Genomic DNA, 144,179 nt, shown 5'->3' on the forward strand with positions numbered 1-144,179 from the left:
TTTGTTTTGACTAGTTTTTGGTTCTGCAATAAGCTAGTCCTTGATTTGATTGTGATCAAGTAAAACACCTTAGAATAATCATTGTTAGTTTTGACCTTATTTAAATTACTTAGAATAAATTTGCCTTTAGTTTGCTTATGAGTGGATTTTCATAGATTTTGATAGTTGTTAAAGATTGCTTTTTGGTTATATTAGTTTTATTTGCTTTATTAAAAGAAAAATACAAAAACATCTTCTTTAAAAAGTCTTGTTTCAAGTAGCTTTTTGTTTTTCAAAGAAGAAAAGAGTTTTTTCGTGCATGTAAAGAGAAGTTATGTTTTTATGCTTGGAAAAGAAAATTGAATTGTTTCTTTGATTGTCTTCAATTAAGAAGTTGCGTTTATAAAGATTGCATTCTCTCAACTTTTTAGTTAAAACAATTCATCGAAAAAGCAAAGTAGTGGATAAATCATCCTAGGTGCATTTTGTAGTGGTTTTGAGTCGAGTCAACACACCACTAGTTTCACTTCCATCACCTTTTGACTTAAAGAACAACCTTAAAAGTAACGCTTAAATTAAAATTGAACTAGTAACTTTTATTTTCTAGGGTTCTGAAGCACCAACATAGCTTAGGCTAGGGTCTTGGAGTAGGTGAGTACTTAACTCTCCAAGACTATAAAACCAAACAGTTAGTCTATCTTGAGTAGAACAAATCCAATTGTTTCAGTTACATTCTGGGAAAGCTCCTCTTAAAGGAGAAGCACGAGCTCGTGTCCGAACCAGTGAGGGGATCATTCCTCCCTCGTTGGGAACGACGCCAGACAGTACGTATTAAAACGGTAAACCTCGGATTAACCATTGTCGAGGAGCCAGGGGTCACTTATCGGTAAACCTTGGATTACTGTCAAGGAGCCGGTAAGGGGATTGGGCTTGTTACTCTGCCCTTGCGTGCTGTCGGAGTTTAGACTGTTCCCCCAGGTGTAATTGTTGTGATTGGTAACCTTAGTGGCCATAATATCTAGGATTCTACCCAAGGTGACGGTGGAGGGAAGGTCCCACTGTACCTGGAGCAGACGTCGGCTATACTCACTTGGATTTTCTGGGGGGTATGCTTCACTTCGAGACGGTTAAAGTGGAGGTACTTGGTCCAGTCTATTCATTAAGCAGGTTGTCGGCGTAACTGTTCCACCCGCCATTTCTGTACTGAATCCTGCGAGGTTGGACCTAATCACCAACTAGCGCTTTTGGTCCGGAAGATACTGTTTGTGTGTGCTTTGACACTCTAGATTATTTAGGCGTGTGCTTCAAATTTGTTTGGTTCTTTAGAAGACTTAGGTGGTTTGATTTGAAATTTTTTACTTTGTTTTCGTGTGTTGTAGTTAAAAATCATTAATTGTGGCGGAATTACCGAGACGGTCCCGTCGCATTGCGGGCCAGTCTCCTGAAGTTGTTTCTGTGGCCGAATTGTTGAGAAGATCCCGTGAACTCAGGGGTTCACCTCCTCGAGACGACCCCAGTAATTTAGAAGGTTTAAAGGTCCTTGTAGGTTCACCTAGAGACAGTAGAGTAGGTTCACCTGAAGAAGGAGAATCTTCCTTGGTAGTCCATCCAGATTACCAAAGTTTAGAAACAGGTTACAATCCCGAAGCTGTTACAGTTTCCGAGCTTGCTGGTAGTTTTTCATCTGCCAGTGAAACAGGCGAAGAACCTGAAATTTCCGAACCTGTTACTCCAACTCCTAGTGTTCCTGATTCACCAAGAATAGAAAGAATTATCACCGAAAATCTTCCTGTTGGGTTAATTGCTATAGAAGAACTTGTTCCAGAGGAAGAAATAGGCGTTTCTGATTCTGAAGATATAATTACCCTTGATCTAAGGGAGCGTGAATCCATCTTTTACAGTCCTCCTAGGAGTGAACCTTGGTACCTTGCATTAACCAATTTTTTAGACAACTCAGTAGGTTTTTCTACACCTCGTACTCCTTTTCCACCCGGAGGAATTCATAATCCTGTAAATATGTCTGGTCAGTCATCTGTGTTTACGCAAAGTCCTGAATCATTTTTACATGGTGGTCCTTCTGTTCCTACTGGGTATCAATCACTTTCTGGTACCTTTGCGGGAGCATCTCCTCAACCCATTGATCATGGGTTATTAGTTGGAAACAGTGGTAATGTACCATTGAGTATAGGTGATGTTTATATGATGTCAGGTTCAACTCCCGTTAACCAACCTCAAGGTGGCCAATTACCGCCTGGGGGGCAACCTTCGTTAATGCCTGGGGGGCAACCTCAAGGTACTTCATTCATGTCTGGGGGGCAACCTCAAGGGTATCAACCCCAAGGGTATCAACCCCAGCCTCAATATGTACCCCAAAGTCAACCTCAGTATCAATATCAACCTCAAGGATGGCAACCTCAAGGATGGCAACCTCAAGGGTATCAACCCCAAGGGTATCAACCCCAAGAGTATCAACCTCAAGGTCAAGGTCAACCCCAGTACTCGTATTTACCTCAAGGTTATCAACCTACGGGTCAATACCCTGGTCAAAGTTATCAACCACCTCAAGGGCAATCATATGGGACTGCACCTTACAGTTATCAACCCTATCCTCAATACGGCTATGGATCTCAGTATCCTCAACCTGTTACGAGTCAATACCCTGGATTGTTAACATGGGATCCGTCACAGGGTCAACAGATGTTGCAGCCAAGTATACAGTCGGTACCTCAAGCAGGACAACCTGTAGTTCCTGGTCCACCCCAGCAACCGCAACCTGTCCAGTCAAGTGTTCAGACCCCTGTAACTTCGGTAGTTACTCAGCCGCCAATTGCACCTGGTACTCCACCTCACACGGCTGCAGCAACTACCGCTACATCTACCATGCTTACTTCTGGAGTATCGGCAGCTCCGGTTTCTACAGTCCCTGTAACCACTCCTCAGACATCTGTACCGTTGTCTGGATCTACGGTCCAAACCACAGTCCAGATGCCTGTAGGCCCACCTGGTACAAGTACGGTTGTTACTACTCAACCTCAATTTGTTCAACCTCCGTACCAGGGACCGTATCAACCTGGGCAAGCTGCCCAACAACCGGTTACCAGTATCAACCGTATCCTGGGTACACTTATCAACAACCTCAGCAACCCCAGTACGGTCCGGTTAATCCTGGTTTTCCAGGAGGATATAATATCCCCAATGCGATTCCTGTTCCTAGTTATCCTGGATATCCTCCTCCTGGGGCTGGTATTGTGACTCAGAATTTTAGAGATCCTAACCGGCAGTTACCGTTTATTGCAACTTTAGATTTACCCGACTTGACGCGCCTAACGAACGATCCAATTCAATATCTTCAGTTCTGGCCGCCAATGCCAAATAAGTTGCCCAGCGATATACCCAAGTTCGAAGGTAAGTCTGGAGAGGATCCGTCCAATCACGTGATGACTTACCACCTCTGGTGTGCATCAAATTCCATCTCAGATGATTCCATCCGCTTACGTCTTTTCCAGCGTACACTCATTGGTCTCGCGGCCAAGTGGTACATTGAGTTGCCACGGGCCTCTTTTTACAACTTTAGCCAGTTAGCTACCTCGTTCTTAACTCATTTTCAGTTACCAGTCAGATACGATAATGGTACAGAATTATTAACTTCGCTAAAACAATCGACATCCACGTACATTTCTGATCACATCCATGAGTGGAGACGTCGAAGAAGATTAGTGAAAGTTTTTATCCCGGACCAAATCTTAGCTGAATGGTTTGTCAAATCATTATTACCACGAATTACTGAAGATGTAGCTAAGGCCGGAGTAGTTACTGAGGAGCAAGTCATTGCTCAAGCACAGTACCTTGACTTAGTTTATACTCAGTCGGGTACGTTACACGAGAAAATTCCGGATCTTCCCAAGTCAAACCAAATCGCTGCTGCTCCTTCGGGATCTCATGCCGCTGATGGTATGATTGGTATCGTGACTACGAAGAGCAAGAAGAAGTCTTCCAAGGCTTCAACTACTCCAATTATCACTTTGCCTGATTCTCCGACAGGAGAGTCTTCTCCTGAACTCACCGCCGACATTCACGCCGTAGAGTCATCTACGGCCAAACCAAAAAACGGTGGAAAGAAGAAAGGAAAGAAGAAGGCCAAAGCAGACAAGGCTCCAAAGGAGAAAACAGAAAAGTCGGAAACCAATGACGAAAAGCGCAAACCTCGTTATCCTTGTCTCATTTGTGAAGAAGATCATTTTACGAGAGACTGCCCTCATCGGGCCGAGGTAGTGAAAATAGTTAAAGGTTCTCCCACTCCTGCTGTGTTAAAGAATCCATTTCCAGAGCAGGAGAATAAGATGATAGGTTCTTCTTCGAATGCCAGTGAAGAACCCATTTTGATGATGTCTCATGTCAGGATTGCGACTCGATCGCAAGATTATGGTAGTAAGGCTCCTGTTGATGGTAAAGAAGCAGAATCTTCTCACTCTAACCCATCAACCTCAGCTCCTGGTTCCGATCCACTACAGATCGAAAAACCTAACCCAGACTTAGTGATTAAGCCGCCCGCCAAGGGTGTACTTCGAAGGTCTGCTTTCAATCCACATGCGAGAGCAGCCCAGAATTACAACATTGTTGAAGACTTAGCTGTTTCACCTTCAGCAATGTCGGCACTCGAAGTGCTGCAATCATGTCCAGCGCAACGAAAATTGCTTTTGTCGGCTATTGGAGCTGTCGATGTTCAGGACCCGAACCTAATGATCTTTGATCTAGAAAATAGTACACCACGTCTCCCCCATCAAATGGCTTTCCAAATCCCAGTGATAGTCAAAAACAGGCCTATTCATCGGACTGTGATTGATGAGGGAGCTTCTACGTGTATTATGTCGATTCAATGTTGGAGATCGCTTGGTTCTCCTTCGTTGAACCAATCCCCCACCATCCTTAAGGCCTTTGATGGCCGTGGGTTCCGTCCGTTTGGTATTCTACAAGAATTGCCTATAGGGGTCGAAGGTAAAACCGTTAGTCTGGATGTGGAAGTGGTTGATGCCCCTCTAGACTACAACCTTCTTTTGGGTCGAAGTTGGTCATATGCTATGACAGCGGTCGTTTCATCGGTCTTCAGAGTCATTAAGTTTCCACATAACGGTAAGATCGTGACTATTGATCAGCTGACATACTTTTCATCCGACCCATCCTCTTCAGAAACTATCCAACATGTTGGTAAAACGACAATCCCTTATAGGGACATTGGTGTAGGTTTAGTTAAGGATTCCGGTTTACTGGGAACTTTTCCTCTCCCTCCACTCAATGTAGATCCTTCATTTGCAACGATTCATATGATCACGTCAGAAAACATTATTTATGATGATCCTTGGTATGTTCCCTCTGACTCTGAGCTAGATTCACTCGGTGATGTTATGCCGTTGAGTCCGTATGAAATTGCTTATGAAGCTCTTATGTCTTTTACCGATTTTCATTCAACCGAACCCGACCAAATGAATGTGGTCAGTGAAGAGTCACTTTTCACCTCACCTTAGAACGGATAACGTTTCCCGAAGAAGTGTCATCTGACGAACAACTTCGCGAAATCCTAAGTGTAGATGATCTACCATGGGAAGATCTCCATCACAGATCTTCGTTTTTACCTAAGGGCGATGCATTTGAAAATGATTTTTCATCTATCTTTACCGCTGAATATGTCAAAGACGCTCAGGATCCAACGAAACATTCTGATTCAGAGCTGAATTTAGGGAATATTTCTCGTACTATTCCCATTGATATTTCAGTGAAGCCCGGAATCGAGGAGAACATTCATATAGGTGCCGCATGTACTGAAGAAGAAATCCAAACTTACAAGGCCCTATTCCAAGAATTCCGCGACGTGTTTGCCTGGTCCTACGAGGAAATGCCAGGAATCGATCCTGCCATTGTTGTTCATGAAATCAAAACCTACCCGGATGCTAAACCCATTCGGCAACGGTTGCGTCAGATTCACCCTCGAAAAGCAGCTGCAATTAAAGCAGAAGTCGAAAAGCTGTTGAAAGCAGGTTTCATTTATCCGATCCCGTTAACGGATTGGGTATCGAATATTGTTCCCGTCAATAAAAAACAAGGAACAATAAGAATCTGTATCGACTATAGGGATATCAATCGAGCTTGTCCAAAAGACAACTATCCTACGCCTTATATCGATCAAATAATTGATGATTGTGCCGGAAGTGAGATGTTTTCCTTCATGGATGGTTTCTCAGGTTATAATCAAATCAATATTCTACCTGCCGACCAACCAAAAACGGCATTCATTTGTCCATGGGGGACATTTGCTTATTGCAAATTACCTTTTGGGCTTAAGAATGCCGGCGCTACTTTTCAACGGGCCATGTCTTATGCATTTCATGACATCAAGCACATTGTGCAACCCTATCTCGATGATTTGCCTGCTCATTCTTTACACCGAGCTGATCACCTTGTCCATTTACGAGCAATCTTTATGAGGTGTAGGCATTATCGAATTCGGTTGAATCCCCACAAGTGTGTTTTCTGTATAGAAACAGGTCGATTGCTGGGATTTGTTGTTTCCAAAGCCGGCATTCGCGTCGATCCCTCGAAAGTCGAGGCTATCATCCAATTGCCTCCTCCTTCGAGTTTGCGCCAACTCCAAAGTTTGCAAGGGAAAGCGAACTTTTTACGCCGATTCATCCCTAACTACGCCGAGGTCACTAAAGGTTTTACACGGTTGTTGAAACAGAACGTACAATTCTTTTGGGACGAGATTGCCCAACAATCTTTTGATGCACTAAAACACGCGTTGACCCATGCACCGTTATTGCATCCTCCCAACTACAACCAGGACTACTTCTTATACCTCGCAGCTTCGCATTCCACCATTGGAATGGTGTTAGTTCAAGAAGATGAATTCAAGGCAGAGCATGTGATATATTATCTTAGCAGAACCTTAAATCCAACTGAGTTAAAATATTCACATGTGGAGAAATTGGCCCTGGCAGCCGTTCAAGCTGTCCAGCGTTTCCGTCACTACATTCTTCTCCGCAAAACTACTGTTATTTCGGATTGCAACCCTATGATTTATATCTTGACAAAACAACTGCTAGGGGGCAAGTACTCTAAATGGATCGTCATCCTGCAAGAGTTCGACTTGGAGTTTGAGAAGTCCAAGTCTAAGAAATCTTTAGTCTTCGCGGAATTGATGTGTGATTTCCCGAGTGCTGACACAGAGACTGTGGCAGAGGAGTCCATTGCGGACGAATCTTTGTTTCTTATTAGCACTGTAGATCCGTGGTATGGGGATATAATCATCTATCTCCAAACCCAAACCTTTCGGCCTGAAGCTTCCAAGGAAGACCGTCGAAAAATTCGGTTTCAATCCCAGCAATACAGAATTATTGGAGATACACTTTATCGCCTGGGGGCAGACTTAGTTTTTCGACGTTGTTTAACTCACGACGAGGCTGAGAGAGTTTTGAATGATTGTCACTCTGGAGCATGTGGCGGTCATATGTCTGGGTATGCCACAGCTCAGAAGGTGTTGCGCGCTGGCTATTTCTGGCCGTCTATGTTTAAAGATTGTATCCTTGCCGTCAGAAAATGCCACAACTGTCAAGTGTTTGATCGAAAGATGCGCGCTCCACCTGCTCCTCTCCACCCTATAATTGCCGCTGGTCCATTCGCCAAATGGGGTATTGACTTTATTACTTGTAACCCTCACTCGGCGGGGGGCATGCGTATATCATCCTCGCGGTTGATTATTTTACTAAATGGGCCGAGGCGATGCCTACATTCGACGCAAGCGGCAAGACAGCTGCAGTTTTCGTATTCAATCATATCATAACTAGGTTTGGTGTCCCACAAGCAATCATTACTGACCATGGGAGCCATTTTCGAAATGTCATGATGACTGAGCTTACAAGCCAGCTTGGTTTGCGCCACGATAGCTCTACTCCTTATTATCCGCAAGCCAACGGTTTGGTTGAGTCAATCAACAAAGTTCTAGTCATCATGATTCGACGGATCATTGGTATCCATCGAACGAATTGGCATAACATGTTATTTTCGGCGCTATGGGCATATCGAACTTCAGTGAAAAATTCAACAGGTTTCACCCCTTTTCAGCTAGTTTATGGCTTAGAAGCTGTGTTACCTATTGAATGCGAAATCCCATCACTTCAAATGGCTGTCGAATTACTTCCAGCTACTTCCGAAGAGGAGAAACGGTTGTTATACTTGGCTAAATTAGATGAGACTCGACGTGACGCTACTTTAGCTATCGAGACTCACGCAAAACGAATGAAAGCTCAGTACGATAAAAATGTAACCCCTCGAAGTTTTTCGGAAGGAGACCTAGTACTATTATATGATCAAGCTAACGATAAGCTAGGTGCCGGAAAATTCGTTCCCATGTGGCATGGGCCCTACATTGTAAAGCGAAAGCTAGCAAAAGGGGCTTATGAGTAGTTGATTTTGATGGGGACTCTTTGGGCAAACCCAGAAATGGACTTTACCTAAAGAGGTATTATGCTTAAAATGATGGGTATGGAGAAATTTTTAGATAGGTTAGATTTTCTTTCTAGCTAGCAAGTGTGTTAGTTTAGTCAGTGTGCTTAGCTTAGCGAGTGTGGTTTTTCGTCATTATTCTGGCTTATCTTGGTTTTACTCTTGATATTGTAGATGTCGACGCCTCTCCAAACATACATTGGATTTGCTGATGGTGCTTGTCGTAGTACACGGAATATCTCTTCCGCAGCTTGGGTTATCTATTCGCCCTCTGACGAGTTAGTTTCTATGCATGGGGTAAGCCTCGGTCAAACAACGAATAACATTGCAGAATACAGTGCAGTGGTTGAATTATTATCCGAATCTATTTCATTTGGAATTCGACGTTTGATAGTGAGGTTAGATTCTGAACTTGTTGTATTACAGCTTAATAGAGTTTATGCCATTAGAAATCCTGTGTTGTTAAGGTTGTTTTTGAGAGTGCGTCTCTTGGAACGTGAATTTGATTACATTGAATATCAACATATTCCAAGGTCCCTGAATACATTAGCAGATGCAATTGCTTCTCGAGTGTTGGACAGACATTTATAATAATCATGCAAGTAAATTTAAAACATTTCATCATACATGTTAAACAAGATAAGCCGGTAATAGTGATATATATAGATAGAAGTGTGTCCAAAAATATATACATCGTCTTCGATCATAGGTTGAAAACACCTTATGATCGGCAAAATGATAGTACAAAAAGTCAAAAATGTCACATGTGACTACAAAAGTGACTAGTCAATCACTGGTGGTGCTCTCTGTACGACACCACTGCGCGGGCTACCTTACGCAAAAATCTCCTAAACGGTCCAGGGACCGCGACTACAAAACGCTGAAGCCTGATAGGAATGTCGTCCATAGTAGTCTCAGGTATATCTACCGTGAGACGCTCTAGATCATGCTCCAACTCAGCTAGTACGTCTGCAGCCGCGTCCTGTGGGGCCGGTGCCGTGCAGCTGGATGTCGTCTATCATAAGGCCGGAGATTGGCTGGACGCTGTGGACCAACATCTGCATTTTGAAAATTTTACTGTTAGTTTGAGACGATATATATGAAAAATAAAAAATACATAACTAGAAAACTTGTGAAAATAAAAGTACCTCTGTCGTCCCATTGTTCTCCCTGTGGAAGAACCATGTCCGGATCACCTCTGAAATCCATTCCGGCATATGGAAAGTCTTGTATCACAAAAAGCTGGCCCTCTAACCAGTCAAAGTAACTGTCTGAGAATCGAACCACTGCCGCGCCCTCGTCAGGATGCCGGGCCATCACCGCAACCCATCGAATCAGCTTTGGCTGCCGAGGACCCAAATCATCAACAGTGAGTTGCTGAGGGATCAGCATTGGAACTCTCTCCAAGGCAAAGCTCACGACTATAGGCCCATATCCAAAAGTCTTTAGTCGTCCGTTCTTTGCCTTGGTCAGTTGGCTCTTCATATGAGCCGACACAGCTTCACACCAGTTGAAGATGGTGCCTTGGTAACAGTCAACTGCCATCCGCATTTGGGATCCGGAAGCAATGTGTAAAGCGGCGCGCCGCAAATTCTGGTGACCGTGAATGCAATGACTTTGAGTTCCGGCAGAGTGATGTGTTTTATCTCTACGCCTTTTTTATGGCGAGTCCCAGGTCTGCACCACTCCTCGCGGAGATCATCAAGGGATTGGCCACCCGGCCTGTCCCCGCAAGATTGAGTTGCTCACCTCTGTTTGGCAAGCCAGTGAGAAAGTATACATCCGAGGGCTCTATCTCGAGCTGGTGCCCTCCTATGTAAAAGCATTGATCTTGAACGTTCCATCGCTCAACCAGCCATTCCAAGAATCTTACCTGGCCCCTCATGCCCGGTATGGTCCAATATTTGTATAACCCGCATGTTCTTAGGGCATCCAGAGAGGGTTGGTGGTTTATTGCAGCTTCATCTTCCTCTACGTGCTCTCTCTCTCTCCAGTCTAACATGATTAATGCCCTGCATATCAAAAAAGACAATTAGAAATTGATTTGAAGAATTTTGGTGGTTTTTTGAGAGAGTTGGGGTTTTGAAATGCGCACTTCTCGGAGGACGCACCCCGGCTTTGTAGCACAGGGCGTCCGGACGTAGCTGGCCTGAAGGCGGGCTGCGTCCCCCGACCATTTTCCCATGTGAGAAAAAGTCGGGGGACGCAGGTCACCCGAAGGGCACCTGCGTCCGCCGAGAGGCGCATTATAAACCCAAAACCCCCCCAAAAAATGAAACTAAGACCTAAAACTTAATTCTAAACGGATAGAAATGCAGAGTAGGATGTGTAAAATACCTGGATGAAGCGGCGTTCGATTCCGACGGTCAGATTTTCCGCAGCGACCACGGGAAGTTTCTTGTCAAAAGCTCCTTTTTCAACCTCCAAAGTCAAACGGTAAAAATGACATGGTAAAAGGTCTTTTTATAGGTTTTTTGGATGAATTAGTTCATTTTTTACCATGAAAAGATGTTTTTCGACGTATTTTTGCCTATTTTAAACAGGTATGAGTAATGTGTCGCTTTTGTGCAGGACAAAGGGATTTCGAGGGAAATTGTAATTTTCACAAATAAAAATATCAGAGTCATCTTTTAAGCCCTTTTCTGACTCCTAAAACATGAAAAGATCGCCGAGTGTTTCTTTTACACTCGTTAAAACGGAATTAAAAGACGGTCCCCTTTTAGCTCTTTTCTGACCGTAAAATCAGGAAAAGATTGCCGGGTTTTTGTCGTTTCAAACTCGATAAGGAAATAAAACGACGTGTCTTTGATCGCTTTTTACTTTTCAGGTCGACGACACTATTATGAAAGTACTCCTTGGTCGCAAGATCAAGCGGTTCCCCCAGGTATTATTTTATACTTTTTCGGGCTTGAGGGACACAAATTTACGAAAAAGTTCAACGTGGAGTTTCCTTAAGTTTTTCAGACTCTCTAAAATTGAAAAACGCCGAGTTTCTCCTATACTGGGCTCGTTAAACTTTTACAGTAAAGGACCTGTTCAATTACAAACAGGAACGAACCACTCCTTCCTAGGGTTCGAATTTAAACTAGGTTGGACTCGTCCGAAGGATGAGCTTATAATCAAGCATATGTTATCCTCCTCAAGCTTGTTAAAAATAAAGAGGTACTTGCCAGAAATGGTGGGGGAAAAGAGAGAAGAATGAACCTATTTGTCACCTTTTGTCTCAAACGAAACTTTATTACCTCTTGAACACGACACTTTTCATTCACCTGGGTTGGGAAATCTTTTACCTCACAGTTGACCAAATCACTTTGAAAATCTTTAACCGGGTTCAGGGATTAACTTTGAGTTATTCGTCACCAAACCATCTGTTGTGTCGTTATGTGTTCAAGAGGTCTGCAAGCAAAACTTTCATCTGCAAAATACTTATCATCCATTTGACCATCCCTGAGTCAGTCCTTACAGCAACATTTCTTCAACTTGAACAATGATTTCGTGTTGCAGGCTTGCCTGCAACGAGTCGCTTTCTATCGACATCGACACATTATCTAGAAAGATGACTTAGGAATCGACAGTACCTTGAAGTCTGCATGCATCAATGGCAGGTTTCTCGCCTTTGACGTCAGTTTACATCATTGACTTTCGATCAAAGGATTCCGTGAAGTGTTCGACATCAAAACATCTATTCACATTTCACGGGTTGTGCTTGGTACTTTGAGAACCATTGACATTACTGGTGGTCTCTCTCACGCTTGTTAACAGTTCACATCATCGACTGGTAATCAAGTGGTTTCTAACATGTTCGACATCAAATCATTTAATCACATGCTTAGAATCGTACCAATTCGGGAAGTAGAAGTGAAGACCCTGGATCTAGTTTCTACCATCCAGGCTGCGAGGAGTTTTGTATTCATTATCTATGTAGACTAATCATAAACAGATGGCTGCGTCCATACTGTGTCTACAAAAGTCTATAAAAATGATGTACTGCAAGATCATTCCTGTATCAGAATAGTTAGTCCATTAGTTAAAGTTTTGAATCTGAGTATGGGAATGCCTACCTCAGTGATGATATAATCTTATACATGTATTTTGTGTTGAAAATTGCAGGTTCCAACCAGGTCATCCACAAGGCAATCCTTGAAATGATAAAGCGCTTCACCCTTCCTAGAATTACAAAACCCAATCTATTCCAGGCTTCGCACTTTAGGGGGCAATCTGTTACACTAAAAAATGTCACCTTGACTACTTACAGTTAGTATGGCTCAAATCAACAGTCATGCTACCCTCTTAGGCAAGTCTTATGCCTCTGTTATCCATCTCAAACTCAAAGAAGAGAGAAAGTCTTGTAAAAACTATGTTTATCTCTGGGGTCGCAGGTTCTCTCTAGCCTTACCTGCGGGGACACAGGCAATGTTCACAAAAACTGCGTCCATGGACGCTCTGTATGTTAAAGGACAGGTGCGTCCTTCTGTAAAAGGCAAAATGCGCAAGTTTTATCTTGAAAAAGTTACTTGTGGTTACTTCTAGAACATTCTAGAGGTCGGTTTGATGAAATGGATGCGCCTCCAGTTGGTTCATGTATCTCTATTAAGAGGGAACTTATCCCATCAATAAGGGAGCTATCCCACCCATAGAGGGGGATGATCCCATTGATAGTGGACCTGAATAACCTCTTTACAGCACTATAAATAAAGACATTGAGCCAGAAGGAGAAGAGGTTGGAGCTATACATTTTCTTTGGGTAAATGCTGCAGGATTTAGGTCTTCCATTAGAACCTTTGTGAGGAGAGATTGTCTTTACATGATTCTACTTGGAAGTGGGTGAGCTTTGTCAAAGTAGAGGAAAACACTTGATGGACCCTGGGAGGAACTTGCACAACACCAAGGCCAGGTTGTAAGAGTTTCTTTGTTTCGTTATTAATACAAACTGGTTTATTTTTCTCAATAGCTTGTGTTAATGAGTTATTTCATGTGTTCCTTGGTCTGCATGTTGAATGTATGTTTTATTATATGAAATACAAGTGCTCGGTAATTGTTTGATTGTTTGTGGTTGCAGGAATTGACTTGAAGGAAGAGCTCATCCGGATTGGCAAGGACGAACTACAACAACAGCGTTTTGGAATAAGGTAAGCCTAAACACTTGTACTTTTCATGTTGTAAAAGGTATATTTAGAGAAAGATCACTCCATTTTGTCTTGTTTGTCGCTAGTGAGTTTAGACTCCTAGGGAGGTCAGTTGTGTCAGCCCAAATGACTTTTTCCACCACGACACTATCAATGTCCGAGTCTTTAAGAATGCATAGATTTCATTGCTAAAAAGGATATTGGCAAGACCCCTGCTTTCGTAAATAGTCCTTTCCCCGCTCAGCAGTAGCAACATCTTATTGCAAACCAACCCCAACCCCTGCAAAGGGGCAATGGTGGATCGCAACATCCTTCAGCTAGTGAAGGACCCTCTAGCGTTTACACCTTTGAAACGATAGATCTACAAACCAGAGCCAAACCTTATGGACCTCCTGTCGCTCATGCAGAGGAACCCTCCTCAAGTCAAAACCCACCACCGCCTAAAGATATTCATATCGAAAGGTCAGTTGCTGACCTTGTGATTCTCGCACCTAAAGGGTTACTTCGACACACAACACACAATACATCTGCACATGCAGCCCAAAACTATAGCATTGTAGAAGACTTGGCACAAGTTTTTTCATCTATGTCAGTGCTTGAAGTATTACAAACCTATCCAACACAAAGCAAAGCTCTACTTTTGCCTATTGGTGGTATCGACCCTTAGGATTCAACTTGTGTAATGTCGGCTTCATGTTGGCTTGCTTTGGGTTCTCCAACCCTATCCCCGCCATTGAATTCCCTTAAAGCTTTCGACGGCCGCAATTTCATCCCAAAAGGTTACCTAGCTAGCTACCCCATCACCTTGTATGGGAAAATGGTAATGGTGGACATCGAATTCATAGATAGAAAACTCGACTATAATATCTTGTTGGGTCACAGTTAGACTTATGCCATGACTTCCATTGAGTCTACTATCTTTCGCATCATCCTATTTCCATTGGATGTAAAGGTAGTCATAGTGGACCAGTTGTACTTTTGCACCTCTGATTATTCCCGATTACCAAGCAGCTCTATACCCTTAGTGGGTGGTGTACCTGACTCTTACGTCAGTATCATCACTGGTCTACTAAAGGGCTCTTCCCTAATGGGTTGTTTCCCTCTTCTACCGCTAGAAGTTCCACAGATGGTCAATATGGTTTCATCGATTCCTCACGAACCAATCGATCCTTGGATCCTATCAGCCCCTTTAGACATTGACACTTACAAAAAACAAATGCTACTGCCACCAGCTAAGTTGACCTACTAGGCCATTCAATCCGCATTTGAGTCTCTGGTCACTTTGGTCACGGCCAACGATTCCACTACCCCTCCCATAACTACTCCTTCTTTCAATCCCCTCAATCAAGTCCTACCTATGGACGAAGCTATTAGAGAGATAATGAGTTTAGAAGAGCGACCTTGGGAGGACTCGCACCATCATGTTTCGATATCTAATTTAGACATGATGCCTCTTCAAATCCTATCACCTGACGCACCTAAAATCGTTTCCTCACCATATACAACTATCCAAACTTTGGACTCGAAAGGAAACATGGGCAATATTTCAAAGACATTGCTCATTGATATTTTTGTCACGACAGGCATCGTAGAAAACATCCAGGTTGGAGCAGATTCCAATCCTGATGAAATTGCAAGCTTCACCTGCCTTTTTAAGGAATTTCGCAATGTATTCACTTGGTCTTACGAGTATAAGTCCGGTATCGATCCTCTTATTTTTTAGCATGAGATCAAGATATACGACAATGCTAAACTTGTTCAAAAAAGGCTTCGGCCTGTCCACCCCTGCAAAATGGCAACCATCAAGACTGAGGTGGAAAAGTTGTAACGTGTTGGTTCATCTATCCCATTCCCTTAACGAAATGGGTTTCCAATGCAGTTCCTATCAATGAGAAACAAGGAACCATCCGTGTATGTGTCGACTATCGAGACTTTAATGTCGTGTGTCCAAAGGATAATTATCCGACACCGTTGATCGACAAAATCAGCGAACACTATGCCGGTTGTGAATCATTCTCATTCATATATGGTTTCAGGTTACAACCAAATTGGCATAAAACCAAAATACCAGCGCAAAATCACCTTCGTTTGCCCATGGGGAATCTTTGCCTATCGAAAACTCCCATTCGGTTTAAAGAATGTTGGAGCAACATTTCAAAGGGCCATGGACTACGCATTTCATGATATCAGACATATCATTCAGGCTTACTTGGATGACCTTCCAACCCATTCCAAGAAGCAAGCGCAACACCTGGATCATTTAAGAGCTATCTTTCTTAGGTGTTGGTTTTATTACATATGTCTGAATCCACATAAATGTGTTTTCTTTGTCAAGTCTAGATGCTTACCTAGATTCATTGTCTCCAAGTATGGAATTAGGGTTGATACCAATAAGGTGAAAGAAATTACTCAATTGCCCGAACCACAATTGATTCTGCAGCTCCAATGTTTGCAAGGTAAAGTAAAATTTTTACAACAGTTCATCGTAAACTGTGCTGAGCTAATGAAAGGATTTATGCACCTACTTAAGAAGGGAATGTCATGTCTATGGGATGATCAAGCTCAATGATCATTTGATGCCTTCAAAAAGGCGCTTATATCAGCCCCACTCCTTAGCGCTCCTAAATATGGGCGTGACTTTCTTCTATACCTGGCAGCCTCGCCATCCTCTCTAGGAATGGTATTGGTTCAAACTCATGACGAATGAAGTGAACATGTGGTATATTATCTACTGAAAGGCCTAGCTATGCCCGAACTTAGATATTCACATGTGGAAAAGCTATCCTTGGCATTTGTCTTTATTGTCAACCGCTTCCGACATTACATATTGCTGCGACAAAATACTGTCCTCGCCTTGAAGAATCCCATGAGACACATTTTGTCTCATCAAGTAATTGGAGGGAAATATTCAAAATGGATTGTGATCCTCCGACAATTTAATTTGGTTTTCACAGCTTCCAAGGCAAAAAATTCCTTAGTCTTCGCTAAAATTTTGTCAGATCTTCCCATTGTCGATCCTAACAAGATAGCTGATGATCCTCTTCTGAATGAAGTTGTCTATCGTATCGACACAACTGACCCTTGGTATGGTGACATTCTTGTCTACCACCAAACAAAACATTTCCACCTTGAGCTATTGTTAGTTGACCGCCATCGCATTCGCCACCAAGCACGACACTATTTAGTGCTTAATGATACGTTATATCACCACGGTGCAGATAAAGTTCTTTAACGTTCCCTCACTCATGAAGAGGTAGAACATGTTTTAAATGACTTCCATGTTGGGGCATGTGGCACTCATCTTTCTAACATATCTACTGCTCAAAAAAATTTGCACGCGGGCTACTACTAGCCGACCTTGTTCAAATATTGTATCAAGGCTATCCGGCAATGTGATCCTTGTCAAGTGTTTACAAAGAAAATGCACACTCCTCTAGCCCTCCTACACCTAGTTATATCCGTCATCCCCTTTTCCAAATGGGGGATAGACTTCGTAACTTGAAACCCTGTCTCCTCTGTTGGACACAACAATATTATTGTAGCTCTGGACTATTTCATGAAATGGGCCGAAGCCCTTCCCACCTTCTAGGCTGATGGGGAGACCAAGACACTATTCCTATTTAATCAAGTCATCTCTCACTTCAGTTTTCCCCGCACAATCTTTACAGACCATGGGTCTCATTTTTAGAATCACATGATGTCTGACTTAACATCGCTGCTAGGTTTTCGCCAGGATCAATCATCCTCCTACTACCCCCAAGCTAATGGTCAAGTAGAGGTCGTCAATGGCATCTTAAAAACCATGATCCGTAGGTTAGTAGGGAATCATAAAACCCACTGGCATCGCATGTTATATCCTACACTATGGTCATACCAAACTTTAGTTAAAATGGCTACAGGTTTCACACCTTTTCAACTAGCTTATGGCTTGGAAGCAATTTTACCAATCGAGTGTCAGATTCCTTCCTTACAAATCATCGTTGAACTCCTTCCCAGCATTACTGCTGAAGAAGAGCTCCTGCTATACCTAAATCAAGTGGATGAAACCTGTCGAGATTTCGAATTGGCACTCGAAGCCCACAGGCGTCGAGTCAAAGCCCAGTACGACAAAAGGGTCAAGCCTCATTCTTACCAAGAGGGAGATCTTGGTTTACTCTATCATAAAAAACATGACCTCTTATGGGCAAGAACACTTCAACCCTTATGGCTTGGTCCATATGTTGTCAAAAAATCCCTCTCAAAAGGGACATATGAACTTTAGGACAAGGAAGGAATCTCACTTGCTAAGCCCCGAAATGGGCTCTATTTGAAAAAGTATTATGCCTAGTACTACACTAGGAATGTGCTTTGTAATTTTATGTATTTATAAGTTTTTCTTATTTTTTGATGTGACTAGATATTTTGGTATTTATTGAGTTATTTGTCTCATACGTCTCTCTCATAATGCAGATGCCTTCATTACTCTTAGCATATGTAGGATATGTGGATGGTGCCAGTCATCACACACAGCACATTGCATCAGCTGCTTGGGTCATTTACACGCCTAATTAGAAACTGTTTTGTTATGGGGGAGTCTTTCTCGGTACAGGCACCAACAATATTGTTGAGTACATGTCTATAATTTCACTTCTCACTGAAGTGTCATCAATGGACATCTCCAATCTGGTGGTCAGGTTAGACTCTCAGCTTGTTGTCATGCAATTGACAAATCATTATCACGTTCATAATTCAACCTTGTTACATCATTATTTAAGGCTACGACTCTTGGAACGTCAATTTGAAGTTATCACATATGCGCACATTCCTAGAGAATTTAATAGAGTTGTTGATTCATTGGCAAACTATGTGTTAGATTTGCATCTATCTCATTCATTATAGATACATGTATGAAAAGTAAATATTTACACAGTTAAAAATTTACAAAAACACTTAAAAAAAATTTACATCATAAAATGCCAATATCTATATATATCTATATATATATATATATATATATATATATATATATATATATATATATATATATATATATATATATGTATATATATATATATCGAATCTAGTCTTTTACATCAAAATATTCCAAAACTTGTGTGTTTTAAGTAAAAAAATGGCCACTAAATCCTAGCCAAAAACACCTATTGGTTATGCCAAAGTGCCTACTAACAGAGCCTACTACTCATGAAATGATAATACTACTCTAGCTATCCTCCGAGGAGGAACAAAAAACCGCTTAGGCACACTGACTGTGTGCTGCTACATATGAGTGGGGATCTCCCTCATAGGAAGGGGGGTCACATCCATGCTCAATCCCTCCAGGTTCCTCAAAACCTCACGAAGACTGTCAGCATCACACCCCCCCCATCAGGTAGTTGGTGTTGGGTTGTGTTATATTCTTTCCATGACTAGCCCACGTAGTTAACCAAGGGGTTAGAGGGGGTGGAGAGGCCCCCCTTTCGTTGCACCGATTGAGAAGTGGGGGGGTCACAAGGGGGTTTGATGGGTATAGGTAACCCCACTCTATGGGGTCTGGGGTAGTGCCCCAGAAATTTTTAGGTTGGGCAGACCCACCTATCGTTTTGTGCATGATTTTCGCACCTGGTTTTGGACGTGATGGTTTTCGGTCCATGGTTTTGGACACGATGGTTTTTGGTCCATGGTATTGGATGCTTTGGCATGTATAAATATGTATTATAACATTAAAAAGAACATAATGAAAAATCAAGCTGGTAGTCCCGGTTTTGGGATCCAGGGGAAAATCTCTATGTATATGTGTTTTATGTGTTATGCTCTCACATTATTTATTTTATGTGTTTTAGAATTCGTATGCAGGTAATTTATGTACAGGATTAAAACCTACATTTGGAATCAGAGTTTTTTTTGGCTTCAAGGGGACACCTTTGTTGCTGAGGGGTTTCTCTCGAGCTTGTGGTGAAAGAACATGGCGAGCAGTGGAAAGATAGAGATCGAGAAATTTAATGGTCAGAGTTTTAACTTGTGGAGACTCAAGATGCAGGATCTATTGGTGGATAAAGATCAATGGATCGCGGTAGATTTGGGTACTAAACCAACGAGAGTGTCTGATGAAGAATGGAAGAAGTCGGATCAGAAGGAAAATATCACAATATGATTGTGTGTCTCAGATTCCATATTGCTGAATGTATCAAGGGAAGCAGAATCAGGTTAGTTTCCCCTCTGGTGGTAAGATGGTGAAATAGATATTGGAGCTTGTGCACAGTGATGTGTTTGTACCTATGAAGGTTCCATCGCTGGGTAAGTCTGTGTACTATGTATCATTTATAGATGACTTCTCAAGGAATACATGGATATATTTCCTTAAGAAGAAATCTGAAGTCTTTGACAGGTTTAAAGAATTTAAGGTTCTGGTGGAAAACCAGACAAAGAAGAAGATAAAGGTGTTGAGGAAAGATAATGGTGGAGAGGTTTGCAGTAAGGAATTTGAAGAATTCTGTAAGAAGTGTGGTATAGCATGGTAGAAGACTAGTCCATATACACCTCAGCAAAATGAAGTTGCAAAAAGAATGAACAAGACATTGATGGAAAGGGTAAAAAGCATGCTCAGTGGTGCTGGGTTAGGACAGGAATTTTGGGTAGAGGCGGTGGAGACAACATGTTACCTAGTCAATAAATCACCTTCATCAACATTGGAGGATAAAACTCCACAAGAGGTATGGACTGGTAATAAATCCTCTCTTTCACATCTGAGGGTATTTGGATGTGATGCATATGTACATGTTCCAAAGGAGAAACGAACCATGTTGGATAGTAAATCTGAAAAGTGCATCTTTATTGGGTATAAGGATGGTTTAAAGGGTTATAAGCTTTGGAACCTAGTAACAAGGAAGGTTGTGTACAACCGAGATGTGGTTATCAGAGAGGTGAAAGATGTTATTAAACATGAAGTCCAACCAAAGGAACCAAAGAAGATAGAGTTTGAGCTAAATGAGGAAAAATCAGACTCTACAGCACAAGAGGAATCTGAAGATGAAGAGCCACAAACTCCAGGTATGAGAAGATTAGTTTGAGAAAGAAGGCAGCCAGAAAGGTATATTCCATGCTTTCTATTCAAATTTTGCTTTATCTATTACTGATGATGATCCCAAAACTATGAAGGAAGCAGTAGATTCAGAGGATGGAAAACTTTGGAAAGAGGCTATGGTTGATGAAATGGCATCTTTGCACAAAAATGAGGCTTGGGATCTGGTGGGCTTGTCAGCTGGAAGGAAACCCATTGGCAGCAAATGGGTTTTCAAGAAGAAGATAAATGCAGAAGGGAAGGTGGAGAAATACAAAGCTCGATTGGTAGCAAAAGGTTATTCCCAAGTGTCGGGAATTGATTTTGGTGATATTTTTCTCTTGTTGCCAAGGTAACTTCTATTAGATTACTTTTATCTGTTGATGTTGCTTTTGATTTTGAGGTAGAATAGATGGATGTGAAGAGAACATTTTTTCATGGGGATCTCGAAGAGGAAATATACATGAAGAAACCTGAAGGTTTTGCTTTGAAGGGTAAGAAAGAACTAGTATGCAAGTTAAAGAGGTCTCTGTATGGGTTAAAACAGTCACCAAGGATGTGGTATCAAAAATTTGATACATTTATACGGGGACTTGGCTTCACCAGAAGCAAAGCAGATCACTGTGTGTATTTTAAATAGAAGACAAGAAGGTGTTGCTGGTAAAGGTGGACACTTTGAAGAATACCGTAGATGCATTGAAAAAACTGTGAGCTCTAAGAAGTTTTCTTGGTGTAGAGAAACAATGGGTGTTGCAGGGCTAGATAAATGACTAAGCTCTCTTGTGGCCCCCTGTGGAAAGAAAACAACAAGTGGGAAAATGTTGGATTGTGTTATATTCTTTCCACGACTAGCCCACGTAATTAACTGGGGGGTTAGAGGAGGAGCAGAGCCCCCCCTTTGTTGTGTTGATTGTGTAGCGAGGGGGTCATAGGGGGTTTGAGGGGTACATGTAACCCCACTGTATGGGGTCTGGGGTAGCACCCCGAAAATTTTGGTTTTGGAACCTATGTTAGGTTGGGTAGACCTACCTATGGTTTTGTGCATGATTTTCGCACATGTTTTTGGACATGATGGTTTTCGGTCGATGGTTTTGGACGCGATGGTTTTTGGTCCATGGTATTGGATGCTTCGGCATGTATAAATATGTATTATAACATTGAAAGGAACATAATGAAAAATCAAGCTAATAGTCCCAATTTTGGGATCCAAGGGAAAATCTCTATGTATATGTGTTTTATGTGTTATGCTCTCGCATTGTTTATTTTATGTGTTTTAGAATTTGTATGCAGGTAATTTCTATAAGTGGTTAAAATCTACAGTTTGCATCCCCACCTCACTTGGCAAGGTTCGCTTGCAGGTCGTACTGGTGCCACATCTATGTCAAGCAAAAAGCTTCATATCAGTACTTGTTCACCCATAAAATCAACAAAAGTGTAACATAAATATTCAAAAGCTTAAAAATACTTTAAGTTCTATCAAAAATAATTATTACCTTAAGGCCCCCAATCGGTCCCAGGAGGCAGAATCAAGTCAAGGTCATTGGTGAAGTCCATGCCCTCATAGGCATAGTCGTCAATCATCATAATCTGGCCACTAAGACATTCGAAGAAATATTCTTCGAAGAAGTGTCAGATAGGTCCTCCTCCTGTGTGAGGATCAAGTGATGCCCATCACCCTTGTCCCTGCTCCCTCAGATCAAAGGGACCTAAGCTCATCCTCGGGCACATAACAGGTACCCTCTCAAGTATAAATGAGTCAATGAGAATGCCATACACAAAACTATGTTGGGTTTGAGTCTTACATGCGGTCAATTGTGTCTTCAACTGGAAAAGCACTACTTCGCACCAGTTGAACATTTGAGGTTGGACACAGTCAACTGCAAGCAATAGTTGGGCCTTTGTTGCAACGCGGGGACTCTTTGACCCCACCAAGCACACAATCAACCATAAAATGGCCCTCATAGATCTATACCTAATCTTCTCTATGGGGACTCTATTTCTAACGTGTCCACTCTTAGGGATAAAGTAAGCTTGTACCAACTCTAGGGTGGATCGAGGATCAGGCCTATTGTTGGCTTAGTGGGGCTTGACCCAGGTACAGAGGTGATTTAGCCAAGAAAATCCTGGTACTACTGGCCCTTCTAGCAATAGTTCGCGGAGCGCGGACTGAGGTCTCACCCAAAGTAGTATGGGAGGGTGCTAGAACCAGGTTTCCAAACCGTAGGGATGTCTGATATGTTTGGATTGGTACGTGGTCTAACCTTCACGCTCACTATGTTGCACGCATTAGTAAGCACCTCACGGCCTGTGATGTTGTCTTCACGCAATCTTATTCGCAGCGTGATCCTTATTATTTACCTGAATCTATCTTAATTATGCACTGTTACTTAAATTATTTTCATATATAAGTATTCTGAACCATACAAACATTTACTCAACTACGCGCAGCAAATAAAGAGAGAAAAATTAATGCATAGCAACAGAATAACAATTCAAGATTAGATGCACAAAATTAGGATAAACTTCTCTTTATTTGCTTTCTGTCCCGATTACAAAATCGACTTTGTTATGCACACTCAACTGCAAGGGTCGGTGCACTCAGCTTCGGACTCTACTAGGCCTCTGCACACTCAGCTGCAGAGCCTCTTCCTACTACTACAACCCAATACACTTAGAATTCTATTCTAAGCTTGAACCATTCCTTCGCTACCCATTCCATTATTCACTATCGTTACGACTTTAGAGCCCCGCTCCATTTATACAATCCCATGGTCCATGGACCATGGGTAGGCCGAGATGACTTTACATTACATTACATTACTTTAAGGTGAAGAGCCCTATGACTCATCTTCTACTTCGCACTCCGTGCCCACAATTCGCGGAGTCTTACAAAACCTTTGACCAAAACTTGGGCTTTGATCCCCAAAACCTGCTGTGGGGGGATTCCATGCCCAACACCTACCCCCAGTCAAGCTTACCCATGCTCCTCTACATGACAAACCAGTCAAAAATTATATATCATTGCGGTCAACGTCCAACTCATGATCTCCAATCCTAAACACCTTCTCATGTTCATCCCAATGCTAAATAATCCAGCTCAATAGGTCCTACTGACCTTTCATCAAGTACAACATAGAATACTTCATTAATGCACAACTACGCAATGCAAGTATGCAAGTAGGATCATTTTGAACCAGCAATTCTTGTCAGTCATGGGCCCGTTCTCTCCATAGACTAGTCATAATCGCTCAAAACCTGCACAAATCAACCCAAAAATCAGTGAAAATGGGGCAAAAATTCTTATTAAATCACTACCTGGGGTCTTGGGGTGCACCCTCATGCACTAACGTCCCCCTAGTGAGATACAGGTAGGATTAATTCCCTCCAGTAGGTCATAAAGGGAATTTAACGCCCCCTACAGGCCTTCTAGGGGGCGTTAGGCGCATTTAAAGAGCTAGGGCTCCCCAGATCTCCAAAAAATCACCCCAAAAGCTGGTAAAAAAGGTTGAATATAGATTAGGGTTTTGGCTCTTTGGCTCCTACTTGGGACTGACAGCACGTCAAATGGTCGCTTGGATCTCCCGCAATCATCCGTGGAAAATCTGCTCCTCTTTAGCTGCAAAACACTCTTATAGCTCTCAAATGATGGAAATCGTGAAAGTGGAGGCTCATGAACTCCCTTATACTCACTTTGGATACATGACTTATCTTAATTGAAGTCATTAAAGTAGAATTATCTCATTTCTAATGATAATTATCATGCGCCATGACCCCAGATTAACATAAATTGCTCACATTTTGATGAAAGAATTTTCAGGATTGAACGACAAAAATGACTATGTGCAATTCTCTATGAGTGCTTTCTTTTATCAGAATTTTTCTCACTCTAAAACTGAAAAATCCCTAATTTTTTCATCATCGGGCTCATTAAACACTTACGACGATAGTCTGAGCAACTCGTTTTCCCTCTTTTACTAGCTCACTAAACTAAAAAATATTGATTGAGAATTCTTTTCTAGGACTTCTTCTCGCTCATAAAACTGAAAAAACCCTAAGTTCCTTCTTCAAGCTCGTTAAAAACTTATGAAGCTTTGAGCATTCTTTTTAGGAATTTTTCTCGCTCGTTAAATCGAAAAAAACCCCGATTTTTCGTCATTGGTCTCGTCAAACATTTACGGCGATGATATGAGCACTTGCTTTTTTGGGAATATTTCTTGCTCTTAAATCAAAAAATCCCTGAGTTTTTTCCCTTCTTGGGGCTCGTTAAATCTACGAAGAATGAATGAGTATTTCTTTTACCCCTTTTTCCTCACTCAGTAAACTAAAAAAGATACCTTGAGTTTTCTTCATTTGACTCATTAAAATTCGATAAGGTATTGAGTTTGTCGTCACGTGACTCATTCAAATTTCATGACAAATATCGAGTTTACTCCATCTCTTCATACTCGTAGCAAATGAGGCCAATATCTATTGAGCATAGGTTTCTCTATCCGGACTCAGTAGATTAACTCACGGAAAAGGAACTGTTACACTAAAAAATGTCACCTTGACTACTTACAGTTAGTATGGCTCAAATCAACAGTCATGCTACCCCTTTTAGGCAAGTCTCATGCCTCTGTTATCCATCTCAAACTCAAAGAAGAGAGAAAGTCTTGTAAAAACTATGTTTATCTCTGGGGTCGCAGGTTCTCTCTAGCCTTACCTGCGGGGACGCTGACCATGTTCACAAAAGCTACGTCCATGGATGCTCTGTATGTAAAAGGACAGGTGCGTCCTTCTGTAAAAGGCAAAATGCGCGAGTTTTATCTTGAAAAAGTTACTTGTGGTTACTTCTAGAACATTCTAGAGGTCGGTTTGATGAAATGGATGCGCCTCCAGTTGGTTCATGTATCTCTATTAAGAGGGAACTTATCCCATCAATAAGGGAGCTATCCCACCCATAGAGGGGAATGATCCCATTGATAGTGGACCTGAATAACCTCTTTACAGCACTATAAATAAAGACATTGAGCCAAAGGGAGAGGAGGTTGGAGCTATACATTTTCTTTGGGTAAATGCTGCAGGATTTAGGTCTTCCATTAGAACCTTTGTGAGGAGAGATTGTCTTTACATGATTCTACTTGGAAGTGGGTGAGCTTTGTCAAAGTAGAGGAAAACCCTTGATGGACCCTGGGAGGAACTTGCACAACACCAAGGCCAGGTTGTAAGAGTTTCTTTGTTTCGTTATTAATACAAACTGGTTTATTTTTCTCAATAGCTTGTGTTAATGAGTTATTTCATGTGTTCCTTGGTCTGCATGTTGAATATATGTTTTATTGTATGAAATGCAAGTGCTTGGTAATGGTTTGATTGTTTGTGGTTGCAGGGATTGATGTGAAGGAGGAGCTCATCCGGATCGACAAGAACGGACTTCAACAATAGCGTTTTGGAATAAGGTAAGCCTAAACACTTGTAGTTTTCATGTTGTAAAAGGTATATTTAGAGAAAGATCACTCCATTTTGTCTTGTTTGTCATTAGAATGTCTTAGACTTCTAGGAAGGTCAGTCGTGTCCGCACCCTTGACAGATTCCGTGTGACAAATTGGCGACTCTGCTGGGGAATCCATTAATGAGAGAGTCTTTTCCTTTATATGAACTTTGCTTTGAGAAAATCATTTTTGTTTTCTGGTTTTTGACTGTGAGAATTAGTATTTGGGTGGCTTAGCTTTAGATTTAGTTAGATTTGGTTTTTCTTCATTTTTCCAGAAGGACGCACCCTCTGAGTACTGCACAGTGCGTCTTTGGACGCGCTGTCGCCGTTTGCACAGAGCGGGCCCGCACCTGTGATAACGGGTGGCCTGCGTCTTCCTGTAAAATTTAAGAAAATTCCATTTTTGCTTTAAATTGCTTTTAGATTTTAATTTTCCTTAGTGTTTTCTGCCCAGATCCTTTAGTACCCTGTCAAGAATTTTCACCTGAACTTGTTTTGTGAGCTTTGAGTGTTTTAGTGGATTTCGATGAAGTTTAGACCTAGGGTTTGATTTTTAGATAGGTTTTGTAGTGACTTTGATAGTAGAAAGTTGTCCAGCCTTAGATCTCTCTGGTTAGTCAACCTTCTTAGAAGTCGGGCCTGTCGGAAAGTCTCCTTGTGTGAGCAGCTTGCCATTTGAGTTGTTTTGGGTCAAATTTCGAATTGCTTGTTTATAAAGTATTGATTTCCATTTTACAAAAGAACAAAAAAGATTAGAGTTTTGTTTTGACTAGTTTTTGGTTCTGCAATAAGCTAGTCCTTGATTTGATTGTGATCAAGTAAAACACCTTAGAATAATCATTGTTAGTTTTGGCCTCGTTAAGATTGCTTAGAATAAATTTGCCTTTAGTTTGCTTATGAGTGGATTTTCATAGATTTTAATAGTCGTTAAGTTTGATTTTTGGTTACATTAGATTTATTTGCTTTATTAAAAGAAAAATACAAAAACATCTTCTTTAAAAAGTCTTGTTTCAAGTAGCTTTTTGTTTTTGAAAGAAGAAAAGAGTTTTTTCGTGCATGTAAAGAGAGGTTATGTTTTTATGCTTGGAAAAGAAAAACGAATTGTTTCTTTGATTGTCTTCAATTAAGAAGTTGCTTTTATAAAGATTGCATTCTCTCAACTTTTTAGTTAAAACAATTCATCGAAAAAGCAAAGTAGTGGGTAAATCATCCTAGGTGCATTTTGTAGTGATTTCGAGTCGAGTCAACACACCACTAGTTTCACTTCCATCACCTTTTGACTTAAGAAACAACCTTAAAAGTAACGCTTAAATTAAAATCAATCTAGTAATTTTTATTTTCTAGGGCTCTAAAGCACCAACATAGCTTAGGCTAGGGTCTTGGAGTAGGTGAGTACTTAACTCTCCAAGACTACAAAACCAAACAGATAGTCTATCTTGAGTAGAACAAATCCAATTGTTTCAGTTACATTCTGGGAAAGCTCCTCTTAAAGGAGAAGCACGAGCTCGTGTCCGAACCAGTGAGGGGATCATTCCTCCCTCGTTGGGAACGACGCCAGACAGTACGTATAAAAAACGGTAAACCTCGGATTAACCATTGTCGAGGAGCTAGGGGTCACTTATCGGTAAACCTTGGATTACTGTCAAGGAGCCGGTAAGGGGATTGAGCTTTTTACTCTGCCCTTGCGTGCTGTCAGAGTTTAGACTGTTCCCCCAGGTGTAATTGTTGTGATTGGTAACCTTAGTGGCCATAATATCTAGGATTCTACCCAAGGTGACGGTGGAGGGAAGGTCCCACTGTACCTGGAGCAGACGTCGGCTATACTCACTTGGATTTTCTGGGGGTTCGCTTCACTTCGAGACGGTTAAAGTGGAGGAACTTGGTCCAGTCTATTCATTAAGCAGGTTGTCGGCGTAACTGTTCCACCCGCCATTTCTGTACTGAATCCTGCGAGGTTGGGCCTAATCACCAACTAGCGCTTTTGGTCCGGAAGATACTGTTTGTGTGTGCTTTGACGCTCTAGATTCTTTAGGCGTGTGCTTCAAATTTGTTTGGTTCTTTAGAAGACTTTAGGTGGTTTGATTTGAAATTTTTACTTTTTTTTCGTGTGTTGTAGTTAAAAATCATTAATTGTGGCGGAATTACCGAGACGGTCCCGTCGAATTGCGGGCCAGTCTCCTGAAGTTGTTTCTGTGGCCGAATTGTTGAGAAGATCCCGTGAACTTAGCGGTTCACCTCCTCGAGACGACCCCAGTAATTTAGAAGGTTTAAAGGTCCTTGTAACTCCTCCTAGTGGCAGTAGAGTAGGTTCACCTGAAGAAGGAGAATCTTCCTTGGTAGTCCATCCAGATTACCAAAGTTTAGAAACAGGTTACAATCCCGAAGCTGTTACAGTTTCCGAGCTTGCTGGTAGTTTTTCATCTGCCAGTGAAACAGGCGAAGAACCTGAAATTTCCGAACCTGTTACTCCAACTCCTAGTGTTCCTGATTCACCAAGAATAGAAAGAATTATCACCGAAAATCTTCTTGTTGGATTAATTGCTATAGAAGAACTTGTTCCAGAGGAAGAAATAGGCGTTTCTGATTCTGAAGATCTAATTACCCTTGATCTAAGGGAGCGTGAATCCATCTTTTACAGTCCTCCTAGAAGTGAATCTTGGTACCTTGCATTAACCAATTTTTTAGACAACTCAGTAGGTTTTTCTACACCTCGTACTCCTTTTCCACCTAGAGGAATTCATACTCCTGTAAATATGTCTGGACAGTCATCATTGTTTACGCAAAGTCCTGAATCATTTTTACATGGCGGTCCTTCTGTTCCTACTGGGTATCAATCACTTTCTGGTACCTTTGCGGGAGCATCTCCTCAACCCATTGATCATGGGTTATTAGTTGGAAACAGTGGTAATGTACCATTGAGTATAGGTGATGTTTATATGATGTCAGGTTCAACTCCCGTTAACCAACCTCAAGGTGGCCAATTACCGCCTGGGGGGCAACCTTCGTTAATGCCTGGGGGGCAACCTCAAGGTACTTCATTCGTGTCTGGGGGGCAACCTCAAGGTCAGTACGCTCCTATGGGGCAATACATACCTCAAGGTCAACCCCAGCCTCAATATGTACCCAAAGTCAACCTCAGTATCAATATCAACCTCAAGGATGGCAACCTCAAGGATGGCAACCCCAAGGGTATCAACCCCAAGGGTATCAACCCCAAGGGTATCAACCTCAAGGATACCAACCTCAAGGTCAAGGTCAACCCCAGTACTCGTATTTACCTCAAGGTTATCAACCTACGGGTCAACCTATGGCAACCTCAAGGGCAACCATATGGGACTGCACCTTACAATTATCAACCCTATCCTCAATACGGCTATGGATCTCAGTATCCTCAACCTGTTACGAGTCAATACCCTGGAATGTTAACGTGGGATCCGTCACAGGGTCAACAGATGTTGCAACCAAGTATACAGTCGGTACCTCAAGCAGGACAACCTGTAGTTCCTGGTCCACCCCAGCAACCGCAACTTGTCCAATCAAGTGTTCAGACCCCTATAACTTCGGTAGTTACTCAGCCGCCAATTGCACCTGGTACTCCACCTCACACAGCTGCAACAACTACCGCTACATCTACCATGCTTACTTCTGGAGTATCGGCAGCTCCGGTTTCTACTGTCCCTGTAACCACTCCTCAGACATCTGTACCGTTGTCTGGACCTACGGTTCAAACCACAGTCCAGATGCCTGCAGGCCAACCTGGTACAAGTACGGTTGTTACTACTCAACCTCAATTTGTTCAACCTCCGTACCAGGGACAGTATCAACCTGGGCAAGCTGCCCAACAACCGGTTTACCAGTATCAACCGTATCCTGGGTACACTTATCAACAACCTCAGCAACCCCAGTACGGTCCGGTTAATCCTGGTTTTCCAGGAGGATATAATATCCCAAATGTGACTCCTGTTCCTAGTTATCCTGGATATCCTCCTCCTAGGGTTGGTATTGTGACTCAGAGTTTTAGAGATCCTAACTGGCAGTTACCATTTATTGCGACTTTAGATTTACCTGACTTGACGCGCCTAACGAACGATCCAATTCAATATCTTCAGTTCTGGCCGCCAATGCCAAATAAGTTGCCCAACGATATACCCAAGTTCGAAGGTAAGTCTGGAGAGGATCCGTCTAATCACGTGATGACTTACCACCTCTGGTGTGCCTCAAATTCCATCTCAAATGATTCCATCCGCTTACATCTTTTCCAGCGTACACTCATTGGTCTCACGGCCAAGTGGTACATTGAGTTACCACGGGCCTCTTTTTACAACTTTAGCCAGTTAGCTACCTCGTTCTTAACTCATTTTCAGTTACCAGTCAGATATGATAATGGTACAGAATTATTAACTTCGCTAAAACAATTGACATCCACGTACATTTCTGATCACATTCATGAGTGGAGACGTCGAAGGAGATTAGTGAAAGTTTTTATCCCGGACCAAATCTTAGCTGAATGGTTTGTCAAATCATTATTACCAAGAATTACTAAAGATGTAGCTAAGGCCGGAGTAGTTACTGAGGAGCAAGTCATTGCTCAGGCACAATACCTTGACTTAGTTTACACTCAGTCGGGTACGTTACACGAGAAAATTCCAGATCTTCCAAAGTCAAACCAAATTGCTGCTGCTCCTTCGGGATCTCATGCCGTTGATGGTATGATTGGCATCGTGACTACGAAGAGCAAGAAGAAGTCTTCCAAGTCTTCAACTACTCCAATTATCACTTTGCCTGATTCTCCGACAGGAGAGTCTTCTCCTGAACTCACCGCCGTAGAGTCATCTACGGCCAAACCAAAAAACGGTGGAAAGAAGAAAGGAAAGAAGAAGGCCAAAGCAGATAAGGCTCCAAAGGAGAAAACAGAAAAGTCAGAAACCAATGACGAAAAGCGCAAACCTCGATATCCTTGTCTCATTTGTGAAGAAGATCATTTTACAAGAGATTGCCCTCATCGGGCCGAGGTAGTGAAAATAGTCAAAGGTTCTCCCACTCCTGCTGTGTTAAAAAATCCATTTCCAGAGTAGGAGAATAAGATGATAGGTTCTTCTTCGAATGCCAGTGAAGAACCCATTTTGATGATGTGTCATGTCAAGATTGCGACTCGATCGCAAGATTATGGTAGTAAGGCTCCTGTTGATGGTAAGGAAGCAAAATCTTCTCACTCTAACCCATCAACCTCAGCTCCTGGTTCCGATCCACTACAGATCGAAAAACCTAACCCAGACTTAGTGATTAAGTCGCCCGCCAAGGGTGTACTTCGAAGGTCTGCTTTCAATCCACATGCGAGAGCAGCCCAGAATTACAACATTGTTGAAGACTTAGTTGTTTCACCTTCAGCAATGTCGGCACTCGAAGTGCTGCAATCATGTCCAGCGCAACGAAAATTGCTTTTGTCGGCTATCGGAGCTGTCGATGTTCAAGACCCGAACCTAATAATCTTTGATCTAGAAAATAGTACACCACGTCTCCCACATCAAATGGCTTTCCAAATCCCAGTGATAGTCAAAAACAGGCCTATTCATCGGACTGTGATTGATGAGGGAGCTTCTACGTGTATTATGTCAATTCAATGTTGGAGATCGCTTGGTTCTCCTTCATTGAACCAATCCCCCACCATCCTTAAGGCCTTTGATGGCCGTGGGTTCCGTCCGTTTGTTATTCTACAAGAATTTCCTATAGGGGTCGAAGGTAAAACCGTTAGTCTGGATGTGGAAGTGGTTGATGCCCCTCTAGACTACAACCTTCTTTTGGGTCGAAGTTGGTCATATGCTATGACAGCGGTCGTTTCATTGGTCTTCAGAGTAATTAAGTTTCCATATAACGGAAAGATCGTGACTATTGATCAGCTGACATACTTTTCATCCGACCCAACCTCTTCAGAAACTATCCAACATGTTGGTAAAACGACAATCCCTTATAGGGACATTGGTGTAGGTTTAGTTAAGGATTCCGGTTTACTGGGAACTTTTCCTCTCCCTCCATTCAACGTAGACCCTTCGTCGGCAACAATTCATATGATCACGTCAGAAAACATTATTTATGATGATCCTTGGTATGTTCCATCTGACTCTGAGCTAGATTCGTTCGGTGATGTTATGCCGTTGAGTCCGTATGAGATTGCTTATGAAGCTCTTATGTCTTTTACCGATTTTCATTCAACCGAAACCGACCAAATGAATGTGGTCAGTGAAGAATCACCTTTCACCTCACCCTTAGAATGGATAACGTTTCCCGAAGAAGTGTCATCTGACGAACAACTTCATGAAATCCTAAGTGTAGATGATCTACCATGGGAAGATCTTCATCACAGATCTTCGTTTTTACCTAAGGGCGATGCATTTGAAAATGATTTTTCATCTATCTTTACCGCTGAATATGTCAAAGACGCTCAGGATCCAACGAAACATTCTGATTCGGAGTTGAATTTAGGGAATATTTCTCGTACTATTCCCATTGATATATCAGTGAAGCCCGGAATCGAGGAGAACATTCATATAGGTGTTGCATGTACTGAAGAAGAAATCCAAACTTACAAGGCCCTATGCCAAGAATTCCGCGACGTGTTTGCCTGGTCTTACGAGGAAATGCCAGGAATCGATCCTGCCATTGTTGTTCATGAAATCAAAACCTACCCAGATGCTAAACCCATTCGGCAACGGTTGCGTCAGATTCACCCTCGAAAAGCGGCTGCAATTAAAGCAGAAGTCGAAAAGCTGTTGAAAGCAGGTTTCATTTATCCGATCCCGTTAACGGATTGGGTATCGAATATTGTTCCCGTCAATAAAAAACAAGGAACAATAAGAATCTGTATCGACTATAGGGATATCAATCGAGCTTGTCCAAAAGACAACTATCCTACGCCTTATATCGATCAAATTATTGATGATTGTGCCGGTAGTGAGATGTTTTCCTTCATGGATGGTTTCTCAGGCTATAATCAAATCAATATTCTACCTGCCGACCAACCAAAAACGGCATTCATTTGTCCATGGGGGACATTTGCTTATTGCAAATTACCTTTTGGACTTAAGAATGCCGGCGCTACTTTTCAATGGGCAATGTCTTATGCATTTCATGACATCAAGAACATTGTGCAACCCTATCTCGATGATTTGTCTGCTCATTCTTTACGTCGAGCTGATCACCTTATCCATTTACGAGCAATCTTTATAAGGTGTAGGTATTATCGAATTCGGTTTAATCCCCACAAGTGTGTTTTCTGCATAGAAACAGGTCGATTGCTGGGATTTGTTGTCTCAAAAGCCGGCATTCGCGTCGATCCCTCGAAAGTCGAGGCTATCATCACATTGCCTCCTCCTTCGAGATTGCGCCAACTCCAAAGTTTGCAAGGGAAAGCGAAATTTTTACGCCGATTCATCCCAAACTACGCCGAGGTCACTAAAGGTTTTACAAGGTTGTTGAAACAAAACGCACAATTCTTTTGGGACGAGATTGCCCAACAATCTTTTGATGCACTAAAACACGCGTTGACCCATGCACCGTTATTGCATCCTCCCAACTACAACCAGGACTACTTCTTATACCTCGCAGCTTCGCATTCCACCATTGGAATGGTGTTAGTTCAAGAAGATGAATTCAAAGCAGAACATGTGATATATTATCTTAGTCGAACCTTAAATCCCACTGAGTTAAAATATTCGCATGTGGAGAAATTGGCCCTGGCAGCCGTTCAAGCTGTCCAGCGTTTTCGTCATTACATTCTTCTCCACAAAACTACAGTTATTTCGGATTGCAACCCTATGATTTATATTTTGACAAAACAACTGCTAGGGGGCAAGTACTCTAAATGGATCGTCATCCTGCAACAGTTCGACTTGGAGTTCGAGAAGTCCAAGTCTAAGAAATCTTTAGTTTTTGCGGAATTGATGTGTGATTTCCCGAGTGCTAACACAGAGACTGTGGTAGAAGAGTCCATTGCGGACGAATCTTTGTTTCTTATTAGCACTTTAGATCCGTGGTATGGGGATATCATCATCTATCTCCAAACCCAAACCTTTCGGCCTGAAGCTTCCAAGGAAGACCGTCGAAAAATTCGGTTTCGATCCCAGAAATACAGAATTATCGGAGATACACTTTATCGCCGGGGGGCAGACTTAGTTTTTCGACGTTGTTTAACTCACGAAGAGGCTGAGAGAGTTTTGAATGATTGTCACTCTGGAGCATGTGGCGGTCATATGTCTGGGTATGCCACAGCTCAGAAGGTGTTGCGCGCTGGCTATTTCTGGTCGTCTATGTTTAAAGATTGTATCCTTGCCGTCAGAAAATGCCACAACTGTCAAGTGTTTGATCGAAAGATGCGCGCTCCACCTGCTCCTCTCCACCCTATAATTGCCGCTGGTCCATTCACCAAATGGGGTATTGACTTTATTACTTGTAACCCTCACTCGGCCGGGGGGCATGCGTATATCATCCTCGTGGTTGATTATTTTACAAAATGGGCCGAGGCGATGCCTACATTCGACGCAAGCGGCAAGACAGCTGCAGTTTTTGTATTCAATCATATCATAACTAGGTTTGGTGTCCCACAAGCAATCATTACTGACCATGGGAGCCATTTTCGAAACGTCATGATGACTGAGCTTACAAGCCAGCTTGGTTTGCGCCACGATAGCTCTACTCCTTATTATCCGCAAGCCAACAGTTTAGTTGAGTCAATCAACAAAGTTCGAGTCATCATGATTCGACGGATCATTGGTATCCATCGAACGAATTGGCATAACATGTTATTTTCGGCGCTATGGGCATATCGAACTTCAGTGAAAAATTCAACAGGTTTCACCCCTTTCCAGCTAGTTTATGGCTTAGAAGCTGTGTTACCTATTGAATGCGAAATCCCATCACTTCAAATGGCTATCGAATTACTTCCGGCTACTTCCGAAGAGGAGAAACGATTATTATACTTGGCTAAATTAGATGAGACTCGACGTGACGCTACTTTAGCTATCGAGACTCACGCGAAACGAATGAAAGCTCAGTACGATAAAAATGTAACCCCTCGAAGTTTTTCGGAAGGAGACCTAGTACTATTATATGATCAAGCTAACGATAAGCTAGGTGCCGGAAAATTCATTCCCATGTGGCATGGGCCCTACATTGTAAAACGAAAGCTAGCAAAAGGGGCTTATGAGCTAGTTGATTTTGATGGGGACTCTTTGGGTAAACCCAGAAATGGACTTTACCTAAAGAGGTATTATGCTTAAAATGATGGGTATGGAGAAATTTTTAGATAGGTTAGATTTCCTTTCTAGCTAGCAAGTGTGTTATTTTAGTCAGTGTGCTTAGCTTAGCGAGTGTGGTTTTTCGTCATTATTCTGGCTTATCTTGGTTTTACTCTTGATATTGTAGATGTCGACGCCTCTCCAAACATACATTGGATTTGCTGATGGTGCTTGTCGTAGTACACAGAATATCTCTTCCGCAGCTTGGGTTATCTATTCGCCCTCTGACGAGTTAGTTTCTATGCATGGGGTAAGCCTCGGTCAAACAACGAATAACATTGCAAAATACAGTGCAGTGGTTGAATTATTATCCGAATCTATTTCATTTGGAATTCGACGTTTGATAGTGAGGTTAGATTCTGAACTTGTTGTATTACAACTTAATAGAGTTTATGCCATTAGAAATCCTGTGTTATTAAGGTTGTTTTTGAGAGTGCGTCTCTTGGAACGTGAATTTGATTACATTGAATATCAACATATTCCAAGGTCCCTGAATACATTGGCAGATGCAATTGCTTCTCGAGTGTTGGACATACATTTATAATAATCATGCAAGTAAATTTAAAAACATTTCATCATACATGTTAAACAAGATAAGCCGGTAATAGTGATATATATAGATAGAAGTGTGTCAAAAAAATATATACATCGTCTTCGATCATAGGTTGAAAACACCTTATGATCGGCAAAATGATAGTACAAAAAGTCAAAAATGTCACATGTGACTACAAAAAGTGACTAGTCAATCACTGGTGGTGCTCTCTGTACGACACCACTGCGCGGGCTACCTGACGCAAAAATCTCCTAAACGGTCCAGGGACTGCGACTACAAAACGCTGAAGCCTGATAGGAATGTCGTCCATAGTAGTCTCAGGTATGTCTACCGTGAGACGCTCTAGATCATGCTCCAACTCAGCTAGTACGTCTGCAGCCGCGTCCTATGGGGCCAGTACCGGTGCAGCTGGATGTAGTCTATCATAAGGCCGGAGGTTGGCTGGACGCTGTGGACCAACATCTACATTTTGAGAAAGTTTTACTATTAGTTTTGAGACGATATATATAAAAAATACAAAAAATACATAATTAGGAAACTTGTGAAAATAAAAGTACCTCTGTCGTCCCATTATTCTCCCTGTGGAAGAACCATGTCCGGATCACCACTGAAATCCATTCCGGCATACGGAAAGTCCTGTATCACAAAAAGCTGGCCCTCTAACCAGTCAAAGTAACTATCTGAGAATCGAACCACTGCCGCACCCTCGTCAGGATGCCGGGCCATCACCGCAACCCATCGAATCAGCTTTGGCTGCCAAGGACCCAAGATATCAACAGTGAGTTGCTGAGGGATCAGCATTGGAACTTTCTCCAAGGCAAAGCTCACGACTATGGGCCCATATCCAAAAGTCTTTAGTCGTCCGTTCTTTGCCTTGGTTAGTTGGCTCTTCATATGAGCCGACACAGCTTCACACCAGTTGAAGATGGTGCCTTGGTAACAGTCAATTGCCATCCGCATTTGGGATCCGGAAGCAATGTGCAAAGCGGTCGCGCCGCAAATCCTGGTGACCGTGAACGCAATGACTTTGAGTTCAGGCAGAGTGATGTGTTTTATCTCTATGCCTTTTGAATGGTGAGCCCCACGTGTGCACCAATCCTCGCGGAGACTATCAAGGGATTGGCCACCCGGCCTAGTCCCCGCAAGATTGAGTTGCTCACCTCTGTTTGGCAAGCCAGTGAGAAAGTATACATCCGAGGGCTCTATCTCAAGCTGGTGCCCTCCTATGTAAAAGCATTGTTCCTGCACGTTCCATCGCTCAACCAGCCATTCCAAGAATCTTACTTGGCCCCTCATGCCCGGTATGGTCCAATACTTGTATAACCCGCATGCTCTTAGGGCATCCAGAGAAGGTTGGTGATTTATTGCAGCTTCATCTTCCTCTACATGCTCTCTCTCTCTCCAGTCTAACATGATTAATGCCCTGCATATCAAAAAAGGCAATTAGAAATTGATTTGAGGTTTTTTGGTGACTTTTTGGAGGAGTTGGGGTTTTGAAATGCGCGCTTCTCGGAAGACGCACCCCAGCTTTGTTGCACAGGGCGTCCGGACGCAGCTGGCCTGAAGGCGGGTTGCGTCCCCCGACCGTTTTCCCATATGAGAAAAAGTCGGGGGACGCAGGTCACCCGAAGGGCACCTGCGTCCGCCGAGAGGTGCATCCCAAAACCAAAACTTCCCCAAAAAATGAAACTAAGACCAAAAAATTAATTTTAAACGGATAGAAATGCAGAGTAGGATGTGTAAAATACCTGGATGAAATGGCGTTCGATTCCGACGGTCAAATTTTCCGCAGCAACCACGGGAAGTTTCTTGTCAAAAGCTCCTTTTTCAACCTCCAAACTCAAATGGTAAAAATGACATGGTAAAAGGTCTTTTTATAGGTTTTTTGGGTGAATGAGTTCATTTTTTACCATGAAAAGATGTTTTTCGACGTATTTTTGCCTATTTTAAACAGGTATGAGTAATGTGTTGCTTTTGTACAGGACGAAAGGACTTCGAGGGAAATTGTCATTTTTCACAAACAAAATATCAGAGTCATCTTTTAAGCCCTTTTCTGACTCCTAAAACATGAAAAGATCACCGAGTGTTTCTTTTTCACTCGTTAAAACGGAATTAAAAGACGGTCCCCTTTTAGCTCTTTTCTCACCGTAAAATCAGGTAAAGATTGTCGGGTTTTTGTCGTTTCAAACTCGATAAGGAAATAAAACGACGTGTCCTTGATCGCTTTTTACTTTTCAGGTCGACGACACTATTATGAAAGTACTCCTTGGTCGCAAGATCAAGCGGTTCCCCCAGGTATTATTTTATACTTTTTCGGGCTTGAGGGACACAAATTTACGAAAAAGTTCAACGTGGAGTTTCCTTAAGTTTTTCAGACTCTCTAAAATTGAAAAACGCCGAGTTTCTCCTATACTGGGCTCGTTAAACTTTTACAGTAAAGGACCTGTTCAATTACAAACAGGAACGAACCACTCCTTCCTAGGGTTCGAATTTAAACTAGGTTGGACTCGTCCGAAGGATGAGCTTATAATCAAGCATATGTTATCCTCCTCAAGCTTGTTAAAAATAAAGAGGTACTTGCCAGAAATGGTGGGGGAAAAGAGAGAAGAATGAGCCTATTTGTTACCTTTTGTCTCAAAAAGAAACTTTATTACCACTCTTGAACACGACACTTTTTCATTCACCTGGGTTGGGAAATCTTTTACCTCACAGTTGACCAAACCACTTTGAAAGTCTTTGACCGGGTTCCGGGGATTAACTTTGAGTATTCGTCACCAAGCCATCTGTCGTGTCGTTATGTGTTCAAGAGGTCTGCAAGCAAAACTTTCATCTGCAAAATACTTGTCATCCATTTGACCATCCCTGAGTCAGTCCTTACAGCAACATTTCTTCAACTTGAACAATGATTTCGTGTTGCAGGCTTGCCTGCAACGAGTCGCTTTCTATCGACATCGACACATTATCTAGAAAGATGACTTAGGAATCGACAGTACCTTGAAGTCTGCATGCATCAACGGCAGGTTTCTCGCCTTTGACGTCAGTTTACATCATTGACTTTCGATCAAAGGATTCCGTGAAGTGTTCGACATCAAAACATCTATTCACATTTCACGGGTTGTGCTTGGTACTTTGAGAACCATTGACATTACTAGTGGTCTCTCTCACGCTGGTTAACAGTTTACATCATTGACTGGTAATCAAGTGGTTTCTAACATGTTCGACATCAAATCATTTAATCACATGCTTAGAATCGTACCAATTCGGGAAGTAGAAGTGAAGACCCTGGATCTAGTTTCTACCATCCAGGCTGCGAGGAGTTTTGTATTCATTGTCTATGTAGACTAATCATAAACAGATGGCTGCGTCCATACTGTGTCTACAAAAGTCTATAAAAATGATGTACTGCAAGATCATTCCTGTATCAGAATAGTTAGTCCATTAGTTAAAGTTTTGAATCTGAGTATGGGAATGCCTACCTCAGTGATGATATAATCTTATCCATGTATTTTGTGTTGAAAATTGCAGGTTCCAACGAGGTCATCCACAAGACAATCCTTGAAATGATAAAGCGCTTCACCCTTCCTAGAATTATAAAACCCTAATTTATTCCAGGCTTCGCACTTTAGGGGGCAATCTGTTACACTAAAAAATGTCACCTTGACTACTTACAGTTAGTATGGCTCAAATCAACAGTCATGCTACCCCTTTTAGGCAAGTCTCATGCCTCTGTTATCCATCTCAAAGTCAAAGAAGAGAGAAAGTCTTGTAAAAACTATGTTTATCTCTGGGGTCGCAGGTTCTCTCTAAGCTTACCTGCGGGGACGCTGACCATGTTCACAAAAGCTGCGTCCATGGACGCTCTGTATGTAAAAGGACAGGTGCGTCCTTCTGTAAAAGGCAAAATGCGTGAGTTTAATCTTGAAAAAGTTACTTGTGGTTACTTCTAGAACATTCTAGAGGTCGGTTTGATGAAATGGATGCGCCTCCAGTTGGTTCATGTATCTCTATTAAGAGGGAACTTATCCCATCAATAAGGGAGCTATCCCACCCATAGAGGGGAATGATCCCATTGATAGTGGACCTGAATAACCTCTTTACAGCACTATAAATAAAGACATTGAGCCAAAGGGAGAGGAGGTTGGAGCTATACATTTTCTTTGGGTAAATGCTGCAGGATTTAGGTCTTCCATTAGAACCTTTGTGAGGAGAGATTGTCTTTACATGATTCTACTTGGAAGTGGGTGAGCTTTGTCAAAGTAGAGGAAAACCCTTGATGGACCCTGGGAGGAACTTGCTCAACACCAAGGCCAGGTTGTAAGAGTTTCTTTGTTTCGTTATTAATACAAACTGGTTTATTTTTCTCAATAGCTTGTGTTAATGAGTTATTTCATGTGTTCCTTGGTCTGCATGTTGAATATATGTTTTATTGTATGAAATGCAAGTGCTTGGTAATGGTTTGATTGTTTGTGGTTGCAGGGATTGATGTGAAGGAGGAGCTCATCCGGATCGACAAGAACGGACTTCAACAATAGCGTTTTGGAATAAGGTAAGCCTAAACACTTGTAGTTTTCATGTTGTAAAAGGTATATTTAGAGAAAGATCACTCCATTTTGTCTTGTTTGTCATTAGAATGTCTTAGACTTCTAGGAAGGTCAGTCGTGTCCGCACCCTTGACAGATTCCGTGTGACAGGAACCATTCTTGTTATACTATTAAACTTTTGTTGCGCCCAGTTAAAAACTATGAAAAAGGGACCACCCTGGAGTCATTCTTACAATCTTTTCAGACTCTCTAAATATGAAAATACCACTGAGTTGTCTCATCTGGACTCATTAAATTACATAAATGAAGGATAGAGTCGCTCTTTTTACGATCCTTTTCAGACTCTTAAAACACGAAAAGATCAACGAGTTTTCCTTTCTGGACTCATTAAACTAATTAGATAGAGTCGCTCTTTTTGTGGTCCTTTTCAAAATCTTAAAACATGAAAAGATCGATGAGTTTACCCATCTGGACTCACTAAACTAATCAGATGGGAAAAGTGGATAATACAACTGCATTATGTTCCATATTTTGAAAGAGTTTTTTGGCAACAATCGTTCCCTTGAACATGGCACTCCCTCAGATAAACCTTCCCTGTGACGACCTCTCAATATGAATCTTACCATCCTATGATTTTAGCCTATATACCCTGATTTTCTTGCATCTTTGTATCCTAACACTTTTTGGTGTTCATGAGTCTAGTGCTGCATGGTTAAAGACGTTGTCATGCCTTCTATTGTTCAAGGGAAAAACTTTATCTTCTGTTTCCTCCATCAACCCATCAAGCATATCCTACCATCATTCTCTCTATCGCTTTGACCCAATGCTCAAAAGATTCCTCAAAAAAAAAATCATTCTTGTCCCATATCATGTCAATTGATGTAGGACACCTTATTACCTGCCTTTCGACAGGTCTCTTCCTATCGACTTCAAAACTCTATCTAGGAAAAAGACCCAGAAACACATCAGTGCCTTGGTACTTGCAGACATCAGTGACAAGTCACCTTGTGTTTGATCAGGGGTTTTCATTATTGGCTCCTAGTTAAATGATTCTATGACTGTTCGATGACAAAAACATTTTTCACACTCATTAGATTGTACTGTGCATCTTGGAGACCATCACCATTATCGATGGCCTTCTTCGCGTTTGTTAACGGTATCCATTATTGATTGGTAATCAGATGATTTCGTGCATGTTCGACATCAATGCATATATTCACATGTATCGATCTATGTTGTTCGGTGAAGCAGAAATCAAGACCTTGGGTAGAGGCTTGCATCACTCGGCCTTGTTTCCTCTCCCAAGTTGTGGTTATTATTTTTTGTAGATAGCTCATCAAAATGATCCTATTATGACACTGGTTCCACATTGTCCTTATCAGCGACCAGTATCGTCATATCTCTTTTCTGAGAAAATAACTCTAACATAGACACTGAGTATGGGAATGCCCGACTCAGGACATGATTTTAGTTGTTTTATATATATGTGTTGTATAAGGTTTCCCATACCACCCGAAGATCTGATCCTCTATCTGCTTTTTCCAAAAGAAAAGGAAAATTAAATATAAAGCATTTTGGCCATCATCGCAACCTCTAATCTCACACTTTAGGGGGCATCTGTTATATAGGAAAATGACCTCCTCGTCAACTTAGAGGACAAAGACATGATGGCTGAAGGACTAACCAAGTTCACAGGCCCAGTTGTCATGCTAACATTGTCTAGACACTATCAACCTATTTTATAAATCTTCTCAGCAAGCTTAAGGGTGTGTTAGTGCCTAGGGTAACTCTACTTTCTACCTCGGGAATGACGTTAGTGAACCTACATCAACTTCTATGGGTCAAAGGAGCGAATTGACTGAGAAAATATCCCTATTTTCTCTCCTATGTCAGCTCATAAAAGCAGGGAGACATCAGAACTTGACCTGTTTGGGGGAATTACTAATTCCTAATGGAGTATGCAAGCAAGAAATAACACTAAAGCATGAAACATCACTGCTTTTTCCTAATGAAACTCATGAAGGACTTGGCAACCCTAAACCTACATGCTATATATGCAAAGCTTGGGCCACTATAAAAGAGGTTGAAACATTTGAAAGGATTGCCTATTTGGCTGTCAAGCAGAGTCTTAGACTAAGGCATCATAAGGGGTTAAGAAGGGAGAGAGAGAGAGGAGTTGGAGTGGTAAGGAAAGGTTGATGCAACTAATGGTTGTAATCACTCCTTCTACATCAATATAGAACTGCATTTGTGTATTCCACTCCGTGATGTTGGTAGTACAACTTGTTTATATGATAATCTAATATCTCCTAGCATGAGTGGCTTAGTTATATGAAATTAGATATCTTTTATATGTTCATACATTTTTTATCAATGTTTTATGATGTGATATTACGTTTGTCTTTTTTATGTGTAGGTTTTGATCTAGAGCTAGCTCAGGGGTCTTCTGCCTAGCTGCATTGTGCTCTCTAGCAACACCACACTAAGACTCGAGGTAATAAGTCCTTCTCGCTTTGTTATTCATTTGTTAAACATAGATATGCATGTATCTTTGTGACAGTTGCAACTAATCTGATTATCTATTGAGGATCCTGGGAAGATCCTTGAAGTTTTTCTACATCACCAAACACCCATTCATTAATCACTATAGCACTGCCATGGGAGGCCATCGGGATTTGTGACGCTGGTCTTGCAAAGGTTCGACTAGTTGAAGCCCTAACTCCTTATATCCCAACCTCAATGGGGACATGCAAAGAAAAACAGAAAAAGAGCAGACTGCTACGATACCTTTAATCCAGATTTAAGCAAGAATGCAACAAATTACAGATATAACCATAAATACAGAGATGTCGCAGAAATAATACTTCATTTCATTAATCTAAAATACTGAAATATGCTTACAAACAGAAATGGAAATAAACTATCTCGGGTGATGGTATCTTATCTCTAAGGAGAGATGTGGCGGCTACATGCCTCTGGACTGTCTTACAATGAGGCTCGAAGGCCTATTTATTTTTGAGAAACAATCGAAAACCATAAACATCCAAAACCATAACCTTAGGAGATGAAGCGCCTAACTATGGGCCCCGTTTTCGGTAAATTGGTACATCAACTTCCCAGTGTCGTAACTTTGGCATACGATCTCCGTTTGACGCACACAATACATTGTTAGAAAGATCTATCTGAGGACTACAACTTTGCGATAAAAAATCATTAGCCCATCAACCCATATTACTCCTATTTTTCCAAAAAAACATCGTTTAGGGCCTCCAAATGGCTTTGGAAGTTCAGGACCAGAAAAACTGCCAAAAATAGTAAATTGTGCTACAAATAAGGAAACTGAAAAATTGAAAGAAACAATGGTGGGGGTCCAAGTGGAATTGGCAGCTGGCCACCAATATCCACCTGGATCAGTGCATCACAAACACTACATGGAAAATAAATTCTAGTGGAGGTTTTTGTGGAAGCCCCTATAAAAATAGCCCAAAACATTGTTTGTAACAAAGGTCACTAGTGGAGGTGGGTGGGCAGATGTTTTAGCATATGTTTTTTGACAGTTTGTATACAATATACAAAAGTTTTGATGCTTTAACAAAGAGAATCGATGTGTATGCTACTTGATAGCAACTAAATATGGTTTAATTTGCAAAAATGTTGGCCGTAAAATTCCTTTTTCTTAGTCCTGTGCTATACTATGACGGTAACCTAGTGTTAAACTAGTACTATAATGCCCTGATGTGTGCATAGTATAACATGCACCAATGCTTGAATAATCGATAACATCAGATAAAGGTTAAATTTTAAAAATTATTGGCACTATACTCCACCTGCAATACCAGTTCCCTTCTTATAGTAAAACGCTCGGGTGCATACTTAGAAGGAGCATCGTTATAGTTTTTAATTTTCAAAAGAATGCATTGTTATATTCCAATGAAACATCGCTTTTGTTCATGTATTAAAATTTCCCGATCCAACTTAGAAAGAACACCGCTAGGGGGTTTTTAAAATGTAGTGTTATATTCCCACAGAGCACTAGTGATGTCAATTAATTAAAACACCTTGGTGTGTCTTAACAAAAGCATCACTAGAGGGGTTTCTTATTTTTTTTAAATGGTGTTATCTTATTACGAAGCATCGGTGTTGTTCATGTATTAAAACACTCTGTGTGTCTTTGAAAGAGCACTGCTAGGCAATTTTTAATTTTTAAAACATGTGGTGCTATAGTCTGATAAGTCATCAATGCAGTACATGTATTTAAATGCCCCAGTGCATCTTAACAAGAGCACAGCTATAGGATTTTTAATTAAAAAGAAAAAATTGATGCTCTTGAATATTTGATGCACCGATGCTTTTATAATAACGCATTGAAAGAGGTTTAAATAATAAAAAACATATCAGCCGTAAATTTCATTTTTACCATCTACAATGTTGTAGAGATCTGAAGTACCAATGTCACTCTTGCTTCATGCAAGCATCCTAACATCAGTTCTTCTCTTTCTCACCATCATTATGTACCATGCTTAATGTGTGACTTCCTAATTTTCTCAAATGGCAATGAATTTTTTTTTCTCAATTACATGTCAACAATGCCTCCCCGACAACCAAATTTCTAGGTAATGTATATATTTCTATATAATTTAATTTTTTAGCGGATTAGAATTGTAAAATAGGTAAAAAAATTGATTGTTTAAAAAAAAAAAAAAAACTAAATAGTGCATTCAACAACTTCGACTCGCACCGATAGTTGTGCACCCTATAAATTTATAGGGTGCACCACAGTTCAGTGCATGAACCTGACACACCATTATTTTGTGATGAGTTTGTAAATGAAAACACACCGGGAAAAACTATATATTGTACATTGGTGCGTAAACTTTTAGGTTACATGCGTTTCATTTATAATTACCAAATGCACTGCACACATAATATTAAAAAAATAGCTTGATCCATTTGATAACCTAAACGTTTTGTACCAATGCAAAAAGGTTATACGTGCAAACTGGTGCATAAGTTTGAGACACCCCACGATGAAAATGTATATATGTGAACCAAAATAGGTGAGTCATGCATATGTACACACTGTCTCTAGTGCATTTTTGTTTGATAGCACACCAGAGAGGGTGCATTACTCTTTTTTGGGCGCACCGGGGAATTTTTTTTTTTTAATTGAAAGTTATATTTCCATATTTATAAATAAATTTTTCATTTAATAAAAAAATTATGTTTTACATAACAGGTTGATGTATTTTACATGTTAATCATGTAGAAAATATGTCAACAAAGGGAACAGCAGCAGGAACAGGAACAAATGGCGGACCAATACAATGTGTTCTGACCATGGGAGGCCCGAGAGAGGGAGACGGATTTATACCCTCACCCTATTAGCACAACAACCCAAGCAAACTTGAGGAATGTAGTCCTGCTTAAGTACTATGAGGAGACTACATCCCTGAAGGAACACTCTATCTTTTTGGCACATCTAATCCACGTATGAAGTGTCCAAGAGCATGATTTTCATGTCAGTCCTAAGACATGGTATAGGCCCTCTGACGAGGACATATATTTTATCTCTCCTATCTAGGAGAGGGGAGGATTTTCCCCAGTTCCTTGATGTCCCCCATGGGGTTGTAGTAGAGAGTTAGCTTGTCTAATCTCAGATATATGTTGGGGCTCATGTAGTATGTTATGCAAATTTTTAGGTGCGTGGTGACAACTATGGATTTCTTCTTTTCTTGCATAGGAGGTTAGGTGCCTCTCATTATTTTTTCCCCTTGGAAAAATCGTAATTTCTATTACATGAAAGAAAATTACATGTTGTATATGCATAATGCATATGTTGTAAGAGAGGTAGAGTGCATGTCGAAATAAAAGATAAACCAACATAGCAAAATTGGTGCCTTATATCCATGCAGGGAGGCACGGATCTTTGATGAAGTTCAGCAAAGTTAAAACAAAATTACTCTAGCAGAGAGAGTGCATGACTGTTATATATACATCTGTTAATTTAAAATCATGTATAAATATTTACAAATGGTAGCAAAAATAAACATATAACCAGGCTCCCTCTGATCCATCTAGTCTACTATGTCCATAAACGACCGATGGTAAAATTGCTAATGAGAGCCATCCTTTTGTTCCTGAATCATCCAAGTATCGAGAGGCCTGATGGTAGCTTCTTTGGATAATAGATCGACAGCTAAATTTTGTTTCCTATAATTATGATGGCATACAAATGAGTCAAAATGAGTGATAAGTCAGTATGCCTCATCCAAGATCTGTCTTAGTGAATATCTAGTACAATTTGATGTTTTATTTATGCAATCACATACAACTTTTGAGTCGCCAAACAATTGTAGATCTCTACAGTGTTTTTCCAAAGCGAATTGTATGAGGAATTTAGTTGTGATTAGTTTAGTGTAGTTGTTTATGCCTCTTCCCAGACCCATTTGTATTTTAAAGTAGTGGGATTCAGTGAGGTACAAGATGGCACCTCCCCCATAGCCAGCCTCCTGTGTTGATCCATCAAAAAAATCCAAAGGAAGCAGGTGGTTAATGGATTTTTGAATAATGGTACGGGGCCAAGCGATATCCTCATCACCAGGGATGATGTTATAATCAGTCATAATGTGAGTAGAAATGAAGGGCTAGTGAGGGGTAATGTTTTGAAATATGAGTTTATTGCGGGCTATCCAGATTGCCCAGCAAATAAGGATGGGAAGATCTCTAGATTTAGATGGGTATTCCCTAGTCCACCAAGTAGACCAGGCCTCCTTGATAGTCAATCCCTTCCATATGATCTAGGAGGAAAAGGCCGATAAGGTCGAGCTCCAGAGGTCCTTTGTGACCTGGCGATTGAGGAAAAGGTGGTCCACAAATTCATTGTTGCTCTTACACAAGCAGCACCAAAATGGTCAATGTTGAGCTCGTTTAAGGAGGTTATCGCCAGTGGGGATATTATTTTTTAGAATTGTCCACATGAGAAGTTGGGTCCTGGGGGTGCTTTGAGCTTCCACAAGTGTTTCCACCAGTGCTCGATATCTTGAGGTCGGTGTGCCTCATCTAATACAAGATAACCCTCCTTGGGAGAGTATTTTCCTAACTTTGCAAGCACCCATATTATTTTCTCCTCCCCTTAAATAATTCTAATGTGTGCTTATGTTAAGGCCATTGTGTAGTCAACCCATTGTTGTTCCCACTTCTAAGGCATGTGCAAGATGCGCGCTGATTTCCAGGCTTGTTGAAACATAGCGGTATGATCAGGGTCAGCAATGTGACTAATGTGGGTAAAATCTGTTGCACTAAGATGGATTTTTAGCTCGATGGGAAAATTGTGGGCATTCCGGAATCCAATCCAAGGATACTCCCCTATTCACATAGCAGTTCTAGATTGTATTCTCCAAGTAAGGCCAGTTCTGATGATTTCCAGAGATTTCAGCACTGCCTTCCATATAACAAATATCCCTATGGTGTATCTTAGAGGTTGTCTTAGCCAGTCCATCAAATTGAGTGGTGCAATGTATTTTGAGGTGACCATCCTTGTCCACAAGCTGCTTGAAGTGATGATATGCCAACCAATTTTTGCTACTAGAGCTGAGGAAAAGTCCTCCAACTTCTTGATGCCCAAACCTCCCCATTTATTGATGCCCAAACCTCCCCATTTCTTTGGTAGTAAGAGAGCTTCCCATTTGACCCAGGCAAAGATTCTTCCAGATTGTTTTCCCTTCCAAAGAAACCTATAGCATAGGGTTTGTATCCTAGAGAGTATGCCCCTAGGTATCCATGCTAATGACATCCAGTATAGCGGAGTAGCCTCCAGTACTACTTTTATGAGGATTAATCTACCTACCCTGGATAAGTACTTGTGATACCAATTATTGAGTCTTTTTTTCCAATTTGGATATTAGCCATGTCTAGTCTGTTATTCTATATCCTAGGGGATTTAGCTTATATCCCAAGTATCTAAGACCATCCTCCATTCTCATCAGGGTAAATTTGAATCTTTGGAGAGCATCCGGGTGCTTTCAATGTGGACTTGTTGCAGTTAACAATCATGCCAGTAGCAGATTGAAACAGAGATAAGGTATTCTTCATGATAGTCAAGTCCCCTATTCCTCCATTGAGGAATATCAACACGTCATCCACAAATAATAAATGAGTCAGTATGCATCTATCAGTGATTTTGATCCCTTGGAGTCTGCCCCTGTTGTGTTCTTCTTTGATGAGTCTGATGAGCCCTTCCATGATGAGCAGGAAGAGTAGTGGAGATAGGGGGCATCTTTGTCTAAGGCCTCTTTCTGAATGAAGGAAAGGTGATTCCGCTCCATTTACCAGAACATTGAATGATATATTAACGTTACACAGTAATTTGTCACTGTCATCCTGTCAGTATCCCTACTGTGTCATGAAATCAAATTCATCACGCTCATGCTCTCTAAACTGGCCAAATAAGCCACTCTGCCTAAGTTTTTTCTATCAGCGCGACTTTTGTCCAAATAACCACGCTGATGGGCGCTCCATAACAGACCAAATGCGCTGCCAGTGCGGAAGTACACCTGTTTTCTGCGCTGATCGAATTTCATGAGCCAACGCGTCTTGCCTTTGTATTGAGTCGCGCTGACATAGCCTTCTCAGTTAGTGAGGTGAGACGTCAGCGCGCCAGTCCTGTTATAATCCGCGCTGATCCTGTTTGGGCGAACTTGTTCTAACAACCAACCTTCCAGATGACTCCAGACCTGGTTGTTGGCCTTGTGAGTATCGCCCTCCCTTCTATGGCATGTCTGTTCGTCATATGGGCCACCTTTCTTGGGGATAAGCTCATCCTTCCACCATTCAAGGAGACATCTTCTCCTATATAAACCTCTACCATTCCCATGAGTAGCTAGTTTTTGGGAATAGTTTTTGACATCAAGGAATTCATAGTGTTTTTGTGTGCTGCTGCTAGTAGGTAGTTGGTGTGATAAGTGTGGAAGTGCATGATAGCTTAGGGAAGATTGTGTTGTGTTGCTTGTGTGAGAGAGAGAGTTTCTTGTCTTGGGAGAATTATTTCCAAAGGTGAATGCTTGAGACACTTGCTGACTGGCCCCTCTTGAGAAGGTTACCGACGTCAGAACATTTGGTTGTACTCTTCTCTGCTTGATTAATAATAGATGACTACTATTATTGTTCCATTCTCATTTGTCTATGCAATGGTTAAATGTGAATTACATCCTTTCTGACTGATGTATGGTTGCTTTTATTAGATTTCACGCTTGTGTTTGTTTCCTCTTCGTGTGTGCAGGTGTCTATTCGCGGAGATCGCGGAGGATTGTGACCGGCCAGGGTGAAGGAGCGAAGGTGGCATCTCTTCATCAAACAACAGCGCTGGAATCCAAGTAGGTGTTCTTTGCCTACCTTTTAATTGCAATTAGGAACTTGCGTAGTAGCATTGACTGATTGTTGCTAGACCCACTCTGGGCTAGTAGGGATCGCCTCTATCCATAGAGGGGATTTACCTCTCCAACAATTTGGCGACTCCGCTGGGGAGCCAGCCCTTGTCCTTTTTGTTCATCTTTGTCTTGAGTTTGATTGTTGGTCTCTTTTGAAATTTTGGGGATTAATTATTAGTCTTTTGCGTTTCCTGGGTTGATCTGGGAAATGCCCCTGTTTGATTGAAAGATTGGTTGTTTTGATTTGGGAGTTTTGATTTGCCTGTCACTATTTTTGAGCTCCATCGCGGATTTAATTTTAACAGTCACGCTGATATCGCGCTCACCCTTTTGAAACATCCTGTTCATCGCGTAAATATGCCTAACAATCGCGACGATCCTGGAAAATCGGATCAGTGTGGAAAAGACGTGTATAGTCGCGATGTCAGCGCCACTTGCTAGCTTTCTACCCGCGCTGACCTTGTGTTTCTAGCTTAATTCCCGCGACGACTGTGTTTTTCTGAGATCAGCTCGGTTTTTTGGACAAAAGTCGCACTGACAGCGCGGGTGGTTTGTGTAAAAGTTGCGCTGACCCTTGATCATCTCGGGTTCTCAGTGTAAAACTTGCACTGACTCCTGAAAAGTTGTTTTTATAACTTTATCTCCTGAATTCACCAATCTTTATTATCCCTTGTTGTTTCTTGTCCCTCATTAGCTTGTTTTGATTACTTTTGGTTAGGGGCACTCTCTCTTTGATTTCATTCGAGTGAGTCTTGTGTTTTTTTACCATGTGACCTAGCCCTTTAGAAGTTTCATCGAGAAACCATTTGCTTGGGTTACTTGTCTATTCAAGGTTCATCCACAACCCTCTTATTGATTTGCTTGAGGATTTTTCACTGCTTGTTGCTGGTTGATTTTTAGTGTCGATTATTGAACCACTTTTTTATGTTGGTTCGATTTCTTCACTACCAAACATAGATTACGATTGTTTGGATCGATCAGTTCACAGTTGCTTCCTTCTTGCTTGAATTCCTTTTTGCCTTGTTGGGCTTAGATCACATAGCTCGTACAAGCCTTTGTTTTTCCTTTGATTTGGAGAAACTGTTTTGGTGTCTTGGGAACTTTGTGTGCTTTCATTAAGTGATTTTATCCTTTTTTGCTTGGTGTTCCTGTTCCTCAAAATTCATTTTAGGTGCTTTGTGCCATTGAAAAAAAAATCAAACTAGTATCTTTGTATTCAATAATTGAAAAGGAAAAGAACATTTCGTTGATTTGCATTCTCAAAAGAAAAGTTTCGTTTCCTTGCCTTTAGCTGCATTAGATTGTTTGATTGCTTGCGTTTGTTTTGTTTGATCAAAAAATTCTTTACCTTCTCATAACTAGAATTCATCGAACAAAATGGTATTCTTTGGCATGTAGTTTGCATCTAGGTAATTGTGAGAGAACACACGATAGGACCTGAAATCGAAACTTAATCCAAGATCAACCATAAAATAAACTGAATAAACCTAAAAACGCATTGGAACTTAACGCAAACATCTAGAGGTCTAGGCTAGAGACGTGTTCCGGCGTCTTTAAACATAGTCACTGTTGTTTCACATTATGGTTGGGTGATTCCTCCTTCTGTGACTCGATAGTGGTCTAACACGGACTGTGCTCCCACGTACCGTCGCGTATATAGGGAGACCCCACTAGGCTTTTATCCTTCATCCATAGGAAGCCGAGTCTACCGCCTTGTGAGCCGTAACGCACCGAACATAGCATTCGGGAAGATTGACTGCAGTACGGAAAGTCCTTGGTTCTCATACGATTGCCAAGGTGTATAAGCAGTTTTACGGATTGCTTGGTAAACCCTTTTGCCTAGAATCTCCAGAGAAGTCACTTTTGATCCTTTTCGGACTCCTTAAAACAAAAGGTGCCTGTGAGCATCTTGTCACTTCGTGCTCATTAAACATTCGAAGGAGACTGGAGTCATCTTTTCATCCTTTTCTCGACTCTTGAAACATGAAAAGGTCAAGTTTAGTTACAGTGTCTTAAAAATTTATTCGGCCACGATAATGTTACCTGGTTAGATCTTGTGTGCATTAGCTTGAGTAGGCTTCTTTTTGTTTGCCATGGCAACTTTTCCGGGGTTCACCAACCCAAGTTCCCCTCCTGACGGGAATCCTGGTCATTTCCCTCCTCTCGGGAATGTTGGTGCTCCTTATATGGCAACGTTAACCCTTCCAGGGTTAACTGTCGGGTTGCCTGTTTGGTTGTTTTCAACCTCTTTGGTCCCTACCATGTCGGCTGTTAGTCCATCAGTCCCCCCACCTGAACAACATCATGTTGATCCTAAGGTGGACCTCTCCCCTTCGACGCCTACTTCTACGTCCTCATCTTCTACTTCGCCTGGTGAAGACCTCGTTTCGAGTAACCAGGTGGATAAGAAGAAGAAGAAGAAGACCAAGAAGAAGAAGTCCCCTAAGGGAGAGGATGCAAGTACGACTGTTACTCCCTCGAGTACACCTGAAGTCGGGCCCCCTTTCACTCCTCCGCGGAAGGTTAAGTTTCCTTGTCGATTATGCAAGGAGGACCATCTTCTTCGTGATTCTCTTGGCATTCCCAGGATCTTAAAAGGATGGTCTCGCGATCTGGCCCACCCCTCATCGTCCTCTGAAGCTCACGACGATGCTACCTTACCAGTTGGGAATGGTAAGGGAAAAGGGAAGATTCGAATCCCTTGTAGACTTTGTGAAGGCAATCATCCCCTTCACCTTTGTCCACTCATGGATAGAGCCTCCACTGTTTTGGAAAGTCTCCCAGTTCCTTCACCCCAACTCCCCGTTGGATATCAACGTCTTTCTGCAGCTACAGATCATTCGCCTCCCGACAATGAGATTGGTTCACATTTTTCTCTTGTCCAGGCCCCTCTTCCCGAACCTGGCTGTGTCCAGCCTGTTCCAAACCAACCATTGGTCGGAAAGAGTGTTGACTGGAGTCCACCTCCTGTCGACCACCTTGTTTCGGAAGAGAAAAATTCCCATGTTCTTCTCGTCTCATCGAATTCTCCTGAGCTTGATAATGGTTTTCCCGTCCCAACCTCTCCGAAGAATCCCGATTCGGTTCCTTTCGAGCAGGGGGGCACCCATATGGTTCCCCCACCAAGTAGTTCGGTCATTTCCTTCGATTGGAGTTGTTTGACTAACCCTCCCCTTCCATCCCATGTGCCTTTCTGGGTCACCGCCTATGCCTCCCATATGGCACTGCCTGGCACTGTGTTGGATGAAGGCGCATCGGTTAGTCTTATGCCCATTACTACTTGGCAGGCTTTGGGTTCCCCATCGCTTGTACCTGTCGCACCGAATCTCACCGCCTTTGATGGAGGAACGAGTCAACCATTAGGGATCCTTCCACAGTTTCCTATTACTTTGGGAGGCAAGACCGTCTATATAGACATCTCGGTTACCCAAGGTTCTTTAGACTTCAGTCTTCTCCTTGGGCGTGACTATGTGTATGCCATGGGAGCCCTTGTTTCTTCACTTTTCCGTGTGGTTTGCTTTCCACATGATGGAAGAATAGTGACGATCGATCAATTATCATTCGTTCGTCCACAAGCCCCTCCGGCACAATTGTCCTTCCCTCCTGGTTTTCATCCACCTGTTGCATCTATCTCACCCCAGATCAACTACGTGGCCACCTCCCCCATGCCTATATCCAACAATGTCGCCGTCGTGCATAGTGTCCTGGGGGCATTGGGTCCTGACTTCCGAGATATTGACCTCCCACCGGGAGCGCCACTCTTGGAAGCCCCGACTTCCTGTTCATTATGATGAAGTTCGAGCGGAGCATAGTTCACTTTCCTATGTCAAGCTCCCTAAAAAATGAAATTAGGTCTGGTTGGAGCATAGTTCCTTTCCAGTGTCAAGCTCCTTAAAACATGAAACTAGGCTCTGTCCGAGCATAGTTCCTGATCTTGTGTCAAGCTCATTAAAAAATGAACCAAGGGTTATGATGATAGTTCTTTTACTGTGTCAACCTCATTAAAAAATGAAACAACCCCCTTTCAAAATCGAGTCTTTTGATTAAGATCTCGTAAAATACAAGTCGAGTCTTTCATCGATCTCGAGAGTGAACCTTCATTCCATCCACTTTGTTGAATGCAATGAAGCTTGGGGGGCATGTACCTCGATTTGCGTCATTATGCCTGGGGGCATGCGAACTTATAACAAGCATAGTTTTTCGGTTCAAGCTTGTGTAAACATGAAACCGAATCCAAGCAAAGTTCTCCACGGTTCAAGCTTGTGTAAAAATGAACCCATACCCGATTTACATCTCGTGATTCCCATTTTTATCCGCTGAATTATGCTAGATGAGCCTTGGTTGTTTCGTTCCATTGCTACCATCTCTTTCGCTGATCATGTGCTCTCACTTGGTTGTTTTTCCTTTCCTAGGAACCGCAGCGATGAGTGGTTTTATTAGCCAGCCTCTTGACCATTACATGTTTTGAGCAGTTCCACCATTTCCAGAACCAGTTGCTACCTTTTATACCACTCGTTCCTCTAGGATGAGTCACCTTTAAGCTCTTTTCTGACTCGTAAAATGTGAAAAGATTGCCGAGTATTTTTCCCTTTTTGACTCGTTAAAGAGAATAAAAATGGAGGTCTGCTTTCAGCTCTTTTCTGACCGTCTAAAGATGAAAAGATTGCCGAGTTCCCCTCTTGACTCGTTAAAAAAATGAGAGGCGGTCGCCTTTAAAGCTCTTTTTTCGACCGTTTAAACTAAAAAGATTGTCAGGTTTTTGTCGTTTCGAACTCGTTATTGGCTCCAAAACGACGTGCTTCTGACCGCTTTTTTACTTTTTCGGGTCGAAGTCACTATTTACGAAAAGTACTCCTCGATCATTTTGGTCGGGCAGTTCTTTCGAGTATTGTTTTATACTTTTTCAGGCTCGAGAGACACAACTTTACGAAAAAGGACCCCCCTAGAGTTTTTTTTTCTGCTGTCTCTTCAGACTCTCTAAATAGGAAAAGACGTCGAGTTCTTCCTTTGTCAGACTCGTTAAAAATTAAAAATTTAAATGACATCGGGTATCGTCGAAATGACACTTTTTCAAGCATATGCTACCACCGTCAAGCTTGTCATCCAAAAATAATCGGGGTACCTGCCAGAAATGGTGGGGAAAATGGAACTATAATCATAGTCGTGTCAGCAGTATGTCGCCCTTGAACATGGCACTCCTCTGCTTTGTGTCTGGGTGGGACCATCTCATCTTGTTTTTCACTGGCCTTCGTGGGTTTGGGTTATCCTATTTGACCTCTCATCTGCTCATTGCCTTGTCACCATGACCCCTACTCATTTGATGTCAAATACTGCCAAGTTCGCTATCGTGCCGCCGATATGTTCAAGAGAAGTTGACCTCTGCAGAGTTACAACCTACCCTTGACGCCTCACATACTTTTGATTCATCACACTAATCTTCCTTTGTCTCGTGTCGATGATGTGGGAAACATTATGGCCCACCTTTGATCAAGGTTACCTCCTGTCGACTTCAGCTCATTATCCAGGACGGTGACTTAGAGACCCCTTCCAGGTACCTTAGAGCCTGCATGCCTCAATGGCAGGTTCTTCGTGTTTGACACGAGGTTTTCATCATTGGCCTCCGATCTAATGATTCCGCGGGTGTTCGACGCCAGCTCATTGATTCGCATGCCGTGGATTGTACCTATAGTACCTTGAGGACCATTGTCATTATTGGTGGCCCCTCTCGCGTCTGTTAACAGTTTTCATCATTGACTGGTAATCAGACGATGTTCATGCATGTTCGACTTCAACTCATGTATTCACGTGCTTGAACTTGTACTTTGTTCGGATTGGGATGGAGCGCAAGACCCTGGTTCTAGTCTGTTGTGAGCCAGGCTGCGATTTTTGTGGATTGATATTACATGACTCATTGATGGATGGCTGCGACCATACCTGAGTCCTTTAGGATGGCTGCGACCATACCTTGTTATCATCATGGTCTCTTCAGCTGGGTGGCTACGTCCATACCACAGACCTTTCTTCATATGTCTTTTGGATGGCTACGCCCATGCCTAGACTACATGTAATCAAGCTATCAGTTGTATATACGTGCAGGTCCTTCCTGGTGGTGTTCCAGTTCGGCAGTTTTGTAAAGCATTTCACCCCTCCCACTCTCTCGGGCTTCATGCTTTAGGGGGCATCTGTTACACAGCAATTTGTCACTGTCATCCTGTCAGTATCCCTACTGTGTCATGAAATCAAATTCATCACGCTCATGCTCTCTAAACTGGCCAAATAACCCACTTTGCCTAAGTTTTTGCTATCAGCGCGACTTTTGTCCAAATAACCGCGCTGATGGGTGCTCCATAACAGACCAAATGCGCTGCCAGCGCGGAAGTACACCTGTTTTCCACGCTGATCAAATTTCATGAGCCAACACGTCTTGCCTTTGTATTGAGTCGCGCTGACATAGCCTTCTCAGTTAGTGAGGTGCGACGTCAGCGCGCCAGTCCTGTTATAATCCGCGCTGATCCTGTTTGGGCGAACTTGTTCTAACAGCCAACCTTCCAGATGACTCCAGACCTGGTTGTTGGCCTTGTGAGTATCGCCCTCCCTTCTATAGCATGTCTTTTCGTCATATGGGCCACCTTTCTTGGGGATAAGCTCATCCTTCCACCATTCAAGGAGACTCCTTCTCCTATATAAACCTCTACCATTCCCATGAGCAGCTAGTTTTTTGGAATAGTTTTTGACATCAAGGAATTCATAGTGTTTTTGTGTGCTGCTGCTAGTAGGTAGTTGGTGTGATAAGTGTGGAAGTGCATGATAGCTTAGGGAAGGTTGTGTTGTGTTGCTTGTGTGAGAGAGAGAGTTTCTTGTCTTGGGAGAATTATTTCCAAAGGTGAATGCTTGAGACACTTGCTGACTGGCCCCTCCTGAGAAGGTTACCAACGTCAGAACATTTGGTTGTACTCTTCTCTGCTTGATTAATAATAGATGACTACTATTATTGTTCCATTATCATTTGTCTATGCAATGGTTAAATGCGAATTACATCCTTTCTGACTGATGTATGGTTGCTTTTATTAGATTTCACGCTTGTGTTTGTTTCCTCTTCATGTGTGCAGGTGTCTATTCGTGGAGATCGCGGAGGATTGTGACCGGCCAGGGCAAAGGAGAGAAGGTGGCATCTCTTCATCAAACAACAGCGCTGGAATCTAAGTAGGTGTTCTTTGCCTACCTTTTAATTGCAATTAGGAACTTGCGTAGTAGCATTGACTGATTGTTTCTAGACCCACTCTGGGCTAGTAGGGATCGCCTCTATCTGTAGAGGGGATTTACCTCTCCAACAATTAGTAATATAGCTCATGATCCATTTGATAAATTTGAATGGAAACCCAAGGTGTGTTAGAAGAATTCTTATATATAACCATCTTACTTTGTCAAAATCTTTTGAGAGATCAACCTTTAGTATCATACCTTTAATTTTCTTAGTTTGTAGAGAGTGCAACACCTCCTATGTTGTTCCAACCACCTCATGGATATGTCAATCTTGCAAGAAGGAAAATTGCTCAGGTGAGATATGGGTGGATAGGATGGGCCGCAGTCAATTGGCTATGATCTTAGCTATGATTTTATAGATATAGTTGCACAATGAAATGGGCTGGAGGTCATCATACGAGTCCATATTATCGGTTTTGGGTATGAGGGAAATGAATGTAGAATTGAAATCTTCATACATCTTCCCATTGATCCTGTTATCCTCGACGACCTTGAGGAGGTCTGCACCAAGTGTCTCAAAGAAAGACAAATAGAAATCCACCGACCAGCCATCCATTCCTGGGCTCTTGTCTCTCTTGAACCATTTGAGAGTGCCTTCAAGTTCTCCAAGAGTCACCTCCTTAGTCAAATCTGATGCATCCTCCTGATCCACAAAACAGGGAAATAGTTGTGCCACTCGAATGATTTGAGAAAGGGTGGAATTAGTGGGCGGTCTGTAAATCTTCTTAAAGTGTGATGATGCCAACGATGTAAGGTGTGGGAAGGTGCTTACAGAGTTCCCATTCTCATTCGTGACCTGCCATATGGTGTTGATTGCTTTCCAACCATTTGAAAATTTGTAATAAAATTTCTTGTTATCGTCTCCCTCTAGAAACCAGATTTCCCTCCTTCGCAGTCTCCATGATTCTTCTCTATCCTTTAATATTTTTCCGCTTTTAGTGTATAAGGATGTGAGATTATCCTTATGTTCAGTCAAGGTGAAGACTCCTCCCTAATCTTTTTCAAAGTCAGCAATCTCTGCTTCGATATCCGTTAGGGTATGGTCATCCTGTACTCTCTTATTATGTGCCCAAATTTTAGAGAGTCTCTTCAGCTCTTTTAGGTTATGAGAAAAACCCTCTACTATATGCCCCCAATAGCAGGGGGATGGGCCTCCCAATAATCCATGACCATGCGAACATAAGATTCATCCTTTAGCTAGGAAAAGTTGAATTTGAAAGGACCCTTAGGCTTATCAATTCCCCCCTCTGATTTCAAAATATATAGGCAGATGATCTGATAATCCTCTTGATCCCACCCACTGTCTATAATTGAACCCCAATTTTAGAAGGCATTCCTTAATAAAGAAGCGGTCTAGTCTTCTCGTAAGGTTGTCTTCCCCAACTCTTTTATTCCTCCAGGTGGGTTGAAACTTTGTTGAAGGGATGTCCAACAAACTTGGGTTTCCAGGATGTTCTCAAAATAAGCTAATAGGGGATTATACTGGGCATGATAGCCCCATGATTCAGAGAGGCCTATGGGGAAATTTAGATCCCCTCCCAGGATTAAGTGGTCCTTTTGTAGAAAATCAGAGCTCAAAAACTAATCCTGGAATTTAGGCCTATGATGGCAAGGCCCATACACATTAATAAGCCTGATCTCAATGCTCGAGTCGGCTGAGTAAATATCTGCCCCCATATTCCCAGAGACTCCCCAACAAAGGTTGGTGGTTCGAGTGTTATATCCCAGAGAAATGCCACCCAATCATCCATTTTCATCAAGTTCTATAAAGGACCATCCCGGGAGCATGAATTTGAGCAAATGGGAGATGGAATCAATAGTACCCAAGGTTTCTTGAAGAATAATTACATCGACGGATTCTTCATAGATCAGTCTTCAAAGTGCTAATTTTTTATCGGGTCTAGAAAGCCCTCTGCAATTGAATAAGAATAGATTCATGGTGGGGGGTTTTCCATGGTATTCAAAGCTCTAAGTGCCATGTGGATGGTGTTTTTTTTCCCTGATGTAATCTCCTCTCCAGCCTACAACTTTTCTTTGGAGAGAGAGGAAGGACGTCCTCAAGGAAGTTTAGGAGGGATGGGGGTTGCATCCAGACCGATACCTAAATGGTCTAGGGCCTGTATTTTCACCTTGGATCAAGTCGGGTATTTGGGGGAAGCAGGCCCAGACTCCGGAGCAGGGGTTATGTTAGGGGGGGACTCTGGTAGGGAAGGTGGGGTGATAGAGAAGGTGGGAGAGGGGATATGTAGGGGGAAAGCCATATAAATGGGGGGTTGAGTGCAGCCGACATAGTCCTTATTATTAACAGAAGCATAGAGTGCAATACTTTCGAATGGAGCAAAAATATGAATATAGCAAGGTATAGAAGTACTCTTACCCAAAGATAACATAGCCCCAGCAGTTGCCCTTGCCTTGGTGAGTGGAGAAGTGGGAGGTCAATGAGGTGTTTTGCTGCACTTCTTTGGGACCTCCTTTGCGGGTGTCTCCTTAGTTGCTTTAGGGTTAGAATGAATCTCTGCATCTCCAAAGAGGGGATGCTCCTCTTGCGATTTATGTTTCCTTGTCAGAATTTCCTTGCCATACTCCCCTGTTCTTGTTTTTCTTTTAAGTGGGCAGTCCCGAAAGAGATGACCAACCTTATGGCATCTCCTACATTTGAAGGGAAACCCTTCATAATCCAATATATGTAGCCTTGAAAAATTTCTCTATTGGAGGGTGATGTGCTCTTGTAATCCCTCCCCAGTATCTAAGTGTACGAGTATCCTTGCGTAAGCCATCATGCCGATTGAAAGGAAGGATTTTTCATGTTCCAGGTATGTACCTGGGGTATTCCCGATGCGCCTAAATATGTCTTCAGACAAGAACTACAGGGGTAGTCCTAGCAGGCGAACCCAAAGGGGGCCAACCCCAAGTTGCTCTCTCTGGATCAAAGAGGGGATTCCACGCACAGGAGGACGAGAGCCTATTTAATATACCAGATTGATGACAGGACCAAGTTTCTATGCTCAACCCTTGAAAATATTAATGCAAACCATCCCCTGACAAAGGTTTGGACAAAGGGAAGATCAGCCAGATGATGTCCCCATACTTCGATTATCCATTTCTTCAGCCTGGCCACAGTATCATTCCATCCCCATACTCTTCCAACCAAAATTCTATCTGTTGTATCCATGGTGTCTCCCCACTAAATGTCCTAACCCAAACTAATATTATGTCCTGTGCTTTAGATCTTACGCACCTCTTCTTATTGCTTGTCATGTGCCCTGCATCAGATTAGCCCTGCTGAGGACCTCTCGAAGGAGGGTTTGTAGTAGGGTTAGGAGGATTTGAAGGAGGCCCAGAGGGGAAAGCTCTGGAGATGGATAGGATCTCATTGAAACTTCCAGATGGAGGGGTCAAAGAAATCAATGTCGAATGAAACCCTACTACAGTGACCAAGCGTTCACTGGATAGAGCAGCAGAGGGGTTGTAGGAGCCTAGTGATGGTGGGAAGGATGCGAGGCCTGTTGGGCAGCGGATCCCCCGCATAATGGTTTTGGGGCTTAAAGCCCACATTTTTGGGTATTTTATTGTGAAAGCTCTGTGAAGTGCACAGAGCACGAATTGTAATGGGTCAAGTCTAAGGGTAGTCCACCCTAAAATATTATAAATTAATCTAGAATGTGTCGGCCTGCCCATGGTCTGCAGACCATGGTAATGTATAAATAAGAGCAAGGCTCTAAGTGTAAAATACATTTTGTTTGGTAATAGAAGAAGTAATATGGGTGTCTAAAAGTGATAGTAGATCTGAGTCTGTAAGTACAAGTTTGGGTTGTAATAGGAGATAGCGACTCCGCAACTATGTGCACGGAGACCTGGTTGAGTCTACAGCTGTGTGCGCAGACCCCTATAGTTGTGTGTGCAGGGCAGGAAGTGGATTGTAACTAGAAAAAGGCAATAATAAGATAAGTTGATTTTAAAATATCATGTATCTATTCTAGATTCTGGTTTATGCATCTGTTCCTGATTTATGATTACGCACGTCTGTTTATGTTAAATAATAACTGAAAGAGTTGTACCTTCATAAGTAAAAAAACATCTATAATAATATTAAGCACAGAAAAGGGTAAATTGCATTTTTGCTTGACTAAGGTAGTTGCTCTGAGAAGACAGCTATGTGGAAGCAATGTAGTGCGTAGGATCACTCAGTGCAAAGCTAGACCGCATCATGACATCCATAGGGTGCGGAAACCTGGTTCTAGCACCCTCCCATACTACCTCACGTAAGACTTCAGTCTGCGCTCCATAGACTATTGCCAAAAGGGCCATACTGTCGGGATTTGTTTGGATAAACATTTCTGAACCTGGGTCAGGCCTGATTAAGCAACCAAATGGTTCCGTTGCCGGGACCAGGATCAGCCTAAGGGATGTCTAATTTTGGAACACTGGAACCCTACAAAGAAAGAAATTGAAGATAGAAGCTACACAAGTTCATAATATAGGAAAACAAAATTCTGCAAATATCCGAGAGAAGGTGGTTGGATCGCTTCATATATACAGAAATCCACGAGGTCTTCTTCACAACATTCTCTTTGGAACTATATGCTTGGATTGCAAGGCTAGTAGATAGCCAGGGAAGGTGCAAGCTTGATAAACCGATAGTGTCGACTCTGGAGTTAGTGTGCAGGCTAGAGGCATCTGAAGATAAGATCACGTGGGTCGTAGATCATTGGTTGGATCAGATAATAGGAGGATTTATCACTAAATTTTCAATAGACACGACCCTCAGCTATAGCGAAGTAGAAAGACATTTTCTCAAAGTACCGTGAGGTAAGTACATCAAGTCTTTGAAAACCTGGATTAAGATGTTGTTATGTGAAAAATGGGTGATGTGCATACATTAATGAGCGGAACGACGTGAAGTGGAAGGATCTTCGAATGGATCGAAGGGTTAGGAAACAGTCCTTTAATTTCACCACCATGAGAAAATGGGGAAGAGCGTGCTTGGGTTTCTCTGAGGAGTACGGTTAGTTTGATTAGGCAGTGCATTCCACAGTTATCATCTCTAATAATGCCACCACTCTCATCACCTTCGTCACCTCCAACTTCGCCCACTCTGCCTCCACCAATCCAGCAGTTTAGCATGGCAAGCGCGATCAAGTTGCCTGTATTTAGAGTAATAGGAAATGAAGACCCATATTAGTTTTGGTTCGTAGTAAGAGTAGTGTGGGAAGCACACGGGGTTATGGATGATAAAATTAAGAAGGCCACATTGGTAAGTGCACTACAGGATTGCGCGCTCACTTGGTATATCAAGCACTCGAATGATCACCCGAATGTCGGAATAGTAGAAATTCAAATTGCATTGAATAGAGAAATTAGCCAACCAAAATTGGAGACATAGTCGATTATCGGATTCAAGGCGATCACGATGATTCCAGGTGACACCCCCTAGAATCTAGATCGAAGGCTGAAAAGTACGATCCATGAGGCTAATATGACACTGACGGATGCGCAACACCGTGTTATAGGACAAATTGACCTCCTCATCAACTTAGAGGTGAAAGACAAGATGACTGAAGCAAATACCACAATTGCAGGCCTAGAATCCATAATAACGCTTTCTATACACTGTCAACCTACTTTATAAAGCTTATTACCAAGAATAAAGGAGAGTTAGTCACCCTGCTAACTCATGTTGTTAGACCAGGGGGAGCGTTAGTGAACCTAAGGGATGTTCAAAAGATCATGCCAACGAATCTGCTCATAAATATCTAGATATTAAATCCCCAAATTTTCTCAAGAAAAGCAAGGAAACTCCAAAAATCAAGATATTTGGAGAAATTCCAATTTTAGAATGAAGGCAAATGGGGAAAAGCTTGTAAACAGGGCAGGTTCATGGCTTTTTCCCTAATGAACTCTAGGAGGATTTTGGCAGCCCCAAATCGATTGCTATATAAGCATTGAGAGGGCCACTGCAAAGGGGTCAGAGCATTTGGAAGGATAGCCCATAAACCTATTGTGAACTGTCATATTCTTGAAGAAGCTAGCTGAAAGAGGGAGAGAGAGAGGAAGAAGGGGAAAGGAAGGCTGATACAATGGATAGTTGTACTCACTCTTTCATTCTGAATATAGAACTGCAGTTGTGTTCCCTACTCCATAGTGTCGGTAACATTGCTCATTTATTTGTTCATTATGATGCTTGTCGAGATGAGTAGTTAAATTATACGCTAATACATGTTTTTTGTGCATTCTTACATTATTTTACAGAAGTGTATGTTGTGATTGGTTTGCCTTGTCCTTTTTGTAGGAATTGTCTTGGAGCCAACCTTGAAGGAGTTCTTCTTGCCGCATAGAGATCCCAAAGAAAATCTAGAAGGAGCTAAAGCTAATCCTCATTCCATACCCTGTCAATATATGTTTGATAGATGAACATGTGTGTAACTTGGTAGCTTTTGCAGATAATATTATCGTGTGTTGAAGGTGTCGGGAAGACCTTTGAGGGTAGTTTTCACTCCATGCATTTTACCCCATAGCGGAATTGGCAACTCCGTTGGGGACTATAAATCTAGTTCCCAGTCAACCTGGACTCCACTCAGTTCTTCTCTTTCTTCTAAGAGCTTCCTACTTCTTCAAATCCTTTTCTAACCCACCATCTATCTTGTTACATCCTGCTAGTTTTCATTCTCCTCAGAAAGTAATCCTAAAGGCCCTTTGTTTGAGCTATTTCCCTCACTAACACAGGTTTCTAGTCTACACAGAGCTTTATAAAGCTCTCTGCCTGTGTACAGGGAGTGTTAGTGGCCCAAATAACTCTCTGTTTACATTGAAACAGAGTGTTAGTCTCCCATTTCCATGTTTTCCAGAAGATTCTGTGGACCAAAGGGGGGGGAACTTGTCTCAGGGGCTAAATTAATATCTGCAACAGTATTATGTTAACAAATTTGGTGTCTTGAAATTTATTTTTAAGAAAATGTTTTAGTTTTTCTCTCTTAAAAGACATTTTTTTTTAAAGAAAGACTGATAAATTGTATTTATCCTTCTGTCAAAATAGTTGTAAGCTACTTCATTTTAGTTTTTAGTAGTTGTTAGGAAATATTGGTAAAAGAATCTTTCAGTTATGCAAGTGTTGAATGGATTTAGATGAACGGATGAATCCATGAATATGTGAAAAGATGAATATGTAGAATAAGACTTGTTTTCATAAGAAATTGAAAAAAAATTCAAAGCATTGTCCTGCATGGTTTATTGAGTCGAGAGTCTCACCATATTCATACGTCAACACCCCTACTGAAGACAAATAATCAAGTACACTAAAATATACATTAAAATCAATCAGTTACTCTTTTGAGCAAACCAACATTAGCTATATTAGGACCTTGGGATAAGCATGTGAGTGAATTTCCCAAGGTTGAAAACCAAAACTAGTGTCGTTAACGAGTGCAAATCCTTCTGCACTCATATTATCAGGACCACTCCACTAACAACGGAGCGAAATACGAGACAACATCAGACTGTAATTGAAGGTAGCCCGCCTTCTCTTACAAATCCTTTGGGCATTCTGTGTATTGGGTTCCCTTCGTGGATTTTGGAATTGAGTCAGGGACTCAGGTGTCCTGTCTACACAGTGTGATGTCTACAACTATGTCCCCCCTAATAATGTCTATGATTTGAGGTATCTCTAGTGGCCAAAACTTCTAGGTACTTACACAAGGTGACTGGGACGGGCTGTCCCGGTACCTAAAATGGATGGATCTACTTTGTCTTCAGTTTTTGGGAGGGTGCTCGTCTTCACAAGATTACTTGGCCCCTCAATCTGAGGTTCAAGCGAAGATCTAAAGTAACCATAACCATACATTTGGCCATCCTTCTCTGTTATTCATTGAGATACTAGGTTTCATCTCCAAATATCAGTGCTTATCAGATGAGGTAATTTCCCTCTATTTGCTGATTGATATATTTCATGTATTTTTTATTTTTAGGTACCTGAGTGTTATCATTCTTGAGAATTTAAAGAATATCCCATTAAAATTTATTTGATAAAACTTAACGGTCATCGTGGCTACATCCGGCCCTTTTCGTCACTCCAGACGATTGTTAGGACTTCCTCCACTCATTGTGGAGGATTCACCGAGTTCCACTGACTTGGATTCCTCATCTTTGAGGAATCTGTCTCCTAAATCTCACATGGGATCCGTGTGGACAACCGACGATTCCAGTTTACTGGAGGATTTCTTCCTCACTTTAACACTCCGCTTATAAATCTGTCGGATCCTATCATTGCTCCCGTGGTACCTATTATCACTCCAGGAAACTCTCCAAGTTTGTAAATCAGAGATGCCTGGTAACATATGATCTTTAATATTATTCTCTGAACTATTGGAATAAATGATGGTTTGGATCAAGCCAGATAACAATTTCAACTATGTTTTTACCCAGGACATGCATGAACACCCCCAATAACACAAGGCTTTAGACTACTAATGCTCAATAATTTGTAGATTTAATGGATAGATGGAGAACACTGACTATGCCAGCAGATTGCATACATGAACCTATATGAATGGCTAGCTATAGGCAGCAAATGAACTTACTGACCATACTGGAAAATGCATATATAATCACACATATAAATGGCTAGCCATAGGCAGCAGAGAAGCTTGCAAATCTAATGTAGCAAAGCAGAGATAAGATGATAGTTATCTTGCCTTAAACACATAGAAAACCTAAAAAAATTGTTCAAGTGCAAGCATAGAACATGAGCGAAATGGACATTAAACATGTAACAACAAAAGAAGCTTTTATTACTAAAAATGAAGATGAGAAGCTTGAGTAGCAAAGTCTCATGAGTTTCCAGAAGTTGAACCCTTGTTACATGTAATTTCCTACCTTTTATAGGCCCTTTACAATGCTCCTAAGCTTTCTAGAAGGCTCGGAGTCTTAGACTTGTGTGATCTATCCCTTAACCATTTGATTCCCTCAATAGGCAGGCATGGCTCAAAGGTTTTCCTCTTCTGACAGAGGAATGACAATATTCAGATATTTTGGGCAGCCTACTGTGATGCCTGGGAGCTCTCTCGTGCCAAAGATGCCCCATTATGTTTGTTAGGATGACCGCAATGCTCACATGACTGTTAATGTTCCATGATTTCGTTTGATTTGGGTCGAGGCGTGCAATGGCCCTTCTCCTTCCCTTTCCGGGCTCTGTTTACCAACCGTCATCTTTCTGCCGAATCCTTCCTCTGGTATGTAACATGACTGCAAGACTCCTCTAAGGATGAATTTCCGCCTGAACCAGCAATGGAGTGGCTATCGTGCCTTTGAAATCCCTGTACCAGTCCCTTTCAGATGACAATCGTGAATGTTTTTCTGTTGTTGTGGCTGTTTGGGTCATAAACAGCGGAAACGCTGCAGTACTGTTGAATCCCGCCCATCGTTGACGTTTTCAGACTTCAAAGGTCCATAAACATGACCATTTCCTTTATCGAGTCCGCCCTTCACGTCGCTGTCGCATGTCGCCCTACCCCAAGGTTCCTTTGTATTTTGTTTATGCAATGAAAATGCATTGAAAACCATTGAAAATGGCTTTAGCGTGGACCTGAAATAACATGCAATAGAGTGTTATATAACCGTCAGGTCCGACTATCACGTCACAAATACATATGTGCTCTCTGGCCCTTGGTGAACTGTCGCATGCGATCCGCTGATTTCCGATCATGAGATGCGAAGTGGGCACTCCGATAGCGATCCTTCATCGCTGATAGCAAATCGCGGTCGCACTTGGTCCACATTTACCCTGCCAGCTTACATTCGCTGATGCGATATTGAGATGTGATCTAATCAGAATCACATATTGCTATATGTAAAGGCCTTGCCCCCTGGCCTTCCCGATCTGCGATCCACCGATTAGATCCGGGCCATTGATCGGCGAGATCGAACGGTTGTTGTGCATCCATTGTTTAAGCCTGCACCTGTGGGTTTTTTTGTGGTTTTAGAGTGTTTTAGGCCTCCCAATAGTGTATTTCCGCCCTTCCAAGAGCTCTCCTCTTGCGATGGTTTTGACTTTGAATGATCCTCAAGAGGATTTTGAAGACTTTTGGGGCATACTTGGATCCCTTTTTATCCCTTTGTCAGCAGAGCTAACACTGGCTCCGTCTGGGGATGAAAGCCTCCCCGTGAGGTTTCAAGAATCACAGATCAATGCCTTTCCTATGAAAACAAAATTAAATCTTCGCCCTAGTGTTCCATTGGGCATGGAGTATATTTTGCAAAAGAAAGAGAAAAAATAAAAACTGTAAAAAACATATTTACAATGACAAGGCTTTAAAGCCTTAAACGAAAAAAGGTTTTAAGAACTGCCCATTTACTGGGCCAACAAAAACTACTTCTCCTCTCATGCTCTTCAGCATGAAGGTATTCTTCCCTTGGATTTGAGAAATGATAAAAGGCCCTGTCCAGAAAGCATCAAACTTCCCATGATTGCCTTTCTTTTCTTTTAGTGCATCCCACTTCAGAACCAAGTCTCCAACCTGAAAATTATCTCTTTTTGTCCTTTTTTCAAAAGCTTCTTTGATCTTTTTATGATGTACTGCAGCCTTTTCAACCAGTTGTTCTCTGATTTGATGTACCTCTGCCAAATCAGTGATCCTTTTTGCCATGTCTTCTTCCTCATTCTGTTCTTGTTGCAGGAACTTTGCCACAAGGAGAGTCAACTGAATTGGGAACACGGCCTCAGTGCCATATACCAGCTTGAATGGAGAATTTCTTGTGGATATTTTAATGGTCACTCTGTCAGCCCAAAGTGCATATTTGAGCTTAGAATCCCAATTCTTTTTGTTGTCCTCCAACAGCTTCCTAATTATCCTTTTCAGACTTTTGTTGGAAGATTCTGCTAGAACATTGCCTTGAGGGTAGTATGAGGTGGAATGAACCAGTTTAATGCCCATTGAGTTACACATTTCCACCAATTATTTTGCTCTGAAGGCTACTGCATTATCTGTGACTAATTTATGTGGACAACCAAATCTGGTGAAGATATGCTCAATCAAAAACTTCATGACCACATTATGATCAGCCTTTCTAGTAGGGATTGCTTCAATCCACTTAGTAAAATAATCAGTGACTACTAATATCCATTTGTGTTGGCCACTGGAACGTGGATTGATTTCTCCAATGAAATCCAAGCCCCACTGTTGAAAAGGTCCTTTTGCATGTACTAGTTTTAAGGGCAGGGACTTCAATTGTTGTTTCCCTTTGAATCTTTGGCACCTGTCACAAGATTTAACAAATGAAAAGACATTAGAAAATAAGGTGGGCCAATAGTACCTAGCTCTGAGGATCTTGTGGGCTATAACTTACCAGTAATGATGTCCTCCACACATGCTAGAATGAAACTCCTGCATAACTTCCATTGGCTGTTCTTTGTCCAGACACCTCAAAAGCATTCCAAATGGGTCCTTCCAATAGAGAAGATTTTCATGGATGTAATATTTTTTTGCCCTGAGTTTAATAGTTCTGGCCTGACTTTGAGTAAGGCCTGGACGAATTTCTAGCTTCAGAAATAAATTAGCTATTACAGAATACCAATCATAAGAAGCTAAATTCTCTGTCAATGACTGCTTTTCTCCTGGTTCAGTCGCTTCCTCTTCTTCTATTTGACCATTCTCTGAATTCGAACACATGAGGTTCATGTCCAATGTTCTGCAATTTTCTTTAGCTAATAGTCTAGCAAGACCCTGACCTCTGACAAGCTTAGTGGGCTTCAATTCTATATTAAATTCGATTAACTTCGCGATCCATTTAGCCCTTCTACCATCAGTATCAGGTTGTGTTAAGACATCTTTTATTGCAACAGAGGGTACATATGCAACTATTTTGGAATGTAGAATATAAACTCAAAAAGCTTTCAAAGACTTGATAAGAGTGTATGCTTGTTTCTCAATAATATCATACCTCAGCGTAACATCCCTCAAGGTTTTACTGAAAAATGCCACTAGATGCTCTGAGCCTTCTTCATTTGCTTGCAATAAGACTGCTGCAAGGGTGTCATCAGAGGCAAAACAAAATATGTGGAACTCCTTGCTATAATCTGGACTAATTAAAGAGGGAGCCTCCATAATTTCCTTTTTAATGGACTCAAATGATTTTCTTGCTACACCATTCCATTTGAACTCTGACCCCTTCTTCAACATCTAGGTAATATGCTTCACAAGTTCTGCAAAATTTGGGACAAAACTCCTTACAAAATTAATCTTGCCCAGAAAGGACTGGATGTCCTTCTTCGATCTCGGGACAGACAAGGTTTGTATCGCTTTTACTCTTTCTGGGTCAATTCGGACACCTGCAGCAAAAACAATATGTCCCAACAATTTGCCTTCTTCTAAAGCAAACTATGACTTCTTAGGATTTACTGAAATCCCAAACCTTCTACACTTCAAAAACACTTTCTTCAAATGTTGCACATGGTTTTGATGGCTGGTGGAGTATACTGTTATATCATCAAGGTAGATAAGGATGAATTTATCCTTCTCTCCCACAAATGCTATATCCATAGTTCTCTGAAAGGTGGCTCCATCATTCATCAACCCAAAAGGCATTTTGGAATACATAAAGGTGCCCCAAGGAGTGGTAAATGTAGTCTTCTCCTGATCATCTGGATGCAAAACAACCTGATTATACTCTTAAAATCCATCCAGGAAAGACATCACTTTGGCTCCTGAGACCTTCTACAGCAAGTGCTCCATCTTGGGTAGAGGATAATTTTCTTTCTTGGAGCATTTATTTATATTTCTGAAATCAACACAAAGTCTGATTTCTCCACTTTTCTTCCTCACCACTACTAGGTTGGCTACCCACATGGAATATCTGCGAGGGACTATGATTTTGGAAGCCAGCAACTTTTTTATTTCCTTTTCAATCAAAGGGAGGAGCATAGGATTTATTGGTCTCAGCTTCTGTTTGAAAGGTTTGGTCTCTTTCTCTAGAGGTATTTTATGCTGGATGATCTTCTTGTCATATGTTTTCAGGTCACCATATTCCCAGGCAAAGACATCAGCAAATTGCTTCATTAAATTGCAATACTCAGCACTTTGGTCGGCAGACAGATGGGCGGATAGATTTATGTATCTTGGCTGACCTAGACTCCCTACATCATGCTTATAAACTACAAACTAATCTTCATTTTGGGCAGCCTTATAGGGTACATCATTTTGGTCAAACAATCTTTCTATAGGAATTAGACCCTTAGGAATATGATTGCTGGGAAGCTGGACAATGCTATCTTTGCCAATTCTGTTTCTAAGCTGGGACTGGGGGGTCTCTTGCAAGGCTTCATTTTCTTGGTCAATTTTCATTTCGGAATATTCATCAATGACTTGAAAAAACCTTTTTATCTCATCGTCATCATAAAAAACTTTCCAATGCTGGACATTATCAGGCAAGGATGGTCTATATTTCATTTGGACTTCATAAACTAGTCTGGGAGGCATGGGAGGGATAAATAGACTAGCAGACATAGCAAGGGAATCAGCAAGATGATTTTGGGCTCTAGGAATATATGAAATACAGAAATAATCAAAAGAATCTCTGACCCTCCATACCTCATCTCTGTATGCTTTCAGCCTTGGGTGCTTTGCTTGAAATGTTTTATTTACTTGCTGAATGATCAAATCAGCATCTCCAAATACCTTCAGATTCTGGATTCCTCTGTCTTTTGCTGCATTAAGGCCTAGTATTAGAGCTTCATACTCTGCTATATTATTGGTGACTTGGAAGGCTAGCTTAAAAGACAGTTGTGTGCTTTCTTGTTTTGGAGATATCAGCACCACCCCTACTCCTGCAGTCTCCCTGGAACATGCTCCATCAAAGAACATCTCCCAAACCTGATTTGCTTGCTCCCCCTCAGCCTGAACAATTGGTTTCTTGAGCTGCAACGAGGACTTCTAATATTCTTCAATTTGGAGGATCCATGCTCCAAAATCAGTGTCCACTGCATAAATGGGATGATTAGAAGGATTCTTTTCATCACTGATGATATATGCCAATTGTGCTTCTCTATACAATCTCCTGCTTTCTCCTCCGAAAACTGGGACAGTGGCATAAGATAGGTCATTCTGCAATGTCCCACCTAGTCTCTTAATCCACCCTCTGGACAATAGCATGCCAAACTTAGGAGGGACATCTGCCACCACAATATCCATCATTATGCTCTTCATGGGCAGCTGGGTTAGGGTAATGACTAAATCTTTGATCAATCCTAGACATTTCACCTTTCTTCAATCAAATGAGAATAGGTCATGATATGGTCTGGTGATTTCAAGGCCTAACTCTTCCATGACAGTTTTAGGCATCAGATTGTGATTGGCACCTGTATCTAGGAGGCAGTTGTGGAGAATTTTTTCATGAATGGTCAAGGAGACATAAAAATATGGAGAATTATCATTGGCAGGTTTAGTCATTGGTCTTAGCACAACTTCAGGCCTATCATCTTGCAAATTGACAAAGTCAGTGGAGGTTTGTGTGGTTTTCAGCTCAAGAGCTGTTGTGGAGGTAAATCCCCTCTGCAGACAGAGGCGATCCCTACTAGCCCAGACCGGGTCTAGCAACAATCAAACAATGCTATCACGCAAGTTCCTAATTGCAAATTAAAGGTCGATGATGAGAACCTACTTGGATTCCAACACCAATATTCGTAGGAGAGACGTCGCTCTCATTCCTTTGCTTCGGCCGGTCACGATCCCCACGATCTCCGTGATTGGACACCTGCACATGCAAAGAACAACACAAATACAAGCATAAAATCCAATAGATGCAATTATATATCAGTCAGAAAAGATATAACTCAACATCAATCATTACAAAGGAAAATGAGAGTGGAACCATAATGATAGTCATCTATTATTGATAAATAACAAAGAAGAATACAACCATAGTTCTGACGTCAAATCCTCCTTTTGCTGGGTGATCAGCTACACAAGTCTTGTAGCTTGTTGGGATGGGAAACAAGCCTATCTCTCCTTGGTGACAAGAATCTCCTCACTTAGATTTGGCCTTATGGATGCAAAGAAGGCTCTTGCAACTTCAATCTCTTGAACTCCTGGAATTCTCCCTATCACTAGCACTATGCTGGAACTGGAACTACTAACTAGCTTGCTCAAGGCATAGAGACAAGCTTTTATAGATAGAGAGGAAAGAGATAGGATCAACCACATTATTCATGGGATTGGCTTTATCACTTGGAAACTTCCATGAAAGGTGGCAAACCACTTCCCTTCTATGGAGATTCGAAGCCAAACCATCCTAGCTCAACATAGATTCAGTTGGTGGATGGGTTAAGGAGAACCTTCGGAAGCTTGTTCGTTGAAAACTTTACTCAATTCGGTTGGCGCGAGTGCGACTCTGAGACAGAGCGCCAATAGCGTGCTCTCTTTAGAGGATTTCCCTCATTGGCACGGGCAGTGAACTGTGGACCCACGCTAATGCAAAAAGAGTCGTTTTCATGGGTATTCTGCAGGAGGTGTCTTCAGGGCATATGAAGCTCATACTTAGAGGAATATAATGCAAGTGGTTTTAGGTCATGTCACTTCTCACAGGTCCTAGAAAGAGTCCTCCGGTGTGCGGGAAAGGGGTAACAGGGATAGTGACAAACAGTGACAAATTACTGTGTAACAAGAGCTTCAAGGATAGGCTTTCTAAACACTTCACTCTTCACCAGTTCTATCAGAGGCACAAATATTTTTAACTTCTAAACTTCTGATTCAAAGCTGAAAGAGAGAGGTAACTTGTCAGAACCTCTTACCTCTTGAACTGGTGCTTTGAGGATGACTGGATCAGCGGCTGGTCTTCTCTGTCTGCTATTCTGGGTCTTTGTTTGGACGACAGCTTTTTGGGCAGGATTCTCCTTGACATTATTTGCATTTGACCTTAGATTATATCTTTACTGCTCGTCAGTTTGTAGAACAACCTCTTTGTCCCACCTTTTAATATCTTGCTCCTGCAGCAAAAACTCTTCGTATGCAGCCAATGTCAAAAAGGCATCACTACCTTTATCTTCCATTCAGTGAATTTCATCCTCATTTTCAAAATGTTCCTCCTCCATGACTACATTTTGGAAAGGAGCTTTAACTCTTTGATCCTCGTTAGTTTCTTTACCCCTCTGAATGATTTGCAATTGTTCGTTTCTTCTTCTAAATGGATTCGGATTTCTTGGAGCAAATGTGCCTAGGAGCCTTGTCTTCCCAGAGTTCTGCTCAACCTCCAACTTAGGTATTTTAGCAGCTAATGACTCAATCATTCTAGTCATTTTATCAAGTTTGGTATCTGAAGATGAAGCAGAGGAAGAAGAAGCCTCACCTCTCTGCCTCCTTCTATCAGTGTGACTTTTGAGCTTTTCTGCAGCCATAATGTTAGATTCTACCTCTAGTGGCGCATCTTGCATTTCAGCTAGGGTAGCGCATATTCTTTCTCTCAACAGCAAACAGAAATCAGAGTAAAAGGCACTAGCGTAGGCAAGTTTTGTAGAGGTGGGGGTAGGATTTACCTCAGCTGGTATCTTACTATACATACGATTGAATCTTTTATTAAAATCGGGCAAGGATTCCCCATTTTCCCTCTTCAGGTTCCCAAACTCCGTATGATAGTATAGCAGGTCCTTTTTATCTCCCCAATGTTTTAGGAATGTATCATCTAAAGCTTCGATATCCGCCATAGATTTTGGGGCTTGTTCTCTGAACCATTTCCTAGCCTCCCCATCTAGGCTTTGGACAAAGACTCTCATCCACACATCATCTTCACTAATATCCAGATTATCAGCACAGATATAAAATGACTCACGGTGTTCTTCAGTAGTGACACCTTCAGTCCCAGTGAACTTAGGCATATACTTATGATATTCTCTAGTGGGCATATCATTCAAAGGAGTGTGTAGTATTAGAGGTCCATACCTAGCGGCTATGATTCTTTCCATTTTGGTGGGTTCTTGCGGACCTGCCATAACTGTGGTGACTAAAAGAGTATTATAAGTCTGAATGACAGAAGGCAAAGAAGTAATTGACGAGGCTAAAGGAGAATGTTGAATAGGAGGCGAGGTTCGCTTTGGGCTAACAACGAAAGGAGAAACTAAAGAATAGGGAGCTTTATGAATTTCTGAGCGCTTTTCTTCACTGCTAGTATTAGAATATGTACTCTCAACATGTATTTCTTCTTTTGAAGGATCTTCTTGAAGAGATATAGAATATTGTTTAGGTTTACCTGAACCCGATGCTCCTTTCTGCGATACTTTCTTCTCCTTGATGGTCTTTTCTGGGTCAAGTACTAGGTCAGCTTGCAATTTCTGAGCATTTCTCCGAGTATGCCTCACAAACTAAGCTAGAATTATGAAGTGGAGTCGCCAAGAGGTTCGGCCTCCAGTAGAGTCACCAGATAGATGATTACAACCAAAAATGTGCCCGGACTTTGTCTATCATTAAAGTTGGGTCTATGTCGTTTCCCAGGGAAGCTGAGCTTCAGTTTCCATTCCTTGGCAATGGCGCCAATTATGTTATCACTCCAGGAAACTCTCCAAGGTTGTAAACCAGAGATGCCTAGTAACATATGATCTTTAATATTTTTTTTTGAACTATTGGAATAAATGATGGTTTGGATCAAGCTAGATAACCATTTCAACTATGTTTTTACCCAAGACATGCATGAACACCACCAATAACACAAGGCTTTAAACTGCTAATGCTCAATAGTTTGTAGATTTAATGGATAGATGGAGAACACTGACTATGCTAGTAGATTGCATACATGAACCTATATGAATGGCTAGTACAGGCAACAAATGAACTTACTGACTATACTAGCAGATGCATATATAATCGCACATATAAATGGCTAGCCATAGGCAGCAGAGAAGCTTGCAAATCTAATGTATCAAAGAAGAGATAAGATGACAGTTATCTGGCCTTAAACACACAGAAAACCTGAACAAATTGTTCAAGTGCAAGCATAGAATAGGAAAGAAATGGACATTAAACATGTAACGGCAAAAGAAGCTTGTATTACTAAAAATTAAGATGAGAAGCTTGAGTAGCAAAGCCTCATGAGTTTCCAGAAGTTGAACCCTTGTTACATGTAATTTTATACCTTTTATAGGCCCTTTACAATGCTCCTGAGCTTTTTAGAAGGCTTAGAGTCTTAGACTTTTCTGATCTGTCCCTTAACTGTTTGATTCCCTCAATAGGTAGGCATGGCTCGGAGGTTTTCCTCTTCTGACAAAGGAATGACCATATTTAGATATTTTTGGCAGCCTGTTATGATGCCTGGGAGCTCTCTCATGCCAAAGATGCCCCATTATGTTCCATGATTTCGTTTGATTTGGGTTGAGGCGTGTATGGCCCTTCTCCTTCCCTTTCCGGGCTCTGTTTGCCGACCGTCGTCTTTCTGCAGAATCGTTCTTCTGGTATGTAACATGACTGCAAGACTCCTCTAAGGATGCCTTGCCACCTGAACCAGCAATGGAGTGGCTATTGTGCTTATGAAATCCCTGTACCGGTCCCTTTCAAATGACAGTCGTGAATGTTTTTTTGTTGTTGTGGCTATTCGGGTCATAAATAGCGAAAACATTGCAGTACTGCTGAATCCCGCCCATCGTTGTCCTTTTCGGACTTCAAAGGTCCATAAACATGACCAATTCCTTTATCGAGTCTGCCATTCATGTCGCTGTCACATGTCGCACTGCCACAAGGTTCCTTCGTATTTTGTTTATACAATGAAAATGCACTGAAAACCACTGAAAACGGCTTTAGCACAGACCTGAAATAACATGCAATAGAGTGTTATATAACCGTCGAGTCTGGCTATCGCGTCGTAAATACATATGTGTCCTCTGACCCTTGGTGAAGCACCACATGTGATCTACTGATTTTCGATCCTGCGGTGCGTAGTGGGCGCTTCGATAGCGATCCTTCATCATTGATCACAAATCATGATCGCACTTGATCCACGTTTACCCTACCAGCTTACCTCCGCCAATGCGATATTACGATGCAATCTAATCTCAATCGCATATCGCTATATGTAAAGGCCCTGCCCCTTGGCCTTCCCGATCTGCGATCCACCGATTAGGTCTACGCCATTGATCGGCAAGATCGAACGACTGTCGTGCATCCATTGTTTAAGCCTGCACCTCTGGGTTTTTTTGTGGTTTTAGAGTGTTTTAGGCCTCCCAATAGTGTATTTCCGCCCTTCCAATGGGTCTCCTCTTGCGATGGTTTTGACTTTGAATGATCCTCAAGAAGATTTTGAAGACTTTTGGGGCATACTTGGATCCTTTTTTATCCCTTTGTTAGCGGAGCTAACACTGGCTCCTTCTGGGGATGAAAGCCTCCCCATGAGGTTTCAAGAATCACATATCAATGTATTTCCTATGAAAAAAAAATTAAATCTCTGCCCTAGTGTTCCATTAGGCATGGAGTCTATTTTGCAAAAGAAAGAGAAAAAATAAAAACTGTAAAAAACATATTTACAATGACAAGGCTTTAAAGCCTTAAACGAAAAAAGGTTTTAAGAACTGCCCATTTACTGGGCCATCAAAAACTTCTTCTCCTCCCATGCTCTTCAGCATGAAGGTATTGTTCCCTTGGATTTGAGAAATGATAAAAAGCCCTGTCCAGAAAGCATCAAACTTCCCATGATTGCCTTTCTTTTCTTTTAGTGCATCCCACTTCAGAACCAAGTCTCCAACCTAAAAATTATCTCTTTTTGTCCTTTTGTCAAAAGCTTCTTTAATCTTTTTCTGATGTATTGCAGCCTTTTCAACAAGTTGTTCTCTGATTTGATGTACCTCTGCCAAACCAGTGATCCTTTTAACCATGTTTTCTTCCTCATTCTGTTCTTGTTGCAGGAACTTTGCCACAGGGAGAGTCAACTGAATTGGGAACACAGCCTCAGTTCCATATACTAGCTTGAATGGAGAATTTCCTATGGATCTTTTAATGGTCACTTTGTCAGCCCAAAGTGCATATTTGAGCTTAGAATCCCAATTCTTTTTGTTGTCCTCCAACAGCATCTTAATTATCCTTGTCAGACTTTTGTTGGAAGATTCTGCTAAACCATAGCCTTAAGGGTAGTGTTGAGCCTCAAACCTGCACTTCTTTACACATCCTCTCAGCCTCCTTTTCCTATTCATTTCCTTCTTTTGCCACTCATTCCCTCCATAAAATTGCTCAAATAATTGTATTTTAGGACTTTTTACATGGTTTGCTAATTATGCTAATGATTGTTGTTGGTTTAGAATTTTGGTTTCCGCAGTTGATCCCGGTTTCCGCAGCCAACCCCGGATTCCATAACTGTTTTCTTAAATGGTACGTTCCAGGTGTCCTCCGAGAAGAAGAGCCACATGGGCAAGTTCGTGGAACCAAGGACATGGTGTGTGTCCCTCCAGCTCACCCAAACGGATCATAAAAACCCATAGTCAACGAGGAGGCAAATCCGGTCAATAGAGGTCATTGGCAGTGGCACGGCTCTGCGTATTCTATTTTGGAGCACGTGAAGAACAGGTGGCACCTTCTTCAGCCACGAAGACAGTCGGAAACAAGAATCCAACAGCGGATTGAATGCCCACAACGACCGTTGCCTAAATCCGAGGACGCAGCCAGATTACGTGTTTTTACACAGCTGCTTGAATAGCTGAAGTTTCGTTAAGTTAGTTTGCTTTTCTCTGTATAAATAAAGCGTCTTTGAACGCTGGATAGTTAGTCGTTTTGTAGTCATGTTTTGTAATTGTTTTGAGCTCCCCACTGTACTTTTAAACTTGTTATCAATACGTGAGAAGACTGTTCTGTTTCTAAGCGTGTAACTGCTCTTTGGATTGGCTGAAGTAGTCAGAGGGCCCCTGTTTGCTGCAGCCTCTGTACAGTAGTTTAATTTCTTGTATATCGTTTTCTGATTTCGTGTATAATAGTTGTACATATGTCTCTTTATTTGCTGCATTTTTATTTCTTTTCAACATGTATAATAGCTGTACATAAACTTTGAATTCTGCTGATTTACATTTCTGCACTTTTGTTCATGACTGATCAGTGTGTTATGCAGGTTTCTTAGGCGAGCCCGAGATAGTTTTCTTGCTTTTATTTTTACAACTAGTGGCATGTGTGATCATCTTGTCTAGGCTGCTGACCTTTACTTTTCTACAGTTTGATTTTCATTAGTTTTATTCCTTCAACTTGCACTTTACTTTCTGCTCAGTAGTTATCAAGTTGTTCACCTATTGATGGTTCTTTTTCTACAATCAACTAACTTTATTGGAGCCAAAATATCATTTAGTGCAGCTTGGTTTATTTTGCTTTAACACTCACATTACTGACCTGTTCATAACTGTTCTCACATCATTAAGAAGAGGTTAAAATAGTGTGATTTGTCTCACTTAGATTTCACATTGATTAGATTTTGTAAAGTAGTGTAAAGTAGTTGTTATTGCTTTTAATTGAGTTAATATAGATTTCGTTTTCGTTTTCATCAACAACAGAGATACTGGGTTGATGCCATTAGTCTTTTATTTGATTTCAACCTTTAATTTTATTTCAGTTATTGTTCAAGCTTTCTTTTAGAATACTCTTTAAGTTTCAAGAAATCACTTAGAAATCATCACAATCACACACATTCACTCGCTTTATTTCATCTCCATCACATCATATTAGGAAAGATATAATCAAAAACAAACTAAAAAGATAAAAACGACAAAAGATTAAGAAAACAGTTACCTAAGTACATATAGTACACCTCACTTCATCAGCTTATGAGCCCCGGGTTGACATTTAAAAGTTGCAATTTAGACATCACTAAATTGACCAAACATTTTGGTGCCGTTGCCGGGGTAGAGAAATTAGGTAGCCAATTCTTAAAAAAAAAAAAACAAGAAAATTTCAAGGAAGGAAAATTAATAACCTCTCAAAGTATGCTCTCCTCTTGCACCTAGAGTGACCTGGAGGATCAGAAAAGAGAAAGTTATTGGTTTAATAGTTTCTTGAGTATGCTCTCTTCTTGCACCTAGAGTGACCTGGAAGATCAGAAAGAGAACTATTACCCCGACTTGAAGAAAAATAAAAAAATGACATGCATAGAGCAAGAGATTCTAGGGGAAGGTTTTTAGCTAGAGCTAAGAGTTCGATTTTTACAAGTCCATCTACTTCAAGGAATAGACAAGAGACACCTCCATCATCTCCAACTTACACTCCTAGCCCTAGGATTCCTGGAATTCAAGAGGCAATAGTTGACTCTCCCACACCATCTATCGAATCTGAATCAGAAAGGGACCCTTTTCTTCCTTCCATAGGAGGGCAAATTGTAATTGAAGAAGTAGAATCATCTGAAGAAGAGGGAGAAATTCCTTCTCGTTCACCCTTAGTAGAGGAACCGGAAAACTCTTAAGTCTTCGGGGAGACTACCATGACAGAAGAAGGAGCACCTGGATTTGGTAGAGGTAGAGGTAGAGGAGGAGGAGGAGGAGGAAACAATGGAGGAGGTCGAGGTAACATTGGGGGAAATAGGGATGGAGATAACTCATTCGGGTTTCCTATAGTCGATGAGGACTCCCGAGCCACCATGAAAAACATCTCACCATCTGTCCTCCCAAATTTCCATGGGTTAGGGAATGAGGACCCTGAAATATTTCTATTTTAGTTTGAAGTCATGTGTCGAACCTATGATTATCTGGATGACTCTCAAAAACTCAAATTGTTTCCTTCAACATTTAAAGGACAAGCTTTGAAATGGTTCATGGGATTACTCACTCAATCCATAAGATCTTGGAATGATATGAAACAAACATTTTTGGATAGGTACCTGGACTATTGTATGCCCACCAATCACAAGGATGAGGTATTCAAAATGATGCAAAAAGAAGATGAAAATTTGGAGGATTTGCTTGAAAGATTTCAATACAACTTGAAAAGAGCAAAAATGAACAACTTAGATGAGGATACCTTAAAATCCCTTCTACTCAAAGCCATTAGAGATGAATGGATAGATATTCTGAACATGATGGGGAAAGGAGATATATCTCAACTTTCACTCAATGATATAGCAGAGCTATGTGTCCATCTCTCAAGGGGGAAGTCTAAAACTCAAAAAGGGCCTAGATATCCTTATCTCATCAGAGCAAACAAATCTGCAACTGGATCAGTAAGTAGGGCTGAGATTGGCAATATGCTTGATGAATTTAAAACTGATATCTTAGGAAGTCTTATTGAACAATTAGACACCCTTAAAATTCATAATAAGCAGAAAGCATAAGCTGAGGCTTTGGCCATATTTTGCCCAAAGTGTAGAAAGAAACATGCTCTAAGCGAATGTCCCTTGGATGCAAAAGTTGTAGAGACGTGTAATTTGTTCAGAGAATCATGAGACCAAGGATCTTCCTTCAATCCCTGGGCTCAAAGTTGTCTTTCAAGAAGATCCAAATACACTTGAATCTCTCTGTTTTGTTGCAAGGAGACCTTGGCAGGGGCAACAAAATCAAGGGTTTAACAACTCTATGAATTTTCAACCCCCACCAAATTGGAATCCTTGGCAACAACCTTGGTCCCAACCTCAAAATCCTTTTCAATCATGGGTACAAGGTATGCAAAATCCTTATGGGAGATTTTCTCAATTTTACCAATATCCTCCATCGTTTCAAAACCAACAAGCTCCACAAATTCCAAATCAAAATCCACAACTATCATTGCCATTTCAACAACAACAACCTTCTCATCAGAATCCAAATTCTCAACTCTTGCTTCCATTCCAACAGAAGTCAAATCAACTTCCTTCTCAGCCATTTCCAAACCCCAATAATAAAAATCCTCAAAATGCTTACATGTTGGAAGGTCAACAATTTCCTACTTATATGATTGTTCCTCTCAATGAAGTACAACTGAGATCAGGTAGTGTCTTAGATAAGCCTTCTATAAATGATCAAAAGCAAAGCTTTTTTGAGGAAGAATCTCTTGAAGCCAATAAGGGTTCTGAAGCATCTCTTCAAAACCCAAGCACTCAAAAAGAAAAAGAAAAAGAATTAACCCCCACAACTCCCATAGTTGAGCAACCTGCATCTTTATCCACACCTCCTTTTCCTGAAAGATTACAAATTGACAAAGGAGTGGAAAAACAAATTTGGTTGCCTGACTATAATTTTCTAGATGAATTGAAGAATGTCTGTATCAAGATTCTCTTGTTACAAGCCATTAAAGAAATTCCTATTCTAGCAAAAACAATAAAGGAGTTGAGCCTTAAAAGACCAGGAAGGAAACCAAGAGATACCAGAAGGATCCACCTGGTAGGAAAAATTGCAGATATCATGATGGGAAAAATTACTATGCAGAAATATGTAGACCCTAGTAGTCCAATTGTCAAAACACATATCAATGGGGTAGAAATACCAAATACTTTGATTGACTTAGGGGCTACTATTAACATTATGAGTAGACAGACTATGGAACAGCTAATACTTCCTAATCTTCCTTTTACACATACTTTATTGCAATTGGCAGATCGATCAATTATTAAACCAGATGGTGTATTAGAAGACATTCCAGTCTCCCTAGACTCTTGGTAATATCCAGTGGATTTCATGATTTTAACTCCCAAGAGTAATCTAGGAGGACATCCTATTATTTTAGGAAGACCTTGGCTAGCCACAACTGATGCTTTCATAAGTTGTAGGTCTGGGGATATGTATATTTCTAATGGTAATTCGACAAAGAAGTTCAATCTGTATCCTCCAGCAAAAACAATTACAGAAATAGGGGATAATGAGTGGATTGATGATGAAGATACTATACAACCTGTCTTTACCATTTCCGAAGTTAGTGAAGATAGTCAAATTTTGAACACATTAGAAAATTTTGAACCATCTTCAGAATATGACTCCACACATTTTCAGTTGGATTCTGACATTGAGTGTCTATCATCTAGACAAATGTCTCTTTTCTCTATGGAAGAGTTTGGTAGTTCTGCCATTGAGATTTTTCCAGGAAAAACATTGAATATCAACAGAAACTTGGAAAAATCACAACAAGGGGAGCTAACCAAAATCTTGCAAAAACATTCTACTGCATTTGCATGGGAGTATACCGATATGAAAGGCATTGACCCTAAGACTTGCATTCATCACATCTACATTGAGGAAAACAGTAAACCAATCAGACAACCTCAAAGAAGGATGAATCCAAACCTTAGGGAGATAGTGAAAGAAGAACTCCAAAAGTTACTTAATGTAAACTTCATTTACCCCATTTCAGATAGCCAATGGGTTTCTCCTTTGGTTATAGTACCTAAAAAGAATGGTAAATGGAGAGTTTGCATTGATTACAGGGAATTAAACAAAGCAACTTTGAAGGATCACTTTCCTTTACCCTCTATTGATCAAGTATTAGATACTTTAGCAGGCAAAAAGTACTTCTCATTTTTGGATGGTTTTAGTGGTTACAATCAAATTCAGGTAACACCTGAAGATCAGGACAAAACCACATTTACCTGTCCATGGGGAACTTTTGCTTACTGAGTACTTCCTTTTGGATTTTGTAATGCACCTGCAACATTTCAAAGGGCAGTATTAGGAATCTTTTCTAATCTAATTCATGATTGTGTAGAGGTCTATATGGATGATTTTACAGTTTATGGTAATTCATTTGAAGAGGCATTAGAAAATTTGGAAAAATTCCTTATAAGATGTAAGGAAACAAATCTTTCATTAAGTCATAAAAAATGCTTCATGATGTTTACTGAAGGGATTGTTTTAGGACATCATATTTCAGGAGATGGAATTAAAGTTGATAGATCAAAAGTTGAAGTCATCTCTAAGTTACCTATTCCAAATTGTCAAAAAGATGTTAGAAGTTTTCTTGGGTTTACTGGATATTATAGAAGATTTATTGAAAACTTCACCAAGATAGCATCTTCGCTCTTCAAATTAATTACAAAAGACTATGAATTCAAGTGGAATCCTGACTGTCAATCTGCATTTGAAACTCTAAAAACAAGAATATATGAAGCACCCATTCTGAGAGGGCCAAATTGGAAACTTCCTTTCCATATTTCCACAGATGCTTCAGATACAGCTCTAGGAGTTGTGTTGGGTCAAAAGGATTTAGTTCCTTATGCCATTTATTACACCAGTAAAAATTTGACTCCCACTGAGTTAAATTATACTGTGACTGAAAAAGAGTTCTTAGCCGTTGTTCATGCAATTAACAAGTTTAGAAATTAAATAACTGGCTATGAAACTTTTGTCCATACTGATCATTCTACAATTAGATATCTCATGAACAAACCTGTTACTAATGGCAGAGTCACAAGATGGCTTTTACTTTTACAAGAATTCAATATTACTGTGTTAGATAGACCAGGAAAACAAAATACAGTTGTTGATTTCTTGTCTAGAATCCAAAATACTAACGAAGATTCTCCCGTAGAGGATAAGTTTCCAGATGAATATCTGTTTGCAGTAACTACTAAAACTCCTTGGTATGCAGATATTGCTAACTATTTGGTTACAGGGAAGCTACCTCCACACTTATTTCCTAATGAGAAAAGGAAAATCATTCAGGAGAGTTCAAAGTATTCATGGATTTCTAATGAATTGTTCAAAACAGAGCTAGATTGTGTGATCAGAAGATGTGTTCGGGAAGATGAAATGCCTGACATCCTTAAGGCATGTCATGATGAACCGTGTGGTGGACACTTTGCTGACAAGAGGACGGCCTATAAAATCCTTTCTTTACGATATTATTGGCCTTCTCTCTTCAAAGATGCAAAACAATATGTTAGAAGGTGTGACAGCTTACAAAGAGTAGGGAGACCAACTCTTTCAAATGAAATGCCATTACAGCCACAGGTACTCATCGAACCCTTTGAGAAATGGGCTTTAGATTTTGTTGGACCTATTAATCCACCATCTAAACAAAAGAAGTATATATTGGTTTGCACTGATTATGTTACTAAATGGGTAGAAGCCAAAGCATTGCCTTCTGCCACTGAAAATTCAGTTGTTCAATTTCTTTTTGAGGATATTTTTACTCATTTTGGTGTCCCAAGAGAAATTGTGACAGATCAGGGAAGTCAATTTACCTCTAACTTGATGGAGAAGCTGATGGAAGAATACAAAATCAAGCATAAAAAATCTACTCCATACCATCCGCAAGAAAATGGTCAAGTGGAGTCGACAAACAAAGTTCTTGAGAGCATCATCACCAAAATTGTTCATCTCCATAGAAGAGATTGGGCAGAAAGGCTTCCTGAAGCCTTATGGGCCTATAGAACTACATGGAGGAACACAACAGGACATTCTCCCTATGAACTTGTTTATTGGAAAGAAGTCTTGCTCCCCATTGAGTTCCAAGTCAAGACCTTCAAGATGGCAGTTCAGTTGGGGATGAGTCTATCAGAAGCCCAAAAGCACAGAATGGAGTAGCTGAATGAGCTAGATGAAATAAGACAAGATGCAATTTTAAGGACCGATCTAGTTCAGTACCAAAGAACTAAGTGGCATGACAGATATATCAAAGAGAAGAAGTTTCAAAAGGGAGATTGGGCGTTACTATTTGATTCAAAGTTTAAAGACTTCAAAGGAAAATTTCAAACTCATTGGCTTGGGCCATATGAGATTGATGAAGTCTTTAGCAATGGAGCAGTTCGAGTCAAGACTATTGATGAGTTTCAAACTCCTCTCATTTTGAATGGCCACCGATTGAAAATTTATCATAAGCCACTCTCAAAAGAGGACTTTGTCAAAATGTTTCAAGAGAATTCTGCAATGAGACTAGTGGAGAAGAATTCTTCTCCTCCATCAGCCTAGTCTTTGTTTCTTTCTGAAAAAAAAAAAAAAATGGGTATAAGCCTGAAAACCAATCTCAGATTGGCGGTCTTATACAGAAAATATGGAGTGAAAATTAGGGACACCTGACACTCTATATTTTCCAAAAAAAAAAATCTCTTTCTCTCCATCTTCACTCCACCTCACTTGTCATTTCCATCTTGACCTCCATCTCATCTTTATCTCCATTCCACTTCACTCCACCCCATTTCCATTTCATTCCATTCCATTAATAAAAGTCCCTCTCAGGACTATTTCATTCAGTTAGTTGTTTTTCTAACTAAATTTGTGCAGCAAAAAGGGGAGTTGTCTTAGTTTCCGCAGCTGGGAACCGTTTCCGCAGCTCGCACCAGTTTCCGCAGCTCGAAATGATTCCGCAGCCAGCACACTCTGTCTCTACAGCAGCAGCACTCTTTTTTCAAAAATCACAGTCAGAGGTATCATCATCGCCAAGGGCAGCAAGGATATGAGGCATCTGCAAGATAAGAAAGCAATAATGGATCAGCAACCTTAATCAACAAATGGCAAACTTATGAAGGTATAATCAAAATCTTTTCCAAACAACAATTTAAGGTCATGTTATGCATAGTTATTAAATCGTGGACAGAGCCACTAAATTCAATGATTCAGCAAGATCATCCCACTCCTCCTCCACGATAATGCTTCATCCACCTCATTCCTGTCTAATGGCCCCATAATCACTATTAATTTAAAATCGAAATGGGACTGCTCTTTCATTTATTGGCCATACCTCTGTGACGTAACCCAATGTACCACGACTCTCCTTACCGTCATTTCCCCAGCCAATTCTTAGACGTGTGCGTAAGCCACCCGACTCTAAAGGATTCGGCCGTTATTCCGTCCACTTATCACTCCATTTCCGCATGCGTTGAACTCATTTCTCGTGTTTGTCTTCTACTCCCTTGTACTCACACTATTTCCACTCTCATTTCTGCCACAAACTCCACAGCTCTGTTTCAAACCCCGATTACAGTTCTGCAATACGCCTTGCATTACGTTACGGCTACTCCACTTACAGCTGTAATCCACATGTTTTTCCCGTAAGCATCCTCCTTGAGCATCCACACACAGTCAAAGCTTCAGCCGAAGTTGAGAGCCGAAGATGGGGAAGCTGCTTAGAGCTGAACCTGAGGGTCCAAAGTATTTAGAAGGGTATCCACAGACGAAGGAAGCATTAAAGAAGGCAAAGTGGTTAAATTTTATTCAAAAATTCAGAGGATATAATAAGGAGGTCACGAAAGCATTTGCTCGATCCTTCAATGGACACACCGTGGAAGTTGGGGACCTGAAATTCACAATAACAGAGAACACCATAGTAGCAGCAACCGGTTTACCACAAGAGGGAGACAGATGGTTTAAGAACAGAGCATTGGAATATCAGGGATGGAAAGACATGCTTAAGAACCCAGGTATGGACACTTCAATATTCACTGAAGGGATTCCTGTGCATGTAATTAAGGAAGAATGGACTGCATTGTTGTTACTTGTTCAAAAGTTTATCACATGTGAGGGCCGCTTTGGCACTATGTATATGTACCATGCAAGGATTATGACGAATTTCATGGAAGGCCATGCCCTCAATTTACCCTACTTTCTGTTAGCAAGCCTAAAGAAAATGAGTTTCACTGTCCAAAAGAATGTAGGTCATATTGAACCCCACTTGTATCATCACGGGTTCATTAAAATTCTCATAGAAGAGCAATTGAAAAATAACAAGGATACATGGGAAAAGTTTCTAATCAGAAACCATTTCCAAGAGGTGACTGAAGCCTCTAGCAGTTCCCCTAGAGTCCCAAAAAGAAGTAGGAGAAGAGAAAGAGGTGTTGCAGCCCAAAATCCTCCTATAGAAGAAACTGAGGAAACTGCTCAAGAAGAAGAAAAGGGAGATAAAACTAAGAAACAGAAAAAGGATAAAGGGAAAACAATTGTTCAAGAATCATATCCATTACCTGAACCGTCAGGAGAAGAAGACTCTCAAACCTTGGCTGATAGACTAGTACAACTCCAAGCTACTGCCCTCTCAAAGAAGAAATAAAAAGAAAAACAGAGTAGTCAGCAAAAGAGCACTAGTGTACTAGTGAGAAGAAGCGGTAGACTTAAATAAAAAATGAGTGTGACTAAAGAAAAACAATCACATTTCATTGATTTGGGAGAAGGCACACCTGAAAAGACTCCAACTCAGCTAATCATTGAGCCAAGTCCTCCATGAGAGGAAAGTCCCTTTCAGCAGGAAAGAGAAAACAGTCCTCAAGAATTTGAGTTCAGGCCGAGAAGAACACCTGAAACTGACCCTGACCAACAGGAGGCATACAATTATTTGGAGACCTTGGAGCAATCAGTTAAATGTCCAAGCACTATATTGCCTCTTGATGAACAGGTCCAATCTTTAAAATAGGAGGTGTTTGAGCTAGAAGTCCTGAACCGGCATATTAAACAAGAAAACGAAGCATTGAAAGAACAAAGCAAGGTGGACAAGATTGTCCATGACAATACCATGCTTCACTTAGGACTATGGAAGAAGAAGAATAGAAAGTTGAACAAAAAGTGTAAGAAGTTGAGCAGGGCACTGATCAATTTGAAATTCAGGTGTCTAGTCAAGAAACCGAGAACCATTTTGGCATCAAGGAGAAAGAGAAGAAGGCTGGATGTTTTGGCAGAAGCATCTGAGCACATGAATTGAAAATAATGACAAAGTTTTGGTTGCATGAGGACATGCAACACCTTCACAGTGGGGGTATGTTGAGCCTCAAACCTGCACTTCTTTACACATCCTCTCAGCCTCCTTTTCCTATTCATTTCCTTCTTTTGCCACTCATTCCCTCCATCAAATTTCTCAAATCAATGTATTTTAGGACTTTTTACATGGTTTGCTAATTATGCTAATGACTGTTGTTGGTTTAGAATTTTGGTTCAAAGTGCTGCGTTTCCGCAGCTCACACAGGGTTTCCGCAGCTGATCCCGGTTTCCGCAGCCAACCCCGGATTCCACAGCTGTTTTCTTAAATGGTATGTTCCAGGTGTCCTCCGGGAAGAAGAGCCACATGGGAAAGTTTGTGGAACCAAGGACGTGGTGTGTGTCCCTCCAGCTCACCCAAACTGGTCATAAAAACCTGTAGTCAACGAGGAGGCAAATCCCGTCAACAGAGGTCATTGGCAGTGGCACGGCTCTGTGTGTTCTGTTTTGGAGCACGTGAAGAACAGGTGGCACCTTCTTCAGCCACGAAGACAGTGGGAAACAAGAATCCAACAGCGGATTGAATGCCCACAACGATCGCTGCCTAAATCCGAGGACGCAGCCAGATTACGTGTTTTTACACAGCTGCTTGAATAGCTGAAGTTTCCTTAAGTTAGTTTGCTTTTCTCTGTATAAATAAAGCGTCTTTCAACGCTGGATAGTTAGTCGTTTTGTAGTCGTGTTTTGTAATTGTTTTGAGCTCCGCACTGTACTTTTAAACTTGTTATCAATACATGAGAAGACTGTTCTGTTTCTAAGCGTGTAACTGCTCTTTGGATTGGCTGAAGTAGGAAGAGGGCCCCTGTTTGCTGCAGCCTCTGTACAGTAGTTTAATTTCTTGTATTTCGTTTTCTGATTTCATGTATAATAGTTGTACATATGTCTCTTTATTTGCTGCATTTTTATTTCTTTTCAACATGTATAATAGCTATACATAAACTTTGAATTCCGCTGATTTACATTTCTGCACTTTTGTTCATGACTGATCAGTGTGTTATGCAGGTTTCTTAGGCGAGCCCGGGATAGTTTTCTTGCTTTTATTTTTACAACTAGTGGCATGTGTGATCATCTTGTCTAGACTGCTGACCTTTACTTTTCTGCAGTTTGATTTTCATTAGTTTTATTCCTTCAACTTGCACTTTACTTTCTGCTCAGTAGTTATCAAGTTGTTCACCTATTGATGGTTCTTTTTCTACAATCAACTAACTTTATTGGAGCCAAAATATCATTTAGTACAGCTTGGTTTTATTTTGCTTTAAGACTCACATTACTGACCTATTCATAACTGTTCTCACATCATTAAGAAGAGGTTAAAATAGTGTGATTTTTCTCACTTAGATTTCACATTGATTAGATTTTGTAAAGTAGTTGTTCTTGCTTTTAATTGAGTTAATATAGATTTCATTTTCGTTTTCATCAACAGCAGAGATACTGGGCCGATGCCATTAGTCTTTTATTTGATTTCAAGCTTTAATTTTATTTCAGTTATTGTTCAAGCTTTCTTTTAGAATACTCTTCAATTTTCAAGAAATCACTTAGAAATCATCACAATCACACACATTCACTCGCTTTATTTCATCTCCATCACATCATATTAGGAAAGATATAATCAAAAACAAACTAAAAAGATAAAAACGACAAAAGATTAAGAAAACAGTTACCTAAGTACATATAGTACACCTCACTTCATCAGCTTACGAGCCCCAGGTTGACATTTAAAAGTTGCAATTTAGACATCACTAAATTGACCAAACAGGTAGTATGAGGTGGAATGAACCAGTTTAATTCCCATTGAGTTACACATTTCCACCAATTCTTTTGCTCTGAAGGCTGCTGCATTATCTGTGACTAATTTATGTGGACAACCAAATCTGGTGAAGGTATGCTCAATCAAAAACTTCATGACCACATTACGATCAGCCTTTCTAGTAAGGATTGCTTCAATCCACTTAGTAAAATAATCAGTGGCTACCAATATCCATCTGTGTTGGCCACTGGAATGTGGATTGATTTCTCCAATGAAATCCAAGCCCCACTGCTAAAAAGGTCCTGTTGCATGTACTAGTTTTAAGGGCAGGGACTTCAATTGTTGTTTCCCTTCGAATCTTTGGCACCTGTCACAAGATTTAACAAATGAAAAGACATTAGAAAATAAGGTGGGCCAATAGTACCCAACTCTGAGGATCTTGTGCGCTGTAGCTTTCCAGTAATGATGTCCTCCACAAATGTTGGAATGAAACTCCTGCATAACTTCCATTGACTGTTCTTTGTCCAAACACCTCAAAAGCATTCCAAATGGGTCCTTCCAATAGAGCAGATTTTCATGGATGCAGTATTTTTTTGCCCTGAGTTTAACAGTTATGGCCTAACTTTGAGTAAGGCCTGGAGGAATTTCCAGCTTCAGCAAGAAATTAGCTATTGTAGAATACCAATCACAAGAAGCTAAATTCTCTGTCAGTGACTGCTTTTCTCCTGGTTCAACTGCTTCCTCTTCTTCTGTTTGACCATTCTCTGAATTCAAACACATGAGGTTCATGTCCAATGTTCTGCAATTTTCTTCAGCTAATAGTCTGGCAAGACCCTGACCTTTGACAAGCTTAGTGGGCTTCAGTTCTATATTAAATTTGATTAACTTCGCGATCCATTTAGCCCTTCTTCCATCAGCATCAGGTTGTGTTAATACATCTTTTATTGCAGCAGAGGGTACATATGCAACTATTTTGGAATGCAGAATATAAACTCTGAAAGCTTTCAAAGACTTGATAAGAGTGTATGCTTGTTTCTCAATAATATCATACCTCAGCGCAGCATCCCTTAAGGTTTTACTGAAAACTGCCACTGGATGCTTTGAGCCTTATTCATCTGCTTGCAATAAGACTACTGCAAGGGTGTCGTCAGAGGCAAAAGAAAATATGTGGAACTCCTTGCTGTAATTTGGACTGATTAAAGTGAGAGCCTCCATAATTGCCTTCTTAATGGACTCAAATGATTTTCTTGCTACACCATTCCATTTGATCTCTGACCCCTTCTTCGACATCGAGGTAGTATGCTTCACGAGTTCTACAAAATTTGGGACAAACCTCCTTACAAAATTAATCTTGGCTAGAAAGGACTGAATGTCCTTCTTCGATCTCAGTACAGACAAGGTTTGTATTGATTTTACTCTTTCTGGGTCAATTTGGACACTTGCAGTAGAAACAATATGTCCCAACAACTTGCCTTCTTCTAAAGCAAACTGTGACTTCTTAGGATTTACTGAAATCCCAAACCTTCTACACTTCAAAAATACTTTCTTCAAATGTTGCACATGGTCTTGGTGGTTGCTGGAGTATACTGTTATATCATCGAGGTAGATAAGGACGAATTTATCCTTCTCTCCCACAAATGCTATATCCATAGCTCTCTAAAAGATGGCTCCAACATTCATCAACCCAAAAGGCATCTTGGAATACATAAAGGTGCCCCAAGGACTAGTAAATGTAGTCTTATCCTAATCATCTGGATGCACAACAACCTGATTATACTCTTAAAATCCATCCAGGAAAGGCATGACTTTGGCTCCTGATACCTTCTGTAGCAACTGCTCCATCTTTGGTAGAGGATAATTTTCTTTCTTGGAGCATTTATTTAAGTTTCTGAAATCAACAGAAAGTTTGATTTCTCCACTTTTCTTCCTCACCACTACTAGGTTGGCTACCCACTTGGAATATCTGAGAGGGACTATGATTTTGGCAGCCATCAACTTTTTTATTTCTCTTTCAATCAGAGGGAGGAGCATAGGATTTATTGGCCTCAGCTTCTGTTTGAAAGGTTTGGTGTCTTTCTCTGGAGGGATTTTATGCTGGATGATCTTCTTGTCATATGTTTTCAGGTCACCATATTCCCAGGCAAAGACATCAGCAAATTGCTTCATTAAATTGCAATACTCAACACTTTGGTCGGCAGACAGATGGGTGGATAGATTTATGTATCTTGGCTGACCTAGACTCCCTACATCATGCTTATAGACTGCAGACTGATCTTCATTTTGGGTAGCCTTATAGGGTACATCATTTTGGTCAAACAGTCTTTCTATAGGAATTAGACCCTTAGGAATATGATTGCTGGGAAGCTAGACAATGCTATCTTTGCCAATTTTGTTGCTAAGCTGGGATTGGGGTGTCTCTTATAAGGCTTCATTTTCTTGGTCAATTTGCATTTCATAAAATTCGTCAATGAGTTGCAGAAACCTATTTATCTCATCATCATCATCAAAAACTTTCCAATGCTGGACATTATTAGGCACGGATGGTCTATATTTCATTTGGACTTCATAAACTAGTCTGGGAGGAATGGGAGGGATAAATAGACTAGCAGACACAGTAAGGGAATCAGCAAGCTGATTTTGGGCTCTAGGAATATATGAAATACAGAACTAATCAAAAGAATCTCTGACCCTCCGTACCTCATCTCTGTATGCTTTCAGCCTTGGGTTCTTTGCTTGAAATGTTTTATTTACTTGCTGAATGATCAAATCAGCATCTCCAAATACCTTCAGATTCTGGGTTCCTCTGTCTTTTGCTGCATTAAGGCCCAGTATCATAGCTTCATACTCTGCTATATTATTGGTGACTTGGAAGGCTAGCTTAAAAGACAGTTGTGTGCTTTCTTGTTTTGGAGATATCAGCACCACCCCTGCTCCTGCAGTCTCCCTGGAACATGCTCCATCAAAGAACATCTCCCAAACCTGATTTTCTTGCTCCCCCTCAGCCTGAACAATTGGTTTCTTGAGCTGCAACGAGGCCTTCTGAGATTCTTCAATTTGGAGGATCCATGATCCAAAATTAGTGTCCATCGCATAAATGGGATGATTAGAAGGATTATTTTCATGACTGATGATATATGCCAGTTGTGCTTCTCTATACAATCTCCTGCTTTCTCCTCTGAAAACTGGGACAGTGGCATAAGATAGGTCATTCTACAATGTCCCACCTAGTCTATTAATCCACCCTCTAGACAATAGCATGCCAAACTTAGGAGGGACATCTGCCACCACAATATCCATCATTATGCTCTTCATGGACAGCTGGGTTATGGTAATGGCTAAATCTTTAATCAATCCCAGACATTTCACCTTTCTTGAATCAAATGAGAATAGGTCATGATATGATCTGGTGATGTCAAGGCCTAACTCTTCCATGATAATTTTAGGCATCAAATTGTGACTAGCACCTGTATCTAGGAGGCAGTTGTGGAGAATTTTTTCATGAATGGTCAAGGAGACATAAAAAGATGGAGAATTATCATTGGCAGGTTCAATCATTGGGCTTAGCACAACTTCAGGCCTATCGTCTTGAAAATTGACAAAGTCAGTGGAGGTTTGTGTGGTTTTCACCTCAAGAGCTTCAAGGATAGGCTTTCTAAACACTTCACTCTTTACCAGTTCTATCAGAGGCACAGATATTTTTAACTTCTGAACTTCTGATTCAAAGTTGAAAGAGAGAGGTAACTTGTCATAACCTCTTACCTCTTGAACTGGTGCTTTGAGGATGACTGGATCAGCTGCTGGTCTTCTCTATCTGCTATTCTGGGTCTTTGTTTGGACGACAACATTTTGGATAGGCTTCTCCTTGACATTATTTGCATTTGACCTCAGATTATATCTTTGCTGCTCCTCAGTTTGTGGAACAGCCTCTATGTCCCACCTTTGACTGTCTTGCTCCTGCAGCAAAGACTCTTCGTATACAGTGATGAGCCCAAAATTTGGTAACATTTTGGGCTCATTTGGCCTAACTACCTCTGCTCAATCCTTCATTTTTCATAACTTATGCATCATTTTTTAGTATATTTATGTCATTTGTACGAATGAGGGCAGTCACTATTCCTAGGTGGATAACACGTGTTCATTTCAGGTTTTTTGACACATGATTAGAACAAAACTGAGCAGATAAGGACATAATACAGCCAAGATGGGGTTGAGGATTCGTAGGAGGGTTGTCCACAACACTAAATGACCTTCCTCGGGATCTTCACCCCCAACTCCGAGCTCCACCAGCCACCACAACCGGATTTACAGCCAAATGGATTTTGAGGAAGCAGCAGTTCACTCTTAGTTTGGTCAGCCAAGCCCCAATGATTTAGGAGGCCATCTTGGGGCCTCGAGATGTATAAATGATAGGGCTTTAGCCTTCGAAAAGGACTTTTGAAACCTTGTTGCACATTCTGGACTATGAGCTGCTAGCTCTGTTTTGCTCTTTTGTAGCCATTATTGGCATGTTATTTGACTTATGATTATTATATTTTAATGGAAAGCAGGAAGATTTGAGTTCAGTTCTGAGTTCTTAAAGGAGCCATAGCTCTCGGGGTTGGGCCCAACCTGAGAGCCTAAGACCTCCTTCCTTTGTATTGTTATCTTTCTTTCAACATTATGGTTTTTATCTACATGCATTTGAAACACAATTGTTGAATCAGATTGCTTGGTATGGTTAAGTAGGTCATTGATAGAAGATAGAGTTGCTTTAGCTGTTTAGAATAAATTGAAGAGATTAGAGTTGATAAAGGTTCCAGAAAAGGGTTGCTTGCACACTCAATTTCACCTCTTTCTAGGGGCTGGAATTGCAGACAGTGCTTCCCACCAAAACCATTGGTTTACATGTTCATGCAATCTGTGGTGTAATATTTTTGATTGTAGAAGTGTCCATGCATTCAGATCTCTTGAAGTGTTTCTTTGTTTCAGTACCATGCATGATTCTCCTTAGAAATAAATTTGTTGTTCATTGGTTTTATTAAACAGTTAGAATAAGTTAATAATATTTCGGTTATGTGCAGGACGTGGATGATTTGTTTCGTTTACACTGTGCAGTGCTACTCCCTCACTCTCTTGTCCTTCTAAGCCTTGCTCAGGCCAACTACTCATCTCCCAACTAGACCTCTTGTCTTTCAGCTACTCCACTACCCACGTTACCCTACCTTCTCGGACTTCCATTCCCTCTACCCTCCTTTAGACAAACCAACTTAGCACACCCCCTCAGCATCTCATCTCTCTGTCACTACGGCATTAGAAACCCCTCTCCTACCTCCCTATCCACCCATGCAGCCTCTTCCACTCATCCATCACCCAAAAATCTGATTGTAGAACATCCTGTAGGAATTACTGAACATCCTGTAGAAGTTTTGAAACATCCTGTAGAACCCCTGCACACTTCCTGTAGAAGCTCATAAGCACGGTTTCTTGGGATCCAAACTTTGTGAGATTCTCTGGAAGGGTGTTAGGGACCCCCTTAGACCCTCTCTGAACTTTCCCAACCTTTTCCAAACCTTCCACCTCCTTGATCCACCTCTGCACTGTAAAACGCTAGTTAAAAGCACATGCATGATAATTCTAATAATTGGAACAAAAATACAAAAAGTGTTTTCTTCAGATAGAGGTAGTCTAAACACCTGCATTTCACCTTCATAGAAGTAATGGCATCGCTTTCAGTAGTTTGCATCCCCATCTCTGCATCAGTAAGACTAGCTGGTAGAATTAGGGTTTGCTAGGGTTTGCGTTTCTTGTTGGCTTCCAATTCCTTTTTGCGATTAGATTAGCTTCTTTTCACATTCGCTTTCGCCCATCAGTTCAAAAGCTTCTTCTAAGAGCTCATAGAAGTTGGCTTGAGCCCCTAGCGGACTTGTGCCATCTGACCAAGTGACAGCTACGACAAGAGCTAGTACTTTTGCATACAGCATCGTCGCTTCCAAGTTTGTTGCGAACTACCGGGTTGATAAAACTAAAGAAGGAAGCTCCAGGAGTTGTAGCATTATTGCTAAAATACTGGAGCCCACCATCTTTTTGGCGTCGTTGCCGGGGAAGCGTCAGAGTATTAGTGACTGTTGCTTTTCTTCTACTTTTCTACTCTCGCCTTCTGCTAAGTAGTATTTCATTTCCATTCTGCAATTTCCTTTCTGCAAAAGTAGTATAGACATTTCCTGCTTTCATAGATTAACATTTCAATTCCGCAATTTCATTTCTGCAAGCGTAGATTAGCATTTCAATTCTGCAAGCATAGCTTATCGTTTCATTTCTACAATTTCATTTGAGCAAAGTAGATTAGTTCTTTCATGCTTTCATTTCAATTCCGCATTTCCATTTCAGCAAGATAGTTAGTTGCAGTTCAATCTATTTTAGTTTTGCAGGTACCAGAGAAAAAAAAAAGCAATCAGAAGTCTTTTCATTTCATGCCTCGTAGAAATCGAGATAAAACTGGCAAATTCTTACCCAACACCCCCACCACATCACTAAGTCACCCTTCTCTCTTCTTTGGTGACAGTGATCCAGAAGAACCTATAGGTGAACCTCCTGAGATATACGAAGATCCTGTAGCAGAAGAAGAGTTAGAGACCACTCCATCTGAAGCTATGGCTGAAAATAGGGGAGAAGATGAGAGAATTGAGGGTGCCTTCCCCATCTGAGAGACCAATGGGGACATGAAAATGAAGAACATCAGTCCCTCCTCTTTACCTCACTTCCATGGACTGACTACTGAAGATCCTGATACCTTCCTGGTTGAGTTTTCCATCCTTTGTCGAACCTATGACTATACTGAAGATGAGCAGAAACTGAAACTCTTCCCTTCAACCCTTAAGGATGCAGCATTACGCTGGTTCATGGGCTTACCTGGGAACAGTATCACCACTTGGGCTCAGATGCAGCAAGCTTTCAATACCAAGTACAGGGACTACTGTAGGTCCAAGGAAACCAAGGGAGAAATCTTTCGGATGACCATGGGGAATGATGAGTCTTTAGAAGATTACGAGGAAAGGTTCCAACTCAGCTATAAACGGGCCAGGTGCACACTTGACCCCAAATCCCTCAAGTTGGTCCTGCTCTGAGGAGTCCCTGAAGACCTCTTAGATACCCTTCACATGCTAGCTGGAGGAGATATTTACCAACTGCCTTATGAGGACATAAAGACTATGTTTAGAAACCACTCTAGGGCAGCCTGGAAAAGAGGTAGAGGAAACCTCCTCTCAGCTGGTATTCCTTTCTCCAAACATGAGTTTGCAAATCAATTAGAGGATCTCAAGAGTGAGGTGAGACAGACCATTGCCATGCAACTTGATAAATTCCGAATCCAGCAGAAGAAAGAGGAAGCTGAGATGGCTTTAGCTATTTTCTGCCCTAGGTGTACAAGGAAACACCCTAAGAATGAGTGCCCATTACATTCGGTTAAGGTATGTTTTGTCTGTGACGAGGACCACCCCACGAACCAATGTCCAACCTTACCTAGGCTTAAAGCCATGTATCAAGGGACAGAAGCGCCCACTGAACCTCTCTATTTCCTCAACCAAAGAAGGCCACATGGACCTAGACCTTACCAGCAGGGGATGCAAGGGATACCCCAAACCTATTACAGCCCCAACCAATCTGCTCCTATGCCTTCCTGGGGACCCCTTGTTCATCCTTCCTAGTCTATACCTCCTCCATGGTCTTACCCACCTCAGTACCATACTCAGCCCACTACTCCTTCGTTTCACTCACATGCCCAGCCACAGCCTCAGTGGAATGCACCTCAACCAGGATGGAGGCCCCAATACAATACTCCTCCCGCCATTTGGCCTCCACCACCGGCTCAACCACAACCATTACCTCCTACTCCTCCAAGGCAACCCCAAATGCCTACTTAACCGAACCTGAACCCCAACAACAGACAGGCCCAGCAGGTATATACTGGGGAAACATCATGCCCTACCTATGCTGTGGAGATCCAGGAGATCAATCTGCGATCGGGGAAGACTCTTCCAGATCGCCAACCTCCTCCCCCAGAGGACGAGGAAGATAAACAGGAAAGTGAACCAAAGGCTATTCCACCCTTTCCTGAGAGACTTACAACCACCACACAACCCAACCCAGAGGAGGATGAGCTTCTGGGGGAACTCAAACAGTTGTGTGTGAGAATACCACTTCTCCAAGCCATCAAAGATGTACCGATATACAACAAACTGGTTAAGAAAAAGTGTTTCAGACACCCAGGCAGGCGAAAAAGAGATGCTTCAACCATCAATGTCATAGGACAATTGTCTGATCTTATGTTAGGGCAGGCCATCTGCCCAAAGTATCTAGATCCCGAGAGTCCTGTAGTAGATGTCCACATCAATGGCACCATCATACCTCACACATTGATTGATCTGGGGGCTGCCATTAATGTGATGACCAGAGATACCATGCTCAAACTCAACCTCCAGGGTTCCTTGAGAAAGACCTCGACAGTCCTACAACTAGCAGATCGCTCCACCGTGACTCCCGAAGGGATCGTAGAGGATGTCTTGGTCTCGGTTGACTCTTGGGAGTACCTTGCAGACTTCTTGGTTCTGCAACCAAAGGCAAAGCTTACTGGATACCCACTCATTTTGGGAAGGCCTTGGTTAGCCACTGGAGATGCTTACATAAGCTGTCGTGCAGGAAACATGACCATCAAAAATGGTCCTATGTCCAAGCAGCTAGTCCTGTACCCTCCTGCCCAACCCTTATTAGAGCATGACTTACCACTTTGGTTGGAGGAAGGAGAAGAAGATGAGGTGTACTCAGCACCTTTGTGCACCCTAGACACCACTAGGGGAGGCCTCCCAACAGAGGATGATTTGATTGAAACCTTGATCCAGACTCCACCTCCCAGTGAATTTTCCTTAGAGGAATTGGTGGAGGATGCCCAAGCCAGTACCTTAGTGGACCTTTGTGTGACCAACCCTGTCACTCCCAGAGTCAAAAATGTGGAGTTTGGTCCTGAGAGAACGTTAAAGATCAGCTCCTCCCTATCTCCTTCCTAGGAAAAGGAGCTGTGTAGTCTATTGGCCAGTCATCTAGATGCTTTTGCTTGGAACTATAAGGAGATGAAAGGAGTTCATCCTTCGGTATGTACCCATCACATCTACATAAAAGAAGACTGTAAACCGGTTAGGCAACCCCAAAGGAGAATGAATCCAGCCCTTAAGGACATCGTCAAGGAGGAATTACAAAAATTGTTGGATGCCAAATTCATTTACCCCATCTCGGATAGCGAATGGGTGTCCCCTTTGGTGTTGGTTCCCAAGAAAAACGGGAAGTGGAGAATCTGTGTGGACTGCCGAGAACTGAACAAAGCTACCAAGAAAGACCATTTTCCTCTACCTTTCATAGATCAAGTGTTGGATGGACTGGCAGGAAAGAAGTTTTTCTCTTTCCTAGATGGGTTTAGCGGGTATAACCAGATCCAAATCAGCCCGGAAGACCAAGATAAGACCACCTTCACTTGTCCTTGGGGTACCTTTGCTTACCAAGTTCTTCCCTTTGGACTATGCAATGCTCCTGCCACGTTCCAGAGAGCCGTCTTGAGCATCTTTTCTGAGCTGGTCCATGATTCGGTGGAAATCTATATGGATGACTTCACTCCCTATGGGTCCACCTTCCTGGAAGCATTGTCCAATCTGGGAAAATTCCTCACCAAGTGCATTGAGATGAACCTGTCCCTTAGTCCTAAAAAGTGTGAATTCTTGATGACTGAAGGGACCGTGCTAGGCCATACCATTTCTTGCCAAGGGTTACAGGTGGATCCTGACAAAATTGCTCTCATCAAGAAGGTTCCACCTCCTCAAAAGGTAAGAGACGTTCGAAGTTTCTTCGGATTAGAGGGATATTATAGGAGATTCATTAAAGACTTCAGCAAGCTAGCCTCGCCATTGTTCAGCCTCTTGGCAAAAGATGTTGAGTTTAAATGGACTGACGATTGTTAGAAGGCTCTGAATGAATTAAAGGACAAGTTGGTGTTTGCCCCAATCTTGAGAGGTCCAAATTGGGCCCTACCTTTCCACATCCACATTGATGACTCGAACAAAGCCATAGGGGCAGCCTTAGGACAAGTTGAACAAAAACTTCCATATGCCATCTACTTTGTCAGCAAAAACTTATCCAAGACAGAACTGAATTACACTGTAATTGAGAAAGAATTCTTGGCCGTGGTCCATGCACTGAACAAGTTCCGACATTATATCACTGGCTATCAAACATTTGTACATACTGATCATGCTGTAATTAGATATTTAATGAATAAACCAGATGTGAATGCCTGTATTATTAGATGGTTACTTTTGTTGCAGCAGTTTGATTTGACTATCGTTGACAAACCAGGTAAAGAAAATGTTGTTGCTGACTTTTTGTCTATGTTGGATTTACCTGCAGATGAGGATGGAACAGTGGATGACCAGATGCCCGATGAACATCTGTTTGCTATTTCAGTACTCTCTCCATGGTTTGCTGATATAGAAAACTACCTTGTTTCAGCACAGTTCCCTCCGCACTTATCCTCCAGAGAAAAGAGCAAAATTGTCAGAAAGAGTACCTCATTCACTTGGATCGGGGGCAACCTATTCAAGCTTGGCCCTGATCAGATCTTAAGGCGTTGTGTAAGGGAAGAGGAAGTCTTTGATGTCCTCCTCACCTGTCATGACGGGCCTTCTGGAGGACATTTTGCAGCAAAGAAGACTGCATTCAAAATCCTGCAGGCAGGCTACTATTGGCCCACGCTTCATCAAGATGTCAGAAGGTATATCAGCCAGTATGACCGATGCCAAAGGATGGGGAAACCGACTCCAAGGGATGAAATGCCTCTCCAACCTCAAGTGACTCTTGAGCCATTTGAGAAGTGGGGTATGGATTTTGTGGGTCCAATCAATCCTCCTTCGAGGCAGAGATCTTACATCATTGTGTGCACAGACTACCTAACAAAGTGGGCAGAAACCAAGGCAATCAAAGCAACGACAGAAGAAAAGGTGGCCGAGTTCTTAAGAGAAAACATCTTCTACAAATTTGGCTACCCAAGAGAGCTAGTCACTGATCAAGGAAGCCAGTTCACCTCCAACTTAATTGAAGACCTGCTAGCTCATCACAAAATCAAGCATAGGACTTCCACCCCCTATCATCCTCAGGAAAATGGGCAGGTGGAAGTCACCAATAGAGCATTGGAAGGGATCATGACTAAGGTGGTGAGCAGCAGTAGAAAATATTGGGCAGATCGCCTGGTTGAGGCCACGTGGGCTTACAACACCACTTGGAAGAGCACAACCGGCTTCACACCTTATGAGCTGGTCTATGGGAAGAGAGCTCTGCTGTCAATTGAATTCGAGTACAACACTTTGAGTATGGCAGCTCAGCTGGACCTAGATCTCAACCATGCCAAACAAGGTTATTGCAGCTGAATGGATTGGATGAGCATCGAATGCAGGCCCTTCTTCACTTAGAAGTGGTTCAACTTCAGAGGAAGGTGTGGCATGACCAACACCTCAATGACAAACAATTTCAGCCAGGAGATTGGGCGCTGTTGTATGATTCCAGGCATAAGGATTTCAAGGGGAAGCTGAGAACCAAATGGTTGGGACCATATGCAGTGGAAAAATGTCATGACAATGGATCTGTTCTTATTCGGACCATTGATGAGGAGGCCATCCCTATGCTTGTCAATGGGCATCGACTGAAGATCTACAGGAAACCTCTCTCAAGAAAAGAATTCATCAAAACTGTGGAAAAATCAGTGCTGGTCATAGATCAGGGTTCTGCCTCTGTTTTGGGCACACCCTGAAGATCTTAAAAAAAAATAAAAATAAAATAAATAAAAATAAAGATCCTTGGGTGAAAACCTTTATGAGGCTCCCAAGGCAGATGATAGGGGTGAAAACCTCATTGAGGCGTCCCTACTATCTTTCTGAAAATGTTTGAGAAAAGACCCTTGATTGAAAACCTCTTTGAGGCACTCAAGGCAGATGGTAAGGGTGAAAACCTCATGGAGGCGCCCCTGTTGTCTTTCAAAAAAAAAAAAAAAAGAGAGAAAAAAACAAAAAAATAGGGAAAGCAAGTTCACAATGTGGCAATGCATGCAGGTTGCAGGTATTCTATGAAGGAAAAGAGGCCCTCAACTCAAAGATAAGAGTCCCTACGATGCTACCAGGTGACCTCACCAGCACCCCCTCCGGAAACACTCATCTTCTCCAAGGTCTGGGCACGATTTGGTCACAGTTTAGTCTTCTACAGGAGTTTCTACAGGAAGTTCTATATTTTTACAGGAAACTTCCTGTAGAAGTTTTGGACGGCCCAGAACTAATTGTGTGGGGAGATCTAATGCCCGAGGTCCGGAACGGAGGCATGCAAGCTAATATTTTCTCCATCACACGCTGCTGTCACCTCCTTCTACCACCCCAGTTTCCATGCAATGAAAATACCTGCACAGTCAAAACAGAACATTGAATTATCAGAGGAAGCGCTTCTCAAATGGAAAGAAGATGCAGAGATACCATGCAATACTTATCAAAGCCATCCGAGGGCCCTGCGATCATGGCTGTGATGCCACCATCTCCACTGTCTCAGCATGCACCCGAGGAGGAAAAAACTGCTACAGGACATCCTATAGGAATCCCGTAGCAGTTCATCCAGCTAGAGTGTACACCATTAAATCGCCTGCAACATGCAATAATAGAGCGGGCACATGCAGCCGAGTCACAAGCTTCGTCATCAGTGGCAGTCTGCAAGGAAGGACCCCCAGGCCTGTGTAAATAGCAGCAGCACGTGAATCCAATCACCCTCATCCTGAAACCTGAAAATCATGTCGCGGCCACACAGGTAAGTGCCTCGCCCTTTCTTTCGTCAAATTACATGAATACTACTCTAGAATGTTTCCAAGTATGAAATGAATGGGTTGAGTAGTCGAATGGCCATTCAACTGGCCATGACGACCAGTCCAATGGTCTAGTCAAATTTGGAAAGAGGTGGTCGTGGCAAGCAAAACGGGTAGTGGACACGTGAGAAGCGTCCATTCGGGGAGAAGCGCAATTTAATGGAAATGGAGGCGGCAGATATGCGGGGAATGATGCGGCAGTCGGGGAGATTTGCAGTGAAATGAGTAGGTGACGTCGTCTAACGGTCTGGCAGGGACAGCTCACCCCTGCACCACGAGTTTGGCCAGGATTCAAATCTACCGGCTGGATCGCCACTCCACTCATTTATCATCAGCCATTTTGAAGTCGAGTGAGCGTCCGAATTTCTCTGAAGCTCGTTACTCCAAGTCTTCAGCTTGTTCGAACGTCTGGTAGTGGCACAGAAGACACAGAACCACTGCCGTGCTCTCCAGAACCCGTGCGCTACTCCTACAGGAAAGCTACGCTACAGGAAGCTCACTGCCACGAGGAAAATTGGTCCCTTCATGTCAAAGGTGGCGAATTGGAAAAGGTAAGCCTGAACCTGTTCCTCCCATGCAATTGGTTAAAAGGGTGGCGAAGTCGACGTCTTCAAAAAGTCTGAGCATAAAATTGCAAGCGTCGTCTTCCTTTTGCATGAATTGTTGTTGAAGTATATGTGGGGTTTTCTACAGGATGTGATTTATAATTGAACCCCTGTCAAGGCTCATCTATAGCTAATCTTCACGAATTGCGTGCGTGACAGAGGCGTAATTCTATGCTCTGTCCCAAAGAAAATCTGAAAGGCCATATTTTGATACGCACCCGCCACCTCTGGTTAACATAGCAAGTTTTCACCATGCCGGGTGGATTCATCAAAAAGGAACCGACAAACTCAAAGAAACTAAGGGAGAACCCTGAGGTGGTGGAACTGTTCACTCATGCACGATGGATGTCGTTCTGCAACAAACTTCAAGGTTATGATGACGAGGTGGCAGAGGATTTCTTGCGAGCTCTGAAGCCAAAATCAAAAACGCTGGCCACTGTCAATTTCAGGGGTTTGAGTCTCAAACTCACCCCACAGTTCATCAGCAGAGTCACTGAGCTTCCAATGGGGGTACTGTGGGACAAGGAGGAGAGGAAATTAGGCCAGAAGGCTAAAAAGGAGTTCTTCCCACCGGAGGAGCAATTATCAGAGGATAAGAATGGGGTTCGCAGAACTAGCTTACAGCCACTTTGGAGTGAGGTCAGCCTCCAAAGTATGAAATACATCACATGTGAAGGACGGTTCAGCATTGTATATGGGTACCATTTCCAACTACTCACTGAGTTGAGACATCAGATGGACCTACCTGCAGAAAGCAAACTAAGTATTCCCTACTTTCTCCTGCAGTCTATGACTGAATGTGCCACCAAATTATGAGAGGGCACACCAGACCAGGTAGCTCATCATGGGCTGATTAAGCTCCTCGTGGAGGATGCACTCCACACATACAAAGTCCCTCTCTTGTGGGAAGCCTTCCGGAATCTGGCTAAGGATGGCGATATCAAAATGTTGACCGAGGAGCTCACCTCCTCCAGCAGCGAGGAAAAGGAGTCAGTACGCACAGAGAAGAAAGGGAAAGGCCAAGAACGCACAGCCAAAGCACCGAAGAAAGAGCAAAAAGGAAAACAAGAGAAAAAGGTTGCCGAAGAGAAGGATGACAAATCCGCATTGACACCCAAGGAGAAAAGGTTACAAAGCAGGGTGGACAAGACTGAGCAGGTCCACGTCAGTAAAGGCACCTCGACAGCAGCCTCAGCCAAGTCAAAAAGAAAAGCCCCCGCAGTAAAACAAGCTAAAACGGTGCCACCTGTTTCTACAGGAAAACCAAAAACGGCTTCTACAGGAAGCCAGAAATTAGCTAATAAAGGGCCTTCTACAGGAAGCCCTGAGAAAGAAAAACCAAAAGAGAAGACGGCGGAAATTCTTGCAAGGGAGGCAGCAGCCATGCTGGCCACCCTCGGTACACCTCCTAAGCCAAAGGAAAAGAGAAAGAGGGAGGCCCTCTATATTTCAAAGCTAGGAGAAGTGTGAGAATCAAAACAGGCAAGCCCCAACCTCCATCCAGCAGCCCAATTACTATAGAAGATACTCCTACCTCACCAAGGGAGAGGTCCCCCTCAAATATATCAGTCACTTATGAGAGGGGGAGCCCGAAGACAACTACTTGGAAGGAGAGGATGGACTGGTTGGCTTCAAAAGCCCTGCTACAGGATGCTGAGGCCGCTCTACAGGAAACCTTGGCCCGACTTAAGGAGACAGAGAGGATGGAGGGAGAGGCACCCTCATCACCACTCAGGGAAGACGAAGTAGAGCCACCAAGGGAAGAAGAAAAAGAGCATATTCCGGAGCCTAGTCCCCAGCCAAGTTTGAGCTCATATTATAACTTCTTAGAAGCTGGAAAAATTATACCATAGAAATTCACTGTACCACTTTTCTTTGCGTTGGAGGAAGAAAGGGTACGAACCCACACGTGGATGAAAATAACTAAATCAAAAGGTGTGGCAGACAAAGGCCCCTTGGAGGAACAACTCAAGGAGGCAAGAAAGGAATTAGCTATGGCTAAACACGTGGCAAACTGCCAGCGGGTGTTCCTACAGGAAGAGAACGAAAAACTGAGACTGCAGCTACATGAGCTGAAGAAGGAAAAGGGCACATCCTCAGGGGACACTACAGCAGAACATCAAGGCAGAGAAGGACTGCAAATTGGTCTTGGGGAGCCAACCTCGCATCTACAAGAAGGGGAACTGCAAGCACAAATTGAGATACAAGCTCTCAAATAGCAGTTGCAGCAAAAAGAGGCACAACTGGCTTGCATGGCCAGTTGGGCCATGGATGCTCTACAATGCAGATAGTCGGCCAAATCCTATGGCCTGTACCTACGAGACCAGTGGCTGCAATTTCAGATAAATGCATTGGCACAGAGGGGTATCTCCCAGCTCCAAGACCCCCAGTAGCTCACAACATTATGTAATAGCATTTCATCAGAGGATAAGGCCAAACTCTCGGAGTTCTATCTCCATAATTTGGCCCTTCCTAACGTGACTCCATGGGATCCCAACAAAGTTGTAGGGGATATGCAATTGATGGCATTTGCCTCATGGTTGAACCATGAAGAAAAGAGGGCAGCAGAAGTCAAGGAGCTCATGGACCAAGAATTACATGAGCCACTGTTGATCAGAGCAGAGCCAGGGGATCCCACGACGTTGTTATCGGCCCAGCAACACTTAGCCACCAACCCTCAAACTTTATTGAAATACATGGATCAGCAGGCACAGGCCATAGCACATTTCGAGGATATGGAGCGACTGTTAGGGGACAACTGTGTTCATGCTTGCACCCGCCGCTGGAACACATTGTCCCACAGCCTTAAAATCAGAGAATATCATACTCCAACTCGAATGAGGGAAGCTCTAGAACGGGTGCCCCTCTACAAAAAGTCCATACAGAACCTTCAAGCCAGCTGGATTGGCCTCAAGCTAATCCCACCTCTGCTGTTAGGATTGATGGAAGGCAGCACAGAAAAAGAAGAGAAAAAGCAGTGGGAAGAGGTGGAAAGGAAGGTTGAGTTCTATGCCAGTGAGGAGGAGACCACTTCAGAGGCCTGGGATGTGAGGGTGGCAGTGAAAGAAATGAAGGACGAGGAGCTGGATTAGTTGCTCAAGGATGAGGAATCATTTTAGCTGGGGGGTGATGATGAGCCCAAAATTTGGTAACATTTTGGGCTCATTTGGCCTAACTACCTCTGCTCAATACTTCATTTTTCATAACTTATGCATCATTTTTAGTATATTTATGTCATTTGTACGAATGAGGGCAGTCACTATTCCTAGGTGGCTAACACGTGTTCATTTCAGGTTTTTTGACACATGATTGGAAAAAAACTGAGCAGATAAGGACAGAAGACAGCCAAGATGGGGTTGAGGATTCGTAGGAGGGTTGTCCACAGCATTAAATGACCTTCCTCGGGATCTTCACCCCCAACTCCGAGCTCTAGCAGCCACCACAACCGGATTTAAAGACAGCCAAATGGATTTTGAGGAAGCAGCAGTTCACTTAGTTTGGTTAGCCAAGCCCCACTGATTTAGGAGGCCAGCTTGGGGCCTCGCGATGTATAAATGATAGGGCTTTAGCCTTCGAAAAGGACTTTTGAAACCTTGTTTCACATTCTGGACTACGAGCTGCTAGCTCTGTTTTGCTCTTTTGTAGCCATTATTGGCATGTTATTTGACTTATGATTATTATCTTTTAATGGAAAGCAGGCAGATTTGAGTTCAGTTCTGAGTTCTTAAAAGAGCCATAGCTCTCGGGGTTGGGCCCAACCTGAGAGCCTAAGGCCTCCTTCCTTTGTATTGTTATCTTTCTTTCAGCATTATGGTTTTTATCTACATGCATTTGAAACACAGTTGTTGAATCAGATTGCTTGGTATGGTTAAGTAGGTCATTGATAGAAGATAGAGTTGCTTTAGCTGTTTACAATAAATTGAAGAGATTAGAGTTGATAAAGGTTCCAGAAAAGGGTTGCTTGCACACTCAATTTCACCTCTTTCTAGGGGCTGGAATTGCAGACAGTGCTGCCCACCAAAACCATTGGTTTACACGTTCATGCAATCTGTGGTGTAATATTTTCGATTGTAGAAGTGTCCATGCGTTCAGATCTCTTGAAGTGTTTCTTTGTTTCAGTACCATGCATGATTCTCCTTAGAAATAACGTTGTTGTTCATTGGTTTTATTAAACAGTTAGAATAAGTTAATAATATTTCGGTTATGTGCAGGACATGGATGATTTGTTTCGTTTACACTGTGCAGCGCTACTCCCTCACTCTCTTGTCCTTCTAAGCCTTGCTCAGGCCAACTACTCATCTCCCAACTAGACCTCTTGTCTTTCAGCTACTCTACTACCCACGTTACCCTACCTTCTCGGCCTTCCATTCCCTCTACCCTCCTTTAGACAAACCAGCTTAGCACACCCCCTCATCATCTCATCTCTCTGTCACTAAGGCATTACAAACCCCTCTCCTACCTCCCTATCCACCCATGCAGCCTCTTCCACTCATCCATCACCCAAAAATCCGATTGTAGAACATCCTGTAGGAATTACTGAACATCCTGTAGAACCCCTGCAGACTTCTTGTAGAAGCTCATAAGCACGGTTTCTTGGGAGCCAAACTTTGTGAGATTCTCTGGAAGGGTGTTAGGGACCCCCTTAGACCCTCTCTGAACTTTCCAAACCTTCCACCTCCTTGATCCACCTCTGCAGAGTAAAAAGCTAGTTAAAAGCACATGCATGATAATTCTAATAATTGGAACAAAAATATAAAAAGTGTTTTCTTCGGATATAGGTAGTCTAAACACCTGCATTTCACCTTCGTAGAAGTAATGGCATCACTTTCAGTAGTTTGCATCCCCATCTCTGCATCAGTAAGACTAGCTGGTAGAATTAGGGTTTGCTAGGGTTTGCGTTTCTTGTTGGCTTCCAGTTCCTTTTTGCAATTAGATTAGCTTCTTTTGACATTCACTTTTGCCCATCAGTTAAAAAGCTTCTTCTAAGAGTTCATATAAGTTGGCTTGAGCCCCTAGCGAACTTGTGCCAGCTGACCAAGTGATAGCTGCGACAAGAGCTAGTACTTGTGCATACAGCACCGTCGCTTCCAAGTTTGTTATGAACTACCGGGTTGATAAAACTAAAGAAGGAAGGTCCAGGAGTTGTAGCATTATTGCTACAATACTGGAGCCCACCATGCAGCCAATGTCAAAAACGCATCACTGCCTTTATCTTCCATACAGTGAATTCATCCTCATCTTCAATTTGTTCCTCCTCCATGACTACATTTTGGAAAGGAGCTTTAACTCTTTGATCCTCGTTAGTTTCTTTACCCCTCTGAATGATTTGCAATTTTTCATTTGTTCTTCTAAATGGATTCAGATTTCTTGGAGCAAATGTGCCCGAGAGCCTTGTCTTCCCAGAGTTCTGCTCATCCTCCAAGTTAGATACTTTAGTAGCTAATGACTCGATCATTCTAGTCATTTTATCAAGTTTGGTATCTGAAGATGAAGCAGAGGAAGAAGAAGCCTCACCTCTCTACCTCCTTCTATCAGCGTGAATTTTGAGCTTTTCTATAGCCATAATGTTAGATTCTACCTCTAGTGGTGCATCCTGCATTTCAGCTAGGGTAGCGCATCTTCTTTCTCTCAGCAGCAAACAAAAATCAGAGTCAAAGGCACTGGCGTAGGCAAGTTTGGCAGAGGTGGTGGTAGGTGTTACACAGCAATTTTTCACCATCCCCACTACCCCTCTCCCATGTTTTGGAGGACTCATTTTGGGACCTATGAGAAGTGACATGGCCTACAAACACTTGCATTGAATTCCTCTGGACATGAGCTTTATTTGCCCTGAAGACATCTCCTCCTGAAAAGCCCTAAAAATAGCCCTTTTTCCATTGGTTCGGTTCCATAGTGCATCCCTCGCGCCAATGGGCAAAATCCTCCAAAGAGGGCATGCTAGTTGGCGCTCTATCACAGAGTCGCACCCGCACCAACTATAATCAGTGGTGTTTTTTAACAAACAAACGGCGGAAGTTTCATCCTAACAAATTCCTGGACTGAATCTATCTAGAGTTGGGTGGTTTGGCTACGAATTTCCGTATAGAGGAAATGCTTTGCCACCTCTCATGGAAGCTTCCTTGATGATATGCCCAATCCCATGATTATTATGGATGATCCCAACTCCCCTTCCTCCATCTATAAAATCTTGTCCATTTTCCTTGGCAAGCTAGTTCTAGAGTTTTTGGAGTTGGATAGTTTTTTAGGTTCCAGAGATTCAGAATTCCTAATTCCCAAGAGCTTCATGCTGCAAGAGCTTTCTTGATTCCCTTAAGGCCAAATCCAAGCAAGGAGATTATTGTCCAAGATCCAAAGAGAGAGAGAGGCTTATCCTTATTCCTGACAGGCTTTGCGAGACATGTGCTACTAACCCGCCAAAGGAGAATCTAGCGTCAAAACTTTGGTTGTTTTCTTCTTTAATTGATTATTAATGAACGACTATTGGTTATGGTTCCACTCTTGTTATTATTTGTGATGATGATGAGCTATGTCCTTTCTGACTGACATATAGTTGCATACACTGGATTTTATGCTTGTGTTTGTGTCATTCTTTGCATATGCATGTGTCTATTCACGGAGATTGTGAGGAATCCAGGTAGGCCTTCATCACTGGTCTATTAATTTGCAATTAGGAACTTGTGCTATAGCATTGTATGATTGTTGCCAGACCCGGTCTGGGCTAGTAGGGATCACCTCTGTCCGCAGAGGGGATTTGCCTCCTCAATAATTTGGCGACTCCGCTGGGGAGCTTGTCTTGCTTTTTGGTTGTTTCTTGGTTTTTACCTGCTTGGTTAGCCTTCTGGGTTGAGTTCTTTTGTTGTTTCTCGCCTCTTGGTTTACCTGGTTATTGTTGGCCTAGCTTTGGATCGCTTATTTTTTATTTTGGAATAGCAAACTTTACTGGCGCTCTTTTATAACATAACAGTCATGCCAATTGGCACTAGTTGCTCATATACAACCCGCGCCAATCATTAAAAGGCGCTAGTTGTAGCCTGACAGTCGCGCCAGGCCTGGGAACTTTTGAAGTTTGCTTGTTTTTGAGCCTCCTAAGCTTGGCTTTTGTTCTGGGTACCTTTTCTCGACTGCTTGAGTGTGTTGGAGTCTTGTTTGACTGGCTTTAACCTTTACCCTTTGGGTGTTTGCCATTTTCTATCGATTTCACGTTTCTAGCCCTAGGGCATCTAGTGGCTTTGTGTGTCGAGCCTTCCCTAGGCGTTTTGGTCCTCTATTGGTCCAGTTGACTTTCTGATCGCTCCCTTGCACTCTTTTAGTGGTTGTTAATCGTTTCATTGCATTGTTTGAGTGACTTACCTCTTTTTCACTTGAACTCCGCTTTGTTTTGTTTTGGGCCTAGATTACACGGCTCATTTGTGTCTTTGGGACTTTTCTCGTTTTTGAAGGACTGCTTTTGCATTTTAGGAATTGATGTCTGCTTTCATTGAGTGACTGCATGTTTCCTTGGTTTTCTTGGTTTCGAAATGATCTCTCTACCCTCCCGTAGGTAGGTGTTCATCGAAGAAAAAGGATACTTCATTCATTTTAGCTGCATCCTAAATTTTGAGACATTACATATGGTAAGGCCTGAAAACTTAAATATAATCCAAGATCAACTTTAAAATGAACTGAATGAATCTAACAACACATTGGAACATAATGCACACATTTATAGGTCTAGGCTAGAGACGTGCTCCGGCGTCGTTAAACCTAGTCACTTTTGTTTCACTCAAGGTTGGGTGATTCCTCCTTCCGCGACTCAATAGTGGTCTAGTACGGATTTAAGCTCCCACGTACCGTCGAGTATATGGGGAGACCCCACTAGGTTATCATCCTTTATCCATATGAATCCATGTATGCCGCCTTACAGGTCGTAACGCACCGAACACAGCATTTGAGAAGATTGACTGTCATACGGAAAATCCTTGGTTTTCATATGATTACCAAGGTGTATATGCAGTTTTATGGGTTGTCTGCTAAACCTTTTGCCTAGTTTCTCCAGAGTAGTCACTTTCGTTCCTTTTCGGACTCCCTAAAAGAAAAGGTCCATATGAGCACTTGTCACTTCAGGCTCATTAAATATTCGAAGGCAACTAGAGTCATCTTTTTTCATTTTCTCGACTCTTTAAAAATGAAAAGGTCAAGTCTTGTTCCTGTGTCTTAAAATTTATACGACTACATTCACATCAACCCTGTTAGATCTTGTTTGCATTAGCTTGAGTAGGGTTCTTTCTCGTTTTCGATGGCAACCTTCCCCGAGTCTACCGGCCAAGGTTTCCCCGAGATGGAAACCCTAGTCCATTTCCTTCTTTTGGAAATTTTGGTGCTCCATATATGGCAACTTTGTCCTTACCTGGGTTAACCATTGGGTTGCCTGTTTGATTGTTCTCAACCTCTGTGGTCTCTAATTTCTCAACTACTGGTCAATCAGTTCCTCTACCCAAACAACATCATGTTGATTCCAAGGTGGACCTCTCCCCTTATTCACCTGTTTCTACCTCCTCATCTTCTACTTCACCTGGTGAAAGTCTGGATTCAAGTAACCAGGTGGCTAAGAAGAAGAAGAAGAAGACGAATAAGAAGAATTCTCATAACCGAGAGGCTAAAAGTGCAGTTACTGCTCCAAATCCATCCCAGGTCGAAACACCTTCCACCCGCCCTCCCCCCCCCCGCGGAAGGTTAAGTTTCCTTGTAAGTTGTGCAAGGGTGACCATCTTCTTCGTGATTGTCCTAGTATTCCCAGGATCCTAGCAGTATGGTCTCACGATCCGGCTTGTCCCTCATTGTCCTCTGAAGCTCATGGCAATGCCACCCTATCAACTCACAACATTCAGAAGAAAGGGAAGATTCGAATCCCCTGTAGACTATGTGAAAGAAACCATCCCCTTCACCTTTGTCCGCCCATGGATAAAGCTTCTGTTGTTTTGGAAAGTCTTACAGCTTCTTCACCCCAACTTCATGTTGGTTATTAAAGGCTCTCTTCTGACCCCCTCCCTGTGGACAAAGAGATCGACTTAGATTCTTCTCTTGTCTGTCCTCCTCCTTCTAAACTTGGTTGTGCCAAGCCTGCTCCAGACCAACCATTGGTCGGAGAGAGAGTTGACTTCAGTTCACCACCTGTTGATTACTCTGTTTCGGAGGAGCATCATGATTCTACTGCTCATGTTCTTCTCGTCTCGTCAAATTCTCTTGAGTCTCAGAACGACCCTCCTATCCTCTCTGATCAAGAGGGTCCTTCTTCGTCTCCTGTAGCACAAGGGGGCAATCATACGATTCCCCCACCAACTAGTTTTGTCATTTCCTTCGACTGGAGTCCTTTGACTACATTCCGCCTTCCATCCCATGTGCCTTTCCATATTATAGTACATGCCTATGATAAGGTAGTACTTGGCACTGTCTTGGATGAGGGTGCATCTGTCAGTCTTATGCCTTCCACTACTTGGCAAGATTTGGGCTCCCCACAGTTTGTGTTGGTCGCACATAATCTGACGGCGTTTGACGGAGGAACCTGTCAACTGTTAGGGATCCTCCTGAAGTTTCCTGTTACTTTGGGAGGCAAAATCGTCTATATAGACGTACTGGTTACCCAAGGTGCTTTAGATTTCAGTCTTCTCCTTGGCCGTGACTATGTTTATGCCATGGGGGCCCTCGTCTCTTCACTTTTCCGTGTGGTTTGTTTTCTACACGACGGAAGAATCATGACTATAGATCAATTATCGTTCTTTAGTCCCCCGGTGCCTCCTACACAATTGCCATCCCCTCCTGGTTTTTATCCACCGGTTGTATCTACCCCACCACAGGTCAACTACGTGGCTATTTATCCCATGCCTGTATCCAGTGATGGTGCCGTCGTGCATAGTGTCCTGGGGGTATGGGTCCTAACTTCCAAGATGTTTTCCTTCCACCAGGACTGACACTCTTGGAAGCAACGACTTCCTGTTCATTATGATGAAGTTCGTTCGGAGCATAGTTCGCTTTCCTATGTCAAGCTCCTTAAAAAATGAAACTGGGTCTGGTCGGAGCATAGTTTGCTTTCCTATGTCAAGCTCCTTAAAAAATGAAACTGGGTCTGGTCGGAGCATAGTTCGCTTTCCTATGTCAAGCTCCTTAAAAAATGAAACTGGGTCTGGTCGGAGCATAGTTCGCTTTCCTATGTCAAGCTCCTTAAAAAATGAAACTAGGTCTGGTCGAAGCATATTTTGCTTTCCTATGTCAAGCTCCTTAAAAAATGAAACTGGGTCTGGTCGGAGCATAGTTCCTTTCCTATGTCAAGCTCCTTAACAAATGAAACTAGGTGTCACGAGGATAGTTCTTTTAAGTGTGTCAACCTCGTTAAAATAATGAAACATGAGCTCGTGCAATTCAAGTGCGATTACAATATTGTCAACCTTCACTCCATTTTCAATGGACTAAAGCTTGGGGGGAATGTACCTCGAATTGAGACATCATGCTGGGGGGCATGCCCGTTTTCCCTTGTTTTCAAGCATAGTTTGCATGTGTGTGCTTTTAAGCTTTCATAAAAATAAAATCCATTTCCAAGCATAGTTTTCATATGTGTGGTCACGTGTGCTTTTAAGCTTGCGTAAAAATAAAATATGTGATTAAATACATTTCACATTGGGTCGTTTGTTATGCAACTGATACATTAGATTGCATTTGTGTTAGACATCTGCATAACATATAAAAAAATCATCACATGTAAAAGATCCATCCAAAATAGGCATATGTATATATATATGTGTCGAAATGTTTGCACAGCGTGCATCACATAGATCAAAAAATAATACATGTTCGTCTTAATACATCCGGAGACGACATGTCTCTCAAAAAATATGCATAAAAATAAACCTAGGTGTCTAATCCCTGTGGTGCTCATGATAGCACGTCACCGCACGCACTAGGCATCTCAAAAGACGGTGGATGCGACTAGGCACTCCCACTGTATGCCTCTGATACGCTAGTGGGACATCCACCAGCCAGGCATAATCCAGAATCCCCCAAGAAATTCCCTGGAGATTCTGGATCAGCTCCCCTCCCTCGGCACCCTCTTCCTGAGGGTCAGCTGCAGGCTGGTTTCTCCGCGAAATAGGGGACATGCCGGCTGGTCTCTCTGGGCCAACATCTACATACACATATGACTATTGCTAGAATGAACATGTATTAACAAAAAAAAAATCATAACAAATAAAATCAAAAAGAGGTCATACCCAGCTCCTCATCCCACTCATCTCCCTCTAGCAGTGGGAGACCTGGGTCACCTTTGAAGTCAGTCCCTGCATACGACCAATCCTCGACCACAATCAGCTGGCGATGAAGCCACCCAAATAACTTTGGCCTCCTCCCCCTCTGGGCATCAATGCTGCCCAGCGAGCCATTCTTGGCTCCCGTGGTACTGGATCAGCTACGATGGCCCCCTGGCCCTGAAAGATTGGTAATCGTTCCAGAATGAACGATACCAGGATAGAACCATACCCAAACTACTGCAGTTTGCCTCGCTTAGCTTTTGTAAGCTGTCTCTTCATGTTGGTAGTCACCGCTGTCGCCCAATCAAAGATAGTGGGATTCAGACACTCTGTGGCCAATAACACTACCTTGAGTGTTAGATCTGGAATGGTGGCAATATCCACCTTTGCATTCCCGGACCTGAATTGTGCCCCTGGGCACACCCGTTCCATCACCTCGCCTATCTTTTTGCCAGATGGTCTGCTCCCTGTCGACCTCTATGTGATAGTCCCGTGATGAAGTAGATTTTAGAACATCTAGTTCCAACACTTGATCTCGTATACGGAACACTTGCTCGTGTTCGTCCCAAAGATTGATCAAGTACTGCAAGAGCTCAGTTGAGCTCATAAGTAGGAGGTCAGGAAGAATTTTTTTAGCCTGAAATTTCTAAGGGCTTCCATGCAACCTTCGTCTGTTATGGCCAATGTGTCCACACTGTCATGCTCCCTTTCCTTCCATTGGATTGCCATTTTGTTCGTTTCCCTGCGTCCACATAATCAAAAAACATAAATTAGATCTCTGGTAACCTAAGAAATGGAGTTAAAATGCATTAAAATGTTAAAATTTGAGAAAAGGATGCGCTCAGCCGTTGGCGCGGGCCTTTGGGATAAAAAGGCCCATTGGCGCGGGTCCATGCCCGATACCCGCGCCAATGGGCGCAACCCAAATTTTTCAAATTTCCTCCACAGAGGTCGATGGAGCAAGCAAAAACGACTAAAAAATGGACTAAAATGAAGCATGAGAAGGTGCCTCTTACCTGGAACTGGCGACGCTCCGATTGGTCGCACGGATTTGTCGCAATCGTCACCCAAAGATCGCACACCAAAGCACTACTATCGCTCTCCAATGAGGTAAAAGCAAAAAGTAAATTTGATTTTTACCATTTTGACATATTTATGGTTTTTTTTAACTCAAAATAGGTTTTTTTAAGTCATTTTTTAAGAATATTTAAATATATTTTTTTTGAAAATGGATTTTACACTTGTTTTTGTGCAGCAACATGTTTTTATGCGACTTAGAAGCTGAAACGAGTTGTATTTTATACTTTTTCGAACTCGGTAAATATACAAAAAAGTCATTATGGAGTAATCTTTCTGCTCTTTTCTGACTCTCTAAACATGGAAAGAATGCCGAGTTATTCCTCTCGACTCGCTAAACGTAAATGAGAGGCGGTCATCTTTAAACTCTTTTCCGACCGAGTAAAGACGAAAAGATTGTCGGGCCCTTGTCATTTCAGGCTCGTTAACGATTACGAAACAATGTGATTTCGATCGCTTTTTTACCTTTTCAGGTCGATGTCACTAATCATGAAAATTACTCCTCGATCATAATGGTCAGGCGGTTCTTTCGAGCATTGTTTTCTACTTTTTTAGGCTCGAAAGACACAACTTTAAGAAAAAGGACACCCCTGGAGTTTACTTTTCTGTTGTCTTTTCAAACTCTCTAAACATGAAAAGGCGTTGATTTCTTCCTCTGTCAGACTCGTTAAAACTTGATGACATTGGATTCTGTCGAAATGACACTTACAAGCATATGATATCCCCGTCAAGCTTGTTGATAAAAATAACTGGGGTACTCGCCAAAAATGGTGGGGAAAATAGAACCACAATCATTGTCGTGTCAGCAGTATCTCACTCTTGAACATGGCACTTGTCTGCATTCGTGTCTGGGTGGGGACATATCATCTCGTTTTCACTTGCCTACGTGGGTTTGGGTGATCTTGTTTGACCTCTCATCTGCTCGTTGCCTTGTCACCATGACCTCTGATCATTTGATGTCAAATACTGCCAAGTCCACTGTTGTGCCGCCAATATGTTCAAGAGAAGTTGACCTCTGCGAAATACCAACCTCCCTCTAATAACTCACATAATCCTGATTCACAACAACCTTATCGTCCTCTGTCTCGTGTCGATGATGTGGGAAACACTATGGCCCACCTTCGATCAAGGTCACTTCCTATCGACTTCAGCTCATTATCCAGGAGCTGATCTAGAGACTCCCGTCTGGTGCCTTGGATCCTGCATGCCTCAATGGCAGTTTCTTCGCATTCGACGTGAGGCTTTCATCATTGGCCTCTGATCGGATGATTCTACGAGTTTTTGATGCCAGCTCACTGATTCACACACCGTAGATTGTACCTATAGTACCTTGAGGGCCATTGTCATTATTGGTGGTACCTCTCGCGTCTGTTAACAGCTTTCACCATTGGCTGGTAATCAGAAGATGTTCCTGCATGTTCGACTTTGACTACTATATTCGCATGCTTGAAATTGTACTTTGTTTGGATCGAGATGTAGCGCAAGACCCTGGATTTTGTTTGTTGAGATCCAGGCTGTGATTTTGTGGATTATTATGATTATTACATGACTCATTCACTGGATGGCTGTGACCATGCCTGAGTCTATTCATCGATCCTCGCTGGATGGCTGCACCCATACCTTGGATCTAGATTATTGTGTACTATGCTATGGATGGATGCGCCCATACCACATATATCATGTATTTGAGATATCAGTTGTACTTCTCTACGCAGGTTTTCTGGCGGAAGTGTTTTCGGTTGTACATGTTCTCGTAAAGCATTTCACCCCTCTCTCTCTCTCTCTCTCTCAGGGGCATCTGTTACACAGAAATTTTTCATCGTCCCTGCTACTCCTCTCCCACGTTTTGGAGGACTCATTCTGGGACCTATGAGAAGTGGCATGGCCTACAAACACTTGTGTTACATTCCTCTGGACATGAGCTTTATTTGCCCTGAAGACATCTCCTGCTAAAAAACCCTAAAAATAGCCCTTTTCACATTGGCACGGTTCCATAGTGCAGCCCTCGCGCCAATGAGGGAAATCCTCCAAAGAGGGTGTTCCAGTTGGCGCTCTGTCACAGAGTCACACCCGCGCCAACTATAATCAATGGTGTTTTTTAACAAACAAACGGCGAAAGTTTCATCCTAACAAATTCGTGGACTGAATCTATCTGGAGTTGGGTGGTTTGGCTACGGATTTCCACAGAGAGGAAGTGGTTTGCCACCTCTCATGGAAGCTTCCTTGATGATATGGCCAATCCCATGATTATTGTGGATGATCCCAACTCCCCTTCCTCCATCTATAAAAGCTTGTCCATTTTCCTTGGCAAGCTAGTTCTAGAGTTTTTGGAGTTGGATAGTTTTTTAGGTTCCAAAGATTCAGAATTCCAAATTCCCAAGAGCTTCATGTTGCAAGAGCTTTCTTGATTTCCTTAAGGCCAAATCCAAGCAAGGAGATTATTGTCCAAGATCCAAATAGAGAGAGGCTTGTCCTTATTCCTGACAGGCTTTGCGAGACATGTGCTGCTGACCCGCTAGAGGAGAATCCAGCGTCAGAACTTTGGTTGTATTCTTCTTTGATTGATTACTAATGAATGACTATTGGTTATGGTTCCACTCTTGTTATTATTTGTGGTGATGATGAGTTATGTCCTTTCTGACTGACATATAGTTGCATACACTAGATTTTATGCTTGTGCTTTTGTCGTTCTTTGCATGTGCAGGTGTCTATTCACAGAGATCGTGAGGAATCTAGGTAGGCCTTCATCACTGGTCTATTAATTTGCAATTAGGAACTTGCACTGTAGCATTGTATGATTATTGCTAGACCCGGTCTAGGCTAGTAGGGATCGCCTCTGTTTGCAGACGGGATTTACCTCCTCAACAGTATGCTTTACCTCAATTGGTATCTTACTATACATACGATTGAATCTTTTATTAAAATCGGGCAAGGATTCCCCATTTTCCCTCTTCAGGTTCCCAAAATCCGTATGATAGTATAGCAAGTCCTTTTTATCTCCCCAATGTTTTAGGAATGTATCATTTAAAGTTTCGGTATCTGCTATAGATCTCGGGGCTTGTTCTCTGAACCATTTCCTAGCCTCCCCATCTAGGCTTTGGACAAAGACTCTCATCCACACATCATCTTCACTAATATATAGATTATCAGCATAGCTATAAAAGACTCAAGGTTTTCTTCAACAATGACACCTTCAGTCCCAGTGAACTTAGGCATATACTTCTGATATTCTCCAGTGGACATAGCATTCAAAGGAGTGGGCAGTATTAGAGGTCCATACCTAGCGGCTATGATTCTTTCCATTTTGGTGGGTGCTTGCGGACCTGCCATAACTGTGGTGACTAAAAGAGTACTAGAAGTCTGAATAACAGAAGGCAGAGGAGTGATTGACGAGGCCAAAGGAGTATGGTTAATAAGAGGCGAGGTTCCCTTTGGGCTAACAATGAAAGGAGAAACTAAAGAATAACGAGCTTTATGAATTTCTGAGGGCTTTTCTTCACTACTAGTATTAGAATCTGTACTCTCAACATGTATTTGTTCTATTGAAGGATCTTCTTGAAGAGATATATAATATGGTTTAGGTTTACCTGAACCCGATGCTCCTTTCTGCGATACTTTCTTCTCATTGATGGTCTTTTCTGGGTCAGGTACTAGGTTAGCTTGCGATTTCTGATGATTTCTCCGAGTATGCCTCACAAACTGAGCCAGAATTATGAAGTGGAGTCGCCAAGAGGTTCGACCTCTAGTAGAGTCGCCAGATAGATGATTACAGCCAAAAATGTGCTTGGACTTTGTCTATCATCAAAGTTGGGTCTATGTCATTTCCCAGGGAAGCTGAGCTTCAGTTTCCATTCCCTGACAACGGCGCCAATTATGTTATCACTCTAGGAAACTCTCCGAGGTTGTAAATCAGAGATGCCTAGTAACATATGATCTTTAATATTGTTGTCTGAACTATCGGAATAAATTATGGTTTAGATCAAGCCAGATAACCATTTCAACTATGTTTTTACTCAGGACATGCATGAACACCCCCAATAACACAAGGCTTTAGACTGCTAATGTTCAATAGTTTGTATATTTAATGGATAGATGGAGAACACTGACTATGCTAGCAGATTGCATACATGAACCTATATGAATGGCTAGCTACAGGCATCAAATGAACTTACTGACTATACTAGTAGATGCATATATAATCACACATATAAATGGCTAGCCATAGGCAGCAGAGAAGCTTGCAAATCTAATGTATCAAAGCAGAGATATGACAGTTATCTAGCCTTAAACACACAGAAATCCTGAACAAATTGTTCAAGTGCAAGCATAGAATAGGAAAGAAATGGACATTAAACATGTAACAGAAAAAGAAGCTTGTATTACTAAAAATGAAGATGAGAAGCTTGAGTAGCAAAGCCTCATGAGTTTCCAGAAGTTGAACCCTTGTTACCTGTAATTTTCTACATTTTATAGGCCCTTTACAATGCTCCTGAGCTTTCCAGAAGGCTCAAAGTCTTAGAATTGTCTGATCTGTCCCTTAACTATTTGATTCCCTCAATAGGCAGGCATGGCTCGGAGATTTTCCTCTTCTGACAGAGGAATGACCATATTCAGATATTTTTGGCAGCCTGCTATGATGCCTGGGAGCTCTCTAATGCCAAAGATGCCCCATTATGTTCCATGATTTCGTTTGATTTGGGTTGAGGCATGCAGTGGCCCTTCTCCTTCCCTTTCCGGGCTCTGTTTGCCGATTGTCATCTTTCTGCCGAATCGTTCTTCTGTTATGTAACATGACTGCAATACTCCTCTAAGGATGGCTTGCCACCTGAACCAACAATGGAGTGGCTATCGTACCTATGAAATACCTGTACCGGTCCCTTTCAGATGACAGTCGTGAAAGTTTTTTTCTTGTTGTGGTTGTTCGGGTCATAAACAGCGAAAACGTTGTAGTACTGCTGAATCTCGCCCATCGTTGTCCTTTTCGGACTTCAAAGGTCCATAAACATGACCAATTCCTTTATCGGGTCTGCCCTTCACGTCGCTGTCACATGTCGCACTGCCCCAAGGTTCCTTCGTATTTTGTTTATACAACGAAAATGCACTGAAAACCATTGAAAACGGCTTTAGCGCAGACCTGAAATAACATGCAATAGAGTGTTATATAACCGTCAGGTCTAGCTATCATGTCGCAAATACATATGTGCCCTCTGGCCCTTGGTGAAGTGCCACATTCGATCCACCGATTTGCAATCCTGCGATGCGAAGTGGGCGCTTCGATAGCAGTCCTTCATCGCGATCGCACTTGATCCACGTTTACCCTGCTAGCTTACCTCCACCAATGCGATATTGCGTTGCGATCTAATCGCAATCGCATATTGCTATATGTAAAGGCCTTGCCCCATGGCCTTCCCGATCTGCGATCCACCGATTAGATCTGGGCCATTGATCGGCCAGATCGAATGGCTATCATGCATCCATTGTTTAAGCCTGTGCCTATGGGTTTTTTTGTGGTTTTAGAGTGTTTTAGGCCTCCCGATAGTGTATTTCTGCCCTTCCAAGGGCTCTCCTCTTGCGATGGTTTTGACTTTGAATGATCCTCAAGAGGATTTTGAAGACTTTTGGGGCATGCTTGGATCCTTTTTGATCCCTTTGTCAGCGGAGCTAATGTACCTACTTCCTTCTTCAGTAGGTGGAATTTTCCCATATATTCAGTTGATGCCTCACGGTTTGTGGAATTTTAGAGACATTGTTGGTCCTCTACCACTTCCCCAATCGACGGTCATCACAACATCGGTAATGTGGAATACCACTATCCCGTTTGTCCCAGGTATGACAACTCACATAACACCCTTTATAAGTGGAACCAAGCAGATGCCAGGTCCCACTCCTATGGTGCCACAATGCATACCTTCGACTAGTGCCACATATAGTGCTCCATAAAACACTCAATGCGGCACTATGGGTGCAATTTCTATTTAACAACAATGAGGTCGGCTGCCAATGTACAGTTCCAACCCCCAGATTCAAATATATGGGGGGGTTCCCAATATGCACATTTTGATGGGGAATGTCACAGTTCCCCCTCAATTCTCAAGTATACATGGACAATCGTTGATTTACATGAGTGTTCCCTCTGTCAATCAAAGCCATATGGTTAGTTTTGTGTCGGTTGGGAATCCACAAGGGATACCCAACCAATCCATGGGGGCACCCTACTCACAGACACAAATGAGTCAAGGGGGCACCACTTATACTGGGGGCGATTTCATAACCTAATATCAAAATCCTCATGGAAATCCACTCTACAACACCATACCACAAAGCAACTGCTACACCACGCAACCCATGTACACTATGGGGAGCCAAAAAATGGGAGGAGCATAGAGCTCCTCAGGTCATCTGTCATCACCATGGTTCGAGTCGGGGGCACCCAACAATCTGCCTTTTTTGGCAACATCGGATATTCCTGACTTATACAAGCTGACAAACAACCCCATCTACCACAACTTACAATGGTCGCCGATCCCACATAAAATACCGACAGACATTCCAAAGTTCGACGGAAAACAAGGGGAGGATCTGGGCACCCATATCACCACCTACCATCTTTGGAGTGTTTCTAACTCCATGGTGGATGATAGTGTCCGGTTACGTCTTTTTCCCCGCACCCTTACTAGCAATGCAGCAAAGTGGTATATTGAGTTACCATGCGCGTCAGTAAATACCTTCGATAATTTAGCGATGGAATTCCTGAAGCACTTCTAGCTACCTATCCGCTACGAGACTAGGACAAAGCTCCTTACTTCATTTTATCAGGATAACACCACCCACATCTCCTATCATATACATGAATGGAGACGTAGGTGGAGGTTAGTCAAAGCTCCCCTCCCAAGCTTTCTCTTAACGGACTAGTTCTGTAGGTCATTACTTCCACAAATCGCTAGATATGTCGCTCTAGGTGGTGCGGTCATGGAAGACCAATCCATACATCATGCCCAGCACTTAGATTTAATTTATTCACAGTCTGGCACTCTCTACGACATAATCCCCCATGCTCCCGGTAACCCGAATCCTCCCACCACTCAACACCCTGGAGTACACGCCGACGGGATTGTCGGCACAACCTCTGGGGTCGCTGTAAAACAACTTAGTGGTTGTTAAGCTATGGTATGTTCTATGCTTATAACAGTTTACTTCTTTTTCTTATTATATTCTACCGATTAGCAATCACATGTACATAAAGTAAAGTGCAGATAGAACATTAAACGATCGATAGAAAACAAGCCAAGACAAGAGACACAAGATGTGGCGGCTAGCCAGGGACAAACCCCACAATGTGTGGGGAAACCCTTTGATCAAATCTTCTTTTATCTTCAATAATTCAGCAGAGAGAAATAGTACAATAAATCTGATTCATATAAGCAGTAGCAAACCCTAGATCAGCAGCATCAGCATTAGCGGCTTCATTATCAAACTAGGGCAGACCATATCTCACAAACCGACAGTCGGATTGACTTCATTCCACCACCAAAAGTTTCAGCTTCCAGAGGAGGTTCAGATGAACCTACAATGCATTTTAGATGAGGAAATATTCTAGGACACGCAAGTCAATCTTTACTTCTGCAGTTGCAGCTTCAGTTTCAACAGTTTCCGACTTCAAAATAGGGCAGTCGATATCTTGCAAACTGTTCGTCGAATTGACTTCATTCCACCACCGAAAGTTGCGACTTTCAAAGGAGGTTCAGATGAACCTACAATGCAGTTTAGATGATGAGATCTTCTAGGCCACGCAAGTCAATCTCTACTTCTGCAGTTTCAGCAGTTTCCGGCTTCAAACTAGGGCAGTCGATATCTTGCAAACCGTTCATCGGATTGACTTCATTCCACCACCAAAAGTTGCGACTTTCAAAGGAGGTTCATATGAACCTATAGCACAGTTCAGATGAGGAGATATTCTAGGCCATGCAAGTCAATATTTACTTCTACAGTTGCAACTTCAAATTCAACAGCTTCCGGCTTCACATGTGTGAGAGAGAGAGACCCATTTCAACGCAGTAGAGAAGAGACTCATATCTGCACAGTAGAGAGAGAGAGATGTGATGAGATGAGTGAGTCCAAATGAGGAAAATTCATCTTGTATTTATACACAACGTTGGTGGGTGAATAGATGAAACTGTTGGGCTTCTGAGCCTACATGAGTTGTAGGTCGGCTTGATAATAATTCCATAATCAAAATAAATTCTTATCTCCATGAATACTTATCGGAATTGGATGATCTTTATATCAATCCTACACCTCTCGACGAGAGGAATCTAATAAAAATATTATTAGCCATTAATAAGATGGCCCACATGAAGTTTTTCCCTGGTTGCCAATTTTAACACTCCCTCTCAACCATGGAGAACTTCATCTGCAATCTGTCTATCGGTCGTTACTATTCATCCATCAAATGCACTGCCTTGTACAGCCTGACCCTTGCCCTGCTCTGCTCTATTCTGCCTGTTATGCTTTGTCTTGTTCTGCCTGCACTGATCTGTACTGTTTTGCCTGATTTGCTCTGCTCTTGCATTGTTCTGTTCTGCTTTTCTTTTGTCCAAATTATGAAGAAGAAGAAATGATCGAGGATGTATCATACTAACTCAAAGTTAGTCTCAGAGTATGTACCACTGGTCCCAGACCAATCTCAACCAACCCAAAGTCAGCGTCACAGTGAGTACAACTCCAATGGTCCCAGACCAATATCATCCTCCACAGACTCAAAGTCAGTCTCAGAGTATGTACCACTGATCCCAGACCAATCTAAACCGACCCGAAGTCAGTTTCATAGTATGGTACAACTCCTACCACTGGTCCCAGACTAGTATCATTGATCCCAGATCAATGGAGGTCATCCTAGCATAGGGAGTACGGTAGTTACTACGATACGTCCATCGGTACTACTATGGTCCCTAACTTCATTTCCCTGCTCATTGATCAGATGAGAGGTACTTCCCATGATTCCCATACTGCATGGGTAGGATGCCTTGACAGGAGAACTAATCAATCCTGTCCTCACAGGAGAACACATCAATCCTGCTACAATTTCCATGGAGGACAAATCAATCGAGGCCTCACAGGAGAACACATCAATCCTGCTACAATCGCCATGGAGAACACATCAATCCAAGCCTCACAGGAGAACACATCAATCCTGCTACAATCGCCATGGAGAACACATCAATCCAGGCCTTACAGGAGAACTAATCATCCTGCTACACAGGAGAGCGAATCATCCTGTTCCACAAGAGAGTGAATCATCTTGTCCCACAAGAGAGCGAATCATCTTGTTCCAGTGTGCACCACCAGGGGAGGGTGATTCACCCTGTGGTGGTATGTTGCTCCAGTAATAACCGCAAGCCCTCAGAGCTCCCAGAGCTCAATGTATGCAACATGCAGGACCCTTGTACAAGGGTTTCTTACCGACTCCAAGTTGTTTGGGAAAATCACAGATTAGATATTTCCTCAGGGCTTTGACAAGGTGTATCAACCTGTACATCATCTTAATGTGATGGAGCTTCCTTGCTCATCGACTTACCATATCCCATATGATGTCTATCTGCTGGAGCAATTGATGAATACGGTATTCCTCAATAATCGAATCCCACCTCTGGTTGTTACAGAGAATCACAATGGTATCCAATGTAAATCCAAACAGCTCACTGAAGAGCTTTCGCAACCAGATTGCCTCACACAAGGTTATGCTAGCAACAATATATCCTGCTTCGGCAGTGCTCAAAGCCACCGACTTCTGCTTCTTGCTCATCCAGGATATTGAAGTAGATCCCAAGGTGAAACAACACCCGGAAGTGCTCTTACGGTCCACCACACTGCCTGCCCAATCAACATCAATATATCCAAGTAGTCTCACATCTCCGGCAGTGTATCTTAATCCATGAGAGATTGTGTCCTGAAGACATCTCAGAAGATTCCTTGCATCAATCCAGTGAGGCTCAACCAAATATGAGCTCACAATGTTAACTACAAAAAATATGTTCGGACGGAGGTTCACCAAGAACATCAATGCGAATGAGTTTATGAAACTCAGAGGCATTTCCCAAATCTGGTCCGACATCACTACCATATAACTTCTAAAAGTTAAGATCCTCGAGGTAGTCACAGGCTTGCAGTCCATCATACCAAATCTTTCCAATATCTTTACCACATATTTCCCTTGAGATAGGAAAATTTCCCTTGGCTTCTGCCATACTTCAAGTCCTAGGAAGTAGTGCATCAGTCCTAGGTATTTCATTTCAAATTCAGAGGCCAGCTCCCTCTTACATTTGTGAATGAGAGGGTCTGCACCTGTTAGAAAGAGGTCATCCACATACAATACTAGTATAAGAGGCTTGTCATCTTCAACCTTAAAGTAAAGGTTAGGATCGGCTTCACTCCTAGTGAGTCCCAGCTTCATCAAGTAGCTATCGATCCTCTCATACCATGCTCGGGGTGCTTGCTTCAGCCCATAGAGAGCTTTCTTCAACCTGCATACATGAGATTTTCGATCATAAATCTCAAATCCTTCGGGTTGCTCCACGTAGACCTCTTCTTTGATTGAGCCATGCAAGAACGCAGTCTTGACATCCATCTGATGTAGTTTCCATCCTTGTGAAGCGACAAGGGCTATGATCGAGCAGATGGTCGTATATCTAGAAACAGGTGCAAATATCTCATCATAGTCTATACCTTCCTTTTGGGAGAAACCTCGAGCAACAAAACGAACCTTATAATTTTTCGTGCTTCCATCTGCTGCATGATTTATCTTGTAAAGCCATTTTGAAGTAACAATTGTCTTGTCCAGGGTCTGGGAAGTAGTTCTCCTACAGCATTCTCCATAATAGACGCATATTCTATGGTTATAGCACCCTTCCATAGTTAATGCTTGACGACATCTGAGAATGATGAAGGCTCGTTTTGTATGATGGTCAGCTATCCCTGATACCTGTTAAGTTTCTTACTTTGACGGAAGGTTCCTCAGGGTGCGGCATGTCCTTCAGCATCATCAAGTATCCCCCTAAGCCATGAAGACCTATTCCTAGAAGAGGAAGGCTCATGTGGATGAGAATCAATCAGATCCATGGGTTCTTCTACATCAGACTTTGATTCATCACCCTTTTCTTTCGATTCCCTAGTGTCGGCTTCTTGAGAGCTCCTCAAATTCAGAAGATTGTTCACCTTGCGGTGAACTTTTCTTCAGGAGTCTTGGAACCCAATGCTTGATGAGGGCATTGATTTTGTACATATACGGCGGTGATTGTAGTTTCAGCCCATAGAAACTTTGGAAGTCTTTGATCATCTAGCATGGCCCGGACAGCTTCCATCATCGTTCGGTTCTTCCTTCCCACCACACCATTCTGCTCAGGAGTATGTGGTGTAGTAGTCTCCCTCTTAATGCCAACCTCAGGTATGCCTGAGTGAACCAATTGTAATATATCGGAGGTCTTGCTTTGGCTTGAGGGGAATGGTCCCCTTTTGAGCTTTCCTTCAGCACATCCTGGACATACACCTTCTTTCTCTACTCAGAATTCGGGCATCCCTGTCACCATTTGTCTTACACCGAGTATAGCTTTATAATGAAGGGGGCAAACCTCTAATGCCAAAGTTTGGACTGAAGAGATGTGTCATAAGACATGACACCTAGCATACTTCCATCGACCTGATATAATGAATCAACACTAAACCCAAGAGTAAAGGCATCTTTAACATTATTTTTCCATATAGGTACCTTTCCATTGCTGAAGGTTACCTTGTAGCCTCTGTCTTCCATTGCCAAGATGGACACTAGGTTCCTTTTGAGGTCAGGTGCATTTAATACATCCTAGAATTTCTAGCCTTCTTGAATGCTTGTCTTCTTCCTTGATTCCCAGCTCTCCTATTACCTTTGCTGTTGAATTTGCCATTCCTTTGATTGCCATCAGAGGGATTTCGAGTTGCACCACTGCATACTGTACCATGCTTCTCTAATCATGATTATCATCATGCTGCCCATGTCCATGATTTTATCCATCATAATGCTGCTCAAACTAGTGTGCATCATCATCATGCTATCCTATATGTCCATGATCTCATGTTGCCCTTTATGTCCATTATCTCATTCATCATGATGCTCATGTTCTCATACATAGTGACTTGCTTTATCGCAAATGTAACATCGTCATTTTCATCTAGCCATTAATTCCTCGAAACCAGGAATTACATTATAGTTCAAAAGAGTAGTCCTGAACACATACCATTCAAATGGCAATCCTCCAAGAGTTGTGAGTGCCATTTCTCTGTTAGTAATAGTTTCCCCAATAGATAGGAGATCGTTCTTGATCTCGGTGATTCTTAAGAAGTATGCTTGCATACTTTCATCTTTACCCTTCTTGATTTCCCTCAACTTATTTCTAAGAAACAAAACTTGATTTGCATCATTGACTTTAAATAAACTCACCAGTCTATCGTAGATTTCCTTGGAGGTGTCTAGATCATAGATGTAGGCCACCAAGCATTTGTCGATAGAGTCACAGATGATCTTCTTTGTTTTGACTTCTCCATTTTTCCATTTGTTCCAGGCAGCAGCAGATGCATTTGATGAAGGCTCAACAATATTTCCTCTTACATGGTCCAACACTCCTTGATCTTCAAGGGTTAGATCGATAGACATCTTCCATCTGTGATAGTCAGCTTTCTCACGGAGCTTGTCTTCGGCAGGAAAGAGTGTTGAGGACCCCATAGTTATTTTAGGATAGCCTTGCCAATCTTCTCTTCAATGATTGCTCTTGCTCTTGCTCGGGCTTTGTCTTCACCTCAGCTCTGATACCATGTTAAGTTATGGTATGTTCTATGCTTATAACAGTTTACTTATTTTTCTTATTATATTCCACCGATTATCAATCACATGTACATAAAGTAAAGTGCAGATAGAACATTAAATGATCGACAGAAAACAAGCCAAGACAAGAGACACAAGATGTGGCGGATAGCCAAGGACAAACCCCACAATGTGTGGGGAAACCCTTTAATCAAATCTTCTTTTATCTTCAATAATTCAGCAGAGATAAATAGTACAATAAATCCGATTCATATCAGCAGTAGCAAACCCTAGATCAGCAGCATCAACATTAGCAGCTTCATTATCAAACTAGGGCAAACCATATCTCACAAACCGACAGTCGGATTGACTTCATTCCACCACCAAAAGTTTCAGCTTCCAGAGGAGGTTTAGATGAACCTACAGTGCAGTTCAGATGAGGAAATCTTCTAGGCCACGCAAGTCAATCTTTACGTCTGCAGTTGCAACTTCAGTTTCAACAATTTCCGGCTTCAAAATAGGGCAGTCGATATCTTGCAAACCGTTCGTCGGATTGACTTCATTCCACCACCAAAAGTTGTGGCATTCAAAGGAGGTTTAGATGAACCTACAGTGCAGTTCAGATGAGGAGATCTTCTAGGCCACGCAAGTCAATATTTACTTCTGCAGTTGCAGCTTCAGTTTCAGTAGTTTCCAGCTTCAAACTAGGGCAATCGATATCTTGCAAATCGTTCGTCGGATTGACTTCATTCCACCACCAAAAGTTGCGGCTTTCAAAGGAGGTTCAGATGAACCTACAGCGCAGTTTAGATTAGGAGATATTCTAGGCCACACAAGTAAATCTTTACTTCTGCAGTTGTAGCTTCAAATTCAACAGCTTCTGGCTTCACATGTGTGAGAGAGAGAGACCCATTTCAACGCAGTAGAGAAGAGACTCATATCTGCGCAGTATAGAGAGAGAGATGTGATGAGATGAGTGAGTCCAAATGAGGAAAAGTCCTCTTATATTTATACACAACGTTGATGGGTGAATAGATGCGATTGTTGGGCTTCTGAGCCTACATGAGTTGTAGGTCGGCTTGATAATAATTCCATAATCAAAATAAATTCATATCTCCATGAATACTTATCAGAATTGGATGATCTTTATATCAATCCTACACCTCTCGACGAGAGGAATATAATAAAAATATTATTATCCATGAATAAGATGACCCACATGAAGTTTTTCCCTGGTTGCCAATTTTAATAGTGGTTCCATTGCCAAGTTGGCAGTGGACCCCTCTACTAAAGCATCTACTCTTCCTGCCACTGAGATAAACTCTGTGCAGTCTACACAGAAATGCAGTGGAAAGAACAAGAAGAATAAGAACAAGACCACTCCTTCTGAAGAGCAGTCATCTAAGCAACCAACACAAAACAGAACGTCGTTGTGCCTACTGATGAGGAAAAGGACAAAGGCACCAAATATCTATGCAAAATCTATCTTAAAGACCACGTAACCTGGCGTTGTCCATGTATTCAAGAATGCACATATTACCTTTCCAAAAGAGATTCTGGTAAGGCACATGTTGTCCTTAGAAATCCTTTTCCTACTCAACAGCAGCAAAATCTCGTTGCTAACCAACTGCACCCCACATCAGGGGGCAGCGATAGTTCGCAACATCCTTCAGCTGGCGAAGGAAGCTCTACTGTTTACACATTTTAAACGGTAGAACTCACCACCAGAGCCAACTCTTATGGAGCTCCTGTCACTCCGGCAGCATAACCATCCTCAGGTCAAAACCCATCACCACCCAACAACCTACATATTGAAAGGCTGGTTGAGGACTTTGTAATTCGACCCCCCAAGGGAGCAGTTTGACACACAATGCACAATACATCTACACGTGCCACCCAACACTACAACCTCAGAGGATTTTGCGCAAGCGTCGTTGGCTATGTCGGCGCTCGAAGTATTACAAACATGCCCCAACCAATGGAAAGCTTTGCTTTCAGCTATCGGAGGTATTGACCCTATGGATTCCATGCTTGCTATTTTCGACATCGACAAGTGTAAACCCCCCCTTTCCCACCAACTTACATTTCAAGTGCTTATCACTTCGAAAGGTAAAGGTATACACCAAACTATCATCAACAAAGGTGCTTCAACCTACATCATGTCGGCTGCATGTTGGCTCGCCCTAGGTTCTTCGACCCTAACCCTACCATCAAACTCCTTGAAAGATTTCAACAGCCACACCTTTATCCCAAAAGGATACCTAGCCAGTTTTCCCATCACTTTGGCTAGAAAAATAGTAACGGTGGATGTAGAAGTCATGGACAAGAAACTCGACTATAATTTGTTGTTAGGTCGCAGTTGGACATATGCCATGATGTTCGTCGTATCCACTACCTTTTGTATCATCCTATCTCCATTGGATGGAAAGGTCATTACAGTGGATCAGTTGTCTTTCTGCACGCCCAATTATTCACCATTACCAAGTGGCTTCGTACCCCTACTAGGAGGTGGAACTGACTCTTATGTCAGTTTAGGTACCGGTCTACTGAAGGCTTCTTCCATGATGGGTTGTTTTCCTCTTCAGCCACCCCAATTTTCACAATCAGTCAACACGCTTTCATCAATTCCTCATGAATTGACCAATCCCTAGATCCTCACGGCTCCTTCATATGTTGACACATTCAGAGACCAAATGATGCTGTCACCAGCTGAATCGGCTGACCAAGCCATTCAACCCGCATCTCCAGTCATGTTGGTTAATTCCAATGATACCACATATCCTCCCATAACAGCTCCTCCTGTAGATCCACTCGATCAACTCCAATCTACGGACGAAGCTATTCAAGAAATCATGAGTTTTGGAGAGCAACATTGGGAGGATTGGCATCTTTGTGTTTCGACATCTGATTCAAACATGATGCCTTTTCAAGTCCTATCCTTTGACATAAATGAAATCATTTCCCAACCCTATACAAGCAACCAAACTTTTGGGGCAGAAGGAAATATGGGCAACACTTCCAGGTCATTGCCCATAGATATTCTAGTCACGACAGGCATTGTGGAGGACACCCAGATGTAAGCAGATTGCAGTCCTGGGGAAATTGCAAGCTCCACCTACCTACATGAGAAATTCCATGATAAATTTGTTTGGTCTCACGAGGAAATACCTGACTTTAATCCGTCATTTGTTGCAAATGAGATCCAACTTTATGACGAGGCAAAACAAAATGGGCGGCCAATCCCTTCCCTAGAAATAGTCGTTGAACCCATGCCTGGCCCTACTGCCAAAAAAGAATACCTAATATACCTTAAACAACTAGATAAAACCCGTCGAAATGCTAATTTGGCACTTGCAGCTCACAAGGAGCAGGTACAAACCCAATTTTCGAAAGCGGTTAGGTTTTCTTCTTTCCAAGAAGGCAACCTCGTATCGCTCTATCACTCAAAAGATAACCTCTTGGAGACATGCACGCTTCGACCCATTTGGCTAGGTCCTTATGTCATAACGAAGGTCCTCCCCATGGGAGCATATGAACTGTAGGACTGGGACGGAATCCCACTCAAGGAGCCCAAATATGGGCTCTATCTAAAAAAGTATTGTGCCTAGTATTGCACTGGGCATGTGCTTTGTAATTTTATGTATTCATAAGTTTTGCTTACTTTTTTTGATGTGATTGGATTGTTTGTTATTTAGTGGAGTACTTGTCTCATGAATTCTTCTCGTAATGTAGATATCTTCCTTGCCCTTATCATACGTAGGATACACGAATGGTGCTAGTGGTCACACACAGCACATTGAATCAGCTTCTTGGGTCATCTATACACCCGAGTTGGAACTATTTTGCTTTGGGGGAATCTTTCTTAGTACCGCCACAAACAATATTGCCGAGTACATGTCCATCGTTTTGCTTCTCACGGAAGCATCATCAAGGGGCATCTCCAATATGGTGGTCAGGTTAGACTCCCAGCTAGTCATTATGCAATTGACAAACCATTATCATGTTCGTAATCCAACCTTGTTACGTAACTATCTAAGGGTGCGACTCTTGGAATGTCCATTTGAAATAATCATATATGAGCATGTTCATCGAGAATTAAATACAATCGCTGATTCGTTAGCTAACTATGTATTGGATTGGAATTTGTCTCATTCTTTATAGCAGCATGCATGAGAAGTAAAACATTTACTAAAGTTAAAAATTTGTTACAAAAAATATTTAAAAACACATTTACACCACCAAATACCAAAAATATATGTGTATATCTATAGATCATAATCCAGTTTTTTACATCAAAATATTCCAAAACTTGGATGATTTAAGTACAAAATGGCTCAAAACCCAGCGACAAGCACTCATATGGCTACGCCAGAACACTTGCTAAAAAGAGCCTATTTCTCTAGAAAAGCTAAAACAACGCTAGCTACCCTCCGAAGAGGAACCAGAAACCACTCAGGTACACCAACGATGTGTCGCTGCATATGAGCAAGAATCTCCCTCATAGGAAGGGGGGACACCCATAGTTAAATCCTCTAGGTTTCTCAGAACCTCGCGGAGACTGTCAGCATGGCCCCCTCAACAAGTAGTTGGCCACCTCGCCGCACATAGCGAGGTTCGCCTATAGGTCGTACTGGTGCCACATCTGTGTTAAGCATAAAAGTTTCATGTCAGTTCTTATTTCACCTTTAAAAAGCATTACATATACATTCAAAAGTGCAAAAATACTTAAGTACTATCAAAACTATTCTCACCTTGAGGACCCTAGTTGGTCCCGAGTGGTAGCATCAAGTCTGGGTCACTGGTAAAGTCCATGCCTTCATAGGCATAGTCATCAACAATCACAATTTAGCTACGGAGCCACTAGAAGAAGTCTTCGTCAAAGAAGTGTTGGAGTGATCCTCCACTTGTGCGAGGATCGAATGATGACCAGCGACCCCGCCTGGGCTCCCTCGGATCAAAGGGACCTAAGCTCACTCGTGGGCACATGATAGGTACCCTCTCAAGGAAAAATGAGACTATGATAGTACGATACCCAAAACTGTGTTGGGTACGGGTCTTGCATGCTGTCACTTCTGCCTTCAACTGGAAAAGCACTGCTTCACACCAGTTGAACATCTGTGGCTGGACACAGTCAATCGCAAGCAACATTTGAGCCTTTGTCGCTACGTGGGAACTTTTTGACCCTGCCAACTGTACAATCAACCATAAAACTTCCCTCATAGACTGCGGTCGAATCCTCTCTATAAGGACTCTATTGCTAACAAGTCCACTCTTAGAGATGTAGTAGATCTGTACCAACTCTGAAGTAGATCATGGATCTGACTTGCCACCGGTAAGGTTTGCTTGTGCCCCACGGCATGACAAACCAGTAAAAAAGTAAATGTCATCCCAGTCAATCGCCAGCACCTAATCTCAATCCTGAACACTTGCTCATGTTCATCCCAGCGCTGTATGATCCATCTTAGTAAATCCTCCTATCCTTTCATTAGCTCTAGCTTTGCATACTTCAATAAACCACATTGGTGCAATGCAATTATGCATGTTGGATCATTTTACATCAGAAATTCCTCATTTTCATGGGCCCGTTCTCTCGATAGGTCAGTCATTTCAGCCTGAAACCTGCACAAAATAACCCTAAAAACAGTTAAAAGGAGGCAAAATCACTTCAGGAATCCATGAATGAGGGTTTTAATTGCTCCCTACAGCCCTGATGCTACGCCTGGTGCTACACAAGGATGATTAATGCCCTCCAATGGCTCGTACAGAGTGTTTAACACTCCCTACTGGCCATCTAGAGGGCGTTAGTGTGAAAATAAGGCTCTAGGGCACCTTAGATCTGCAAAATTCCACCCATAAAGTTGTTAAGAAAGGTTTAGTAAGGCATAGAACAAGGTTTTAGCTCTCACTTGGGACTAACAGCACGTCGAATGGTTGCCCTGATCTCCTGCAATGGTCCGCAAAAAATCTGCTCCTCTTTAGCTCTAGCAAAGCTCTCACAAACTTCAAAATAGTGAAAATGATGCATGTGATAGCTCAAAGCATCTCCTTATATAAATTTTAGAGACATGATTTTTTTAAAATCATTAAAGAGGAAGTAGTCCTTCCATGATTTTTTATCATGCATGAACGCAAATAATAGGAATTGCTACTTTTTTTATACTTTTTACCACTTTTTGATGAAAGTACTTTCAGGAATGAAAAGCAATAAAAGCTGCATGCAATTCTAAATAGAGCACTTTTGGAGATATTTTATTACTCTTTAAAAAATATAAACATCTCCGAGTTTTTTTGTTGTGGGGATCATTAAACATATACCGCGATCAATAGAGCACTTTTAGGGATATTTTATTGCTCTTTAAAAAATATAAACATCTCTAAGTTTTCAACGTTAAGCTCGTTAAATCTTTGCAACGATGGTTAGAGCACTTTTTGTGATATTTTATTGCTTTTTAAAAAATATAAACATCTCCGAGTTTTCATCATTGCAGTCGTTAAATATATGCAACGATGCTCTGAGCAACTCTTTTTTTATCGTTTTCCAGCTCATAAACTGAAAAAGACCGAAGGAGCATTATATTTAGGCACTTTTTTCTCTCTCTTTAAACTGAAAAAAATCTTGAGCTATGTCTTGCAGCTTGTTAAAATTGCTAAAGATAACCCAAGAATTCTTTTAGGTACTTTTCCTGCTCGTTAAAACTGAAAAATCCTGAGTTTTTGTTACTGGGCTCGTTAAAAATAGACAACAGCAGCAAGAGCACTTTCTTTTTTGGGATAGTTTCTTGCTCTTAAATCGAAAAATCCCCAAGTTTTTCCCCTCCTTCGAGCTTGTAAAACTATGAAGAAGGGATGAGTCGTTCTTTTCCCTCTTTTTCTCACTCATTAAATTGAAAAAGATACCTTGAGTTTTCTTCATCTAACTCATTAAAAATTTTGATGAAGGTATTAAGTTTGTCATCGCGTGACTCATTAAAAATTCACGATGAAACACGATTTTAGCTCGTCGCCTCGTACTCGTAACAAAATGAGGTCGACATCTATTGGAAGAAGGATTCTCTTTATTCGGGTTCAATAGATTAAAATATGGAAAAGTAACTAATTCGGGTGTACTATTAACCTTTTGTCGCACCTGGTTAACAACTATGACAAAAGGACCACCATGGAGTCTCTCTTTACAATCTTTTCAGACTCTCTAAATATGAAAATACTACTGAGTTTTCTAGTCTGGACTCTTTAAATTACACAGACAAGATATGGAGTCGTTCTTTTTACGATACTTTTTAGACTCTTAAAACATGAAAAAATCGACAAGTTTTCCTGTCTGGACTCATTAAACTAATCAGATAGGGCAAAGAGTCGTTCTTTTTGTGATCCTTTTCAAACTCTTTAAACATGAAAAGATCGATGAGTTTACCCATTTGGACTCATTAAAAAAATCATATGGGAAAAGTGGACAATACAATTGTATTCCGTATTAGAAAGTGTGGTTTGGCAGCAATCGTTCCCTTGAACATGGCACTCCCTCAGATAAACCTTCATTTTGATGGCCTCTCAATATGTACCCTACAATCCTATGAGTTTTAGCCTATATACCCTAATGTAATTGCATCTCCGTATCTTAACACTCTGTAGTGTTCATGAGTCTAGTGTTGTCTGGTTAAAACCGTTGTCGTGCCTTCTATTGTTCAAGGGTCTCCATTTGTTTCCTATATCAACCGATCCTACATATCCTTTCATCATGCCATCCGTTGTTTAGACCCAAATGCTCAAAAGATTCCACAAAAAACAAAATCATTATTGTCCAGTTTCGGGTTGACTGATGTAGGATACGTCATTGTCTACCTCTCGATAGGTTTCTTCCTATCGACTTCAACACTCTATCTAGGAAGATAACCAAGAAACACATTCAGTGCCTTGGTACTTGCATACATTAGTGGTAGGTTACCTTGTGTTTTATCATGGGTTTTCATTATTGGATCCTAGTTAAGTGATTCTACGAGTGTTCGATGACAAATAAATTCTTCACACTCACTAGTCTGCACTGTGCATCTTGGAGACCATCACCATTATCGATGGCTTTCCTCACATCTGTTAATGGTCTCCATTATTGACTGGTAATCAGATGATTTTGTGCATGTTCGACGTCAACACATCTTATCACATGTATCGATCTATGTTGTTCGATGAAGCCGAAATCAAGACCTTGGGTAGAGGCTTGCATCATTCAGCCTTGTTTCCTCTCCCAAGCTGCGGATATTGTTCTTTGGAGACAACTATTTCAGGATGATCTATTATGACACTGGATCTGCTCTGTGCCATATTGGCGACCAACATTGTTATATCACAGATGAGAAAATTACTCTGACATAGCTACTAAGCATGGGAATTCCCGACTCAGGACATGATTTTAGTAGTTTATATATATGTATCTATGTTGTATTAGGTTTTCCTTGCTTCCCGAAACTTCTCTCTCTCTCTACAAAGATTTTGACAGCAAATTACAGTTTGTTTTTCATAAAGTATTTCGGCCATCGTCTCTGCCTCTGATCTCATACTTTAGGGGGAATCTATTATAGGAAAAATTGACCTCCTCATCAACTCAGAGGTGAAAGACAAGATGATTGAAGCAAAGACCACAATTGCAGGCCTGGAATCCACACTAACACTCTCTATACACTATCAACCTACTTTATAAAGTTTGTTACCAAGAATAAAGGAGCGTTAGTCACCCTGCTAATTCATGTTATTAGACCAGGGGGAGCGTTAGTGAACCTAAGGGATGGTCAAAAGATCATGCCAATGAATCTACTCATAAATATCTAGATATTAAATCCCCAAATTTGCTCAAGAAAAGAAAGGAAACTCCAAAAGTCAAGATATTTGGAGAAATTCCAATCTGAGAATGAAGGCAAATGGGAAAAAGCTTGTAAATAGGGCAGATTCATGGCTTTTTCCCTAATGAACTCTAGGAGGAGCTTGGCAGCCCCAAATTGATTGCTATATAAGCATTGAGAGGGCCATTGCAAAGGGGTCAGAGCATTTGGAAGGATAGCCCATAGAGCTGTTGTGAACTGTCATATTCTTGAAGAAGCTCGCTGAAAGAGAGAGAGAGAGAGAGAGAGAGAGAGAGAGAGAGGAAGAAGGGGTAAGGAAAGCTGATACAATGGATGGTTGTAATCACTCTTTCATTCTAAATATAGAACTGCAGTTGTGTTCCCTACCCCATAGTGTTGGTAATGTGGTTCATTTATTTATTCATTCTGATGCTTGTCGAGATGAGTAGTTAAGTTATACACTAATACATGTTTGTTGTGCATTCTTACATTAGTTTTCATAAGTGTATGTTGTGATTGGTTTGCCTTGTCCTTTGTGTAGGAATTATCTTGGAGCGGGCCTTGAAGGAGTTCTTCTTGCCGCATAGAGATCCCCAAGCAAATCTAGAAAGAGCTAAAGGTAATCCTCTTTCCATACCCTATCAATTTATGTTTGATAGATGAACATGTGTGTAACTTGGTAGCTTTTGTAGATAATCTTACTATCTGTCGAAGGTCTCAAGAAGACCTTTGAGGGTAGGTTTTACCCCATAGCACACCACACGTGGTTTGTGGCATCTTTGACACCACACCTGAGGACGGCACTGTCACAATAGAAGCTCTCAACCCAGGCAGAGGCATTGGAAATGGCAATGAGGTTGCACGAAACACCAATACAAGATCTGGGGTTGGGAGTCCAACAAATCCACATGCAACTACAAAACCTATGCTTAGAGATGCAAAGTTTGAAGCAGGATAGGGTGCCCCAGCCAGAGGCACGTGAAGAAGTGTGGTGTATAAAATGCAAAGGCTAGGGTCATGATAAGGATCATTGTCTTGTATTCACGAACTATTTGGCAGGAGGGGGACCGATGCCATTGAGACCAGAGGCACAAGCAGGGCCGAGTGTGCCTACTACACTCTAGTGCATGATTTTTCAAGTGGGAGGAAAGCATGCAATGGAAAACTATCACCTGTTGCAGAAATATACCCAGACTCCGCAGCAACTGTACTATAATTTCTGTAGATCAGTGGGTCATGATGAGCGAACATGTCGGAGCTATGAACTAATGATGGATAGGACCCCAGCTTATCGAATGCAGACAAAAATGTGAGGCCTCAATCCAGCTACAATAATAGCACAGGGTGGCTTCCAAGGGCGAGGCCGAGGTCGCGGGGGAATGCGGCCCATGAGGGGCCGCGGACAGCTAATTTGTTACAATTTTGGAGGACTTGGGCACTACGCTTGTGATTGCACCAACCCGATGAGACTATCTTTCCCATACTGTGAATAGTTTGATCATGAAATGATAGATTGTCTGACGTTGATCGCACAAATGTGTGAAAAATGGGTGCTGCAGCCCACTCCGATGCAAAATATCCAAATGATGAGGTCTGAACTACACGAAGAGGACCCCAATGTAAACATGATGCTCAAAAGTGGCACGACCATGGGGGAAGATAAGGGGAAGCAGCCTGAAGAGGATACTTGGGTACATAAGGCTCCTGCAAAGGCACCTGAGTTTGACTTGAACCACGTAAAAGAAATGTTTATGGAAGCTAAGAAGAGCTTTGCGGAGGTCTCTACTCTAGGTAGTAGGGATCAACGAGAGATGGGCCTAGATCCCTCTATGCTAAATACCTTTTTAGATACATGTATGAAACTGCTGCGTGATAATAATGCAATTAAAGGACTACAAGAGTTGATCACTAGGTGCGTAGGGTCAGGGGAGCCACGCGTAGTTCGAAAAATGGGGAAGCATGCTATGTGCACCAAACGGGAAATGCAGTTGACAGCACAAATTGGCAAATATGAGATGGATCAAGTAATCTTACACCTGGTTTCGGACGCAAACGTATTACCAAAGTAGACTTGAGAACGCATGGGTAGGCCCGCACTACAATGGTCTCCTATTTAATTACGGATGGCGAACCAACAAAATATCTTGCCCATGGGAAGATTAACAAGAGTAACAGTGGATATCGACAGTGCGAGCACGCAGACAGATTTCTAGGTAATAGAGATTGTAGATGATAGTAAGAATTACCCCGTATTACTTGGAATAGACTAGGCAATGGATATGAATGGAGTCATCAACCTAAAGAAACGGAAAAGGATTTTCAAGAAAAAGTCCCTACATGTGATAGTTCCGAAGGATCCCACCGAAGGAGAGCGCTAAACTGAACCTGTGCGCGAAGATGACAACGACGATGAGTTGGACTGCATTTACTAGATAACATTGTAAGATCAGGATAGGGTAAACCCGATTGAAGATGGGAGAATCTCATGGGAGCGTGACAGTTCCTGTATGTCGGATTCCGATGAAGAAATAGAACGCTGGCAGAACAAGTTGTATGAAGTAACCACATTGAATTGCAACCTGATGATTTGCTCACTATGACACATGACAACCGAAGCAAGGGAAATGCTAACAGATGATGGGATAACAATATTGGATGAAGCCTTAGAAAAAATCGAAAGTACCATACCAGAATACCGTTCAGACGTGCGACAGAGTTACATGCGTAGGATTTAACAGGATGCAACGGCGGCTCACAGTACCAAGTGCGAAGGGGAGAGAGTTTGCCAAAATATGCAAAGTCATGAATAAGGGTTAGCGATACAATATAAAAAGGGGGCTATGCGCATCCCATGGGTCAGATGGGCACATCCAATGCCCTGCACAAACATGGCCGCGAAGTTGAGGCTGCAGAATGGTACCAGAACTGAGGTCTCTGAAGCACCTCTGTAGAAGGCCATGGATGTAGTAATATCAGAGAAAAGAATAGTGTGCGAAGTCTAGGCTGAAGGGCTCATACAACCAGGAGAAGAGGAGTATGAATGGATTCAGGAAGCCATTCGGCAAGGAAATGTGCAACTTCGCGAATTGGAAAAAAATAGAGTACTTCTCAGAAGGTAGAATATGATGATGGACGTAGAGATTAAACAGTGGGAAAAAGAACTAAAGGAGGACTTTCTACATGACAAACCTAGAAAGTTGTAGCTGGATATGTGAAAACCTAAGGATGGATTGAAGGAATGTGACTGCAAGGTAATTGGTCGAATATTGTGGTTAAGGTCGTGCCTCACTCTTAAGAGAAATCAAGAGAATGTTTTGCATCCAACAATGCGCATAGCGATTATGAAAGAAACCATGTTGAGGGTTGTTCGCCAGGACATGGTAACAGTGCACCAAGAGGGTGTGACCACCTAACTAACTGAAGAGGGGGCAATCTGCTTCAAGCAGTTGAAAGAGAGTGTGGGACTATAAACACTCTGTTAGGAAGCTGCGCGACAACAAGAGTACACGCAGGGTTGGTATGTCCCACAGATTGCGGTCTCGCGGAATGGGCTACGCTACTACACGGATAAACAAGGAAGTTACCATTGGTGCCACTATTCATGACAAGATGTACGAGTTAAGGAAAAAAGAAGGGGGCAGTGGACATTTAAGACATAAAGTCAGAAATTGATTCGAATGATCTGCTGATAGTATAGCATTAATGATGGGAGGGTTGAGTTGGAATTACAACGGGCCTATAAATCACAGATGACCCCCTATCAAGAAACCCTTGGCATACAGTTATTGCATTATCAAGCGGGCATGCATCTGATGAATGAGGAGGTTGTAAGAGTGAGTCTGTGGTTTGAAGCCTTGCCGAAGGATACATAGGAGTGCCTTATCAAACTCATGTCAACAACCAAGGGAGCCCTGCAGAGTCCTACACCACTGGGAGGGGATACACCAAAAATCCCTAAATCACCACGGACATCGAGGTCCAAAAAGGATCTGTAGGTAGCAGGACCCGTCCGTATGTCTCCACAAAACCCGCCTTTTGGTAAATTGTTGATGGAAGAAAAGGGGAAAATAGTTAATATTGAGAGCGATGATGAGGAGGAGGATCCTCCAACCTTTGTCAAATAAATGGAACCAGAAGAAGAGACGGACGAAGACATCCAGCCAATACGGGCTGCAACAAAACTGCCCAAGTATGTCCCTCCCCAGAAAGGGAGGGTAAAGGTACCTAAATATTTGGACACCGTTAACAGTATGTTTAACACTCCATCCCTCCCTGAAGGGGTTTTATTTGAAGGAACGACTATGGGCCGCATTCCCTCTATGAAATTTGAAGATTGGGACCTTGCAGACAGTGAGAAGTTTCCCCATTTAGAAATTAGCGAGCTGATGGAACTAAGCATCGAAGGGGCCGTTACAACATTACAACCACAGACATGGCTGCGCGAGGTGGGGGAGGCTGGGATACTCCACCTCCTATCAATTTTGCACTTTCATCGGGAACCGATCACCATATTTGTCATTAGGCAACTGCTTTACTTAGCGCATGATGGGTACTTATGGCTGGAAGAGCCCATTCCTATCACGGTGGAGCTCATTCATCAGATTTCTCAGCTTCCCTATGCAGGAAGGGACCCCACAAAAATAGCTAGCACAAGTGGAGACTTGATGCTTGCAGAGGCCATCAAAAAGAAATATAAGTTGGAGAAAAAGCAGAGGGGTACGTTATTACTAGTATTCAGAACAAAGGGGTCCGTGTCGCCACCCAGTTGTTGGCAGGAAAGGTGATGAGAAAATGTAGGGGCAACAAGGTACCAGCAACGGTCATTGTGCTAGCCGAGCAATGTGCAGATGGGGTACAGTTCAACTGGGTGCAATTCCTTTGCGATGAGTTCCTGACAAACTGTAGGGAGGCCCAAGGTTAGGGTAAGACCTTCCACTACATGTGGTTACTCTTATCAATACTATTGGTTACACGCGAATTGCCAGAAGATAGTCAGTTTCCTCCCCTTGACCAGAATTGGCCAGAGGCAGCAAAATATGCATCGCTATGGGCGACAAAGGATGCCACGCAAATCCGTGAAACCAATATCTTCTGGATACTGATGGAGGCAAGCATACAGGTGTGGATCACTAAATGACCATGCCTGTCCGCCATGGTCTATGACAGTGTGAAGAGTCTCGCAGAATTTGAAGCAAATATGCACCATGTGTATATCAGGAGCAGAAGTGGACCACACTCCCCTTCATCGTAATAGATGACGTTGTGTTTGCAATACTCGATATGTGGCCACCAGAATGGTGCACACCATATTTGGTGGTGCGCAATGAGATAGAGATTCAAAATCAGAAGGTTGCAGTCAAGAGTCTGGCACAACAAAAGCAGAACGAATAGCTAGCCAAGGAAGTACGGGCATCCCAGGAGGCAAAAAAGGCCACCGTGGAAAAGACAGCAACAGTAGGGGGCACTTCGACACAGGATGAAAGAGGCCCAAACTTGACTGCAGGGCAAAGGGAAAATAATACGACAAAAGGCACGAACCCACACACCACCTCTACACCCTTAAAAAGGCTGTGTGTGATAGAACGAATAGGGCCTCAGAAGAAGACCAAGGCGTCCAAGTTGGATGGGGAGCCTATCACACTGATTGAGGGTGACCTATGTGACATTGGTGATACAGTTCATGAAGTCACCTGGGAGGTGCTCCAGGAGGCAATGATGGAGCAACAGACTGTGTTGGGGGCACTCATAATGCAACTACAAGAATTTCAGGTATGACCTCCACAATAGGGAAGGGTAGCCGCTTATGGGGATACAGGTACATCAGAGACCGAGCAGTTGTTGTGGGCCAAAATGGCTAACACTGCCACGCTACCAGAAGGAGCACTTATGGAAAATAATGTAGAGGACAGAGCCGCAATAGGTCGGCTCAAGGGACTTGGGTTAAACTTGGTTGCCCTCCCACGAGAAATACTGTATCAATTATAGGATGGAGCAATGAGAGAGCTCCACACTAGGGAAGGACATGAAATATAGATGCTCAACGAACAGCGAATCAACATTGAGCAACTAAGCCTTCAACGTGACAAAGCAGTAGCATGGATTCAGCAATTGGAACAAACCGTCGAGGAAGCAATTCGCCGCGCCCCCAAGCTCGAGATTGCACTGGACTTACCAGTAGGCATATGGATCCATAAATTGGCTAGTGGATTCTATGAGGCAAAGGAGGAAGCCACGAGGATCCAGTTGGACCTCGACTTACAGATCGCAAAACTAAGGTTGAAGGCACAACCCTCTACACTGCCGGAGGTCCGCGAGCAGCGGCACCAGGCCATTCAAGCAGGGTTGGAATAAATAAAGTGCGCCATACAGGAATGCACTAGTTTGCTAGACCAGTCACTTGTCACTCTTAGTTCACTACAGGAATACCCGACGCTCCAATGGATAGAGAGAGAAGCGCAAGAGTTGAAATAGGCTTATGAAAACATCAGGGGGACAGTGCAGATGGTCGCCCTTACTCAACAGTTGGCTAAGATAAAGGAGGCTCGTGCTCTAAAAGCCCAGGTGGACATTGTGCACCAGAAGGAAGCAATGCTTAAAGAATGCATCTAGCCTTGGCTTGAGGAAGCATTCACGGTCACCGCCAAGATCGAGGGAACGCTAGCACACATGCAGGTTGTATATGCACTCAGGCAGGGACTTGTGCCTGCTGAAGAAATGTCTAAGATACACATACAACGAATACAGTAGACAACAGAGGAATGTATTGCGGACGTAAGTGAAGTGCAGAGATTACTAGATGAAATTCGCACAAAGATTATTGCTCCAGTGAGGTGACTCGGGACGAGTCACGATGATTGTGTTGGGGGCCTGTTGGGCAGCAGATCCCCCGCATAACGGTTTTGGGGCTTAAAGCCCACATTTTTGGGTATTGTATTGTAAAAGCTTCGTGAAGTGCACAAAGCGCGAATTGTAATGGGTCAAGTCTAAGGGTAGTCTGCCCTAAAATATTATAAATTAATCTAGAATGTGTCAGCCTGCCCATGGTCCACAGACCATGGGAATGTATAAATAAGAGCAAGGCTCTAAGTGTAAAAGGCAATTATTTTGGTAATAGAAGAAGTAATATGGGTGTCTGAAAGTGATAGTAGATCTGAGTC

The sequence above is a fragment of the Pinus tabuliformis genome, chromosome 5_2, assembly GCF_031772625.1.
Source record: "Pinus tabuliformis cultivar Carrire ecotype Pingquan chromosome 5_2, CPIR1, whole genome shotgun sequence".
Taxonomy (NCBI): Eukaryota; Viridiplantae; Streptophyta; class Pinopsida; order Pinales; family Pinaceae; genus Pinus; species Pinus tabuliformis.